Raw genomic sequence first — 121,223 nt, 5'->3', positions numbered from 1 at the left:
GCCAGCACAGTTCTGCCACCCGAGTTCATTTCAAAAGGAGTTGTACAAAGTCGGCATGTGAAGTTTTAAGTTTCTAGAAAAGATTCTGGAAACGAGTGTCTCCCAGGTATTTTCATTCACTGAACGAGTAAGTTGAAGGACTATAGCAGCTGCAGAGGTGATATCTACAGGGTTTCCACACACACACGGAAATAGACGCTAAGGTTTCAAAACTTGACTATTATGAAAGAGATTGAAGATTTCAAGTGGTACCTAAAACTCTGCCATTTAGAGAAAGCATGCCTAAAAGGAACAATTTAGACCTAAAGGAAGTTAGGGGGTGGGAGGAACTGGGACCATAGAGCTATCTTAGAAGATTCAAATGGAGGGGCCCAGCCAGCCTAGCTGCATTATCCTAGAAGCAGAATGTCAAGTTAGTGATTATTTCATTAGGAAAGTATTTGCTACACCTATAATCTGGAAGTGATAAACAACATACCAGAGCAGAACATTAGTCTCCGGGATTAAATACCAAACAGAATAACAAAGAGTTGACCAGCTAAGAGAGGCCTGTCCAGTTACCACATCAAAGACACTTTAAGTAAGCCATGGGCAGAAAAAGGAGGAATAAATTGACACTGGTTTGGAGAGGCTTTATATGACCAAGAGAACAAAAATGCAAGCTGGCTGTTTATTTTGTTCATTTAGGTTTTCTGTGATTTGCCCATCACTTAGTTAATCAAAAGATAGTCAACAAAATCAAAGTGACACCTGCCATGGGCTATGTTAGCTTCAGCGCCTAATAGAAACTGGGTCCAGTTCAAAGAAGATGATGGTGAGGAATGTCCAGCTCACTAAATACGTTTGCCAATTAGCTGGGTGATTGCTTTGTGAATCACTGACTTAACAAACACATAAGCTAGACAATTCAGAATGTGATCCAGGTAGGTGGGGGAAAGGCTTGATTTGATAAAGTGAAAAGAATAAATGAAATGATTTCATAAGAATACAGGCAGATTTTTTAGTCCACCAGGGTAGAGAAAAACAATGCGAAATCTGTCTTGACAAAACGAAGTGTGAGGTGTGATTATGTTAAGAGAACTGCCAACCTCTGGAATAGAAAGCAGAATGTAAATGTGGCACAGGCGCGCGCGCATACACACAGATGAAATCCCACAGTAAATTACTTTTGCACAATCATAAGTCACAGGAGACACGGTTAGGAATGGATTTGGTTTCTTTCTTTTTCTTTTCTCTCTTTCTTTCTCTTTCTTTCCTTCTTTCTCTCTCTCTCTCCTTCTTTCTTTTTTTTTTTTGTCTGAGACAGAGCCTTGCTCTGTCGCCTAGGCTGCAGTGCAGTATTGTGATCATGGCTCACTTCAGCCTCAACCTCCCAGGCTCAAGTGATCCTCCCACCTTAGCCTCCCAAGTAGCTGGGATTACAGGCACACACCACCACGCCTGGCTAATTTATTATTATTATTTTTTGTAGAGATGGGGGTCTCACTTTGTCAGGCTGGTCTCGAATTCCTGGGTTCAAGCAATCCTCCCACCTCGGCCTCCCAAAGTGCTGGGATTACAGGTGTCAGCCATCATACTCGGCCAGGAATGCAATCTATTAAACAAAAGCACCCTCTCTCCTAATAAACATGTTTTTGCGGCTAATCACTGTACTAGATAACCTGTATCTTTTGCTGTTCTCAGGCTGCTAGGGAGCAGATGTTTTTTGTTTCTTTGTGTGTTTTTTTAAATAGACTTTATTTTTGAGAGCAGTTTTGGGTTCACAGCAAAATTGTTCAGAAAGTACTGAGTTCAGATATACTCCATCCTCCCTCCCCCACATGCACAGCCTCTCCCACTAGCAACATTCCTCACCAGACCAGTACATTTGTTACAATCAATGAACCTGCATTGACACATCATGATCACTCAAAGCCCATAGTTTACATTAGGGTTCACTGTTGGTGTAATATTTTCTATGGGTTTGGACAAATGTTTAATGACATGCACCCACCAGTATAGCATCACAGGTAGTAGTTTCAATGCCCTAAAAATCCTCTGTTGGGGTTTTCTTTCTTACCTTAAAATATTTCTTATGGAAAATTTTGAATATTTACAAAAGTCAATAGAATAACATAAATGAACTCTGCCTATGTACCTATCACCTGCCTTCAGAAACTACCAACCATGGCCAATCGTGATGAGATGGATTTTGGTGTTTTTTGTTTGTTTTGTTTTTTTGAGACAGAGTCTCACTCTGTTGCCCAGGCTTAAGTGCAGCGGCACAATGTCGGCTCACTGCAACCTCCGCCTCCTGGGTTCAAGCGATTCTGCTGTCTCAGCCTCCTGAGTAGCTGGGATTACAGGCTCGTGCCACCATGCCCTGCTAATTTTTGCATTTTTAGTAGAGATGGGGTTTCACCATATTGGCCAGGCTGGTCTCGAACTCCTGACCTCAAGTGATCCACCCGCCTCCACCTCCCAAAGTGCTGGGATTACAGGTGTGAGCCACCTGCGGGGCCAAGATGGATTTTGTAAAGGATATGAGTACATAGCTATTGGCAGACTGATATTACTTTTGTGGAAAAGGGACTTCTCACCCACTTTAAAATGAGTGATTGAATTATTCCAGGGTAAACAGGCATTAGTATTGAGCATTAGCTGTGTTAGGCACTTTGCAAATGATATCTAGACCCTTGCTATTCCATGTGTGGTCCTTGGCCCAGCAGCATGGGCTTACCTGGGAGCTTACTGGCCATGGAGAGCCTCAGGCTCCACCCACGACTGACTGAACCAGGGTGTGCAGTTTAACAAGATTCCCCAGGTGCTCTGTCTGTGTATTGAAAATTAGGAAGTACTGACTGCCTGGCACAGAGTAGGCTCTAAACAGCCTCCTAACAATCTTGCAACAAGACCACAAGGCAGATATCATCATGTCAGATTTACAAAATGAGATAAGTACAGTGCAGAGATGTTATTTGGCTTTTCCAAGATCCCACAGCTAATAAACTTAGGTCAGTCTGGCTTCAGAGTCTATGATTTATAGCATGCTTCCTCTCAGAGAGTTCATGGTTTTTTTTTGTTGTTTTTGTTTTTTTTGAGGCAGAGTTTTTTGCTCTTGTTGCCCAGGCTGGAGTGCAATGGCACGATCTTAGCTCACTGCAACCTCCATCTCCCGGGTTCAAGTGATTCTCCTGCCTCAGCCTCCCAAGTACCTGGGATTACAGGCACCCGTCACCATGCCCAGCTAATTTTTGTATTTTTAGTAGAGACAGGGTTTCACCATGTTGGCCAGGCTGGTCTCAAACTCCTGACCTTGTGATCTGCCCACCTCGGCCTCCCAAAGTGCTGGGATTACAGGCGTGAGCCACCGTGCCCGGCCAAGAGTTTGCTTTTCTAAAGGGAGTTTACTGGCCGGGTGCTGTGGCTCACACCTGTAATCCCAGCACTTCGGGAGGCTGAGGCGGGTGGATCACCTGAGGTCAGGAGTTCAAGAACAGCCTGACCAACATGGTGAAACCTTGTCTGTATTAAAAATACAAAAATTAGCCGGGTCTGGTGGCGCATGCCTGTAATCCCAGCTACTAGGGAGGCTGAGGCAGGAGAATCGCTTGAACTCAGGAGGAGGAGGATCCGGTGAGCTGAGATTGCACCACTGCACTCCAGACTGGGCAACAAGAGCGAAACTCCGTCTCAAAAATAAATAAATAAATAAAATAAAGGAGCTTACTTTTAGGGCAACTCAGTGAAAAAAAGAAACCAGGATGGTATGTGTATACATAACACCAAAACAACCAGTCATCTCAGCAACAACAGCAGAAAACCAAACTGCTACCATGCAAGCTACTTGCTCCACTAGAAGGCTTTTCACATTTCAGCCAGTTATTATGGTGTCATGTTGGACAGCTAAATATTTCAGAGCAATCAGAAAAAAACCTAGAGCAATTATCAAAGTTATTCTCCCTTGTCAGTGACTGTTAACCCAAATAGGAACCAAATTGCAAACCACATGCTCTTCCAGAACAAAGAGAAGATTTGCTATAGTCCCACATAACTGGTAAAGGCATTTAAAAAAATCAGTCAGATCAGTCTGACTTCATGTAGGCAGAAAGGGCAGGTGGTTGATTGCTATTTCTCTTTCTAACCCACTGAGTGACCTTAGCCTGTAGCTCTGCATGAGTGTTGAATTGCTTACACCAAGAAGAGAAACTTAAATGCTTGAGCACTGCAGGGCAATACAACAGGCGCTTTTGTTTCTGGGTAGCTTTTTGAAAGGAATATTACTGGAAAAGGTAGAAAAAGCATGATTCTTGGAGCACAACTCCCAGTTTAGCAGGAACTCATTAGATCTCAGGAACTTCTCCCTTCTAATCCTGGGAGGAGATTAGGCCATTTCCTTCTCTTTCACTGCCCTAATGACTCTGGGGACTTGCATTAATGGATCAGCATGGCTACTTGGTTTTGCAATGAGCTGATTTGATGATTAATTAGCCTCTAGCAGGAATCTGATAAAGTTCTTAGCTCAAAGCTCCAGGGATCCAGTTCAGGGCAATCTGCTCTCATAATCAAAAAGACCAGGTGAAGAGGTTCACAAACTGGCCTGATGATAGGTCTCCATGGGGTTATGATTGACTTTCTACTTTATAACCAAATGACCTGGACATAATGTGCTGTTGTGAAACAGTAATATACTATGGAAAAGTAGTAAACCTACTGGCTCAACAAAGCTAATTGTCTTTATACATGAGATCAAATTCTTAGTGTATCTCCCCTGCCATGTAAATAACCATTTGGGTCATTTTATCCCACATTCTAATGAATTTAATATTTCATGGCCAATCTTGCCCTCATACTAAAAAATGTAATGAACAATATTAATAGAGTCAACATAAGCAAAAACAAAACCAAAAAACATATAGGGTAAATAGATAAGACCTTAAGAGTTATTCTAAGAATGTTTTTCTAAACACTGAAGAACATTTTAAAATAGGGTACTATTAGTACTGTATTTTGATAATGTATTAATCACTGTATTTTCCCTCCAAAGCTTCACGAGACTTTTCTAAGCCATAATTTTATTTCAATGATCACCATTGTAAGATTGGAAGGGCAGTTATTATTTATCTCTCTTTTACAGCTGAGAAAACTGAGACTCTGAAGTTGAAGTTACTTGCCCTCTGAAAAAAGGCCTCCCAGTGAGTAAGATGCAGAGCCAAGACCAGCATGCAGATCACGTGCCAGCCCTGCATTCTTTCCACTTCCCATAAGTTGAAGAAAAAGACAGCGCGACAGTAGCCACAAAAATGACCTCCTACAAAAACCAAGGAAACTGAGAACATGTCAGGTTTACTAAATTAGTTGAAAATACCTTTTCTCTTTGGAAATTACAAATTACACCTGGTGGGTTATTTGATGGGGCAGAAAACTTGAGACATAAGAAGCTGCACTCATTGTGCTTATGATGGCCCTTGGTTGTGGGCTGTGGCGTAGACCCAAAGCCGTGGCCCTTGGAGTGGGGCACAGAGCCAGCTTCATCCTCCCCTTCCCTCCCTCACTGCTCATCTTCTCCTCACCTAAGGGGAAGTGAGGAGTATTCTGGAAAGCAGTGGTCTCTACTCAAAAAGTAGGGAACTGGGGCCTTGTTTCCTGGGCTGCAGTGTCTCCTGGATCAAAGGCAGATGCCTGCCCTGATCGCTGCCTCTGGGGCTGACTGTGAAGGGAATCATTAGTTTGAAGTCACTTCTTTTTTTTTTTTTTTTTTTTTTGTGATGGAGTCTCTCTCTTGTCACCCAGGCTGGAATGCAGTGGCACGATCTTGGCTCACTGCAACCTCTGCCTTCCGGGTTCAAGTGATTCTCCTGCCTCAGCCTCCCAAGTAGCTGGGTTTACAGGTGCCTGCCACCAAGCCTGGCTAATTTTTGTATTTTTAGTAGAGATGGGGCCAGGCTGGTCTCCAACTCCTGACCTCAGGTGATCCGCCTGCTTCGGCCTCCACAAAGTGCTGGGATTACAGGCTGAGCCAGGCTGGGATTCAGGCGCCCAGCCTGAAGTCACTTCTTCCAAAGAGCACCACATCCTAATGGATCTGAGCGTGGCTTTGTGTATGGGCTGCTATGCAGCTGAGGAGACTACGGTGCTCCTCCTGAAGTGAAGAACAAGTGAAGTTTGTGCAAAGTGAAAAGATGTCAAGAGGCCAGGGGAGAGGGGGTGGGGGATCCAAATTGATCCTACCTGTGGCATCACCATGGCTTCACTTCTGCTAGCCTCTTACAGTCTTAACATGACTTTGAGTCATTACTGTGAACAAAAGTTCTGTCATAAGGAATTTGGAAGAAGAGACTTTATTCCAGTGAATAAACTGGTGGGGGGCAGAGGGTGGAGAGGAAACACAGCCTTCTAATAAAGGGAGGGTCCAGGTTTTATAGCAAAACTTCCTGTTCAGGTTCTCAATCAGGTTCCTTTTATGCAAATGAAGGATTCAAATTTGATTAGTTCTCATTTGTCAACACAGCTGAGATCTGATTCGCTGATACAGATGAGCCCCGACTGGTTGCTACAGGTGAGCTCTGATTGGTTGCTTCAGGGGAGCTCTGAAAGTCCCAAAGTTAAACAGAAGTGTGGGTTTTCTGACCTCTAGTCAGCAGATGGCTACTTGATTCCATTAAAAATTTAGTCACTTGGGATCCATCTTGAGGGATTGGCTTTATATTTGTTGACAGTACTTTCTGATGTTGTTGCAATGGGCAATAGAGTGTCCAGTATAGCTCTCCTAACCACAAAAGAGTGCTGGGGAGTTGGGGTCCAGTTCAAATGATCTCATGGATCAATAAGTATAGATATCATTTAGATAACACATTCATAATCAGCCTGGGAATGAAACTCCACACATGAACCACATTTATTTGAAGGGTGCCTACTGCTAGAGGCCAGGCTATTTAGTCTGTAATTAGGAGGGGATTTCTGGAATTTTCTGTGAGCCTTCCAGGCTTCCTGAACCTCATCCCTCTCATTAGGTAAAAGGAACAGAAAAAGTAGATGCTTGTTTGGGACAGAACAGTGTGTAATGGGGAAATCAGCACGTGAGAAGCCATTTTGTAGTAGTTAATCTAAAGGTAAGAATTTCGCTAATTATGGAATGGGTTTATGGAAGGAAACAATGTCCTTGCTCTAAATGTTTATATCAAATTCTTCATTACTCCTAAAATCCCAGAGGAGGTTCTGGTTTGCACGTGGTAGGGTCTGGATGGACACTTGGCAGGGATATTGTGGAGGGAATTTGGGTATGGGACACAAGTCTGGGCTGGAGAAGCCACTTCTTCAAGCCTGAGATTATGTGAAAACTAGAGGTGCCAATCTATTTTCTTAAAGAAACCGTACCTTTTAAAGTACAAAATCATAGAGATAGAGAACAAATCAGTGGTTATCAGAGGTTAGGGATGGTGGGGGGCAGGGGTGTGACTATAAAGGAGTACATGGGAGAGATCTTTGTGGTGATGGAAGTGTTTTGCATCTTGAGTGCAATGGTGGTGCCACGAATACATACATGTAATAAAATGGCATATAGAAGGAACAGTTAGTGCAAAACAAAAACCAACCAAACAAAATGGCATAGAACCCCCCCACACACATTGTACCTATGTCAAATTTTCTGGCCTTTATATTGTACTATAATTATGTGAGATGTAATCATTGGGGGATACTAGCTGAAGGGCAACTTCCTGTGAATCTAAAGAGTTAAACCTTCAAGCACAATCCTGCATTTCTTTCTTTTTTAGATGGAGTTTCACTCTTATTGCCCAGGCTGGAGTCCAATGGTGCCATCTCGGCTCACTGCAACCTACATCTCCCGGGTTTAAGTGATTCTCCCACCTCAGCCTCCCAAGTAGCTGGGATTACAGGCATGTGCCACCACGCCCATCTAATTTTGTATTTTTAGTAGAGATGGGGTTTTACTATGTTGGTCACGCTGGTCTCAAACTCCTCACCTCAGGTGATCCATCCACCTCGGCCTCCCAAAGTGCTGGGATTACAAGCATGAGCCACCATGCCTGGGCAATCCTGCATTTGTTTTAAGGGCCCTACAAAATCCTTCATTTATCCAATTTTTCTTTCAAGAGAGGCCCATCCCACCCCTACCCCATATACCATAGCTCTTTGACTCTTGAGAACTAGGACTACAGACTTAGAAACAAACTTTTCCATCTTAATTTCTCCACTGGGAGAAAAAAAAAAAGTCAGAGAACATATGTGCCCTTCTTTTATTTTATCTATGGATCCGATATTTCCGATGGAGCTATTCCACTAGTAATGGCTTGAGCAGACTGGAAAGCTTCTATAGCCAGCTAAGCCAGCTCTTCTTACTGCCACAGAATAAAAGCAGAAACATGCTAAATTCCTTTCATCCCTTCGATGTGAATAGAAGCATAAGGGTAGGAAGGAAGGAGGGGAAGGCCAGGAGAGTGTGGGGTCTTGTGGTTCTGAAATGAGAAGCACCAGGCCACCACACAAAGCAGAGGGGCTTCTCTCAGCTCAGAAGGAGCTGTGTTTTTGGGGTTGAGACACACAGAGAAATTGGCCCAGGACATCAGGCACTTGAAAGCTAGCCTCAGAGAGGGTAGCAGTTTGAGTTGAATGTAGAAATCTGAACCAGCTTTCCCTCCCAGCCTCCCTAACTACACCAGAAGAGGAGATGAACAAAGCCTGAGCCCTTCGATGGGAACAGGTGGTTGTAACGGGCACAGGTCATAAAGGGATTTGGGATGGGAGCATCTGCTGCAGGCTGCCCCATTCCTGACACACCCTATCTCCCAGAGGCCCCATCTTGGCCTTCCTACATTTATTCCATTGCATCTTCTTTGGCCCATGCAACCTAGCACTTGACGATAAGTCATCTCACAGTATTCTCTTATTTTGAGTTAGAGGAGCGTAGGGTCAAATCCCAGTTCTACCACTTACTAGCTGTGTGATCTTGGGCAAGTTGTCTAAATGTTTTTGCCCCTCAGTTTGCTTACCTGTTAAATGGGGGCAAAACTTGCTTTACAGGGTTCGTAAGGTGCCTGGCGCCTAACAGGTGCTCAGCAGATATTAGCTTTCTCCTTTCTCTGCTCATTGTTTCCTATGTGAATGGCACATCGCTCACTAGATTGTAAGCTCCTTCACAGAGCTTCCCTCCCTTCTTTCTCCCCCAGTACCTAGCCTAGGGTTGGGCACACAAGGACTTGTTAATGACTCCTCATTGGCTAGGCTAAATGGACTTTTCCTGGCTGCCTCAGTAATGCTGATGGGGACCTGAAATGAACATAAGGGAATGCCAACATTCCATTTTAGTGATATGAGGGTAACATGCTGAATTCTTTTTTTTTTTTTTTTTTGAGATGGAGTCTCGCTCTGTTGCCCAGGCTGGAGTGCAATGGCGTGATCTTGGCTTACTGCAACCTCTGCCTCCCAGGTTCAAGCGATTCTCTTGCCTTAGCCTCCCAAGTATCTGGGATTACAGGCACCCACCACCACGCCCAGCTAATTTTTTGTATTATTTAGTAGAGATGGGGTTTCACCATGTTGGCCAGGCTGGTCTTGAACTCCTGACCTCATGTGATCCACCCGCCTCGGCCTCCCAAAGTGCTGGGATTACAGGCATGAGCCACCACGCCCAGCCAACATGCTGAATTCTTTACTTCCTTGATACAGTGTTATAGCAAAACTCATGTGCTAAGTCCTGCCTTTAGTGCAAACATAATTTTAGACACCAGTTATGCAGCTCAAGTAAAATTAGAAGCCAATGGTTTAAGTATCTTGACAAAATCGCTTCTTGATCTATTGCAGATGTGAAGTAGGAACAAGAAGCAATTACAGACTGACATGCTTATTGCCACAGAATTCAGAAGGTTATCAATTCTAACATAAGAATCTGAAATTGACCCTGTTACATCCATACCTAATCACTGTCTTGGGACCATACCTCAGTCAGTAGTCATTTGTGAGGTCCAATGGAAAGAGTAATGGATCAGGAAATGAAGACCAGAGCTGGAGTCCCAGATTCACTCATTCAGCCAAAAAACACTTACTGAATGCCTAACATGGGGCTAGGCTCTATGCATAACAGACCTGATCCTGCCCCATATGGAATTTACTACGTTTGTAGCTGTGTGACCTGCGGGAATCACTTCATCTCTCTGGGTCTCATGCTCCCCATCTGCCAAATGGCGACAGATATATTTATATCATAAAGTAATTATTAGAATTATGTGAGGGAATGCAGGGGCGAGAGCTCTGCAGACTGTGCTTGCTCTCTATTATTGTCCTCTATGTAATGGTTACATGAATAGCTTGTGATCACTTGAAAATTATGTCCTAAGTCTATTTCAAGGGGGCTGAACATGTTCTGCCTGTCTCATTTTCCTTCCTCACATGTTGTCAAGCCAACCAAAACCAGAGTGAGCAGGAGAAACAAAGAGAGTTATGCTGTGCTGGGCTACGTGTTACAGAGAATAGCACTCCACTTTGTGTTCTCAAGTGGGTTGGATTTCAGATAAGGTCCCATTATGAAATGAACCACGTTCCTACAAATGTAATGTTGAAGTCCTAACCTCCAGTACCTGTGAATTTGACCATATTTGGAAATAGGGTTTTTGCAGATGTAATCCAGTTAAGATAAGATCATAAGGGTCAGCCCTAGCCTGATATGACTTGTGTCCTTACAACAGGTAAATTTGGACACAGACACAGATAAAGGAGAATGCCATGTGAAGACACACACAGACACACAGAGGAGGCGGCCATGTGAAGATGGAGTCAGAGAGTGGAGTTGTGCAGCCACAAGTCAAGGAATGCTCGGGGCTATCAGAAACTGGAAGAAGCAAGGAAGGATCCTCCTCTACAAGCTTCAGAGGGAGTACGGCCCTGCCAACACCTTGATTTCATACAACTAGCTTCTGGACCTGTGAGAGAATAGATTTCTGTGTTGTAAGCCCCCCAGTTTGTGGCACTGTGTTATGGCAGCCCCAGGAAACCAATACAGTTCCAAAACAGCCACAGCCCTTCCCTCTGTTCTCCAGGTGGTCAGACGCCCCTTCCTTTTCTGCACTTGAATCCACATAATAAATAATGCCTCGATACAAGAGCCTCAAAGTGTGGGTCACCAGAATGGCAGAAGAGCTTGCATGGAATTCTGAATTTCATTGTGCATTTTTCTTTTTTTTTAAACGGAGTCTCACAATGTTGCCCAGGCTAATCTCAGCTCACTGCAACTTCCGCCTTCCGGATTCAAGCATTTTTCCTGTCTCAGCCTCCCGAGTAGCTGGGACTACAGGCGCCTGCCACCACGCCCAGCTAATTTTGTATTTTTAGTAGAGACAAGGTTGCACCGTATTGGTCAGGCTGGTCTTGAACTCCTGACCTCACGTGATCCACCTGCTTGGCTTCCCAAAGTGCTGGGATTACAGGCGTGGGCCACCGTGCCCAGCCATTGCACATTTTTCAAATAAGTCAAGGTGGAAGCCAAGGTTGCCCTCCTTTACGCTTTCTGTTCTCAAGTTTGATGGAAAATAGCAAGAGCAGGCAGGCATGAGACCCACAGGCATGGGAACTGCTGAGTAAACAGCTGCTGCTGCTAGCTCTCAGCATGGAGACTACCTTGGGAAATCCGGGGGGTCCATTCTGGGCCCTGATAAAGGCCAGGGGCTTGCAGGAAAACCAGCCTCATTTAAGGTTTCCAAGAACTATACTGCAAGCTAGTCCAACCTGTGGTCCGCAGGCCACATGTGGTCTAGGACAGCTTTGTGGCCCAATACAAATTAGCAAACTTTCTTAAAACATTATGAGCTATCATTAGTGTTAATGTATTGTATGTGTGGCCCAAGACAATTCTTCTTCCAATGCAGACCAGGGAAGCCAAAAGATTGAATACCTCTGTGATATGGTTTGGCTGTGTGCCCCCGACAAATCTCATCTTGAATTGTAGTTCCCATAATCCCCCACGTGTTGTGGGAGGGACCTGGTGGGAGGTAATTACCCCCATGCTGCTGTTTTCGTGATAGTGAGTTCTCATAAGAGCTGATGGCTTTATAAGGGGCTTTCCCCCCTTTTGCTCATTCTTCTTCTTCCTGCCACCATGTAGAAGGGCGTGTTTGCTTCCCCTTCTGCCATAATTGTTAAGTTTCCTGAGGCCTCCCCAGCCATGCTGAACTGTGAGTCAGTTAAACCTCTGTCCTTTATAAATTACCCAGTCTCGGGTATGTATGTCTTTATTAGCAGCGTGAGAATGGACTAATATACCCAGCTATACTGTATCATGTGCTTCAGAGCCAGGCTGACAGCTTGTCTCTGCCTAGACTCCTCTACTCTTGCAACCAACCAGAGGCTGCCATCCTAGCAAAGGAGGTATCCCTTCTGTAGGACAGACAGGTGATTCATTTAATCAGTGCATATGTCTTATTTTGAAAAATTACTATTTGGCAACCACCAAAGTAATAACTGATTCAGGCAAGAGTCATCAACAGATCCTTAAACTAGAGAGCGAAATTTTTATGAGAAACATGATATTTACATAGTCTCAAAGTATCTCCCCATTTGTTAGTTATTAAGCATAAAAACAAAATAATATCTTTACAGTGGAAAAAACTGGTGGACATCATCTTAACCAAGGAATCAAGGTTAACATCACCAACCATCACATGCATTTTTTGTTTCACCCCCACCAAAAATGTGTAACCTAGCTCTCATGAGGACACATCAGGCAAACCCAAGTTGAGGGACATTCTACAAAATAATTGGCCTGTACTCTTCCAAAGTGTTGATGTCACGAAAGACAAAGAAAGGTTGAGGACGGTTCCAGATTTAAGAAGACTTAAGAGATTAAGAGACATAAAAACTAAATACAATGTGTGATCCTAGACTGGATCATGGATGAAAAAAAAGCTATGTGGGACATTATTGGGCCAATTAAAATTTGAATATGGACGGCAGATTATATATTAGTACACTGCAATAATGCTATATTTCCTGAATTTCATAACTCTACTGTCTTTATATAACAGATTGTTCTTAGGAAACACAGTTTGAAGTATTAAGGAGAAGAGGAACATGACGTCTGCGATTTATTCTCAAGTGTTTTAGAAAAAATATGTGTGTCTGTGTGCGTATGAGTAGAAAGAGAGAATGATAAAGCAGTTGTAAGAAGATGCTTACAAGAGATGCATCTTGATAAAGGGTATGTGAAAGTTCTTTTTACTGTTTTTGCATACTATTTTCTGTAAATTGAAAGTACTTCAAATTAAAAATTTAAAAATATATTATTTTCAGCATTTAACGATGTGCCTGATGCTGTGCTAGGTGTGAGGTATTCAAGGGAGAACAAGACATGATCTTTACCTTTAGCTCACAGTCTGAAGCAGGGAGACAAAGTGGCAAGCACAATTCCTTGTGATGAAGGATGCTGTGAGCACACAGAGGAGGTACGCTAAACCCAGACTTCTCAAGCAAGGGAGTCAGTGGGGCTCTCTACAGAGGCGGGAAAGAGGAGGCTTAGAGTTGGGATAACTTATTTAGCTTGGGGTGCCAGTGAGACATGCAAGAAGTTGGGGGGAAGAAGCCAAGCCTGGACCTCTAAGCAGCAAGAGGAAGCCACCTGCCTCCTGAGGACAGACAACAAGGCACAGATTAGCAGGTGTCAGAGGCCAGGCTGAGGTTGTTATAGCCTCTAAGGTAACATAAGAAGCACAGACATCAGCAAAACAGCTTGGGGCTGAAAGATTGAACACAAGTGTGCTTACTGATGACCTTTGCGGTGATGTATAATGGATGCCCGAGAGGTATCAGGCCCCAGATTGATAAATACAAGTAACCTGGATAAGGGCATGACCCCAAATTAGTTTAAGTTGCTAATAATAAATGTCACGGCAGGAAGAGAATGTCAAGCGATCATAAGGAACTAAAGAAGTGATTTTTTGAGAACAGGATGAGCTTTACCAGCAATAAGGATAAGGTAGTAGCCAATTAACACACAACAGGATGGGGAGAGATTGTTGTTAATAGAAAAAATCCTGAGGACAGTACCAGGTCCCGTAATAAAGGGAAATAGGGGAGGCAGTACTGCTGTTTCAGAAGTTGATGTGGGAATGGGAATTTCCATTCAATTATGAGATACAAGAGCCAGGATGAGAAAGTACACCGATGTTCTTAGCAAGGACCTAGTGGGAGTTTTATTTTCTTTTTAAACTTTTGTGCTATGAAAAGTTTACAAAAATAATGACAACAGCATTAGTTTAAGCCACATGAAATTGCCAAAATTTGACCATTTTTGATCTACAAACATGGCAATTTTGTGTTTTAAGTGAAAACAAACCCCCATATACCCATAACCCTGCTTCAGCAATTATTGACACATGGTCAATTTCATTTCCTCCAAATCCCCACCCATTATTCCAACAAACTGACTGATATAAAGGAAATCTCTGGTGGAAGTTTTTGTTGTGCTTTTGTTTTAATGATTTAATATCTATAAAAGAGATTCGAATTACATATGTACACATAGTATTAAAATTAAGAGATTCAAATTACGTGTATATATGTTTTTAGTTAATTATTTTCTCAGTAAGTAATACATTCAGATGGTTCACAATTCAAAAGGTACAAAAAAACAGGATACGTGAAAATTCCCTTCCAACCCTTGCTCACTTGCCAACAGCTCTCTCTCCTCAGGGGCAATGAATAGTAACAGTTTTATTATTTTGTTTAAAAACAGGGTCTTGCTCTGTTGTTCAGGCTGGAGTGCAGTGGTATGATCATTGGTCACCATATCCTTGAACTCCTGGGCTCAAGAGATCCTCCCGCCTCAGCCTCTCAAGTAGCTGGGATTACAGGCATCCACCCCTATGTCCAGCTATTTAACAAATTTTATTTTGGTAGAAATGAAGTCTTATTATATTTTCCAGGCTGGTCTTGAACTCCTGGTCTCAAGCAATCCTCCCACCTCAGCCTCCCAGTGCCCTTGGATTACAGGCATGAGCCACTGCACGCAGCAACAGTTTTTTTATGGATCCTTCCAGAGATGTTTTATGCATATGCTAGTAAAGAGACTATAAACTACTCACAGTGTTCTGCACCTTGCTTCTTCCATTTAACAATATATTCTGGAGATCATTCCATATCAGTACATAAAGATCTTCCTCCTTTTTAACAGCTACCTAGCATTCCATTTTATGAAGCATAATTTATTTAACTAATCAAATTACTACTGATGGACTTTTAGGCAGTTTCCGACCTGTTGCCATTACAGACAATACTGCAGTGATTTGCCTTATACATTCATCTTGCACAAAAGCAAGTAAGTATATCTGTAGGAAAAATTCCTCAGAATGGAATTGCTGGATAGAAGGGGGTGTGCATTTGTAATTATGATAGCAGTTGCCCAATGGCCTCCAAAAGGTAAGAGCTGTTTGAATGCTGTCTACACCCTTTCATTATGCACAGTTTCCTTGCTGCTCCTTTCCTCTTACTCCAGGGGTCAAGGGACCACTTCCACATCTCAAATTTAGAAAAGCCCCTCCGAACTTAGCCTCCTATTGGTCTCCCTCAACCACATTTTGGGCCCCACACCCACCAGCCTATCCTTCCTCCTCTCTTCTTTTCCAGAGACCATCAGCATCCTCCTGCCTTCTTCTCCTCTTTCCAAGTCAGCCCCACCATCGGCCATTTTAGCTCTGCTAGCGTTGATCCCCTGGACTCACTCTCCCCATGACCTTCGGCAGCACCTGCTCTGCCAATCCCTGGCCCTGTGAAAGCCCCACCATACATTCTCTCCATTGCCTGCTCCCAGGCGGCTAGCTGTTGCTGGAGAAGGTCATGAAGTTGGCTCCACTACAAAGCCAGGCCAGCCAGCCTCAGCTGGGCCCCAAGGGCTGCAAGGCAGTCCTTTTATATATCAAATTTCTCTCAGCAATTGTTCCAACTCCTCTCCCTCTCCTCATATCCCCTACCCCATCCTTGTGCCAGACCCCTTGGTACTGGGCCTGGCTTTGGATTTCAATGACAGGACATAGGTTATCAAGCAGGAACTCCTTCAATGTCCCCCTCTTCACCTCACCTTCCCCCACTTCTCTGCACATTCACCCATGCCTGTTCATCCACCCACACCACCTTCATGAGAAGGAGGTACTTCCTCCTCAAGGTTACCCCTTCCAGTTGTGTCCTTGGCACTATATTCTCTTGCTTTCTCCTACACTCGGCCCCAGAAGCCATCCTCTTTCCCTTTGGGCAAGCTCTTCCTCCTCACTAGTTTTTTCCTCTCAGCCTAAAAACACTTCCCTCATATCTGTGTCATTGTTCCACATCACCACCAGACTCTTTTTTTGAGATGGAGTTTCGCTCTTGTTGCCCAGGCTGGAGTGCAATGGCGTGATCTCAGCTCACCACAACCTCCACCTCCTGGGTTCAAGCGATTCTCCTTCCTCAGCCTCCTGAGTAGCTGGGATTACAGACATGCACCACCACGCCCGGCTAATTATGTATTTTTAGTAGAGACAGGGTTTCGCCATGTTGGTCAGGCTGGTCTTGAACTCCTGACTTCAGGTGATCCACCCGCCTCGGCCTCCCAAAGTGCTGGGATTACAGGCGTGAGCCACCGCGCCCGGCCCGGACTTTTAAAATTTAGCAATTCATGTGGCTCCTGGCTTTACTTCCTCCTTCCATGTTGGCCCCCAAATTTAATAGAAAAATCTGAAATACTGACAAGTGAAAAGGAGAAAATCAAAATTATTCACAATGCCACCATCCAACTATTGACATATTCATGTATTTCTTTTCAATCTTTTTATATGCATATATATATATATACATTTACGTATTTTTTACAAAATTGGACCATAGTATAAATACTGGTTAAGTAAATGCACTTCTTTGAGTGAGTCCATTTCCTCCTGTGTAAAGTGAGGACTATTATAGTAACTACCTCACAGGGTTGTTATGAGGATTACTCGAGATAAAAATATAGAAAAACACTTATCACAGTGACACATAGCAAGTTGAATTAACGTTAGCTGTTACGATCTTCCCACGTCAACAAATATAGCTCTACATGAGAATGTAATGAGTTCTGTCACTGCAGTGTCTAATAGGAGTGACTAAAGCACTGCAGTGACTCACCAACACACATTCATTTGGCACAAGAGCAAGTATATCTGTGGGATAAACTCCTAAAAGCAGAATTTCTGGGCCAAAGGCTATGTGCATTTGTAATTTTGATAGATGTAGTCAAATTGCCTCCATCAAGTGCAAGTTACTATGATTTCTTTAACTTATAAAGAAGTAATGAGGCTGTTTCACATTTTTAACTGATACAAACCCAGACCATGAAGAACATTCTTATAACTGGATCTTTGCATAGATCCACGATTATTTATCCAGGGGAGAGGAAAGAGTATGAGTAAGGGCACAGAGGTGGAGGCTCAAATGATGTGCATGGGAAACTGCTAGTATTGATGACTAACAGAGGTGAGAATGGCAAGAGTTGAGGAAAATATAGTGGGACCAAATCATGAAGGACCGTGAATGTCACTTTCATTTATTCAGTCAGTCACCAAATCTTTATTGACCACCTACTACAGACCAGGTACCGTTTTAGATACTTTGTTCACTTACTGAACAAAAACAGAAGATTCCTACCCTGGGGGAGCTTACGTTCTGGCAGAGAGTGGCAAACAATATATGGAATGTTAGAAGGTGATAAGTTCTACAGAGAAAAGGAAAAGTACAGCAGGCCAAAGGGGATCAGGAGTGCTGAGAGTTGCGATATGAAGTACAGTGGCTACCCCATTGTGGACTTTGAACATACTGTACGATGAAGAAGTAGGCGTCACTTATACTTATCACCAACTTGCCACAATCCACATACCTGATAACCTAATTATTCTCCTTAAATCAGCTTACCTCCCCTACTTAGATTTATTTCAAAGGAAACTTCACAAGACTAGCATAAATGGAAACCCAGGATTGCTGTCACAAATGTCTAGAAAGGGAAGACCTTTCTAGAGGGGGCTGAGGCAAGAGGATCACTTGAGCCCAGAAATTCAAGACCAGCCTGGGCAACATAGGGAGACCCCATCTCTACACACACAATTTTTCTTTTTAATTAGCCAGGCATGGTGGCATGAACCTGTGGTCCCAGCTACTTGGGAGGCTGAGGTGAGAGGGTTACTTGAGCCCAGGAAGTCAAGGCTGCAGTGAGCTGTGATTGTGCCACTGCACTCCAGCCTGGGCGGCAGAGTGAGACCGGGTGTGGTGGCTCACACACGTAATCCCAGCACTTTGGGAGGCTGAGGCAGGTGGATCACTTGAGGTCAGGACTTCAAGACCAGCCTGGCCAACATAGCGAAAACTCATCTCTACTTAAATAAATACAAAAATTAGCCGGGCGTGGTGGCATGCTCCTATAATTCCAGCTACTCGCGAGGATGAGGCAGGAGAATTGCTTGAACCCAGGAGGCAGAGGTTACAGTGAGCCGAGATCATGCCACTGCACTCCAGCCTGGGTGACAGAGCAAGACTCCATCTCAAAAAATAAAAAAAAAAAAAATAAATCAATACATAGAAAGGGAAACTGGAGAGTACCTAGCGCTGGCTTCTTCCCTTCCTTTTGTAGGTCAGTTATTAAATAACAGCAAAAACAAGCACTTACCAAATTATGTACTTATTTTCCAGGTAGCTTAGGGTTTTACATGCAGCAGATAATTTCATCTTCACAATGACCCTATGAGGTAGGTACCTTTATTGTCCCCGCTGGTTTAGGAAGAAACTTCGGTAAAGTGACTAACCTTCCCAAACCTCAGTTTCCTCCTAAATAAATGGAGACAATAATGGGAATACAGGAGAGAAGAGCCTATTAGCTTCTCCCCACTCCATGTCATGCTTAGGGGAGACTTGGAGAGGGGACAGGAAGGGGACAGAGGCTCCCTGCTGCAGCATTCCCTGACTGCCTTCCCAATGCCAACAATTGAGATTAGAACTAAATTACTACTTTAAAACACCTCTCCCCAGAGTTAAATTTATTAGTCACTTTAATTTTCCTATGAAGAACTTTAATCAGAATGTCCAAATTGATTTCAGCCTTGCTAGGATGGGAGGTTTTGATTAGAAAGGGGAAGATGATGTGCCTTGGGAGCATAGGCCCTTTTTGGGAAGAGGTCAGAGCAGGGTAGATTCTGAGCTGTTGGGGGTGGGGAGCTGGAGGGAAAGAAGCAGCAGAAAGCAAGGTGGAAAGAAACTAAAGACGAACCCTATCAGCTTCAGCTGTCTCTAATTCAAGTCCTTTTATGGAGGAAGCAGAATCTAACTGACAATAAATAATACATCATTAGAGAGACAGCACCTTGGTCCTGTTAACCTGCTTAGTCTCTCAAAGTATACTACTGCTATTCGACTTCCTGAGAAGTCATCTTTGTATCTTAAAAAAAAAAAGTCATTTTCATCCATAGGAAATAATATTGGATTCCGAACTACTCGGTCAAAGACTTTGAGCCAGGCCAGGTGCAGTGGCTCACACTGGTTAATCCTACCACTTTGGGAGGCCGAGGGATCACTTGAGCTCAGGAGTTCAAGACCAGCCTGGGCAACATGGTGAAACCCCATCTCTACAAAAAATAACAAATTAGCCAGGAGTGGTGGCATGCACCTGTAGTCCCAGCTACTTTGGGGGCTGAGGTGGGAGGATCACTTGAACCTAGGAGGTTGAGGCAGCAGTGAGCCAAGATCACACCACTGTATTCCAGCCTGGGTGACAAAGTGAGATCCTGTCTAAAAGAAAAAAAAAGAAAAAAAGACTGTGAACCAGAGATATGTCTTTCTCTGGTTTTAGTTCTCATTGAATAATGAGAATTCCACGAAGTCACACAGACGAACCCACGTTCCCTGAAAGGCTTACTTACAATCAAGAGAAAGTCAATATAATGTAGTAACCCTGGAATGTGAGCATTGGAGTAGATGAACCCATGTGTAGAATAAATATTTTTAAATCGCTTAGAGGAAATTGGAGAGTAAGGAAAAGCTTCTTATGGAAACTAAAAAGCTAAGAGTAGAAGGGGTTAGATCGATGGTGCAGGGCTGGCATTGCCTAATGACCCCTCATAGCCCACAGATGTGATGGGTTATGTAGGCTCTGTGACACAAAGGAACACAATGTTGGATCTGTTCAGTATGGACCATCTAGGAGAGGACAGAAATCCCCAAAGGCAAGCACATTATCCCTGATTTCACAGTTAAGGAACGGAAACATCAGATTCCTTTCGCTGACACCCTGTTGAATGGGGGACTACATTATCTACTACACAAATGCCTTCCCTCTCCTGCCCACATTTGGGGAGCCACAGACAAGATTCAGACAACCCTGGCCCTTATGCTGGAGTTTCAGTTTGGTAAAGTGTGATTAGCAAAAAGCTTGTTGCTTGGTAACAATGTGCTCTTATAAACCCTTAGATCTTGGTATGATGAAATAGACCAAGTACATCTATTGTTTTATTTTGCTTTGCTTTTTTATTCATTTCTTGTCACCAAGATCCAAAGGATGATACCATGCTTTGTGGCTTTCCAGATATCCGCCACCCCTAACCAACAGGACATTGGCAAGTATCTATGAAATCAGATTCTCTTCCTGTCAGTAAGTGGGGGAGTTCAGGAGGCCACTTAGACATATAGTATGTCACTGATCACTGGAACTTTAGCAAGTCACAGCCTTTCTTTAATTGAATATGCTTTTTCTTTTTTTTTTTTTTTTTTTTTTTTTTTTTTGTTTAACAAAGCACTTCTTGCACCGCCCTTAATCCATTCAACCCTTAGTGGATACAGCACATGTTTCAGAGAGCACAGGGTTGGGGGTAAGGTCACAGATCAACAGGATCCCAAGGCAGAAGAATTTTTCTTAGTACAGAACAAAATGAAAAGTCTCCCATGTCTACCTCTTTCTACACAGACACGGCAACCATCCGATTTCTCAATCTTTTCCCCACCTTTCCCCCCTTTCTATTCCACAAAACCGCCATTGTCTTCATGGCCCGTTCTCAATGAGCTGTTGAGTACACCTCCCAGATGGGGTGGTGGCCGGGCAGAGGAGCTCCTCACTTCTCAGTAGGGGCGGCCGGGCAGAAGCGCCCCTCACCTCCTGGACGGGGCGGCTAGCCGGGCGGGGGGCTGACCCCCCCCACCTCCCTCCCGGACGGGGCGGCTGGCCGGGCGGGGGGCTGACCCCCCACCTCCCTCCCGGACAGGGCGGCTGGCCGGGCAGAGGGGCTCCTCACTTCCCAGTAGGGGTGGCCGGGCAGAGGCGCCCCTCACTTCCCGGACGGGGCGGCTGGCCAGGCGGGGGGCTAACCCCCCCACCTCCCTCCCGGACGGGGCGGCTGGCCGGGCAGAGGGGCTCCTCACTTCCCGGTAGAGGCGGCCGGGCAGAGGCGCCCCTCACTTCCCGGACGGGGGTGGCTGGCCAGGCGGGGGGCTAACCCCCCCACCTCCCTCCCAGACGGGGCGGCTGGCCGGGCAGAGGGGCTCCTCACTTCCCGGTAGAGGTGGCCGGGCAGAGGCGCCCCTCACCTCCCGGACAGGGTGGCTGGCCGGGCGGGGGGCTGACCCCCCCCACCTCCCTCCCGGATGGGGCGGCTGGCCGGGTGGGGGGGCTGACCCCCCCACCTCCCTCCCGGACGGGGCAGCTGGCCGGGCGGGGGGCTGACTCCCCCACCTCCCTCCCAGACGGGGCGGCTGGCCGGGCGGGGGGCTGACCCCCCCCACCTCCGTCCCGGACGGGGCGGCTGGCCGGGCGGGGGGCTGACCCCCCCACCTCCCTCCCGGACGGGGCGGCTGGCCGGGCGGGAGGCTGACCCCCCCACCTCCCTCCTGGACAGAGCGGCTGGCTGGGCAGAGGGGCTCCTCACTTCCCAGAAGGGGCGGCTGGGCAGAGGCGCCCCTCACCTCCCGGACGGGGCGGCTGGCCAGGCGGGGGGCTAACCCCCCCACCTCCCTCCCGGACGGGGCGGCTGGCCGGGCCGGGGGCTGACGCCCCCACCTCCCTCCCAGACAGAGCGGCTGGCTGGGCAGAGGGGCTCCTCACTTCCCAGTAGGGGCGGCCGGGCAGAGGCGCCCCCCCACCTCCTGGACAGGGCGGCTGGCCAGGCGGGGGGCTGATCCCCCCACCTCCCTCCCAGACGGGGCAGCTGGCCAGGCGGGGGGCTGATCCCCCCACCTCCCTCCCGGACGGGGCGGCTGGCCGGGCAGAGGGGCTCCTCACTTCCCAGTAGGGGCGGCCGGGCAGAGGCACCCCTCGCCTCCCGGACGGGGCGGCTGGCCAGGCGGGGGGCTGACCCCCCCACCTCCCTCCCGGACGAGGCGGCTGGCCGGGCAGAGGGGCTCCTCACTTCCCGGTAGGGGCGGCCGGGCAGAGGCGCCCCTCACCTCCCGGACGGGGCGGCTGGCCGGGCGGGGGGCTGACCCCCCCACCTCCCTCCCGGACGAGGAGGGAGGACGCTCCTCACTTCTCAGACGGGGTGGCTGCCGGGCGGAGGGGCTCCTCACTTCTCAGACGGGGCGGTTGCCAGGCAGAGGGTCTCCTCACTTCTCAGACAGGGCGGCCGGGCAGAGACACTCCTCACATCCCGGACGGGGCGGCAGGGCAGAGGTGCTCCCCACATCTCAGACGATGGGCGGCCGGGCAGAGACGCTCCTCACTTCCCAGATGTGATGGCGGCCGGGAAGAGGCGCTCCTCACTTCCTAGATGGGATGGCGGCCGGGCAGAGATGCTCCTCACTTTCCAGACTGGGCAGCCAGGCAGAGGGGCTCCTCACATCCCAGACGATGGGCGGTCAGGCGGAGACGCTCCTCACTTCCCAGACGGGGTGGCTGCCAGGCAGAGGCTGCAATCTCGGCACTTAGGGAGGCCAAGGCAGGCGGCTGGGAGGTGGTTGTAGCGAGCCGAGATCACGCCACTGCACTCCAGCCTGGGCGCCATTGAGCACTGAGTTAAGGAGACTCCGTCTGCAATCCCGGCACCTCGGGAGGCCGAGGCTGGCGGATCACTCGCGATTAGGAGCTGGAGACCAGCCCAGCCAACATATCGAAACCCCGTCTCCACCAAAAAAATACGAAAACCAGTCAGGCGTGGCGGCGCGCGCCTGCAATCGCAGGCACTCGGCAGGCTGAGGCAGGAGAATCGGGCAGGGAGGTTGCAGTGAGCTGAGATGGCAGCAGTACCGTCCAGCTTCGGCTTGGCATCAGAGGGAGACCGTGGAAAGAGGGGAGAGGGGAGGGGGAGAGGGGGGAGGGGAGAGGGGAGAGGGGAGAGGGGAGAGGGGAGAGGGAGCTCTATCTACCACACAGTCTTGGGTGCCTGAATATGCTTTTTCACAAGTTTCTAAGTTAAATAAAAGAAGTAGAACGTCATATGAAGCTATTCCTAAGAATTTTAGGAGACTCTAGAGAAAGGTCAGTTTATTCTCTAGATCACATTAGATTTTCTTTTGAAGGAAGTATGCCATTTAGCTGATCATTTTAAATAGTAATGAATAATTGTGTCTGGTTAAATACCAAGGCCCAAGATCTATAAATTAAGTTCTTTAAAAACAAAAATAATCTAATTGGTCAGAAGCAGTGGCTCACGCCTGTAATCCCAGCACTTTGGGAGGTCGAGGCGGGTGGATCACCTGAGGTCAGGAGTTTGAGACCAGCCTGGCCAACATGGTGAAACCCCATCTGTACTAAAAATACAAAAATCAGCCAGGTGTGGTGGCATGCACCTGTAATCCCAGCTACTTGGGAGGCTGAGGCAGGAGAATCGCTTGAAACCGGGAAGCGGAAGTTGCAGTGAGCCAAGATTGTGCCACTGCACTCCAGCCTGGGCGACAGAACAAGACTCCGTCGCAAAAAAAAAAAAAAAAAAAATTAGATCAACATTTTAAATAAAATAGACATATTTAAACATATTCCCTCACGCTCATTGATGTCTTTCTTTTGTCAAGCAACGTTTAACACAGCAAATTATTTTGAAAATCAGGATCTCAAAATCAAAACATTGTTTAAAAGAGCTACATATATGAACTACATAAATGAACATGCACTGCCGGTAGGGATATAAAATGGTAAAATCACTTGGGAAAACAGGCTTCTAATTTCTTATAAAGCTAAGCATGCATTCACTATATAATAAAGCAATTCTAGTAGGTATTTACTCAAGATAAGTTAAAATATATGTTCACACAAAGGCTTAAACACAAATGTTGATAGCAGCTTTATTAGTAACAACTCTCAACTGGAAATAACCCAAATGTCCATCAACACATGAATGGATAAACAAATTGTACCATATATACAGTGAAATATGATTTGGCAATAAAAAGTAATGAACTACTGATGGAGGAAGCAACACAGATGGATCTCAAAGACATTATTCCAGGCAAAAATAACCAGACACAAAAGAGTACATATTGTGTGATTACATATATATGAAGTTCTATAAAAAGAAAATCTAATCTACAGTGATGAAAAGTAGATCAGTGTAGCCTGGAGCCAGCAGTGAGTGTGGAGGAGGATTAACTGCAAAGGGGCAGTGGACATTTTCTGTGGCAAAGGAAATGGTCTGTATCTTAGTTGTAAGCTTAAAATGGCTGCAATTTGTACTACGTAAATTATACCTCAATAAAATTGATTTTAAAAGCTGCATAAGGCCGGGTACAATGGCTCACTCCTGTAATCCCAGCACTTTGGGAGGGTAAGGCAGGAGGATCACTTGAGCTCAGGAGTTCAAGACCAGCCTGGCCAACATGTGAAACCCTGTCTCTATTAAAAAATACAAAAATTAATCCCAGCTACTTGGGAAGCTGAGGCAGGAGAATCACTTGAACTGAGGAGGCAGAGGTTGCAGTGAGCTGAGATCATGACAATGCACTCGAGCCTGGGCAACAAATTGAGTGAGACTGTCTCAAAAATAAAAAATAAAAATAAAAATAAAAGCTGCATAAATATAAAACTTCAAAATTGAAGATTTAAAGTTATTTCTGCTTAGCAAGCATGAAATATAAAGCATCCTGTGTACGAAGATGCAGTACCTACAATTAAGCAAGTACTCTTTTGAAAAACTAAGCACACAGGCCCATATGCATGGTGGAAGTCGTTGGGCTCAGTATTATTTGGAGCTGGTGCATATATTTATCACACTTTAATAACAAGTGCCTACTATGTAGGAGGAATGGCAAAAAGAATAAAAAGCAAAGGACTCATTAGGCTGGTAAGAAGATCAGGGTGTACACTGGGTTTAGCAGGAGAGCTGAGAACATGCCAAGGACAAGAAATGATATTCTACACATCACCATGAACCCCGGCCTTTCACTATCATCTTGTGGGGTGCCTCTCAGTTGAGAGGCCAATCAATCTGCATGCAGCTTGACCTTGTCTAACTCAGCTCTAATGTTGATCAAAAGCCAGAAAAACTGGTACCAACGACTGGGACAAAGAGTAGAAAATGGTATAGGACAAGAGATTCTTCAAATTCCTTGTCCAAGCTACAGAGAATCCTTTGCCTTCCCCATCAGTAGAGAAGCTCTCTCATTTTTTTTTTCAATGTTTGGTAAAAAGTTCTACTAACGTTTTAATAATTGCAGGAGGCTGGATGAGAAATTGATCTGGAAAGCTTTATCCATCTATATAACCTTAGAAATTAAAAGATGGAGGGATAGATAATTGAGTGTCTCTCATATAATCTTAATTTTTTCATTATTATTTTTCTTTCTTTTTTATTATTTCAGTCCTGCTCCTTCTGCATAATCATAGGATAGGATTCAGAGTACAGTCACACTGAACTGGGAAGTATTCCGAAATTACTTTTTAGTCAGAGAACTCTAACACCACAATTTATAGAAACTGAGAATGAAATGTAGAAAAAGGGTGGAGTGTTGTGGTCATTTCTGAGTGCCACACTTTAAACATACTGATAAACTGGAAAATGTCCAGAAGCCAATGGGATAGTATCAAGGTCTGGAAACTATCTCAAAGAAAAAAAGACTGGGATGGAAAATCTAGAGGAAGAAAGATTTGTGGAGACATGATAGCCATTGCCAAATATCTGAAAGTCCATCTATTGGAGAGGAGATGGGTTTTGCTTATTTTGTGGCATTCCCTAGGACAAATTAGGACCAAAGGATGGAAGGTAGATTTTGGTTCCATATCAGAAAGAATGTTTAAATGAGTAGAGCTTTCCAACAGTGAAAGACTCTTAGACTTTAATTCAATAAAAGCTTAAATAGAGGCAAGATTCTGGATCCTCTCACCCCATCTCTTACAAAATTAATAACTGCATATGAGTTTCTAAAATATATTTAACTTCTATTGTTTCTTGATTATACAAGTAATAGACAGTCCATGTGGAAAAATCTGAAAGTACAGACAAGGCAAAGAGAAAAGCAAATAAAAATAAAAACCATCAACTTTCCTACCTCCTAGAAACTGTAAGTTTTTGGCATATAAGCTTACAGAATTTTTTTCTGTTATATATCTACATAACATATATAGACACATACACTTCTTAAAAACAAAAATGAGGCAATGTGTGGTGGCTCACGCCTGTAATCCCAGCACTTTGGGAGGCTGAGGCGGGCAGATCACCTGAAGTCAGGAGTTGGAGACCAGCCTGGCCAACACAGTGAAACCCTGTCTCTACTAAAAATACAAAAATTAGCCGGGTTTGGTGGCGGGTGCTTGTAGTCCAGCTACTCGGGAGGCTGAGGTAGGAGAATCGCTTGAACCCAGGAGGCAGAGGTTGCAGTGAGCTGAGATCATGCCATTGCACTACAGCCTGGGTGACAAGGGTAAAACTCTGTCTCAAAAAAAAAAAAAAAAAAAAACAGCCAATAAAACAAAAAAACAAAAACGAGATCCCATTAATCACACTGCTTTTTAACTTTACAATCTAGTGTAAACATCTTTCCATGTCAAGTGATATATGACTATGCCATCATTCTTCATTGGTGCCAAGATTTCCATGGAATGAATGTACTGCAATCTATTTTAACCCAATGTTTCCCAAAGGGTATTCTATATAACATCAATCCCACAAGCTGTCCCTTAACAAGAGAATGTGGGTTAAACAGTTTGAAAATGCTTCATACCACATCCTCTTTCTTGGGCTTTCAGAATGTTAAAGAAACAAGTCAACTGAATTTTCCAAACTTACTTGACCATGGACTTCCCCTGGACTTCCTCTTCAATTCTTCAGGATATGTACTTATTCGCATTTTATTAGGTTGGTGCAAAAGTAATTGCGGTTTTTGCCTTTAAAAGCAAAACTTTACTTTTTTTTTTTTTTTTTTTTTTTTTTTGAGGCGGAGTCTCGCTGCGTTGCCCAGGCTGGAGTGCAATGGCGCTATCTCGGCTCACTGCAAGCTCCGCCTCCTGGGTTCACCCCATTCTCCTGCCTCAGCCTCCCTAGTAGCTGGGACTACAGGCACCTGCCACTGCGCCCGGCTAATTTTTTTTGTATTTTTAGTAGAGAGCAAACCTTTACTTTTAAAGGCAAAAACCGCAATTACTTTTGCACCAACCTAATAAAAAGCACCCTGAGAAATGCAAATTTAACTGATCTTAGTGTAACTACACATTAGTTGTTGGTTTTTTAACATAAAACTTACTATTTTAACCATGCTTAGGTATACAATTCAGTAGCCTTAATTACATTCACAATGTTGTGCAGCCATCACTACTATTTCCTTTTTTTTTTTTTTGAAACAGGTTCTCGCTCTGTCTCCCAGGCTGGAGTGCAGTGGCGCCATCTCAGCTCACTGCAACCTTCACCTCCTGGGTTCAAGCGATTCTCCTGCCTCAGCCTCTTGAGTAGCTGGGACTACAGGCACCCACCACCACACCCGGCTAATTTTTGTATTTTTAATAGAGAAAGGGTTTCACCATATTGGCCAGGCTGGTCTCCAACTCCTGACCTTGTGATCCACCCGCCTCAGCCTCCCGAAGTGCTGGGATTATAGGCGTGAGCCACCGTGCCCGGCCCAAACCTTTTTTTATCACCCCAAACAGAAACTCTGTACCCGTTAATAACTCCCCATTCCTCCCTCCCTCTAGTCCCTGGTAACCTGTAATCTATTTTTTGTCCTTATGAATTTGTCTATTCTAAATATTTCATATACGTGAAATAATATTTATCCTGTTTGTGTCAGACTTATTTCACTTAGGATAATGTTTCGTGCTTCATGCATGTTGCAACATGTGTCAAGACTTCATTCCTTTTCATGGCCCAATTTCATTATTTTACATGTGACTACTCAGTCGCCCCAGCACCACTTGTTGAAGACAGTAAGTTTTTTTTCATAATTGATTTTTTCACATTTACAAATAACATTACAATAAATATCTTTTTCAACCTATCCCGTATTTTTCCCTAAGAAAAATTCCTATAATTGCTATCCCCAAAGAGATGCACTTTTTGAAGGCTTTTGATACACACTACCAAACTTCCTCATTAAAGGACAATAGGACTCCACCACAGTAAATTCAAACACCACTTTCCCCACTCTCAACAGCCTTGTATATTATTTAAAATTTTAAAAATTTCTGCTAATCAATGTGGCATGGGTGTATTCCAAATCAAGTTGAAGGGTCCAGGTGCGGTGGCTCCCGCCTGTAATTCCAGTACTTTGGGAGGCCAAGGCAGGCAGATCACTTGAGGCCAGGAGTTTGAAACCAGCCTGGCTAACATGGAGAAACCCTGTCTCTACTAAAAATACAAAAGAATAAATGAGCATGGTGGCATGCGTCTGTAGTCCCACTCAGAAGACTGAAGCACAAGAATCGCTTGAACTGGGAGGTGGAAGCTGCCGTGAACTGAAACCACACCACTGCACTCCAGCCTGGGTGACACAGCTAGACTCTGTTAAAAAAAAATTTTTTTTTTGAAGTTTTAGCTGAACTTCCTTCTTCCTTCACAGCCCTACCATGCTGGCCTCAGTACCATCCTTTCCAAAGACCCCACTCTTATAGAGTTTAATGTAAGTCGAGTTAAGGAAGCAAACTAAACCCTTCCTCTCAGAAGAGGGAGACTAGAAATGGAAAGTATAATTAGGTTCCTCTGCTGGATAATGTAATTTTAAAGTATTTCCTTTCTCAGAACAAAGTCACAAGCCAGCTACTTGCAACTTTCAAGTTTGTCCGTTTTTGTTGGTGTTCAATGCAGAGTTACCAAGCACAAGAGGCATGCCAAGAAATAAACCAACTTAACGTACCAACTTAACGTCAGAAGGCTTTTCTTATTGTCATATAATAATTATCAAGGAAAAAGAAAAAGCTCTTTTACTGGTAGTCTGCTTTTTAGTGTGAATTGAGCACTTCTGAATTTGTATTGGGATGATGTTTTTATAGTTGATGTAGCTTTTGGCCATGTCTCTCTTGCTTCTCTGAAACAAACATACCAAGCGTATCTTTGTTTTGTCTCAAGTTGTTGTTACAGTACAATGAAAATTTTATGGTGAGTGCTGTGTCAGGGGGAACTTGTTATTAATATGGAAATCCTGAGAGGATCATTTATTCACACAAAACAAGAAACCAGGGGGAAATCAGCTTTCCACATTTCATCATAAATCATTCATAATTCAGAAAAGAGAGGAAACTATTGATGAAGCTAAGTAAAATGAGTTTCTTGTTGTCAGAAAGAATAAAAATATTAGGTATAAAGCTCTCTAATTTCCTAAATATTTTAAATGCCACCATGACTTTTACTGTCATACTAGCAAAGATGAAGGCAGATGTTTTCAGAGAATCCATAAAATTTTTAGAGGCAGAAGGGACCTTATAAATAACTAGTCTGATCTGTTTTACATATTGGATTCCTGAAGCCCAGAGCAGTGAAGTGACCTGCCCAAAGACCCACATAGCTAGTGGCAGAACTGGAGCTACAAGTCAGATCTCCTGACTCCTATACTTACTAAGAATGTAGTTTGGTCACTCTCCCAAAAGGCTGACATGAGCATTTATGTTACTGATTTACTTTGCTGTCAGTAAAGCCACAGAAATCTCCAACTGCACATATGTAGCTGTTGGACAACTTATAGGATTTAGTTAATGACTGCATTCATTTAATGCATTTCTTCTGAGAGACCATGGTCATCAAGTCTCCCTTTAGTAAGGGGGTTGAGCAAGTTTCCGGGATTCCTATATGATGTATGATTCTCTCCACCTATACGTTATAGACACTTGTGGAAATCAATCTTGTTTACCCTTGGGTTAAGAACTACATTGTAAGAAATCTGCGAGACATTACGGAATTTCAGGAAAACGAAGTTACGTATTTGCTGGGGTACTTATGGTTCCCTGACCTTTTCTAAATGCACAATTGTAACTATCCAACAGTGAAGTCTACCTATATGATAGATTTTTCAAGCTCGACTTTTAAGATCTAAAATATTTAAAAACACTTCAGGCAAATTGTAATTAGTTTTCCCCACAGATACCTAAGTATCATACATGCATTTTCATCTTGGATATTTATATATAGCTGCTTCTAGGTGAATTTTCAAAATTCATTTAGGAGATGAGATTAAATATATCCTGTAGTGGGAGTACTAATAATTCCAGGAGTAGGGACAAAGATTAATGCAGAATTAGAACCTTAACTCATGTGCTTTTAATAGCTCATTTGATTTGTCTCAATTCTAAAGAGCCAATGAAACAGGCCACCTAAATACAAACTCTACACTCGTCCCCCCTTTTAATGTTAGAGACTTCTAAATATTAGAGCTGTCCAACAATACAATGAACTGTCTTGTGACAGAGTCCATTCATTCCTACAAGATTTCAAGCTAAGGCTAAAAAATAACCTGTCTGGAATTCTTAAAAGGATTTCTGCATTGAGAGGTAGATTCAAAGACTTCTAAAATCCCTGAATACTAAGATTACATGATCTCAGTATTATCTTTATATCATATTTTTACAGTAAGTGTCTTTTCTTATGTGTATCTATAGTCATATTATCATAGACTATCTTGTATCATTATTTTTGTATTTAGTTATCCTACTTGAAGACAGATAAGGTATCTCACTCATCCTCATATATCATAAAAGTTTTAGTACAGTTTCTTGTACACAGAAAGTATTCATTAGATATTTATTGAATATATTTAAAATTATAAATGTTATTGGTTGATTTAGTAATTATAAATTTTAAAAACCATATATATATTTTCCTGATCTGAGGACCCAACTCATTACTACAGTGAGTTTTCATGTTGAATATCAGTGAATCATTAGGCTAAATTTGGAGCACTGCTCTTTTATAAGATTATAAGTAAAATAGGAATACTTGATTGAACACATATCTAAGGTTTAATAATGATGCTTTATAGTCACCTCTTGTTCTCACATTTTTAAGATGAGTTATAGGAGAGACAATTTTAAAAAACTAATTTAGGAAAGATGAAACAAGCAAAATCAAAATTCTAAAATTATACCATTGTGTGTTAAATTGTGTCCTCAAAAAGGTATCTTGAAATTCTAACCCCCAGGACCTGTGAATTTGACCTTATCTGGAAACAGGGTCTTTGCAGATATAGTCGAATTAAGATGAGGTCATATTGGATTAGGGTGGGCCTTAAATCCAATGACTGGTTATCTTTATGAGAAGGCCATATGACGACACAGGACACAGAGAGAATCACAGGATTCTCTCTGAGGCAGAGATTGGAGTGATGTATCTGTAAGCTAAGGATTGCCAGCAACCACCAAAAGCAAGGAGAGAGGCATGGAATGGATTCTCCCTCAGAGCTTCCGGAGGCAACCAACCCAGGTGACTCCTTGATCTTAGGCTGGTAGCCTCCAGAACTGTGAAACAATAAATTTCCATTGTTTAAGCCACCCAGTTTTTGATGCTTTGTTATGGCAGCCCTGGGAAACTAATGCATGTCCTTCACTATAGAAAACTGATATGATAATTCTTCGGCATGTTTAGGAAGACAAAATATAGCCTTACCATAATTTTTTTTTCTTTGAGACGGAGTCTCACTCTGTCGCCCAGGCTAGAGTGCAGTGGCGTGATCTCGGCTCACTGCAACCTCCGCCTGCCGGGTTCCAGCGATTCTCCTGCCTAAGCCTCCTGAGTAGCTGGGATTACAGGTGCCTGCCACCACGCTCAGCTAGTATCTTGTATTTTTAGTAGAGACAGGATTTCACCATGTTGGCCAGGCTGGTCTCGAACTCCTGACATCAGATGACTCACCCACTTCGGCCTCCCAAAGTGCTGGGATTACAGGTGTGAGCCACTGTGCCCGGCCGCCTTACCATAATTTAAAAAAATCAAACACAGAATAGCAAGTAAAAGTTACAATCATTTTGGTCTTAAAATCAACAATAAATGGAAAATCATTTTAGAAATGGATCCTCCCAATACACAAGCTCAAAAGGTAACAGAATGGAGAACCAACTATGGAATCCCTGAGTCTGAGCATATTACAGTGAGTTGTGGTATCCTAGTGTACAGCTAAATCAACTAACTGAATAAAAACTAACTGAATAGGGCTGGGTGGGGTGGCTCATTGCCTGTGATCCCAGCACTTTGGGAGGCCGAGGTGGGTGGATCACCTGAGGCCAGGAGTTCAAGACCAGCCTGGGCAACATGGCAAAACCCCACCTCCACTAAAAATACAAAAATTAGCCGGGCATGGTAGCATGCGCCTGTAATCCCAGCTACTCGGGAGGTTGAGGCAGGAGAATTGCTGGAACCTGGGAGGCGGAGGTTGCAGTGAGCCGAGATCATGCCACTGCACTCCAGCCTGGGCAATAGAGCGAGACTCCATCTCAAAAAAAAAAAAAATAACTGAATAGAGGGAAAGGAATTGTCTGAGTTGAGAAAAGTATATTGAGATAGTCAAGATTACCAAGATTTGCTGATAAAAGTTCCTTATACAACTGAGTGGTAGTCTTATCCCCATTAGTTACTTTCTGCATCCTTAGTCCTTGTGCTTGAACATTCTGCGAAACTCTCTTTGGCTAAGGTGTCAATAGTACATGTGAACCTTTGTCAATGATCTACAGTTTCAGCAAGAAACATCAGTGCAACCACACCTCATTCCATGAGGGGCCCCTCTCACAACTGGTCCACTAAAGGGCTGGCAAGTAAAGAAGCAAGTAACAAAGGCAATATTTATAGTTTCCTTGTTCTTAGCCAATTTATAGAATCCTGTCCCAGTTTCAAGAGACCATCATGATCCTAGTCATTTTATAAATAGTTGGTTTCATCTATTCATAATTGAATAGAATCTTCTCCCACTTATATATCAATTCTGATCAGTTCCATCAGGGTCACTGTCAAAAAATTGTTAGTGGCACAGTCTTTTTCCCATATGGCAGCATACCCACATCAGATTTCTATCATTCTGATTCTTTCCGATGAAAAGAAAAAAAGTCTTTTATACGTATTTGAGATAACTGTTCCTGTCTTATTAGCTGAGGCAATTTAAACCATTCTCAGCTTCATTTCATGAGAATATGTTTCTATTTTTCAAAATGCTAATACTACCCCCAATTACTTAAAGCACATATTTTAAATTTAATTTTTTTTTTTTGAGACAGAGTCTTGCTCTGTTGCCCAGGCTGGAGTGCAGTGGCATGATCTCGGCTCACTGCAACCTCCACCTCCCGGGTTCACGCCATTCTCCTGCCTCAGCCTCTCGAGTAGCTGGGATTACAGGCGCCCACCACCACGCCCAGCTAATTTTTTGTGTTTTTAGTAGAGACGGGGTTTCACCATGTTAGCCAGGATGGTCTCGATCTCCTGACCTTGTGATCCACCCGCCTTGGCCTCCCAGAGTGCTGTGATTACAGGCATGAGCCACCACGCCCAGCCTAAATTTAAATTTTTTAACACATAATTTTTCCTATTTAAAAAAAAAAAAACCCTTAAGATTTTCGAATAGAAAATCAGGGTTTAAACAAACATTTATAGACCTTAGGGAACAACTGGAAGCACATGATTTTCGCAGAAAAGCCCTGACATATTAAGCCTGTATTTAATCAAATCGGTAGTCATGATGATGAATAAAACGTAAATGATAAAAATGTAAAAGACTACAATTTATCAACATTTTCCCACACTTAATTAGAATACAAAATTAATCAGGGTTAATCAGGTTGAGTACAAATTGAGTGAAGCCTCAATTACATATTATTTTCTTTCTATTCAATTAACTTTAATTCGTCTTGCTCTTCTCCTACCTACTGCTTCCCAACAAATTGAATATCTAAGGATTCATGTGCAAAATAAGCAATCCTTGGATCAGTATGGTATAACTTAGTCATAAAAATTGCCTTTGATATGTGACTTTTCTTTACCAAGTGGAAGCTAGTAGTTACTGAAAATAGCATTAAAGACTAGCATGGATCATTAAGTACATAATTGTCAAACATCATTTTACTTTGTTAATTGAACAATTATATTTTATCAGAATTATGTTTCATAAGATTATTTTAAAAAGTCAAGGTACAGCATTTTCTAGAAAATAGCAGCCTAACAATTTACGCTTGTATCTTCAACATGGTTCTTATTTGGAAAACATCTTTAACATGTTATTACATTAAATTTAAGGATGTACACAAGAATTATACACACAAGTTCTGTAGATAAATAGAATTTTAGGAAATTGAGGAAAAAAGATAAATAGGAGATAGTTTAAATTATACAGTACAATTCTCATTGCTCTGACTTGGTTTGCTTGATGTGTGTGTTTCTCCACTGGTGAGAAAGTCTTGGGATGGGTGAATCATTTAGTTGAAAGTTCGTCTACTAGAACAAATGAGAACCAGTATCAGAAGGTGACACAGGAGAGTTTGTGACAGTGCCGATTTCAGCTGACGAATTACCAGAAGATCCAGCATTGCTGTCGTTTCCATCAAAAGTAGCTGGAAGTAGACTAGAAGAAGAAAATGCCACTCATTGATAGCAGAACTCAAGAGATCTCTCTGTATACTCTGCTTTGTCTACACATGAATGCAAAATACATCACTAACAACTGGCACTTGTCACAAGCAAAGTTTTTTAAGAGTCAACCACCAGTAACAATAAATAGAAATCCATGGCCAGGTGTGGTGGCTTATGCCTGTAATCCAAGCACTTTGCAAGGCCGAGGCAGGTGGATCACGAGGTCAGGAGTTCAAGACCGGCCTGACCAATATGGTGAAACCCCATCTATACTAAAAATACAAAAATTAGCCAGGTGTGGTGGCACACGCCTGTAGTCCCAGCTACTCAGGAGGCTGAGGCAGGAGAATTGTTTGAACCCAGGAGGTAGAGGTTCCAGTAAGCCGAGATGGTGCCACTGCACTCCAGCCTGGGAGACAGAGCGAGACTCCGTCTAAAACAAAACAAAACAAAACAAAACAAAAAAAAAAAGAAAGAAATCCATTCCGGTATTTCCTATTTTTATCATTAAAACATGCTTTCTTAGGCATGCTTTTCAATAATACTCTCAACCCAACAAGGCAGACAAAAATCCAAGGAAGATGGGCAGAAGACGACTTTTTCCAAGGATGCATTTTTATGTATTTCTCTAATATCTCTTAATCTAATGCCAAAATCTCACTTCTAAAAATGTATCCACCATATATTAGTGTCACACACATCTCATAAGAAAAACACTCTGCCAGGTGACGTGACTCACGCCTGTAATCCCAGCACTTTAGGAGGCCAAGGCAAGCGGATTGCTTGAGCTCAGGAGTTTGAGACCAGCCTGGGCAACATGGAAAAACCCCATCTCTACAAAAAATACAAAAATTAGCCAGGCACGGTGGTGCACAGCTACTGTGGTCCCAGCTACTCAGGAGGCTGAGGTGGGAGGACTGCTTGAGCCTGGGAGGTGGAGGTTGCAGTGAGCCAAGATTGTGCCACTGCACTCCCAGCCTGGGTGACAGAGTGAGACCCTGTCTCAGAAAAAGAAAAAAAAGAAAATAAAATAACTCAAGTTTATAGTATCCATTTGGAATATTAGTTTTAAAACTTCTAAGAACAGTTAATAATGTACCATACTTCTGAATACGTACAATAGCCAAAGTAGACTTAAAAACGAAGCAAAAATGATCAATGAATGTTTAAAATCTCATGTTAATACTCACCACACATTATTTTCTGACAGTTGGGAAGTATCAGAAGAAAGCATGTTGGTTGTGCCTTGGAAAATCTTTTTTGGTTGATATTGAAATGCCATTTCACCTATGACAATACAGCAGATCAAGGTAGATGTTTTATTTAACATGTTTATTATTATTTTAATTGCAAAAGTAATACTTATTCACTGCAATTAATTTATAAAATACAGAAAAGCACAAAGAAAACATTTTTAAGTAATCATTATCCAGACGTAACCATTCTTTAGTAATTTTTGAATATGTTGTATACACAATTGTTTTTTAAATAAAATTGGGTTTGTACCGTATATAATGTTTTTAGATTTACTTTTTGTTTTCAATGATTATAATTTTCTTATATTATTGACTAAATTCTATAAGATGATATTATTATTATTATTATTATTATTATTATTATTATTTTGTGAAGAAGTCGCTCTGTCACCCAGGCTGGAGTGCAGTGGCATGATCTGGGCTCACTTCAACCTCCACCTCCCAGGTTCCAGCAATTCTCGTGCCTCAGCCTCCAGAGTAGCTGGGATTACAGGTGCAAACCACCATGCCCAGCTATTTTTTATATTTTTAGTAGAGACGGGGTTTCACCATGTTGGCCAGGCTGGTCTCAAATTCCTGGCCTCAGGTGATCCACCCACCTTGGCCTCCCAAAATGCTGGGATTACAGGCGTGAGCCACTGTGCCCGGCCCTGCAAGATGATTTGATATAGCTATGTAGTAAGGCTGTTTAATGAGTTTAATGTCATTCCTTATTTTAAAACTTTAGGTTGTTGCTATCTTTATTTTGCTAAATGTACACAATGAACTAAATAGGTAAGTTCTTTTACAGCACACAATGAACAAAATAATTGTATCTTTAGAGATTAAGGTAGAACATCTAATCTCAAAAAAAACAACAACTGCATTTTTGTAATCTTTGCCTTGAAGTAAATGTTAAAATCTGCACAGTGTTTCACATTCATATGATAATCATTTCTGGACCTGAGCAAAACTGACATTCAAGCCCATAACTTCTATTTGAATGATAAAACCCTAAGGTCACCATTAAGATATTGCATAGACCTTCCACAGAAGTGTAATCATGGCTCATAAAGTTTAAAAGAAGTCTGGTGTCCCGTGCCTTGCCAGATTACATTTATGTCACTACAGAAAAACTACTCAGCTCTCCTTTTTGGTTTAACATTGAAAACATGACAAATCAAAACAAATTCCTCATAAAAGAAAATTAGATCTTTCTTTGCTAAAACCAGCATTACTTGTCAAATGATATTTATAGCTGCCCAATTTCTGCAGTATTCCGATGTGAAGGCTTATTTGCTCTCGCTTATTCCTTTTTTTTTTTTTTCCCAGACAGAGTCTTACTCTGTTGTCCAGGCTGGAGTGCAGTGGTGTGATCTCGGCTCACTGCAACTTCCACCTCCTGGATTCAGGCGATTCTCCTGCCTCAGTCTCCTGAGTAGCTGGGATTACAGGCACGCACCACCACCCTCGGCTAATTTTTGTATTTTTAGTAGAGACAGGGTTTTGTCATGTTGGCCAGGTTGGTCTTGAATTCCTGACCTCAAGTCATCCGCCCGCCTCGGCCTCCCAAAGTGCTGGGATTACAGGCATGAGCCACTGTGCCTGGCCCATGCTCTTGCTTATTCCTAATGGAAGTCACTGCTGCTTCTCACCATAAAATATGACATCATATGCTTTGGAGACTCTAATCTTGATCTCACTTCACATAATCATCATTCTTTTTAGTTCCCCCCGCCCCCTGCCTCAGGACCTCTCTTTTATTTTTATGCTACCTTTCTCCCACATTTCATTTGTATTAATGGGGTCCAAATAGGACATAGTTTGTTGTTTCCCAAATGAATATGTATATTCCAAAATATATGAATAAATTTCAATTTCTGTTTATCTGTTATTGTATCTGGCCAAAAATGGCCAAATGAATTTTCAGCACATTTGTACAGGGCATGCTTTGGAGGGTGGGGTATGACTGAAAATATGGACTAGGTGGTATATACAGAATTCGCTTTGGAGTTCCCTCAGGGACACCTCAAAGGAATAAGGCAGTCGTCTTTCAGAGCAGCTGAAAACCAAGTGTGAGACAGGTCACATCTCCGAAGACACTGGGCAGAAACTACATCTTTTATGTTAAAATTGATCTATAAAAATAATTTTTCAATCATAAATTCTAAGAAAACTTGAGATACTTTTCATGTGATAACCTATTTATGTATACATGTCTCAAAAGGAGAACTATTTTAATCTGGTAAAACACTCCTCAATTTAAGCGTACTTTATTTTAAATACTCAATTGACCCTTGACTTCTAACAGCTCTTAAACTACTGATATATTTGAATAGTTTTTCAACACTAGCCCGAATTTCACAGCACAGGTAAAAGACCCCTAAGCTTAGTAACCGAAGTATCTTCATAAAACAATGTGCTTACTTTGGAAAAGAGTATTTTCCAGAATTTATCTAGCCCTTAATCTTAGAATACAAAAAGTACATGCTGAGTTAGTTATGTTGTTAGGAAGACTGCCATTAATTAATCCAAAATATACAAAGAACATTAAAGCATATTTCAGTTTCTCTCCTCTTATTCTTCTTACTCCTCTTTCTTACCTTAATAGATTTTTCACAATACACATTTTTAAGTTTAATCTCCTTTCCTATTCACCCATTTCCCCTCCCCATTGTAGTCAAAAATTGTACTAAATATACAGGCTTATGCTTGCAATCTCAGCACTTTGGGAGGCCGAGGTGGGCGGATAACCTGAGGTCAGGAGTTCGATAACAGCCTGGCCAACATGGTGAGACCCTGTCTCTACTAAAAATACAAAAAAATTAGCTGGGCATGGTGGCAGGCACCTGTAATCCCAGCTACTGGTGAGGCTGAGGCAGGAGAATCGCTTGAACCCGGGAGGAAGAGGTTGCAGTGAGCCAAGATTGTGCCACTGCACTCCAGCCTGGGTGACACAGCAAGACTCTGTCTCAAGAAAAAAAAAAAAAAAAAAAAAAAAAAAGGAAGAAGAGCATAATTTAGTGAAGTACCATTGAGAAGTGGGATCCAGGATTGCAGGAGTTTTTAAAAAAGACATCTTTCCACTGCCCTTTTATTCTTTCCACTGCCCTTTTATTACTGAGTAGGTGGGTCACTTTCCATATATTTAACCAAAAATAACTCCCATAAAGAAACTAAACACCAAAGAACATACACCTTCATATATATTTTTAGTGTTGTAAGTGGATCTAATTTGTGTCAACTTATTCATATGATAGCAATGTGTGTGTGTGGCAGTGAGGCAGGGGTTGACATTCAGCAAAATACTTGATGACTGACTCACTCTGTTCATTCATTCATTTATTCTCTACATTGTTTTAGAAAGTAATGAAGATAGCTAGCTTGGTGAATTATATTGAAAATCCTAATAGCCAACTAAATTGGAATTAAATTTCTCAATTCACATTTATATAGCATTTTAGAGTTTTCAAAATGTCCTTATACATATTTCTAGTTGCATAAAATGAAAGGCCTCTAATAGCTTATTAAATATATTTTAAATAAATAAAGCCTTTAAAAATACATTTTTGTATAACATTTGATTTTAGATATTTTATAAAATAACTTAAAGTTATATTTACTTCTACTGGTAGATAAAAGTACCTTTTCTTTTTAATGGTCCAAGGATACTTGGTCTAATAATGTTGGTAGGATTTTGACTTCTTCTAAAATAAAATCATCATGATCATTATAAGAAATTTTTTTTAACAAAATCAGCAATGACTATTTCATTATAACAGATCTAAGGACATACACAAAAACGGGACTCTGTGTAGGACATTACATCATTTTACTGCTTTTCTTTGTTTTTATTTTTACTTTTTTTCTGAGATGCAGTTTGGCTCTTGTCACCGAGGCTGGAGTGCAGTGGCGCGATTTAAGCTCACTGCAGCCTCCGCCTCCTGGGTTCAAGTGATTCTCCTGCCTCAGCCTCCCAAGTAGCTGGGATTACAGGCATGCACCACCACACTCGGCTAATTTTGTATTTTTTTAGTAGAGACAGGGTTTCACCATGTTGGCCAGGCTGGTCTCGAACTCCTGACCTTAGGTGATCTGCCTGCCTTGGCCTCCAAAAGTGTTGGGATTACAGGTGTGAGCCACCATGCTCGGCCATTTTACTGCTTTTCTTTACATATGGGTAAAAACTGGAATGCCTTAGGAGCAAACTATCTTCTAATTCTCAAGGATTCAGGATTTTGAATCCTAGAGTCTACAAAAACCTACATTCCTGGCTGGGACTTGCCTTGAATGAAGGTGAGAATCACGGATGAAGTTGTTTAAAGTTCTAGAGATAGCTCTGATCCTTATTAACAAACTTGGTTAGAGAAAGATTATGTATTAGCAGGGTGAAGGAATTACTAAATTCTTCTTATGTTCTTAGTCACCTGACTTTTTCAATATACAAAATGATAAACTGAAACAGTGACTTTTTTTTTTTTTTTGAGATGGAGTTTTGCTCTTGTTGCCCAGGCTGGAGTGCAATGGCACGATCTCAGCTCACTGCAACCTCCACCTCCTGGGTTCAAACGATTCTCCTGCCTCAGCCTCCTGAGTAGCTGGGATTACAGACATGCACCACCATGCCCGGCTATTTTTGTATTTTTAGTAGAGACGGGGTTTCTCCATGTTGCTCAGGCTGGTCTTGAACTTCCTACCTCAGGTGATCCACCCGCCTCGGCCTCCCAAAGTGCTGGGATTACAGGCAGGAGCCACCGTGCCCAGCCGAAACAATGACATTTTAATTTCCCTAAAAAGAAGTCACTTCTTTGGTTGGCACAAAACTTGGAGCTATAATTTCTTTTAAGTTTCTATAATTCTTATTTTATAAGCAATTTGGTATTTTCATATAACATAAACTTACATGATGTATTGTTGCATAGGACTGGGAATAGGACTTGAAGGCGAACCAGTGCAACTCACACAAGTTTGTAATGATGGAGAGAAACACTGCTAAAATCAAATTGGAACAGAGGTTTTAAAACCGCCACTTTTCTCAGGAAGCAGATCATTGGTTTCCTAGGGAGGGGCAGGGATGGTAGGGAGGGAGACTGGGGTACAAAAGATCATTAGGAAATTGTTTTGAGTGTGGGAACTGTTCAATATCTTGATTATGGTTGTGGCTACAGGATTGTACACAATTACCAAAATTAATCTAACCCTATGCTTTAAAGTTGGTGAATTTTATTACATATAAGTAATACTTGAAGAAATGAAAAAGAAGGGAAAAATGTTAGTTAGAATCAGATGTACTGTGACAAAATATATCCCCCAAAATATTTGTGTTGGTGACCATTAATGTTCCTAAATATTTCCTAACTATTTCAAGAGACATAGACTTTTAGGTACTCCTTTCTTACCTTCCCAGTCTTCTTGATGGAAGAAGCCATTGAGGATACTGGAGTTAAATCAATGCACTTTAGAGAGGATGATTTCTGTAAGCCGTTGTCATTCTGTGTAAGCAGAAAGCAGTGTACAATTGTAGCACCAATTGCTTATTAATCAAATACTTGAGATACCTGTTGCACAGGGAAGTGAGTCCTTACTACTGAGTCACTGGCTGCACCATGGTGAAGAGCTCTCGCCATCCTAAAGCAATCAGGGAACCCAAAATTCACTTCAATAAGCAAAGGCACCCTTTTCCCTTTTGGGGATGAGGGCTATATGGTGATTGAGGGGCTTCCCAGCATGCCAGAAAGTCCTAGAATGTGAGTACTCAACACTATAAACACAAATCCTAAATTTAAGCTCTTCTCTTTGGCTTTGACCTGTGCTTTGTTATTGAAAACTATAATACTACATCCAGGAAAGGACCAAAAAGGTTTTGGCTAGAACTTAGAAGCAAATGAGACAGCAGGAATAACTACATTTATGGAAATTGTCTCTAGATTTTACATAGACAAAATCAGTACTTCATAATTCAGGATTTTAAAATCTGCCCTTTTCTTTCTAAAACAAGCCAAGTGTGTATTACATGTGCCCTTCCTCTTCCTAACACACTTATGATTCTCTTACTCATCCATGCCAATACCTAAAGTAATTAGAATTGGGCCAGTTAAAGGACTCCAGCAGTATCGATCAATTGTATTAGCACCAAAACACGAAAAGTGACAGGCTCCAGAGATTACCTACTCATTCTCCTGGACCTACTCCAAAATCAGGGATAACTGCTCATGTAAGGTACTCAGGGCTCAAAGGAAAATAAAATGCCATTGCTTCTGTTGATGATCCATTTCCATATCGAATAATTCCCAAATCTGAAGATTGACATTAGTCAGAATCTCTCCTATTCAGTTTTCAGCTCAGTACTTGTTTTGTCACTATCTGGGATGTCCATAGAAAAGAACACTAAATATCATTCAGCTACCACAACTAGGTAACCACAGTGTGCACAAAGACATTTAAAAATGTTAACAAGAGATGAAACTAAATTCTAAGTATGTTTAAATTAAAGGTTTTATATTAAAATGTTAGTGGGAGAATGTGTTACAGGCTGATAATGGTGTGGCTGTGTCCCCATTCAAATCTCATCTTGAACTGTAATCCCCATAATCCCCACGTGTTGTGGAAGGAACCTGGTGGGAGGTAATAGAATCATGGGGGCAAATTTCCCAATGCTGTTCTCGTGGTAGTGAGTGAGTTCTCACGAGATTTGACGGCTTTATAAGCATCTGGAATTTCCCCTGCTGGCACTCATTCTGTCTCCTGCCACCCTGTGAAGAGGTGCCTTCTGCCATAATCGTAAGTTTCCTGAGGCCTCCCCAGCCATGCAGAACTGTGAGTCAATTAAACCTCTTTCCTTTGTAAATTACCCAGTCTTGGGTATTTCCTTATAGCAATGTGAGAACGGACTAACACACAGGCATAAAAATGCAATAATTTTCTAGAAAGTCTATTGTCTGTGGTTTAAGACTCCTAATATATAGTTCATAAATTATGGAGAAGGGAGTGAAATCATTTATTGTTTTGTTATCTAAGCACTTTAACTAGTGCAACTGAACTTTTATTATGCCTACTAGGACAGAGAAGAAACTGGTCCACAATAGCTATGGTTTTGTGTCACAAAACTGTTTACTTTGAACCCCACTTTCAAATAATGATAGCTATTTTTATGAGTAAATCATGAAGTATTTCTCAAGAGCAATCAAGGGCTAGGCGCAATGGCTCAAGCCTGTAATCCTAGCATTTTGGGAGGTTGAGGCAGGACGATCCATTGAGCTCAGGAGTTCGAGACCAGCCTGGACAACATAGTGAGACCTTGTCTCAAAAAAAAAAATTAAAAAGAGCACTCAAAAATTATTTATGCAACAGATACAATTTTTGTTTCAAACTAGAGCTTAGATTTCTAGAAATTACAGCAAAACTAGATATGCCGACACTGCAAGTCAGTAAAAATTTGAAATTTTCTACAAAACTGAAGTTATAATATCATACCAGTTTCAAGCCTTCTTCCCAAGAGTGACTTATCTGTATCTCACTTTGTAGCTTCCTACAAAAAAGAAATCAAAACTGCAGTTTGCCTATCTGAAAGAAAAGATATAATTAAGTATACAAATTATCAGAATAGTAATTCAAAGTACAGTACTCACCATTCAGACATTGTTTCTCTATTTATTAAATCCATGGCTTCTTCCTGTAAAGGTAGGAAAATGAGAATAAACTGAATACCCAGTTCCTATGGTTTTATAAAATTTGATTTCATTTGGATGCACCATTATTTTTATTCACTAGGCTATAGAAGAACTAGAGAATAAATAAATCTCTAAACAAGTATCTGGTTCTCTGCCCTTTATTGCTTCACAAATTATCACACCAAAGATCTATTACTTATGCATTACAGTACATCAGATATGCAGGAACTGATTAGATGAAAAACTTTGTACTTTTCTTTATTCAAAAGCAAAAACATTAAGCATTCAAAATTCTACAGTTTTCCCTGAACTTTTTAAAGGTCTACTAGGACAGAGAAGAAACTAGTCCACAATAGCTATGGATGGCCATTAATACTATGATATTAATAAAAATTACAGTACACAGACAACAAATTAAATGTCTATCAGGGTAAGTTTGCTTAAGTAAATGATGAGACAAACATAATTTAAATCTAGTCATTGACATCAGAAAACAACTATTACATATTAAATGGGAGACAAATGGATCCTATTTATGTAAAATTGTAAGAGAGGTGCTCAGAAAGATGTTCACCAGAAACTTAACAGTGGTTATCAATGAGTAGTGAGATCTGGAGTAATGTGTTCTTTCTTCCTTTGTACATTGCTATATTATTTGACTTTTTATTAATATACAAGTATCATTTTCACATAGGTAGTTTTTTTTTTTAAATAACCCACCTACAGAAAGACATTCATGTTCATGGATTGGGACAATGTTTAGATGACAATTCCACCCAAAGTGATCAACAGATGCAATGCGCCCCTTACCAAAGTCCCAATCACATTTTTTACAGAAACAGAAAAACCCATCTGAAAATTCATATGGAATATTAAAGGACCCCAAATAGCCAAAGCAGTCTTTGAAAAGATGAACAAAGCTGGAGGATTCATACTTTCTGATTTCAAAACTTCCTACAAAACTACATAGTCAAAACAGTGTAGTTCTGGCATAAGAACAGATGCATACCAGCACTTTGTGAGGCCGAGGCAGGCGAATCACCTGAGGTTGGGAGTTCGAGACCAGTCTGGCCAACATGGTGAAACCTCTTCTCTACCAAAAATACAAAATGTAGCCAAGTGTGGTAGCATACACCTGTAATCCCAGCTACTCAGGAGGCTGAGGCACAAGAATTGCTTGAATCCTGGAGGCAAAGGTTGCAGTGAGCTGAAATTGCACTACTGTACTCCAGCCTGAATGACAGAGAGCAACACTCTGTCTCAAAAAAAAAAAAAAAAGAACATGCATATAGCAATGGAACAGAATAGAGCGCACAGAAATAAGCCTTCAAGCCGGGCGCGGTGGCTCACACCTGTAATCCCAGCACTTTGGGCGGCCGAGGTGGGCGGATCACGAGGTCAGGAGATTGAGACCATCCTGGCTAACACAGTGAAACCCCGTCTCTACTAAAAGTACAAAAAATTAGCTGGGCGTGGTGGCAGGGGCATGTAGTCCCAGCTACTCGGGAGGCTGAGGCAGGAGAATGGCGTGAACCTGGGAGGCGGAGCTTGCAGTGAGCCGAGATCACGCCACTGCACTCTAGCCTGGACGACAGAGCTAGACTCCATCTCAAAAAAAAAAAAAAAAGAAAAGAAATAAGCCTTTACATAATACATGATCAAATGGTTTTCAACAGTGATGCCAGGACCATTCAATGGGGAAAGGACAATCTTTTCAACAAATGATGTTTAGAAAACTGGAGCTCTACATGCAAAAGAATGAAGTTGAACCCTTTTTTTGTTACCCTATGTAGAAATTCACTCGAAATGAATTAAAGACTTTAACTTAAAAGACAAAACTCTAAATCTCTTAGAAGATAACATAAGGTTAAATCTTCATGACACTGGATTTCACAATGATTTCTTGGATATGACACCAAAGGCACAGGCAACAAGAGACAAAAAACAGATAAACTGGTCTTCATCAAAATTAAAAAACTTTTTTTTTTTTCTGAGATGGCGTGTCACTCTGTTGGCCAGGCTAGAGTGCAATGGTGTGATCTCGGCTCCTGCAACCTCTGCCTCCTGGGTTCAAGCGATTCTCCTGTCTCAGCCTCCTGAGTAGCTTGGATCACAGGCGCATGCCACCAGGCCCGGCTAATTTTTGTATTTTTAGTAGAGATGGGGTTTCACGTGTTGGTCAGGCTGGTCTTGAACTCCTGACCTTGTGATCCGCCCGTCTTAGCCTCCCAAAGTGCTGGGATTACAGGTGTGAGCCACGGCGCCCGGCCAAATTAATGCTTTTTTTTTTTTTGAGACGGAGTTTTGCTCCTGTTGCCCAGGCTGGAGTGCAATGGCGCAATCTCAGCTCACTGCAACCTCTGCCTCCCGGATTCAAGCAATTCTCCTGCCTCAGCCTCCTGAGCAGCTGGGATTACAGGCACCCACCACCACACCCAGCTAATTTTTGTATGTTTAGCAGAGATGGGGTTTCACCGTGTTGGCCAGGCTGGTTTCAAACTCCTGACCTCAGGTGATCCACCTGCCTCAGCCTCCCAAAGTGCTGGGATTACAGGTGTGAGCCACTGTACCCGGACTTTTTTTTGAGACAGAGTCTCGCTCTGTTGCCTAGGCTGGAATGCAGTGGCGCGATCTCGGCTCACTGCAAGCTCCACCTCCCAGGTTCACGCCATTCTCCCGATTCAGCCTCCTGAGTAGCTGGGACTACAGGTGCTCACCACCACGCCCAGCTAATTTTTTGTATTTTTAGTAGAGACGGGGTTTCACCATGTTAGACAGGATGGTCTCGATCTCCTGACCTCGTGATCCACCCACCTCCGCCTCCCAAAGTGCTAGGATTACAGGTGTGAGCCACCGCGCCTAGAGAAATTAAAAAAACTTTTGTGCATCAAATGACACTATCAAGAGAGTGAAAAGACAACTGGATAATTGGAGAAGATATCTGCAAATCATATATCTGAAAAGGAATGAATATCCAAAATATATACAGAACTCCTACAACACAGTGACAACAAAAACCAACCCAATTAAAATGAGTAAAGAGACTGAATGTTTCTCCAAAGAATACACACAAATGACCAAAAAGCACATGAAAAGATGCTCAACATCATTTGTCATTATGGAAATGCAAACCAAAACCACAATGAGATGCCACTTTACCCCCATTAGGATAGTTTTTTTTTTGTTGTTTTTATATATTTTTTGAGACAGGATCTCACTCTGTCACGCAGGCTGGAGTGCAGTGGTGCAATCTCAGCTCACTGAAACCTCTGCCTCCCAGGTTTAAGTGATTCTCATGTCTCAGCTTCCTAAGTAACTGGGATTTTATTTATTTATTTATTTATTTGTTTGGTTTTTTTTGGTGACAGAATCTCACTCTGTTGCCCAGGCTGGAGAGCAGTGACACGATCTCGGCTCAGTACAACCTCTGCCTCCCAGGTTCAAGCGATTCTCCTGCCTCAGACTCCCGAGTAGCTGGAATTACAGGTGCATGCCACCACACCCAGTTAATTTTTGCATTTTTAGTAGAGATGGGGTTTCACCATGTTGGCCAGCTGGTCTCAAACTCTTGACCTCAGATGATCTACCCACCTCGGCTTCCCAAAGTGCTGGGATTACAGGCGTGAGCCACTGCACCCAGCCAAATTTTTAAATTTTCTAAAAACATCGTTTCATCCTTATCTCATCCTTTTTTATATTTCTACTTTATATATATTCTATGATTCACATAATATAATAGCACAGTGGTATATGTCCAAAATGTATAAGTAAATGCAGTGTACCTATGTTGGAGGCATGTACTCAAACATTTTCTCCTGATGTGATGTGTGATCAAAAGAGTTTAAATATTTTTGTCTATAGTATAAATAATACATGTTTGGGGTAGTCCATAATAGAAGAGTGGTGTGAGTTGTGTGAAAGAATTAAAATTTGGCCACGCACAGTGGCTTATGCCTGTAATCCCAGCACTTTGGGAAGCCAAGGCAGGAGGAATCCTTGAGCTCACGAGTTCGAGATCAGCCTGGGTAACATAACAAGACCTCATCTCTACTAAAAGAAAAAAAAAAATTAGCCGGGCACATGTGGTACACATGTCAGTAGACCTAGCTACTCAGGAGGCTGAAGTGGGAGGATCTCTTGAGCCTGGGAGATTGAGGCTGCAGTGAGCCACAATTGTGCCACTGCACTCCAGCCTGGCAACAATATGAGACCCTGTCTCAATAAATAAATAAATACATAAATAAATATTTGACCTAGTCCTTCAAAGATGTATAAAATATGAACAAGCAGTGAGTAGAGGGAAGGGTATTCCAAGCAGAAGAACCCATATGAACAAAAGTTTAGGAGAGGGAAAAAAATACAACAGATTTGGAGATAGTGAGACTACCTTGGCTGAAACTGAGTTTGTGCTACAAAGTAATGACAGAGAAAACAGGAGAGGTAACACAGGGCCAGTTTTACAGTTTCTTAAATAATCAGTTTGAATTTAAAGAATTTGGGCAGAATCACGTCATTGTCAGGACCCCGGCTTTGGAGACAAACAGAACTGAGTCAAATCCCAGCTCTATAACCTACTACCTGTGCAGACTTAGGCAGGTGACGTCACCTGAGCGTCAGTTTCTTCATCCGTATGAAGATGACGATAAGAATGAGGATGATGAGGTGGCTGTACAGTTCTCATCACACTGCCTGGCAAACAGTTCAGTGCTTAACACATATTAGCTATTTTTATTATTATTCAATAGGTAATGGGAAGCCATTGTGACATTTTGTATGGGGGAAGAAAGTGAAAATGATGTTTTTTTTGTTTTTTCTTTTTTTTTTTTTTTTAATTGATCATTCTTGCGTGTTTCTCGCAGAGGGGGATTTGGCAGGGTCTCAGGACAATAGTGGAGGGAAGGTCAGCAGATAAACAAGTGAACAAAGGTCTCTGGTTTTCCTAGGCAGAGGACCCTGCGGCCTTCCGCAGTGTTTGCGTCCCTGGGTACTTGAGATTAGGGAGTGGTGATGACTCTTAACGAGCACGCTGCCTTCAAGCATCTGTTTAACAAAGCACATCTTGCACCGCCCTTAATCCATTCAACCCTGAGTGGACGCAGCACATGTTTCAGAGAGCACAGGGTTGGGGGTAAGGTCACAGATCTACAGGATCCCAAGGCAGAAGAATTTTTCTTAGTACAGAACAAGATGAAAAGTCTCCCATGTCTACCTCTTTCTACACAGACACGGCAACCATCCGATTTCTCAATCTTTTCCCCACCTTTCCCCGCTTTCTATTCCACAAAACCGCCATTGTCATCATGGCCCGTTCTCAATGAGCTGTTGGGTACACCTCGCAGACAGGGTGGTGGCCGGGCAGAGGGGCTCCTCACTTCCCAGTAGGGGCGGCTGGGCAGAGGCGCCCCTCACCTCCCGGACGGGGCGGCTGGCCGCATGGGGGGCTGACCCCCCACCTCCCTCCCGGATGGGGCGGCTGGCCGGGCAGAGGGGCTCCTCACTTCCCAGTAGGGGCGGCCGGGCAGAGGCGCCCCTCACCTCCCGGATGGGGTGGCTGGCCGGGCGGGGGGCTGACCCCCCACCTCCCTCCTGGATGGGGCGGCTGGCCGGGCAGAGGGGCTCCTCACTTCCCAGTAGGGGCGGCTGGGCAGAGGCGCCCCTCACCTCCCGGATGGGGCGGCTGGCCGGGTGGGGGGCTGACCCCCCCACCTCCCTCCCGGACGGGGCGGCTGGCCTGGCGGGGGCTGACCCCCACCTCCCTCACGGACGGGGTGGCTGCCGGGCGGAGACGCTCCTCACTTCCCAGACGGTGTGGCTGCCGGGCGGAGGGGCTCCTCACTTCTCAGACGGGGCGGCTGCCGGGCGGAGGGGCTCCTCACTTCTCAGACGGGGCGGCTGCCGGGCGGAGGGGCTCCTCACTTCTCAGACGGGGCGGCCGGGCAGAGACGCTCCTCACCTCCCAGACAGGGTTGCGGCCGGGCAGAGGCGCTCCTCACATCCCAGACGGGGTGGCGGGGCAGAGACGCTCCCCATATCTCAGACGATGGGCGGCCGGGCAGAGACGCTCCTCACTTCCTAGATGGGATGGCGGCCGGGAAGAGGCGCTCCTCACTTCCTAGATGGGATGGCGGCCGGGCAGAGACGCTCCTCACTTTCCAGACTGGGCAGCCAGGCAGAGGGGCTCCTCACCTCCCAGACGATGGGCGGCCAGGCAGAGACGCTCCTCACTTCCCAGACGGGGTGGCGGCCGGGCAGAGGCTGCAATCTCGGCACTTTGGGAGGGCAAGGCAGGCGGCTGGGAGGTGGAGGTTGTAGCGAGCCGAGATCACGCCACTGCACTCCAGCCTGGGCACCATTGAGCACTGAGTGAACCAGACTCCGTCTGCAATCCTCGCACCTCGGGAGGCCGAGGCTGGCAGATCACTCGCGGTTAGGAGCTGGAGACCAGCCCGGCCAACACCGCAAAACCCCGTCTCCACCAAAAAAATACGAAAACCAGTCAGGTGTGGCTGCGCGCGCCTGCAATCGCAGGCACTCGGCAGGCTGAGGCAGGAGAATCAGGCAGGGAGGTTGCAGTGAGCCGAGATGGCAGCAGTACAGTCCAGCTTCAGCTCGGCATCAGAGGGAGACGTGGAAAGAGAGGGAGAGGGAGACCGTGGGGAGAGGGGGGGGGGGGGGGGAGAGGGAGAGGGAGGAAAATGATGTTTTTTTTAAAAAAAAATTTGGCCAGGCACAGTGGCTCGTGCCTGTAATCCCAGCACTTTGGGAGGCCGAGGTGGGTGGATCACGAGGTCAGGAGATCGAGACCATCTTGGCTAACACAGTGAAACCCCGTCTCTACTAAAATTAGCTGGGCGTGGTGGCGGGTGCCTGTAGTCCCAGCTACACGGGAAGCTGAGGCAGGAGAATGGCGTGAACCCGGAAGGCAGAGGTTGCAGTGAGCCGAGATTGCGCCACTGCACTCCAGCCTGGGCGACAGAGCGAGACTCTGTTCCAAAAAAAAAAAAATTTATCTTGGTCTTCGTTGTGGAAGTTGGATAAACTGGGAGAAACAGAAAATCTACTGGGATATTATTTCAGTAATCTAGACCCATGGGACAGAAGAAGGAAGCAGCAGTGACAACAAAGAGGATATTGTCAAGGAAGAATTAGTAGGATTAGAAGCCTAATTGGATACAGTAGAAAAATAAGGAAGAACTGAAGATAAATCAAGAGCTTTGAGTCTTAAACCTGTGACTATTTTGATACCATACAATGAGGTATCAAATCGAGAGCTTTGAGTCCTAAAACTGTGACTATTTTGATACCATACAATGAGGTATCAAATCGAGAGCTTTGAGTCTTAAAACTGTGACTATTTTGATACCATACAATGAGGTACAGAAAATGAGGGAATTGGAAAAGGTAATTTAAGAAGATAATTAGTCTTTTAAAAACAATGGAACAACAGTAAATTCAGCAAAATGTAATTGTTAGTATAGTTCTTCAATTTAATATTATATAGATAGTCTCCTCTAGTGTGAAACTCAAAGTATTTTGTAGTTCATTCGGTCAACAAGTACAGAGCAGGTAGTTTTGTGAAACTGAGATAGAATTCTGCTTAATATTCCTCCCACTGAAAGTTGGAGCATTAGCTAAAATCAGCTATTGAAGGTTGTTAGGAGAAGAGTGTTGACTCTTTTTCATTTATGTCTTGCCTATTTCCAAAACGGATTTGAGATGGTTTATAATAAAATAAGATTGTTAAAATAAGTATAAAAGGTCAACAGCCATGCATTATAACTGTAAGAAGCAGAGTACAGTATACTAGAAACCTAGTTTAAGGAGAATTATTATACTTGGATGTTAAAGTTAGCTTTCCATTTTTCAGGATACATGGTAAAAATGGGAACTGTAAGTTACCAACTTTTGCTCTCCGAGGAGACTACATCTGAAAGATTTTAGTTACTGAGTGCCTGCACAGTACCCAATAAAGGCTTGTTGAAAGAATGAAACAATCTGTAAACTAAGATCAAATTTAAATTTTTTTTTTTGGAGAAGGAGTCTTACTTTGTCACACCAGCTGGAGTGAGTGCAGTGGTACAATCTCAGCTCACTGCAACCTCTGGCTCCCGGGTTCAAGCGATTCTCCTGCCTCAGCCTCCCGAGTAGCTGGGATTACAGGCATGCCTCACCAGGTCTGGCTAATTTTTATATTTTTAGTAGAGATGGGGTTTCTTCACGTTGGTCAGGCTGGTCTCGAACTCCTGACCTCAGGTGATCCACCCGCCTCGGCCTTCCAAAGTGCTGGGATTACAGGCGTGAGCCACCGTGCCCGGCCAGCAAATTAAAAAAAATTTTTTTAAAAGACGGAGTCTTCTTATGTTGCCCAGGCTGGTCTTGAACTCCTGGCCTCAAGTGATCCTCCTGCTTTGGCCTCTCAAGTCACTGGAATTACAGGCACGAACCACCACGCCCAGCTCAATTTCTTCTTATTGATTTTTACTTAAGACACTACAGAGAAAGTTAAGTTGTTACTGGGTGCCAATGACTCATATCCTGTTTAACAAATCAGGAATTAAATATAAAGCTATATAACAAAAAACTGTGAGCAGACTGTTACGGGTTGAATTGTGTCCCCTTAAATTCCTGTGTTGAAGTCCTAATCCCCAGTGCCTCAGGATGTGACCTTATTTAGAGACAGAATATATTCAGAAGCAAGCAGATTAGGATGAGGTCATTAGGGTGGGCCCTAATCCAATATGACCGCTGTCCTTCATGAAAAGGAGAAACTTGGAAACAAACACATGTACAGGGAGAACACTATGTGAACATGAAGATAGCCATCAACAAGCCAAGGGCAGAGGCCTGGAGCAGATCCTCCCTCACAGTTCTCAGAAGGAATCAACCCTACTGACACCTTTATCTCAGACTTCTAGCCCTAAGAAATGTGAAACAATATATTTCTGTTGTTTAAGCCGCCTAGTTTGTGATACTTTGCAATGGCAGCCTGAGCAAATATACAAACTGTTTCTGCATGGCACTAATTTATGTTTAGAGCTTTGGGAAACAGGGAACTACAGACTGAATGCATTCGGATCTTTTGGAATACAAGCTCAATTTTTATTAGGGGCCACACGTGGTGGCTCATGCCTGTAATGCCAGTACTTTGGGAGACTGAGGCAGGAGTACCACTTGAGGCCAGGATTTCAGGACCAGCCTGGGCACCACAGGGAGACGTCATCTCTCCAAAAATTTTAAAAAATGGCCAGGCGTAGTGGCTCATGCCTGTAATCCCAGCACTTTGGGATGCCGAGGCGGGTGGATCACCTGAGGTCAGGAGTTCTAGACCAGTCGGACCAATATGGTGAAACCCCGTCTCTACTAAAAATACAAAAGTTAGCCAGGTGTGGTGGGGGGTGCCTGTAGTCCCAGCTACTCGGGAGGCTGAGACAGGAGAATTGCTTGAACCCGGGAGGCGAAGGTTGCAGTGAGCCGAGATCATGCCACTGCACTCCAGCCTAGGCAACAGAGCGAGACTCCGTCTCAGAAATAAATAAATAAATTAAATTAAATAAAAAAAATTATCCAGGCATAGTGGTGTGCACCTGTAGTCCTAGCTAGTTGGGAGGCTGAGGCAAGAGGATCACTTTAGCCCAGAAGGTTGAGGCTGCAGTGAGCTATGATCATGCCACTACACTCCAGCCTGGGCAACAGAGCAAGAACCTGTCTGAAAAATAAATAAATAAAATAAAATTTTTATTAGAAAGGAAAATTACACAAAATAATTCCTATGTAGGAATAATAACTGTGTTTAGAAAATTAACTTCTAGCTTGATGTCTCAGTCTCTTTAATACTTAGAAAACAGCTAACAACAACAGTTGAGAAGAAATTGTCCATTACCTGCTTAATAGGAAAGGTGTAACATAAACCAAATATTGGCCCAGAACCTAACATTGACTTGGAGCTGTGTGTTCATTTAAAATTAAAAGCAAATTTCATCATACTATTTTACAGGAGGCCAGGCGCGGTGGCTCATGCCTGTAATCCCAGCACTTCGAGAGGCCAAGATGGGCGGATCACCTGAGGTCAGGAGTTTGAGACCAACATGGTGAAACCCCCTCTCTACCATGGCCAACATGATGAAAACCCCTCTCTACTTAAAAAAAAAAAAAATTAGCTGGGTGGGGTGGTGGGCGCCTGTAATCCCAGCTACTCGGGAGGCTGAGGCTACAGAATCGCTTGAACCGGGGAGGCAGACGTTGCAGTGAGCCGAGATCGTGCCACTGCACTCCAGCCTGGGCGACAGAGTAAGACTCCGTCTAAATAAATAAATAAATAAAAATTTAAAAAACTATTTAACAGGAAATAGAGGATAAAACAACATAGTAACACCACATGGAAGCAAAATCAGAATGTGGGACATTTTACAGGACAAATGGACTCCCTGGTTTCTTCAATAAATAAGAGGCATGGAACAAAAAACAGGCAGAAAATGCTGTTTTACAGCATGGTGCTGGTACCAAAACAGAGATATAGACCAATGGAACAGAACAGAGACCTCAGAAATAATACCACACATATACAACCATCTGCTCTTCAACAAACCTGACAAAAATAAGCAATGGGGAAAGGATTTCCTATTCAATAAATGGTGCTGGGAAAACTGGCTAGCCATATGCAGAAAACTGAAACTGGACCCCTTCCTTATACTTTATACAAAAATTAACTCAAGATGGATTAAAGATTTAAATGTAAAACCCAAAACCATAAAAACCCTAGAAGAAAACCTAGGCAATACCATTCAGGACATAGGCATGGGCAAAGACTTCATGATGAAAATGCCAAAAGCAATTCTAACAAAAGCAAAAATTGACAAATAGGATCTAATTAAACTAAAGAACTTCTGCACAGCAAAAGAAATTATCATCAGCGTGAACAGGCAACCTACAGCATAGGAGATAAGTTTTGCAATCTACCCATCTGACAAAGGTCTAATATCCAGAATCTACAAGGAACTGAAACAAGAAAAAACAAACAACCCCATCAAAAAGTGGGCAAAAGATATGAACAGACACTTCTCAAAAGAAGACATTTATGTGGCCAACAAACATACGAAAAAAAGCTCAACATCACTGATCATTAGAGAAATGCAAATCAAAACCACAGTGACATACCATCTCATGCCAGTCAGAATGGCGATGACTAAAAACTCAAGAAACAATAGATGCTGGCAAGGCTGTGGAGAAATAGGAACGCTTTTACATTGTTGGTGGGAATGTAAATTAGTTCAACCACTGTGGAAGACGGTGTGGCGATTCCTTAGGGATCTAGAACCAGAAATATCATTTGACCCAGAAATCCCATTACTGAGTATATACCCAAAGGAATATAATTCATTTTACTATAAAGACACATGCACACGCATGTTTACTGCAGTACTATTTACAATAGCAAAGACATGGAACCAACCTGAATGCCCATCAATGATAGACAGGATAAAGAAAATCTGGTACATATACACCATGGAATACTATGCAGTCATAAAAAGGAATGAGATCATGTCCTTTGCAGGGACATGAATGAAGCTGGAAGCCATCATCCTCAGCAAACTAACACAGGAACGGAAAACCAAACAATGCATGTCCTCACTCCTAAGTGGGAGTTGAACAATGAGAATACATGGACACAGGGAGGGGAACAACACACATCAGGGCCTGTTGCGGGGTGGGTGGTGAGGGGAGGGAACCTAGATGACAGATCAATAGGTGCAGCAAACCACCATGGAACACGTATACCTATGTGACAAACCTGCACATTCTGCCCATGTATCCTGGAACATAAATAAAATAAAATAAAAATGCTGTTTCAAATAAAAGAGATCTAAGAGATATATATCAACTAAATGTCATATTTGGATTGTGTTTGGATCAGTTTAAAAATGCATTTTTGAGAATTAGGAAAAATATAACATGGATTTAGATGACATTAAGGAATAAGGTAATTTGTTATGCATAATGATGGCATTGTGATTATGGAGAAAAAAAGTCCTTCTCATACCCATAAACTTGGGTAAAAAGATATGTCAGAAATTTACTTTAAAGCACTCTCTCCCACCCCTAAAAGAAAAGCAGATCGATGAAAAAGGATGTACAAAATGTGGATAATTGTTAAAGCTGGGTGTTAGGTACATGAAGATTCTATATTCCATGTTTTAAATTTTCCATTTAAAAAGATTTTTTTTAATGCAGTACTCTTGGCACTATGCATAATTACTTACAGTCATCCCTTGGTATATGTGGGGAATTGGTTCCAGCACCCCCCCACTGCAATACCAAAATCCACACATCCTCAAGTCCACAGTGGGCCTTCTGGAACCCGAGGATACAAAAAGTCACCCATACGTATAGGAGGGTTTCACATCACACGCCATTCAAATCCATGTTGTTCAAGTTTGGAGGTTCCTCAAAAAATGAAAAATAGAGTTACCATATGATCCAGCAATCTCACTCCAAGGTACATCACCCACCAAAAAGGAAATCAGCATATAGAAGAGATATCTACATTCCCATGTTTATTGCAGCACTGTTTACAATACCTAAGATTTGGAAGCAGCCTAAGTGTTCATCAACAGATGAATGGATAAAGAAAATGTGATACATATAAACAGTGGAGTACTATTCAGCCATAAAAAGAATGAGATCCAGGCTGGGCACGGTGGCTCACGCCTGTAATCCCAGAACTTTGGGAGGCTGAGGCAGGCAGGATCACCTGAGGTCAGGAGTTCGAGACCAGCCTGGGCAACATGGCGAAACCCTGTCTCTACAAAAAATACAAAAATTAGCCTGTCGTGGTGGCGTGGGCCTATAAACCTAGCTACTCAGGAGGCTGAGGCAGGAAAATCACTTGAACCTGGGAGGCAGAGGTTGCAGTGAGCTGAGATGGCGCCACTCTACTCCAGCCTGGGTGATAGAGCAAGACTGTCTCAAAAAAAAAAAAAAAAAAAAAAGGGATCCAGTCGTTTGCAGCAACATGGATGAAACTGGAGGTCATTATGTTAAGTGAAATAAGCCAGGCACAGAAAGACAAACATCGCATGTTCTAACTTATCTTCTTTTTTCTTTTTTTTGAGACGGAGTCTCTCTCTGTCACCCAGGCTGGAGTGCAGTGGCGCGATCTCGGCTCACTGCAACCTCCGCCTCCCAGGTTCAAGTGATTCTTTAGCCTCAGCCTCCTGAGTAGCTGAGATTACAGGCACCCACCACCACGCACAGGCACCCACCACGCACGGCTAATTTTTGTATTTTTGGTAGAGACGGGGTTTCACCATGTTGGCCAGACTGGTCTCGAACTCCTGACCTCAAGTGATCTGCCCACCTCAGCCTCCCAAAGTGCCGGGAATACAGGCGTGAGCCACTGCGCCCAGCCTCATGTTCTTGCTTATTTGTGGGAGGTAAAAATTAAAACACTTGAACTCATGGAGATAGAGATTAGAAGGATGGTTACCAGAGGCTGGGAAGGGTAAATGAGGGGTGGCGAGGAAGTGGGATGGTTAATGGGTACAAAAATATAGTTAGAAAGAACAAATAAGACTCAGTATTTGCTAGCACAACAGGGTGACTATAGTCAATAATAATTTAATTATACATTTAAAAATAACTAAAAGGATAATTGAATTGTTTGTAACACAAAGGATAAATGCTTGAAGGGATGGATACTCCATTTACCCTGATGTGATTATTACATGTTGCATACCTATATCAAAGTATCTCATGTACCCCATGGCACCCGTAAAAATTAAATTAATTACTTTTTAAAAACCCAGGTTGTTGAAGGGTCAGTTGTAATTCTTTTCATCCTCAAAACGATTCTATGAGATAGCCAATATTATTCCCCCCATTTTGAAAAATCAATGCCCTTATTAATGTTGTTAAAGTGAAAGTTCAGAAGGTAATGGGGAGAGAACCAGACATTTCTGTTTTGCACTTAAAAGGTTAAGTTTAATAGGGACAAAGAAGTCAGTCAAAGAATGCATGTAAAGAAATATGCAACTTATGCCAGGCACAGTGGCTCACCCCTGTAATCCCAGCACTTTGGGAGGCTGAGGCGAGCAGATCACTTGAGGTCAGGAGTTCGAGACCAGCCTGACCAACATGGTGAAACCCTATCTCTACTAAAAATACAAAAAAATTAGCCGGGTGTGGTGGCACGCACCTGTGATCCCAGCTACTTGGGAGGCTGAGGCAGGAGAATCCCTTGAACCCAGGAGGTGGAGATTGTAGTGAGCTGAGACAGCACCACTGCACTCCCACCTGGGTGACAGAGTGAGACTCTGTCTCAAAAACAAAGAAAAAAAAAAAGAAATATGCAACTTAAGATATCTATCAGACCATTAAACTGCTGAAAATAAGTCTTAATTTTCCATTCAATCAGTATCCAGACTGAAAATTAATGTTTTTCTCTTTTCCCATCTCATTCATTTTCTACTTATATTTCATTTTTAAATATTTATAATACATATTATGTTACTATGGAAATAAACTGCATTAAACTTATATTCCTAACCAGTGTAAATTAGGATTTATATCAAGCTTCACCAGCAAATAGCAACACATAACCCATTTTCAAATATTTGGTTTAATTTAGGAGAAGCAAAGAAACATATTGCACAGATAAACATGAGGTCACTTTACTCCTTTGAACTTGTTTCATTCCTTAAGAATTTCTAAAATAGCTACATACAAAGACAGGAGTAAAAGCAAGTTTTACCCACTAAAAAGTAAAAAAAACAGCCTGGCGCGGTGGCTCACGCCTGTAATCCCTGCAATTTGGGAGGCCGAGGTGGGCAGATCACCTGAGGTCAGGAGTTCAAGACCAGCCTGGCCAACATGATGAAACCCCGTCTCTACTAAAAATACAAAAATTAGCCGGGCGTGGTGGCAGGCGTCTGTAATCCCAGCTACATGGGAGGCTTAGGCAGGAGAATCGCTTGAACCTGGGAGGTGGAGGTTGCAGTGAACCAAGATGGAGCCACTGCACTCCAGTCTGGGCAACAGAGCGAAACTCTGTCTCAAAAAAAAAAAAAAAAAAAAAAGGAAAAAAACCATTTTTACCATACTTTCTTGCTAGTGGATAAGCTGACCTTAGGGAAGCCATGCCACAGGGGTGAAAGGGAGAGAGGGAAAAGAAGCAAGAGTTGGAGGACTAATAACTAGGATTACAAGATGGTATTATGGGCTTTGTGCACTGAAACAGGGAAAGGGGAGCTGGAAAATAATCCAGTAATCTGGGGCCAAATCTTGGCTCTGACATTCACCAACTCTGGAGATTGGGTAAATTGCTAAATTTCTCCCCTTTTTAGTTTCTGACCTTATAAAGTTGTTGTAAGATAAAATGAGACCACAAATGTAAAGTACCTGTTAGTACTAAGTGAATAATAAGTTAAGCCTCTCTTGGGGGAAAAAATGTCTGCTTGTAGCTGGGTCAAAGAAAAAAATACCACCTGTGGGGTAGTGGTGATTTGATCTTTTGAGTTCTGTGGCTAATCCTTGGATAATTAAAAGGTTGAATTCTGTATTATGCTTGTGCTATTAAGCATGCATGTGCACAGGAGTGCACAACCACCCACCCACCCACATACACCCTCCCAACCACATACACAAACACAAACACACAAACACAGAGACGTGCATGCGTGCACATGGGCACAAAATATAAACCAGTGAGGTACCATGTGTCCCTGAACTCAGATCACTAAGAACAAAACAATAGCATGAAGACCATTTTATCTGTCAAAAAAACTCATCTGAGGGTTAAAAAAATAATAACTACAGTTATTATGAAGCTGAAAATTAATTTTTATGTGTAGCATTCCACTTTCAGATCCCTGGAAGAAAGAAGCTAGACTCAAGGTATAAGAGTATGCAGTATTTCTAGAAATTATTAATTAATTAAAATAGTTAATAAGCCAAATAAAGTGCTTCTTAGTTTTGTTTTTTTTTTGAAGAAATCATTCCTAGAAATAAAAACTTAATATTACACGTGACCTCACTTAGAATTACTGAAACATAGGTATTTTCACAAAGAAAAATAAAATTTACTTTTTTAAATGAACAGCTGTCAGTTTGGAAAGTCTTCTTACCTGTTTGATTTGATGAAGGCGGCTGATGGAACCATGAAAGGGAGGAGGTGGCAACAACTGAAATTTAAAATATAGAAGTCAAGCTTGCTTTAATGTTTGTGATTAATTACATCTAAACATTAAGTCAATGTTGAATTACCTAAAATATTTATTTAGTGTCTTATGCACGCCAGCAACAGTATCAGTTAGGTTCAAAGTTAAAAAAAGATCCAACTGGATCTTGACTGAAAATTATACTAATCAAAAATCAACACTTTCCAAAACAGAACAAAATAACTGTTATCATAATAAATACAGAGCAGAACATCAATAGAGGATTTTGTTTGTCTCTACCTTTTCTTTCCTAAGGCACTAGATCTTAAAATTGCCTCATTTTTCTTGCCAGTTTTAGCCCATCATTAAAGCTTAGTGAGAGGTATTACCCAGAACAAAAAGCTGAAACAGTCATTGAATCAGTAGCTAGCTTGCCAAGCATACTGCCCAAAAATCATAAACAGAATAACTACATCAAATATCCTGGAATCTAGCTGGGAAACCAAACTTTCATAATATGAAATGACTTTAAGGTAATCACTTTCAAGTCATTTAGCACATTTTACTCTTGGTTGCTAAGATACTTCTTGTCTAGGTCCTTTCTCTTTTTCGGGGCTACTTTTTCCTTTTCAGTCTTTTCTCAAAGCTTATGAGGACCCACACAAGAGGGGAATGAAAGAATGGAGGGATTTAAAGCTAAGTGTGAAAATGAGGCTTGAAAATTACCTTCAGAATTCATCTGTAAACTCTTTCTGTACCGTGGTTATTTCTTAAAATGCCAGATAATGTGTTTACCATATCTTAGTTTCAAATTCTATCTTAAGAGCACATTGAGTTGTACATTCAAAATATTGAATGAGGCCGGGCGCGGTAGCTCATGCCTGTATTCCCAGCACTTTGGGAGGCCAAGGCAGGCAGATCACTTGAGGCCAGGAGTTCAAGACCAGCCTGGCCAACATGGTGAAACCCCATCTCTACTAAAAATACAAAAATTAGCCATGCGTGGTGGCATGTGCCTCTGATCCCAGCTACTTGGGATTTTTAAGAAAAATAAAAGACCTGGAGGCCAGGCACGGGAGGCTCATGCCTATTATCCCGGCACTTTGAGAGGATCACTTGAGGCCAGGAGTTCAAGACCAGCCTAAGCAAGATGGCAAAAACCCACCTCTACAAATATATATATATATATATATATATATATAGAGAGAGAGAGAGAGAGAGAGAGAGAGAGAGAGAGAGAGCACTGAGCTAGACTCTGAAGATCGAAAGATAAATAAGACATTTTCCTGTCCTTGAGCAAGTCAGAGTCTAAGTCTAGTTAGCGGAAACTAGGTCACAGCCAAATGGCAGAACAGAGTTACGATTTGGGTTCAAAGGACAGAGTTCAAAGGACAGAGAACTCTGTGTGGGTCTTGGAGAAGTCTTCATAGAGGAGTAGCAACTCATTAGATAGAGAAGAGGAGGGAGGACATTTCAAGGAGTGAGAGGAAACACTCAGGCAGAGAGGAATGTTCAGGGAACAGTAAGGTTCAGGGTGGCTGAAACTTAGTACCTGCGAGGGTACAACAGGAAACAAATTTAGGGAAATTAGGCTAAAACCAGATTGTAGTTTTTGGACTTTAGCCTTTGAGCACAATAGGAAACCCAGAGCATAGATTCCTCTGAGTTCTTAAACCTCAAAGCTTGTTTAAACAAGATCATATCTGCTTTAAAAAGGTAACCCTAGCAACATCATGCAGAACACATTGATGGTGGATGGAAGAGGGACTAGACGCAGGGTCACAGGCCAGGTCACAGATGGTGAGGGTCTAAATGAAAAAGGGAGAGTGAAGAGAAGGAGGTAGATTGGAGAAATGACCAGAAGGCTGAAAAAGAGGTTGCTAAGGTTCCCAGTAGAAACCAATAGATGGAGTGTGGCCATGAAAGGCAGTAAGAGGCTCTCCCTCTCCCTCTCCCTCTCTTTCCACGGTCTCCCTCTGATGCCGAGCCGAAGCTGGACGGTACTGCTGCCATCTCAGCTCAACCTCCCTGCCTGATTCTCCTGCCTCAGCCTGCCGAGTGCCTGCGATTGCAGGGGCATGCTGCCACGCCTGACTGGTTTTCATATTTTTTTGGTGGAGACGGGGTTTCGCTGTGTTGGCCGGGCTGGTCTCCAGCTCCTAACCGCGAGTGATCTGCCAGCCTCGGCCTCCCGAGGTGCCGGGATTGCAGACGGAGTCTCGTTCACTCAGTGCTGAATGGTGCCCAGGCTGGAGTGCAGTGGCGTGATCTCGGCTCGCTACAACCTCCACCTCCCAGCAGCCTGCCTTGGCCTCCCAAAGTGCCGAGATTGCAGCCTCTGCCCGGCCGCCACCCCGTCTGGGAAGTGAGGAGCGTCTCTGCCTGGCCGCCCATCGTCTGGGATGTGAGGAGCCCCTCTGCCTGGCTGCCCAGTCTGGAAAGTGAGGAGCGTCTCTGCCCGGCCGCCATCCCATCTAGGAAGTGAGGAGCGCCTCTTCCCGGCCGCCATCACATCTGGGAAGTGAGGAGCGTCTCTGCCCGGCCGCCCATCGTCTGAGATGTGGGGAGCACCTCTGCCCTGCCGCCCCGTCCAGGATGTGAGGAGCGTCTCTGCCCGGCCGCCCGGTCTGAGAAGTAAGGAGACCCTCTGCCTGGCAACCGCCCTGTCCGAGAAGTGAGGAGCCCCTCCGCCCGGCAGCCGCCCCGTCTGAGAAGTGAGGAGCCCCTCCGCCCAGCAGCCACCCCGTCTGGGAAGTGAGGAGCGTCTCCGCCCGGCAGCCACCTCGTCCGGGAGGGAGGTGGGGGGGTCAGCCCCCCGCCCGGCCAGCCGCCCCGTCCTGGAGGGAGGTTGGGGGGTCAGCCCCCCGCCCGGCCAGCCGCCCCGTCCGGGAGGGAGGTGGGGGGATCAGCCCCCCGCCCGGCCAGCCGCCCCATCCAGGAGGTGAGGGGCGCCTCTGCCCGGCCGCCCCTACTGGGAAGTGAGGAGCCCCTCTGCCCGGCCACCACCCCATCTGCGAGGTGTACCCAACAGCTCATTGAGAACGGGCCATGATGACAATGGCGGTTTTGTGGAATAGAAAGGGGGGAAAGGTGGGGAAAAGATTGAGAAATCGGATGGTTGCCGTGTCTGTGTAGAAAGAGGTAGACATGGGAGACTTTTCATTTTGTTCTGTACTAAGAAAAGTTCTTCTGCCTTGGGATCCTGTTGATCTGTGACCTTACCCCCAACCCTGTGCTCTCTGAAACATGTGCTGTATCCACTCAGGGTTGAATGGATTAAGGGCGGTGCAAGATGTGCTTTGTTAAACAGATGCTTGAAGGCAGCATGCTCGTTAAGAGTCATCACCACTCCCTAATCTCAAGTACCCAGGGACACAAACACTGCGGAAGGCCGCAGGGTCCTCTGCCTAGGAAAACCAGAGACCTTTGTTCACTTGTTTATCTGCTGACCTTCCCTCCACTATTGTCCTGTGACCCTGCCAAATCCCCCTCTGCGAGAAACACCCAAGAATGTTCAATTAAAAAAAAAGAAAGGCAGTAAGAGGAGTGAGTTAGTGAGTGGAGGGAAGATGAGTGTTCAAAAAGTATGTGTTGGGCCACGTGTGGTGGCTCATGCCTGTAATCCCAGCACTTCCGGAGGGGGAGGCGGAGGCGGGTGGATCACTTGAGGTCAGGAGTTCGAGACCAGCCTGGCCAACATAGTGAAACCCTGTCTCTCCTAAAAATACAAAAATTAGCCAGGCATGGTGGCGGGTGCCTGTAACCCCAGCTACTCAGGAGGCTGAGGCAGAAGAATCGCTTGAACCTGGGAGGCAGAGCTTACAGTGAGCTGAGATCATGCCACTGCACTCCAGCCTGGGCAACAGAGCAAGACACCATCTCCAAATAAATAAATAAATAAATAAATAAATAAATAAATAAATAAAATAAAGTATGTGTTGGATAAATAAATGTTTCTATGAAGCAGATAGTCTGAATTTTTGTTGGGTTTTAAAATGTATCATATTGCTGCTTAAGGAATATATCACCTCACTAATTATATGTTGCTTAAAGTATTAAAATCAGTTTGTTTTTTTCAAATCATTTGCTAGAAAGTAGAAGAAACAGCCAAGGTTGTAAAAATAACAATAGAAAATTGGTATGTGGGTAACTGAAAATTTACTACATATAAATTTTATTTGACAATTAGCAACAACTACTTTACCACAATAATTCGCTATTGTCAAAATATGGCTAGCTGTTAAGTATTTCACTATTTTTTGAATACTTGCTATGTTTAATGAGCTATTTTTCTGCTCAGAGGGGAATGAGAGAATTTTTTTCTTAAAAAAAAAAGACAGCTAATAAGCTGTTGTTATTACCCTCAGTTATTACTCAGAGACCTTACAATCCACTGAAGAAACCAGTCTTGGAAGCAGATTTTATATAAGAGACAAGGAAGTGCGTGTCAAATGAAAGCAAAGTGGGGTGGGAATAAAAAGCAAAGATGAAGTGGGTGTGTGTAGGGGGTGGGAGGTGGAAGACAAATAAGAAAGGCATAAGGTGGTATTTCAGTTGGACCTTCAGAACAAGGAGTTTGCCAGCATAAGCAACAGAAAAGTGAAAGTGCTTGGCATGTTTTAAGACAGGATACTGGCCCTGTGTGAGTGGCACACCAAGTTCGTGGAGGGAGAAAGGACTCTGAGGCCAAAAGCGTGAAGATATTAGAAAGCTTTAAATGTCATGCTCAAAGAGTTTGAACTGTGGGAAAATGATCTACTCTGTTATACATAGGAGAAGAGCAGGTTACACCTAATAGCACCATCTATTTAACTTTGGAATAGATATACTCAGATACATATCATCAGCCCTGAGCCTGGTTCTATTGCTATCCAGAGAATGGGTATAAACATGTCACGCTGGATGCGGTGGCTCACACCTGTAATCCTAGCACTTTGACAGGCCAAGGCAGGCAGATCACTTGAGGTCAGGAGTTCAAGACCAGCCTGGCCAACATGGTGAAACCCCATCTCTACTAAAGACAAAAAAAAAAAAAAAAAAAAGATCCGGGCGTGGTAGCAGGCGCCTATAATCTCAGCTACTCTGGAGGCTGCCACAGGAGAATCACTTGAACCTGGGAGGCGGAGGTTGCAGTGAACCAAGATCACATCACTGCACTCCAGCCTGGATGACAGAGCAAGACTGACTCAAAAAATAATAATAATAAAAAAAATCTGACAGTTGTGGACTCTTGACTGGCGCATAACTCAGACTGGCCTGTACTAATCATGTTCCAGGGTTGATATCTTAAGGAAATTTGTAATTCAAATCAATAGTGCTACTAGCTGACCCTTCTAACAAAAGTCAGAAATCTTTTCTGGATAAAACTTATATTAAAGGGATACATTGGATATATAATTTGTTGCTATAGGCAATAGTGTTATGAACAACATGCTAGAGTTGCTGTTTTAAGCATCTATTTAATGTGATAATGGTGATAATGCATGTAATGTGTTTAGCACAGCACCTGGCACAGAGTTTGTGCTAAATAAATGGTAACTATTACTACTACCACCATTATTACTACCATCATCACTCTAGAATACATCCTTTAATGATACATAAACAATTTGAATTATATGCTAAGTATTTATAAAACTAGGCTATCTGTCCCCTGTTACCCAGCAGTTTCCAGTCTTTTCCTATTTGATCTTTCATTTATTTATTTTTAATATATTTAATTTTTTAGAGCACTCTTCGGTTCACAGCGAAATTGAACAGAAATTATAAAGAGTTCCCACATACCCCCCCCGGCTCTCACACAAGTGCAGCCTCTCCCACTACCAACATCCCTCACCAGAATGGTGCATTTTTTACAACCAATGAACCTGCATTGGCACATCATTACCACCCAAAGTTCATAGTTTACATTTAGGTTCACTCCTGGTGTTGGACATGCTAAGGGTTTTGTATGACATGCATCCATCATTATAGTATGGTACAGAATAGTTTCACTGTCCTAAAATTCCCCTATGCTCTGCCTGTTTGTCCTGATCTTTTATTTTTTTTCTTTTTTCTTTTTTTGAGAAGGAATCTCAGTCTGTCACCCAGGCTAAAGTGCAGTGGCCAGTGGCCCAATTTTGGCTCAATGCAACGTCCACCTCCTGGGTTAAAGCATTTCTCCTGCCTCAGCCTCCCGAGTAGCTGGGATTACAGGCGTGCGCCACCACGCCCGGCTAATTTTTATATTTTTAGTAGAGACAGGGTTTCTCCATGTTGGCCAGACTGGTCTCGAACTCCTGGCTTCAAGTGATCCACCCGCCTTGGCCTCCCAAAGTGCTGGGATTACAGGCATGAGCCACCAGACCTGGCCCTGATCTTTTTGTTTTTAACAGAAATAGGCTCACATTTTTTCTCATTATAAAGCATATATACTCAATATATATAATTTAATACATTCTGAGTCTTTCCATGTTAAAATTCATCTGCAACACCATTTTAAGTGCTGAATATTATACTGTAAGGACGTACCATAATAATAAGCAGCACTTTTATTATGTGCCACACGTTTTATCTCACTCAATTCTCACAGCAACCCCACGAGGTAGGCATTATTATCACCTTCATTTTGCCTCAGAAAAACTGAGGGCTACAGTGATTAAGCAACTTGTCCAAGGGGTTATGCAGTCATTGCTAGAACTGGAATTCAAATACAGGTAACGAAGGCTCTTTCGATTGACCTATTCCCTATTGTTAGACATTCAGGCTGTTGCCATATTTTTTGCCAGCTCTTATAAATAATGTTGTAATAATATCTTTTAAGCTAATGTTTGTGCACATCCTTAATTAATTCTTTAGGATCAATTCATAGAGCTGGAGTTTCTGGGTTGCAAGGTTGTTGATACATATCACCAAGCTGCCCTCCAGAAAACTTATACAAATTTATTTCCCAGTAGTGTATTAGAATACCTATTTCCTCATACCCTCTCAACATTAGATACGGTGACTTTTTTTCTTTTTTACTTTGAACCCCAAATATTGCTAATTTAAAAAATATTTATGTGCCCATTCTTAAGGCATACTATAAAAATAATCAAACTTTCAAAGCAAGCAGAAAACATTGTGATTTATACAGTGTTGGAGATTCTTCCTCAGTGTTTCCCTTTAGTAACACTAATTGAGAAGTTGTGCAGTGGCATGAACAGAATCTGAAAAATTTAGGTTTTCCTGAAAAAATCTCATATACACATGGATATATATGTGTACATGTATACATTTTGCATGTATATGCATATATATGTATACGTGTATGTATATATGTATATATCTACATAGAATACACGTATACAAATATACATATATATACACATATATACAGATACACACACACACCTTTGAAGAGGCAGAATTTTAATACGTTTAATTCATGCTACTAAGGTTCACATCTTCATCAATCAAATGCCCAGAAAATTCACAATATATAACATGAAACACTATGGTTTATAAAGTTTATAATCTAATGAAAAAGATATATAACCTGAACTTAAATGTATACATATACTTTCTATAGAAATTATGACACTTTGGCTGTATTATAATGACATGTCATAAATAAGACAATTACTTTCTATTTTTTAATTTTTTATTTATTTAACTTTTATTTTAGGTTTGGGGGTACATGTGAAGGTTTGTTACATAGGTAAACATGTGTCACCAGGATTTGTTATACATATTATTTCTTTTCTTTTTTTTTTTTTTTGAGACGGAGTCTCGCTCTGTCGCTCTGTCACCCAGGCTGGAGTGCAGTGGTGCAATCTCAGCTCACTGCAACCTCCATCTCCCAGGTTCAAGCAATTCTCCTGTCTCAGCCTCCTGAGTAGTTGGGACTACAGGCACGTACCATCATGCCCGGCTAATTTTTTTGTATTTTTAGTAGAGATGGGGTTTCACCATGTTGACCAGGCTGATCTCAAACTCCTGACCTCAGGTGATCTGCCCACCTTGGCCTTCCAAAGTGCTGGGATTACAGGTGTGAGCCACCGCGCCTGGCCTGTTGTACATACTATTTCATCACCCAGGTAGTAAGCCCAGTACCTAATAGTTATCTTTTCTGCTTCCCTCCTCACATCCTCCCCGCTCAAGTAGACCCTAGTGTCTGTTGTTTCCTTGTGTTCATAAGTTCTTATCATTTAGCTCCGACTTATAAGTGAGAAAACATGGTATGGCAAATTTCCTTCATAAAATAATGATGAAAGACTTCCCTAGAAGAGATTATTTTTAATTTATACCTAAGGGATGGGAAGGAACCAGTTTAGGTTCAGGCAAAGGCTTAGGATTTCCCACTGAAAAACTTCATCCAGGAAATCATGAGAAGATGGACTGAAATTGATGACACCAGCAGGGAGATAGTGTGAAATGTCTGAGGTAGGTAGGATTTGAACTTGAGCTACAGAATCATAAGCTACAAGAATTTTTTTAATTGGACAAAATGTGGATCAAATCTTGTATTGGCTGATTCTTTTAGTAATAATGTGAGAAATTAATTGCAGAAAACAAGGCTTCTGGAAGAGAATTCTCCCCAAATTAAGTACTACAAGTGGCGTTTGCAAAGGAATTACCTTAGATAATTTTTCCACATGAAACAAAGTATTAAAATAGAAATAGTGACTTTACTGAGATGTAATAAACATCACTGGTATCTTTTGTGTAAATTTCCCACTGTGCCTTTTTCTCACACTCCAGGAAGAAAGAAAAGTCTTTGGAAGGAACCAAGAGTATCAGCACCAAGGAATGATGTCATGGTGTGAAGGTGGCTTGGAGTAGAAGTAGCGGGAGGTTAGGGAGGGTGCTGGGTGAAGCTAATTACTAAGAATTATCTCCAGTGAAGGGATTAAGATAGGAGGAAAAACCAAGCTTAGTTCCATTTAAGAGAGATCACAGAAAATTCATATTGTAAAGACATTAAGATTTTTAAAAATTATTTTTCATTTTCCTAGGTTTGCTGTTTTTAAGCCATTTCCTACTATAGTAACTAGAGATAAAATGCTCAGAAAATCCTAAACAAAGGGTTGTACACTGTGTTTATAAATGTCTCTGCCTAGTTTCAGAAGAGATTTAAGATGGTTTATAATGCTACTTAACATGAACTGAACATGGGCTAGATGTGCAGGGCATAAAGCAGGATCAGGAATGTATTACATGCTTGCAACTTTGTGGGCCATACACTAGATTTGGGGTTTGTGGTTGCCAATAGGAAAAGCAAAACCTAATGAGACAGATGTCAGTAGGCCTAAAATTAGAATAGATGAATTGCTCAAGAAAAGCACAACCTTTTCTCTTAGGAAGATGAGACATTTCCCCTGCTTCCTTTGGAAGAGGAGGGGGTGGGGATGGAGAAGTGACGCAGTGACACCCGGCTTGAGCAGAAGTGCCAGAATTCCTGGTGGGAGAGAAAGGAACAGGCATGGCAACTTCAGAGTTCTTAGGAGATAAAGCAAAGGGGCGATTTGGGAGAAGGCATAGTCTCAAGGTCAGAAGAGGTCTTTGGGCTTCTGTTCAACAGAAGTGGGTGAAGTAATTTCCTGAGAGAAGTGAAGAAAATATTTGCACTTAATTAAACAAAATAATTGTGAGGGAACAGTTTTGTTTTTTTTTTTTTTTTTACAATGCTTGGAAAATACACATCTTTATTTTTGTGTTCATTCAACACAAAAACCCATGGCTCTTCAATGCCCTCTGTCACAGCGATTTGTTTCTAAAACACGGTTTTACCTATATACGTATGTATACACACACACACACCCATATATATATATATACACACACACACATATAAAATATATATATATACATATATATGTGTATATATATATTTTTTTCATATGGAGTCTGTCTCTGTCGCCCAGGCTGGAGTGCAGTGGCGGGATCTCGGCTCACTGCAAGCTTCACTCCCCGGGTTCAAGAGATTCTCCTGCCTCAGCCTCCCAAGTAACTGGGATTACAGGCGCGTGCCACCAGACCTGGCTAATTTTTCGTATTTTTAGTAGAGACGGGGTTTCACTATATTGACCAGGCTAATCTCAAACTCCTGAACTCAAGTAATCCGCCCGCCTCGGCCTCTGAAAGTGCTGGGATTACAGGCGTGAGCTACTGTGCCCAGCCTGTTTTACCCATATTTAAATACATGAAAAGCAGCACCAATTTTTAAAATTGTGGTAAAATACACTAACATGAAACTTACCATCTTAACCATTTTGAAGTATACAGTTCAGCAGTGTTAAGTACATTCCCACTGTTGTGCAGCCAATCTCCAAAACTCTTTTCATCGTGCAAAACTGAAACCCTTTAAAATTGTACCCTTGCAAAACTGTACCCTTTAAACAACAACTCCCCATTCCCTCCTCCTCCCAGCCCCTAGCAACCACCATTCTACCTTCTGTGTCTATGAATTTGGCTACTTTAGATGCCTGTGGCACCAATTTTAAGGATAGACTAGTATAGGACATAACCATTAAACTTATAGTTTATGATATCATTCAATAATATTTGTATTTTTTCAAGAATAATGTTTCTATTTTGTAATATAATATCTACTAGAAATGAAAACACCTGTATTGCTCATGCTTTGTGAAAAACATCCAACTAGTATAGAAATGCATAAAGTAAAAATAAAATTCTGCCTATAATGTCATGCTCCAGAGATATCTACTAAAGATAGGTTGATAGATATCCTTCTCGACATCTTTAAATATATGTAAGAGCTTGCTATCCATTGATTTTGAACCCTGGGTCTAATTACTAGTTACATAATTAACTGTGGCTGCTGAAGATGGTAGGGTGGAAAGATAGAAGGAACCTGGGTCTCTGATGATGTCATTGGCCCACTGAACTAACCCGGCCTAGAACCTCCTTTTCTTGGGGCTTCTTATTATTTGAGATAATAATGCTCCTTATTGCTCCTTATTGTTTAAGTCTCTCTGTTTTTTGTTTGTTTGTTTGCTTTTGTTTTTGTTTTTGAGACAGAGTCTTACTCTGTCACCCAGGTTGGAGTGCAGTGGCGTGATCTCGGCTCACTGCAAACTTCACTTCCCGGGTTCAAGCGATTTTCCTGTCTCAGCCTCCTGAGTAGCTGGGATTACAGGCGCATGCCACCATGCCCGGCTAATTTTTGTATTTTTAGGAGAGACATGGTTTCACCATGTTGGCCAGGTTGGTCTTGAACTCCCGACCTCAGGTGATCCGCCCACCTTGGCCTCCCAAAGTGCTGGGATTACAGGCCTGAGTCACCTCGCCCAGGCTGTTTAAGTCTCTTCTAATTGGATTTTACTGCTTTTGCCAAAAGCAATCTAATTCATCATGTCATTCTCCTAGAAAATTCAGCAGTTCTATACTAAAGGTAAGTATATACTTACTTATGTCTTATAATAATAATGAAGTGATACTTAGACACAATAAAAGCATATGCATAGTATTGCTATAGCAAGCTAAACCAACAAGCCTTGAAATCCCCATCATCCAATAAGTTAAAATGACTTCAATTCTGCCAAACACAATCTGTTATATAAGATGGTTTATTTTAAATATACATTATATTAAACTGAACGTTATGCAAATTAGGAGCCTAGAATTCCTAAGGAATGTTATGCATTTTTAAAATGCCAAGAATCGCTGGGCACAGTGGCTTACGCCTGTAATCCCAGTACTTTGGGAGGCCGAGGCAGGCGGATCACGAGGTCAGGAGTTTGAGACCAGCCTGGCCAATATGGTGAAACCCCATCTCTACTAAAAATACGAACATTAGCCAGGTGTGGTGGCGCGTGCCTGTAGTCCCAGCTACTCAGGAGGCTGAGGCAGAAGAATCGCTTGAACCCAGGAGGCGAAGGTTGCAGTGAGCCGAGATCACGTCACTGCACTCCAGCCTGGGCAAGAGATCTGTCTCAAAAAAAAAAAAAGAAAGAAAGAAAGAAAAAATATCCTTTAAGTATTTGGTACTAGAAAAAAAGATTTTAAAATTATAATTTTTAAAAAGCCAGGTACACCGGTTGCTGACTATATGTACTATTACTGATTTAAAAAACCCACATATTTATTGAGCATTTAGTATGTGCCAGTGCTGTGCTGAGTGCTTTATACTGACCAAGGTAATCCACAACAAACCTACAAAGCAGTTACTTTTACATTCCCATTTTACAGATGAGGAATTTGCCTCCCAAATAACTGAGCCTGGATGTACAGTGCCATTTATAGGTCCTTGGCTCTCAGTTATTCTTCAAAATCAAATCTGGCTTAATCTCACCCCACTCCTCCTTCTACTGAAAGTGCTTTCAAATATAAGAATTCATGAGTAATATCTGTTTTGGTAATTCAAAGGACACTTTTCAGTCTGTTTGACGGCTTGACAGCATATGACTTACTACTTTTCCTTGTTTTTTCATGGTACTACTCTCTTCTGAAGCCTCCTCCTGCCTCTCTACTTAGTCCATCACTCTTCTTCTGACTGATTTTTAAGTGTTGGTGATTTTTAAAGTTTTGTCCTGCAACTTCTTCTCTGCTCTTTCTATACTCTCTTTGTAGGTCATATCATTAATTCCCACAGTTTTAAATAACAATCTACCAATGATTCCCAAATGGTTATCTCTAGTCCAGCTCTCACTCCTGAGCTTCAAACTAGTACATCGAACATCACTAGTTTACAGGTCCAAGAGAACCTCAAATGTAACATGTACAAAGCTAAACTCATCCTCCTTTGTAAATCTACTCTTCTTGCAATGGTCCCTTCTTATTCTGTGTCACCACCATCCCATCAGCTGCCCAAGCTAGAGACCTAGGAGTCAGGTTTGCCTCCACTGTTTCCCACCGTCCATTGATTCCATCTTTGAAATTTCTCCTGAATCTGGAACTTTTCTCCATTTCCACTACCATCACACTAGTCCAAGCTACCATCAGCTCTTTGCCAGGGTGATTGCAGTAGCCTATCTGATCTTCTTGCATATACGTTTGCCCTCTTCCAATCCACTTTCCACTCTGCAGCCAGGGCAATCTTGTAACAAATCTGATCATGTCAATCATTGGCTCAAAACTCTTCAATGGCTTCTCACTGACCCTAGGATAAAGTGCAAAATACTTAATATGACTTGAAGGCCCTACGATATTGCACTAGTCTACTTCTTCAACCACATCTCTCACCACTGTATCTTTACTTTCACTGTAGCTAAAATGCACTTCTTTCAAATTTTATACACACTCTTTTATCTATACACCACACTTCCTTTTCCAGGACTTCAAGCATGCTGTTTTCTACCAGGAATATTGTCTACCCCTGCCACCAATATCCCAAACTAGCTAACCCTCTCACATCAGTAAGATCTCAACTAAGATGTTATCTCCTCCCCAAACTCAGTTAGATCAACCCTGGCAACTAGATCAGGGCCTAATACATAGTGGGTCCTAAACCACTATGTTGGCTTCGTTGAGTAGAAGACTGGATAGGTATGGAAGGCTTTGAGAGGCAAGCAGGTGCTCAACAAATATCGTTGAATGGATGAGTAAATGAGTAGAAAGAAGAAATATTTATTTAATGAACAGTTATAATTTCTCCCACTATAAAATTAATGCATTTGTGGGAACAATATTGAATATCATTCTATGAAGAAGAAAATGTCTAGTTTTAAGATTAGCAAGCAATATATTTTTTTGTTTTTTTTTTGTTTGTTTGTTTTGAGAGAAAGTCTCACTCTGTCGCCAGGCTGGAGTGCAGTGGCGCGATCTTGGCTCACCACAACCTCCAACTCCCGGGTTGAAGCGATTCTCCTGCCTCAGCCTCCCCAGTAGCTGGGATTACAGGCATGCACCACCACATCCAACTAATTTTGTATTTTTGGTAGAGATGGGGTTTCACCATGTTGGCCAGGCTGGTCTTGAACTCCTGACCTCAGGTGATCCTCCCGCCTTGGCCTCCCAAAGTGTTGGGATTACAGGTGTAAGCCACCACGCCTGGCCACGAGCAATATTTTTAAATTGGTATCAAGCTATAACATTTCACTAAAATGTATTCTAGAGATTCTATCACATTACAAATCATATTATAAGAGAAATCTATAATACATAACACATAACACATAAATTACCAAACTGATTCAAGAAGAAATAGAAAATCTCAACAAACCTATAACAAGAGATAGAGTCTGTAATCAAAAACTTCCCAACAAAGAAATGTCCAGGACCAGATGGTTTCAATGCTGAACTCTACCAAACATTTAAAGAATCAACACCAGGCCAGGCACAGTGGCTCACACCTGTAATCCCTGCACTTTGGGAGGCCAAGGTGGGTGGATCACCTGAAGTCAGGAGTTTGAGACTAGCCTGGCCAACATGATGAAACCCCGTCTCTACTAAAAATACAAAAAATTAGCTGGGCGTGGTGGCGGGTGCCTGTAATCCCAGCTACTCAGGAGGCTGAGGCAGGAGAATCGCCTGAACCCGGGAGGCAGAGATTGCAGTGAGCCAAGATCGTGCCACTGCACTCCAGCCTGGGCAAAAAGAGCAAAACTCCATCTCAAAAAGACAAAAACAAAAACAAACAAACAAAAAACAAGAATCAACATAAAATCCTACTCAAGCTCTTACAAAAGTAGAAGACAAAGGAGTACCTCCTAATACATTCTATGACGCCAGCATTACTCTGATACCAAAGCTAGCAAAAGATACCACAAGAAAACAACAGGTCAATATCTCTTATGAATACAGATGCAAAAAGATTTATCCCAGGAATGCAAGGGTAATTCAACATGGAAAAAAATCAATGTAATATACCATATTAATCGAACAAGGTGGGGAAACACATGATCATCCCAAGAGATGCAGAAAAAGCACTTGAAACAATTCAACACACTTTCATGATAAAAATACTCAGCAAGGCTGGATTCAGTGGCTCACACCTGTAATCCCAGCACTTTGGGATGCCGAGGTGGGCAGATCACTTGAGGTCAAGAGTTCGAGACCAGCCTGGCCAACATGGTGAAATCCTGTCTCTACTAAAAATACAAAAAAATTAGCTGGGCATGGTGGTGCATGCCTGTAATCCCAGCTACTTGGGAGGCTGACCAGAAGAATAGCTTGAACCCAGGAGGTAGAGGTTGCAGTGAGCCGAGATCATGTCACTGCACTCCAGCCTGGGCGACAAAGTGAGACTCTCTCAAAAAAAAGAAAAAAAAAAAAAGAAAAGAAAAAGAAAAATACTCAGCAAGTAGGAGTAGAAGGAGATTTCCTTAACATGATAAAGGACATTTACCAAAAACTCACAGCTAAAATCATATTCAATGATGAGGAACAAGACAAGGATATGTATGCACTTTAGAAACTAGAGAGAGGTACTGGTTGAACAACATTGTGAATACACTAAATGCCATTGAATTGTATACTTTAAAACAGTTAATTGAATGTTATGTGAATTTCATCTCAATAAAATCATATAATGAATCATGTATTCACCTTGGCTTACTGATCTACAAGTATATTCCCTATGTTTACAGGATAATTAGTAGAAAAGAGTTATAATTTAGAGATTGCATGATAATACCATGAAAAGCAAATCTTATTTACAATTCAAGATAAATGTGAGATAAAAGTCTAAAAGCCTGAAAATTACTTTTAGGAGAGTCTGCAGATTTTCCTCTCAAAGTTAGAATTTTCTTTAAAAAAAAAAATGGGAAACCAGATGGTCTTATACATAAAATCTCAATGTTAAATCCATATGGGATTTAAAAATTAATTCTGTTGCAGCTGCAGCAATCATAACTGTAGTCAATGTGTTTATTTTTCCTTCAGTAATGTTTAGAGCAGTGTTTCTCAAAGTGGGAACTTGTTAGAAATGCAAATTCTCATGCTCCACCCCCATCTACTTAATCAGAAACCCTGGGGGTGAGACTCCCGCTGGCCATCTGTGTTTTAATAAGCCCTCCCTGTGAATGCTCAAGTTTGAAGACCATTGGTTGAGACCAATAAGCACAAGTCTTGGACAGGGAGGCCACTATAAGCATTTCCTTACCAGAGAGCGTCGATTCCTAAACGTTGTTCTGTTTGTCCTAATTCTTAACATGTCAGCTTGCAACACCTGTGAATTAAAACTAAAAAGAAAAACAAAAACATGTGTTATATAAAATCCATTACAAAATTCTTTTTTTTTTTTTTTTTGAGACGGAGTCTCGCTCTGTTCTGTTGCCCAGGCTGGAGTGCAGTGGCACGATCTCAGCTCACTGCAACCTCTGCCTCCCAGGTTCAAGCAATCCTCCTACCTCAGCCTCCCCTAGTAGCTGGGATTACAGGCACGCACCACCATGCCCAGCTAATTTTTGTATTTTTAGTAGAGACGAGGTTTCACCATGTTGGCCAGGCTGGTCTTGAACTCCTGACCTCAGGTGATCCACCCGCCTTGGCCCACCAAAGTGCTGGGATTACAGGCGTGATCCACCATGCCCGGCCACAAAATTCTTTTAAAGATTTCAAATACCTAAACAGCAAGGGTAAAGGCAAGCTGTGCAAAGGTAGAAATTAAAACACACACACACATACAGCCTTGGTTGGCTGGGCCTAAACAAGTCTCCATATAAGGTAAGGAATTCTCAAGCACACTACTTTACTCCTAATCATGCTACGGAGAATGAATATAATTTATTGTGAACTTGGAAATACATCATTTTCAGTGTAAACCTGTAAATGATTTAAATTTATGGTCAGAGATACAACGTGCAAATACCAATTCCCTCTCAACTCCCAAAGTTTCACATGAATACGAGGAATAACCAATAGCAGGGGTTGATGGAACTCAGATTTTTCACAGATGTGTTTGGTTTGGCCTACACAATGTTAAAAATGTTTTTGAATTTGTTTTGTACACTGAAAGATTTCACATAAAAAAAAAAAAACACCCAGATTCCAACGTTCTGGCTTCTATTGAAAAGTTGCAAGATTTTGCAACACTGGGCCATATTCCCATGATAACAATGGACTGAAGTTGTGCAGCTGATGCCCACTGAAGACAGGTCAGTGTCCTCAGCTTTGATGGTTGCCCACTCAAGTGAACTTGGTCCTATTTGACCTTGTAATCCTGAAGAAATCATCATTTCATTGTTTTTTCAGAGACGTCGTCCCGCTGTATATTGCCTAGGCTGCCCTCAAACTCCTAGGCTCAACGATGCTCCTGCCTCAGTCTCTCAAGTAGCTAGGACTACAGATCCCAGCGGTGCCCGGCATCTTTTCCTTTTTATTATAACTTTTTATTTTGAAACGGTTTAAGACTCACAAGAAGTTGCAAAAAGAATACAGATGGTTCACATGTACCCTTCATCCAGGTTCCTCCAATGTGAGAAATCATCTGTAATACTTTTGTTTTAGCTGCCTATATCCAATCAACTGCCAGTATTTTAGATTTTACCTCTATACTCGCTCTCTGATAACCACCTGATTCTTGTCAGGCTCCTTGCCAAAAACCAATTCAAGGTCTTTTTCCTTTTCCACAGACTGCATAGTCTAATTGGGCTCCTCGCCTCTCTTCTTTCCCTTCTCTAGGCTAACAGACTACCAGGGGCATCTTCCTAAAGAACAGTTTGCTCACAACTTTCAGTGACTCTCTTCAGTGCCTGTCAAATTCAGTTACGTTCTTTACTATGACATTCAAAGCTGTCCACGGTTTGGCTCCAGACTCTTCAATTTCAAGGACTAGTACAATTTCAAAACAAAATCTAGGCAGAAACATACGGTTGCCACCTTTTTCTTTTGCCAAGTCATTTTTTTTTTAAATCCCACCATTGACCAATACCATCATTTCATTTGTAAAATGACCCTTTGGTATTAAGAAAATAAGAGAATAACAATCTCAGAGTACAGTACAGTCCTGCCCAGGAAGGATAATTAACAACTACATAATGACATCTTTAATTATGCTGTACTTAACTCTTTTAAAAGCACGGATTGGTAAAAACTTCACCTGAGATCAGCACTCATCAGCAGATGAACATCTGGGAGTCAGGGGTTCAGGCAAAGTGGACCATTCAGTTCTCTGGAACACATCTATGCTTTTCTGCCTTCAAGTCTGTTCTATATATAATACTTAAAATACTATCCCAACCATTGTTCCCCCTCTTTTCCAGGGTGTATCCTATCAATCCATGAAGGCCCATCTCAAATGCCAACTTCTTCATAAACTTTTCCTTCTCCCTCACCAGTCCTGCTGTAATTTCTCCCTTCCTTCTTTGAATTCCCCTAGCACTTTCTTTAGCTCCCTACGCACTTATCTTAAGCTCCCTACGCACTTATCTTACTCTACCATATATTTAAGTCCTTCGAGTATTTATATTCCCTATTAAAGCTTATTGAGCCCTGAGATACATCTTTGCAACATCATAATTTGCATATAACAGGCAGTAACTTAGTATTTTGTGAATGGAAGGTATATGGATGTATCTAATTCTACTTACTTTCCCAGTCATTTTCTTTGTGAGAATAGGAATATGTTCTGGCAGTCACTCATAAGAAAATTGGAGGGACACTAATGGGCTATTTCTTTCCATTCTTTTTTGTGTACATGTGTAGGGGGCTTAATACTTAGGGCTGACAATGATATAGTCTACCCTAAATTTGTTTGCCAATTTTAGTAAGACTATAACTGAAAGAAAGAATTCAGGCAATATATACTTCAACTGGTATGCATCATTCAACATGAATTTATAAAACCCTAGCTGATATCTGAACTAAGTGCTACTTTTAACTCGGAAAAAGCAGAAGTAGTATAACTGGATGGATGTTCAATGTTCCACATCAAATGATCAATAAACAGCTCTGTCTAAACTATAATAGATTTATGTCACTTATATTCCCAAAGCAATCATTTCTCATGGCTGCTATTCTTCCACGTTCGTAAAAGTTCAATAAACCAGAGGATGGGCAAACTTTTTCTGCGAAGGGCCAGAGAGTAAATATTTTAGGATTTGTGGGCCATACAGTATCTGTTGCAACTCCTCAGTTCTGCCACTGCAGTGGGAAAGTAGCCATAGATAACAACTAAACAAATGGGGATGGTTCCATTCCAATAAAATTTTATTTGCAAATCCAGGTGGTGGGCTGCATTTGGCTCTGGGGCAGTAATTTGCCTTTCAAATAGAATTGAGGGTCAGGAGTGGTGGCTCACGCCTGTAATCCCAGCACTTTGGGAGGTCAAGGTGGGTGGATCACAAGGTCAGGGGTTCAAGACTAGCCTGGCCAACATAGTGAAACCCATCTCTACTAAAAATACAAAAATTAGCCTGGCCAACATAGTGAAACCCGTCTCTACTAAAAATACAAAAATTAGCCTGGCGTGGTGGTGCATGCCTGTAGTCCCAGCTACTCGGAGGCTGAGGCAGGAGAATCGCTTGAGCCCAGGAGGCAGAGGTTGCAGTGAGCTGAGATTGAACCACTGCACTCCAGCCTCAAGACTCCATCTCAGGAAAAAAAAAAAAAAAAAGAATTGAGGCAGTAACAGTTTAAATGCAGGGTCAAGGTAGAGGTTTTTAAGGTAGGGAGGCACTGGCAGGAATACAAGAACCTAATCTCTGAGTCTTTGAATAAGGGTCAGAGAAAGAGAAGAAAAAACTCCTAGCTTTAAGTATAGTTATTGACACCAGTAATAAAGTCAGCCAATTACAGAGATAAAGAGTATAAAGAACCAAGAGGTTCAAAACTTTTGACGTTGGAATTTCTATTAGTTCAAGATATACATAGAACAGTGCAGATACTTCTTTAAAACAGTAATACTGTATTAAAGAGTTGATATGAAAGAAACAAATCTAAGGAATTTAATTCTGCAAATGTTGGTGCAAGAGGGTCTTTATATAGAAGAAACATCAAGCAAAGTTCGAAAATTACTTGAAAGAGGTGCAACAATGTTTAGCAAGCTAAATATTTTCTACAACAGCACAAAACATCCCCTCAGATCATTTGGGCAAGTTCCCTGACCTCAGGCATGTCACACATCATTCCTATGTTACTTCTTTCTGATGGACTGGAGTCTCTGAACTCTGTCCACTTTGTGGTTTCTATATCTTTAATTCCTACTAAAGAAATATGCTAGTGACTTTCACCTTTCTGAAAAGAATGCTTTACTGGCCAGGTATAGTTTAGAAAGAGGAAGTACTCAAGTATTAGAGGGCCAAGGAAGGAAAAAAAAAGGGAGAAAAGTGAGCAGTATACATATGCAAATGAGAACTGAGGTGAAAATGAATTCAACTAAGGCTCAGTGTAATCCTACTCTAAATTTTTCTTGCTTCAGAGTAACTTCTCTGACTATGCCCTACATTTTCTACAACAGCACAAAATATGCCCTCAGATCATCTGGGCAAGTCCCCTAATCTCAGGGATGTCACACATCATTCCTATGTTACTTCTTTCTGACAGACTAGAGTCCCTGGACTCCGTCCACTTTGTGGTTTCTGTATCTTTAAACTCCTACTACAGAAATATGCTAGTGACCCTTATCTTTCTGTACAAATTTTACTTCATGCATCAGGATCTTAAGCTATGGAATTTAACACTGTAGCTATGCTCTAATATGATAAAAGCAAAAAACAAACAAACAAAACAAAAAAATGCTTTGCAGAACAAAGCAAGGTATGAAGGGATAACTGAGATCTCTCTGTTTCCAGGGCTTTAAGGATTAGGGAAGGGTCCACTCCTTCTCTGGTGTATTTAATACATTAAAGAGGATCCACAGGTTCCTTCCAGTACACATCTTCCATCGTCTATTTGCAACCTATTTCTTCTTTTTATATCGTCTTCAATAAATCCAACATTCTCCCTACTGCTCTCTTCTACTAGTAGAGTGGGTCCCATAATTCCTTTTTCCCACAACAGGATTAGAGCAAAATCCTGAGTGAATAAAATGTTCTTGTTCTCAGCACAACATGCAGAGTCCCCCTTCTATGTTTTTCTACCTGCCTATTTTAAAAAGGTAATGTATTTTTTTTGGTCAATCTTAGTTTGCTTTTCATTTTGTGAACAATATATTCTCTCCTACCTCAAATGACCCAAAAGCTGCATTCATTTAGAGTTAATCAGCTTAGGTATTGGTTAGTAGTGGCCAGAACAGTAGTTTAGGAGTGAGGAAACAGAGGTTCCTAGTACTGGCTCTGCCACTAAACGTCATTTTGGAGATTTATGGGCCTCAGTTTCCTCATATGTTAAACAAGGAGGGTAAAGCTGGTCTCTGAATCCCTTCCTGATAGTCTATGGTACTGTGAATTACAACTATCAATTAGTATGATGCCACAAAAGGTGAAGAGCAAAGTTAGTAACATATGTAGTGAATGCATTTTTCAGACATTTTTACGGTATCTAGAAAACCTTATAATACTGAAATGTGAAATCCAACATTTCATTTTAAAAGTCTAGTTTAAGAAGTAAGATTTAGGCCAGGCGCAGTGGCTCACGCCTGTAATCCCAACACTTTGGGAGGCCAAGGTGGGCGGATCACAAGGTCAGGAGATCGAGACCATCCTGGCTAACACGGTGAAACCCCGTCTCTACTAAAAATACAAAAAATTAGGTGGGCGTGGTGGTGGGTGCCTGAAGTCCCAGCTACTCGGGAGTGTGAGGCAGGAGAATCGCTTGAACCCGGGAGGCAGAGGTTGCAGTGAGCCGAGATCACGCCACTGCACTCCAGCCTGGGCGACACAGTGAGACTCCGTCTTAAAAAAAAAAAAAAAAAAGTAAACAAGATTTAGTAATCCCAGATCTTCAGAAATACAGTTAACCATCATTTAGTGTAGTGTTTCTAAATCCTTTTTTCATTATTGACCCTCTAAAAAGCCTTTTTAGACATTTTTCCCCTAATTGCTCCCCCTCCGTGAAATTTTAATAACGCATATATAGTATATATCTGTGTACATACTGTATGTATATCTGCGCTTTATACATAAGGGTAAAAATTTTTCACACTCCCCCAAGAACTATTTTCTCTTCCCCTTGGGGGAAGTATCACCCAGTGAGAATGTGTAATTTAGATCAAGCTTCTGTGGTACCAAAACTTTCTGCTCCAATAAAAAATAGGTGTAGGCCAGGAGCAGTGGCTCACGTCTGTAATACCAGCACTTTGGGAGGCTGAGGCAGGCGGATCCCCTGAGGCCAGGAGTTCGAGACCAGCCTGGCCAACATGGTGAAACCCTGTCTCTACTAAAAATACAAAAAATTAGGCCGGGCACGGTGGCTTACGCCTGTAATCCCAGCACTTTGGGAGGCCGAGGCGGGCGGATCACGAGGTCAGGAGATCAAGACCATCCTGACTAACACGGTGAAACCCTGTCTCTACTAAAAATACAAAAAATTAGCCGGGAGTGTTGGTGGGCGCCTGTAGTCCCAGCTACTTGGGAGGCTGAGTCAGGAGAATGGCGTGAACCCGGGAGGTGGAGCTTGCAGTGAGCCGAGATCACGCCACTGCACTCCAGCCTGGGCGACAGAGCGAGACTCCATCTCAAAAATAAATAAACAAATAAATAAAAAATAAAAATAAAAATACAAAAAATTACCAGGTGTGGTGGTGGGCGCCTGTAATCCTAGCTACTAGGGAGGCTGAGGCACGAGAATTGCTTGAAGCCAGGAGGCGGAGGTTACAGTAAGCTGAGATCGTGCCAATGCACTCCAGCCTGGGCGACAGAGCAAGACTCCGTCTCAAAAAAAAAAAGAAAAAAAAAATGTAAAAAAGTCCAAAGCTTATTTGCTTGACAACCATTTCCATTCAAGCGGCTGGAGGTGAAGGTCAGAGGTGACAAAGCAGCTGAAATGACAAATATTACAGTCATGGCAGACGATCTGGAGGTGAGTGGGGGAGGATACTAAGTTTCTTCAAAGGAGTGGGTAAGAAATGGGTTGAAGTTAGAAAAAAGCCGTGCTCCACACCAGCTGGCTGCTACTTTCGGGTCCGAGTGGACTATCAGGGGAGGATGTTCAGATTCAGATGTTTGTCAACCTCAGGGTGGGTGCGCGCTCCCCCTCAGGTCAGCCCGTCCCACTACCCCCACCCAAGGTTGAGGGTGGGTTCTCCGGACACCAGGAACAAGGGAGTTACCTGCAGAACCTCAACAAATAAAGGGACGGGAATTCTATAGGAAATCACTTTCCCGAACACCTCCTCCCCACCGCTTGCCTCCTCCAGTATCTCAACCCGGCTCACCCAAGTCCATTGATCAAAGGGGCACTGTTGACTCTTCTCAGAATGTTGCCGTCTGCGGTAGTGGAACTCGGCAGCGACTTGAAACCTAGTTTCATTTTCTCCTGTGCCATGTCCGGGTCGAGGAATAAGTTCTCAAGGCTTTCCGGCTCCCGTCCACACAAGGACAAGTCTACTTAGTGGGCAGGTGATGTAAGGAGAGAGGCAAAGGGGAAAAAGAGAAGAGAGGAGAAAGCTCTTAGACGAGTAGGGGTGCCCACCTTTGCAGCCCTAGCAGCCCTAACATCAGTGAACACAAAGTTAGGCAGGACTGGCTCCGAACCGCCTATCTCCCATGATCGGGGCCTCTAACGATGAGAAGATCCCCCACTTCCAAGTCTATAATGTAACTGTGGAATTTAATCTGTCACCGCCGCGAATCCTTCTCCATCTCTCTCAGCCCTGGCAATTCATGGTAAGCCTTTCCGGCCAAAACAAAAACAACAATCTGCCGCCTTTGACAATCAGTTGGGTCCCGCCCCTCAGAGCCTGCGATAAGCTACCAGCCGGACGACGCCTGTTGTGACGCAGGCAATGACGTCACTTCAGGCGCCTTAGTCAGCTTTGCCAGGGGCGCACGCGCAGTTAAGAAACCGCTTTATCCCCATGTCCTGCCCTCCTTCCTCTTTCCCCAATGCCCACTTACCGTGGTTGTGCCTCTACTCTTTTACTAACCCTGGCATGGTTTCCTTAAGCATTATTTAGAAATGAAAGCGTTGGGAGGAGTGAGGTCCTTCCTGCCCTATGCCTAATTCTCATTTTTCTTATCCCTTTATGACTGAGGCCAACAAGCTTCTAACCTCCTATGATGCATTTTTCCATCCTGTAACAGCAGACACACTACACCTTTGTAATTTTAGAAAAGCAAAAGTCTGAAAAAAAAAAAAAAAGATACTGCTACCTAAGTGCTTAGAGGCCACTTGGTCCCAAAGGGTCTTGCTAAGGTGCTAACCTAACTGAGCTCATTTGGCAAACGAATTACTGTTTTCAGTGTGGTTTCTTTCTTTCTTTTTTAAACCATAATCGTACAGTTTTTTGTTTTTTGTTTTTTTTGAGATGGAATTTCGCTCTTGTTGCTCAGGCTGGAGTGCAGTGGCCGCGATCTCGGCTCACTGCAACCTCCACCTCCCAGGTTCAAGCGATTCTCCTGCCTCAGCCTCTCGAGTAGCTGGGATCACAGGTGCTCACCACCACGCCTGGCTAATTTTTGTATTTTAGTAGAGACGGGGTTTCACCATGTTGGCCAGGCTGGTCTCGAACTCCTGGACCTCAGGTGATCCGCCCGCCTCGTCCTCCCAAAGTGCTGGGATTACAGGCGTGAGCCACCGCGCCTGCCTCAGTGTGTATTTTTACATTATATATAATCTGGCTCCTCACAGCTATTCATATAAAAAATAAAGACCTCAGCTAATTTACAAAGATTTGAGTTAAAGCAGTGAGGCTTTTTTAAAAACAAATATGTCAGAATTTAGTATCAATGCAAATCAGTGTTTTCATTTCAGGTAGTATTAGAAGCTACATACATTCTAAGAATGCTGCCATGGCTCATATCGTTTTAAGAACTACTCTTTTAGAAATTTTCACCATCACTTAATGAGCCACACTGAGTACTGAAATCTTAACTCCATGCTAATAATTTTGTAAAACCACACATTTTAGTAACCATATAGAGAACTGGCAGACAAGGCAAATAAACCTAGTGAAATGGGAGTTATTAATTAAAATAGTCATAACGCTGGTATAGCACTTTACATATAACATTTTTTTTTTTTTGAGACGGAGTTTCGCTCTTGTTGCCCAGGCTGGAGTGCAATGGCGCAATCTTGGCTCACCACAACCTCCACCTCCCTGGTTCAAGCGATTCTCCTGACTCAGCCTCCAGAGTAGCTGGGATTACAGGCATGTGCCACCACTCCCAGCTAATTTTGTATTTTTAGTAGAGATGGGGTTTCTCCATGTTGGTCAGGCTGGTCTCGAACTCCCGACCTCAGGTGATCCACCCGCCTCGGCCTCCCAAAGTGCTGGGATTACAGGTATGAGCCTCCACGCCTGGCCTACAAAATGTTTTCACATACTTATCTGGATTGGTTCAATCATCAACCCTGCTCAGCTACCCAGTGGTGAACTTAAAATAATGGGACAGTCTTGAGATAGTTCGTGACAAGTTATGACATGTAAGGTAATAAATATGTATTCTTTGTTCATTCTGGGAATAGAATAAGACAAACTTGAGTATATTAGGCAGAATTAGATTACTTAAATCCCAGACATGAGGATGATGTGGAGTCTCCATTCCTTATATAAGACAGATTAGTAATAGCTACCGTTTGTTGGGCACTTACTATGTGCCAGGTACTGTCCTAATCACTTTAAATAGGTGATTGCATTTAAAGTTTACAATAATTCTTTGAGGTAGGCACCATCACAATGCCCATTTTTCACAGGAGGAAACCAAAGCCCAGAGGGGTTTACTCAAGTTGCAACTACTAAGTGGCAAAGCCAAGATTCCTCTGCCCTTCTGTTTAAGTAAAAAAAAAAATGAGATGCCTCAGAATATCTCCTTGAATTTCTGTACTCATAAGCACTTGATAAATACTTCTGAAATTATTTTATGAATAAATGCAGGTTTAAATAGCCTATCTTTCATAGTTATCTTGTAAAGTAGGTAAATCATTTCTATTTTACAGTTGGATAAAATTCCAAAGAGATTAATGGCACATAATTAGATAGCAGCAAAATTCAGGCTAGTATCAAGATGTCCTAAAAGCCACTGTTAAAATTCCCAGGGTACCTGAACGTTTATAAAAGACGGTGGTTAAAGCTGAGTAAATTCAGGATGAATGCAGAAGGCAGTGATTAAAGACAGAACAGAGTCAAAAAACAAATTGTCTGAATAACAGAAAAATATGAAGCAGGCCAGTGAACAAGGGAATCTTACCTCCATTGTGTTCATTTTAATTTTCAACTTTTGCTAGTATTCTTGGCAGGTAGTAAGGTTTCATACGTATATTTTGAATAAATAGACAAAATTTCATCCTGCCTAAGCATTACAAGTATCTAATTTTTAAATAAGTACAACAACACTAAGAAAATAGGTATAATAAAATGACAAGGGAAGAGTGACTAAGGGACTATGTTTCTAAGAAAAGGAGTAATACGAAATAACTAAATATATGAGATGGTAATAAGTTTACAGCTATTATCAAAGAGAAGGAGCTCCCTTTTACAAAAGAACAGCTACATGTCAGGAACCCCAAACCTGTAAAGATATAAATAGGACTCATAGTACATACACAAATTGGAATATCAAAAGGAACAAGTAATACAAAAACAGCAAGAATTCTATATGCTACAATGGCAAACACAACATTAAAGAAATTGTTTTTACTTCTCCCCATTTCTACGCACACATTATTATACCAACCTAGCTGTGTTTCTTGATCAGTCCTTCCAGTTCCAGGGAAATATGCCATGATCTTGGGACACTGCTTTTGTTAGATCTAGACTTGACAATTAGGCTACTCTTCTCTTTGCATATCCCAGTCTGCTGCATCTGTCCCAGGCCCTCACCTATAAAAGGGAACCAACAAACATGTGATAATCAGCTCTTTATTTTACCAGTTGTCATGACAACCTTGAAGCTACGTTGTAACCTTTAGTTACCACAAGAGCAAGTCAAATACAAGTCAAACCCAAATCTACAAACCACAAACACTCCAAACCTTCCCAAAAGATTTACATGAAAGGTAAAAAAAAAAAAAAAAACTAGCAGGCAAGAATGATGTTAATAAAACCTAGAAATGATGGCCAAAGTAGCATTATTCTCCTCCCGTTCTCCTAAATTGTTAAGCTCCTGAGGTCAGTGCATGCATGTGGTCAACAAATGATTGTTTAGTAGCTATTGTGAACAAAAGAATGTATTATAATTTCTTTTGAGCAGGGAGTAGGAGGTGGGGCTGGCCTTAAGGGTTGCTGAGACCTTGAAATAAAAAGAGATACCTAAGTTGCTCAAAAACAGAGGTTGTTGTTTCTAATCTAGCTGGGAGAAAAATACAGGCAATTTAAAGGAAACTATCTAAAAGTACTTACAAATCCCTCACACTGCAGGCAGAAAGCATAAACAGTGAGGAATAAAATGACAATTGGCCTTGGCAAGTTTAGTATGGGATAATTGAAAAGAGGCAGGCAAAATTGTTATTTCTGGCTGAATTTTGAAAGCAATTTCAGAACTATTAAATTTCAATGCAATGGCCTTCTCTTCCCCAGGGCCATTCAGGTGGTGAGGATTAAAAGAGTTTGTGGAGTCCTGATAAGATAAGTAAGAAACAATGAGAAAGGGGCCCCAGGTGGGGAAGAACAATGAAAAATTGTTCTGAGAGACCTAGGGCACAACGACCTCCTTCCACATGTGGCCCCAGCAGCATGACTTGTTTCCACATGCAGCCCCCTCCAGCTCCCTCCAGCCCCTGCCTCTTTGCAGACAGCTCCTCCTCTGCAGTGCTGCCCTTTGCCTCGTTGCAACATACTTTCATACCTTCTCTAGTAAATCTGCCTTTCTTTACCTACAACTGTCTTGGTCAATTCCTTTACCACCTGTGCCACTGGCCAGCTGCACCTGCAACATTTTGGTAGTTCGTATGGGCCTCTCCCCTACTTTCTCCCTTTCCTCCAATTCCAACCTCTCGTTGGACAGTGTCAAAACCCTGAGATAATTTTAAGTCCCTGGCCGGGGCTGCTCCCCAGGGAACCAGAAGGTCCTGGTGGAAAGACACCAGACTGCTGTCCCACGATTCTGTGAGACTTCAGAATTTGCTTTACTTTTCAGTCTTCCAGAGGACAAATTCTAGTATCCCTCTGGCAATTGATGGCAACTGGTCAGGGCCATTTCCTGGTGTGGCCTCAAGGCCAGCGGGTGTGAACAGGTTTGGCTGCCTTGCCTAGAAGGGAAGAAGGCCCTCTCCTATCTCTTCTGGCGAAAAGGTCTGCAATCCCTATGTAGTGCAATTGGCACATATGTTTTGGGGAGCTCAGAGCCCCTCTTTCTTACTCTAAATAGTCCTGCAAAAACAGCCAGACCTCCTGCTCTGGACGTTCCCAAATTAGGTGATAGCAAGCAGCCTCAGAGCAGTGAGTCTCCCCATTCTGGTCCTCTCTCCTGGGATGGGACCAGGCTGAGTTCTTCCTTTACCCTTTTTCCTTGTACCGGGGCTAACCATCCAGCGTAAGGCCCCAGCGCTGAGATGTCCTTTCTAATAGGTGGGATGCCCCTTTAGAGAGTGCACTTGAGGCCGGGCACGGTGGCTCACGCCTGTAATCCCAGCACTTTGGGAGGCCGAGGTGGGTGGATCACCTGAGGTCAGGAGTTCAAGACCAGCCTGGCCAACATGGCGAAACCCCGTCTCTACTAAAAATACAAAAAATTAGCCGGACGTAGTGGTGCATGCCTGTAATCCCAGCTACCTGGGAGGCTGACACAGGAGAATCGCTTGAACCTGGGAGGCGGAGGTTGCAGTGAGCCGAGATCCCACCACTGCACTCCAGCCTGGGCGACAAAGCGAGATTCCATCTCAAAAGAAAAGAAAAGAAAGTGCACTGGAATCCCTCAGCAGATGTGAGTTGAGCCCTCTTCCTGGTGGGGCAGGGAGGTGGGGGCGGCGAGAGAGTGTGGTTCATGTCCGCAGCAGACGTTAGCCCCCGGCAGCTCATCGTTTTCCAGTCCCACCATGGGACAAACTTCCTCTATTCCGTCAGACTCACCTATGAGTTGCATCCCAAAACGCTGAGACAAATGTAACCCTCAGATTAAAAAAAAAAAAAAAAGTCGAATTTTCTTTTGTAATACAGCATGGCCCCTATGCAGAAAACCTCAAATCAGTCTCCTCAGTCTTTTATAACCAAGAGCAGGATAAGGACAGGGCTAAGGAGAAAGAAAAATGCAGGGACAAGAAGCAGGCTCAACTGTTGGCTGCTTTGCAAGCCCCCAGCCTCCATTCCAGGCTGCCCTAAGGATACTCCTCCAGATAACTGCCATCAGTGCAGAAGCCCAGGCCACTGGAAGGCAAACTGGCCCTATGGCATGAATGACGAAAAACCCCCGCATGGCTTGCCCCCTCTGCCACAAGCTCGGCCACTGGAAATGGGACTGCCCTGGAGGGCCAAAGGGTCCCTGGGACATAATCCCAACCCCTGATGATCATCAGGCCTTAAGCTGAATGGGGGCTTTCTGCTTTGGCTAGCTTCCAGATCAAACATGAGTCATCAACAAAACAAAACCAAGGGCAACTCTGGAGGTGGCAAGTATTATAAACTTCCCTTTTGAGTTAAAATGCTGCCTATCATGGAGATGCCCCCTGTACCCCTTTCTGGAAATACCTTTTGCTTATGTGGTAAAAACCTGGAAAATTACTATCTGGACTTTAACAGGCTTTTATTTAGATTGAGTCACTATTGGAATTGAGTGCACCATGAAAAGAAAATGGTTAAATTAAAAGGAGGATGCATAATAGTAACATGGCTGGTCTTAGAAAATTCTCTTGAGCAGTTAAAACCTTTTGCAAACTTGAAAATGCTCTAAACTCCTGGTAAAACAACAGTAGTCACCTTGTGCTGTAGGTCAGTTGCTAAGGCTTTGCCCTATCACAATGGTGCCTGGGTTCAATTCCTGGCTTTGAAAGTCAGTCCTTTGTGGTTTAATACTTGTGGTACTTTTGCCATGTATTGATTATTTTTCCCTCCATGGACAGCTTCTTATTTCCTGTCTTGAAATTTTCTTTTCTCTGAGTTACCTTTCGGGCAGTTCTAGATCTTATAAATTGCTTGCCATCTCTTTGGAGACAACTCATGTGTCCATGTTTAAATCATCCCCTCAGTTAAGGCTTCCTTTTTATTTTTTTGAGGCAGAGTCTCGCTCTGTCGCAAGGCTGGAGTACAGTGGTGTGATCTTGGCTCACTACAATCTCCACCTCCCAGGTTCAAGCGATTCTCCTGCCTCAGCCTCCTGAGTAGCTGGGACTACAGACGAGCACCACCACGCCCTGCTAAGTTTTGTATTTTTAGTAGAGACGGGGTTTCACCATGTTGGCCAGGATGGTCTCGATCTCTTGACCTTGGGATCCGCCCACCTCGGCCTCCCAAAGTGCTGGGATTACAGGCGTGAGCCACCACGCCTGGCCAAGGCTTCTTAATTTCACATAGGAGGTTACCTTTAGTAGAAGGTTCCAAAGCCAGAAATATTGGCTCTGTTGCCCGGGCGGAGTGCAGTGGCGTGATCTCTCACTGCAACCTCTGCCTCCCAGGTTCAAGCAATTCTCCCACCTCAGCCACCAGAGTAGCTGGGATTTACAGGCGCATGCCACCATGCCCGGCTATTTTTTTTTTTTTGAGATGGAGTCTTGCTCTGTTGCCCAGGCTGGAGTGCCGTGGTGTGATCTCAACTCACTGCAACCTCCACCTCCCGGGTTCAAGCGATTCTCCTGCCTCAGCCCCCCGAGTAGCTGGGACTACAAGCACCTGCCACCATGCCCAGCTAATTCTTTTGTGTTTTTAGTATAGACAGGGTTTCACCATGTTGGCCAGGCTGGTCTTGAACTCCTGACCTCATGATCCACCCACCTCGGCCTCCCAAAGTGCTGGAATTACAGGTGTGAGCCACTGCGTCCGGCCAGTAAGGAAGGTTTTAAATAAAAATTTTATATGAGAAAGGATTTTTTTTTTTTGACACCAAGTCTGCCTAGGCTGGAGTGCAGTGGTGTGATCTCAGCTCACTGCAACCTCCGCCTCCCAGGTTCAAGTGATTCTCCTGCCTCAGCCTCCGGAGTAGCTGGGATTACAGGTGCCAACCACCACACCCAGCTAATTTTTGTATTTTTAGTAGAGACAGGGTTTCACCATGTTATGTTGGCCAGGCTGGTCTTGAACTCCTGACCTCAAGTCATCCGCCTGCCTCGGCCTCCCAAATTGCTGGGATTACAGGCATGAGCCACCACGCCCAGCCAAGAAAGGATCTTGTATGACAAATTTTTGTCCTAAAGTAAAATGACCTGTTGTTTAAGAAAGGGGTGTTTAGGACAAGTCAGAAAGCCCTGATGTCCAAGTCAGAAAGTCCATGTCATAAATGGTCTGTGCAAGTAGTGAGAAGGTTCGCAAAGGAGAAGTTATGAAAGGAATTTTCTATGTGTTTAAGTCGGTTATAACTGAAAGGGAATTATTTAGGATAGTCTAACATTGGTCCCCTATGTTAAAAACAAGATTTTCTTAAGATATTAATCTGGTCTTAATAAAACTGTAAGAAGTTAAAGCTTCACAGAATAATATCTCGGTTCAACTTTTGCTGTGCCCTGCTGCTTTCAGCTTTTTCTTCCCGGAGAATGCCAAAGATAATAACTCTCTCCTTCATTTTTTGTCAGCTCCTGTAACTTTTTCCTCCAATTCTGTTATTATGGCCTAATGCTAAAATATTTCATCTTGAAAATCAAAAAAATTAAGCAATGTTTTCCTCTAATATAACTTAATTCTGTACCCTTGGCTTTTAAAAAATATGTCTAAATTCTCAATGTAAAAAAAAAAACTTTTCACGCTTTTCCTAAGAGTCATGTATTCACCTGCTATACTCATAACCCTGAATACACTCTTCTTGTGTCTAATTACATTTAAACACTTTTTCATTGAGTTTAACTTCCAGGCTATCTAAATGGGCTTCCAATAAGGAAAAACAGTCACACTGCAAATGGTTGTGGGGTTTGTTTGTTTGTTTGTTTGCCTTTTCAGTAACTGGCTTAAGAAACAAACTTTTATCTTCTAGAATTCAGCAGTTTCACTTTCAAGTAATGCTGTAAATGGGATATCAGTCTCTCCCCAGTGATGCCTGCTACCTTTATGAGTCTCCCCTGGATTCGGCTGGTCACCAGTTTTGCCTTGACATACTCCCACTCTGTGATGAGTCCCTCCCTCCAGCAAGATTCAATATCCTAAGTCCCACAATCTGGGACAATGACCCACAGGGTCTCTTGACAGACCAACAACCATAGGTGGGGTCAACTCCACACCCCTAATCAGCAGGAAGCAGTTGGAAGATGAGACCTCAGCCCCAGTGTCAAAGATTTGTCATTGGTGTTCTGAGGGGTGTTACGGTGGTGGGATGTGGAGTCCTGAGAATAAGCAACAATGAGAAAGGGGCCAGGTGGGCCCCAGGTGGGGAAGAACAATGAACACAAACAACCAGAGGGCACACCTTCCACACAGTGGCCCCAGCAGCATGACCTCTTTCTGCACCTACCCGCCTCCAGCATGACCCTATAAAACTTCCCTCCAGCCCCTGCCTCTTTGCAGACAGCTCCTCTGCAGTGCTGCCCATTGCATCCTTGCAACATATTTTCATATCTTCTCTAATAAATCTGCCTTTCGTTACCTGTGACTGTCTCCGTAAATTTCTTTAGCACCTGCACCACTGGCCAGTCACACCCACGACAGAGTTAATATTTCTATAACTCTTAGAATAGTGCCTAGCACATAACAAGTGTTATGTAGGTGTTTGTTAAATAAAAAATCCAAATCTAGGCCGGGCGCGGTGGCTCCTGCCTGTAATCCCAGCACTTTGGGAGGCCGAGGCGGGTGGATCACCTGAGGTCAGGAGTTCGAGACCAGCCTAGCCAACATGGCAAAACCCCGTCTCTACTAAAAATACAAAAAATTAGCCAGGCGTGGTGGCAGGCGCCTGTAATCCCAGCTACTTGGGAGGCTGAGGCAAGAGAATCGCTTGAACCCGGGCGGGGTGGGGCAGAGGTTGCAGTGAGCCAAGATCGTGCACTGCCCTCCAGCCTGGGCGAAAGAGCGAGACTCTGTTAAAAAAAAAAAAAAAAAATCCAGATCTCACCCACGCTGAGGCATGATTGTTAGGGACTCTAATTCCTAGTAAGAAAAAACATTTGGTTCTGCTTGCTACCCGTTCTTCAGGACTTTTCCTAGTTTTGTTGAATCTAAAGGTGCTTGCAAAATGGAGCTGAGTTTCTCATTAGCTATACGAACTGTCATGATATTCGCTTTATTTTTACCCATTGCGTTTGTTTTCCCACTTCTCTTTTGTCTAGTGCATCCGAATGGATGATCTGAAAAAGAAATCAGCCCCTGCAGACAAAGACCAACAAAATCGAGGGATTTAAGGCATGAGTGGGGATCACAGAGGTCGGAGCGTACAAATTAGGAGTGAAATAACATGGAAACCCCATGTTTTTCTCTATTTCCCATGAATATTGGCCCAAACTCCTCCTGAAAGCTGATGCTCCAGCATTTTCAAACTATTGGTTCTTTTCAAAATTGGGCGCCAGGGTCCCCAGGCCAATGCCATCGAGGAAGGCGCCGGGCCCCCTGGAAACGCTCCTCCCCTTTGGAGGCGGATTTCGAGGCGGGGCTCCCACGCACGCTCCGTGCCCGCGGGCCCATTGGAGTGGCCGCTGGACGCGTGCGCAGGACCCGATGGGTGCCCGGACGCGGAAGAACTGGCCCCGCGGAGGTTCCCGCTTCTGAAGCGTGGGAGGCGGAAGAGACTGCAGGTTGTAGATTTTGGTCTTGGCCCCAACGGGTTCCCCCAGACCATTAGAACCCGAGAGAGGAAGAGGAGGCACCGCGGCGGCGGCTGAGAGGCCGAACCCCCAACCTGTCCTCGAGGCGGGAGGGGGGCAGGGAGGGGAGAAGCACCGATCCCAGGGCTGAGGAGCCTCCGGGAACGGTTCCGGGAGCATGGGGGGCTGGACCGGGTCCCCGAGCATGGGGAGCTGGAGCCGCCAAGGCCGCCCGGCCGGGTCCTACCCGACTGTCAGGTCCTCGGTGCTAGCGCTGCCCGGGCAGCCGCAGCATCTGTAGCCCGGCCCCGCTTGTGGTCCTCAGCCGGAAAGATAGCAGCATGAGTTCCGCCGCTGCCTAGTTTCCTCCCCCTCCTCTTCTCCCTCCTCTCTCCTCTTCCCCAGACCACCTCCTTCTTTCCCGCCCCTGCGCTTCTTTTCCCTTACCCTCTGTCCTCCTCCCTCCCCTCTGCCCTCTCCCTTCCCCTCCCTCCTCCGCCCCCTTCCTCTCCCTTTCCCCCCTCTGCCCTCCTCCTCTTATCCTCTCTGTCCTCCTGCTTTTCCACCTATCCTTTTCCCTCCCTCTTCCCTCCTCCCTCCATCCTTGTTTTCCCTCCATCCTTCTTTCCTTCATCCTTTTCCTTCATTCTGTCACCTTCCACCACTACCTCTTCGTCCTCCTCTCCTGCCTCACCATCATCCTCCCTTCCTCATCATCATCCTCCTTCCCTCCTCCTCTCCTACTTTTCTCCGCCCCCAGCCCCCGCCCCCGTCCCCAAGCCTCCGCCCCTTAGCCCCCGCCCCCAGCTGCCAGTCCCCAGCAGCTCAGTCCTGCAGTGAGAGTCTTGGGAGTCCATAGCTAAGCACCAGGAGCTGAGCACTGCCCGCTGTGCCTGCCTGCAAGTCTGACATGGCTCAGGAGAAAATGGAGCTGGACCTTGAGCCTGACACATCTTATGGGGGAACCCTGAGGAGATCCAGCAGCGCTCCCCTAATCCATGGGCTCAGGTGAGCAGGGTTGGGGAGGATGGAGTACAGGATTCAGGGGCTCCTTGCCCCCATGCAAGCAATCTTCCTTCCTTAAAGTGCACGTTTGAGCTCATTTGGGCTCTTCAACCTGAGGGGGTGGCGACTTGTTTGCTTGACAGTGACTTGGGTCCCAAGGTGGAGTGAAAGTTTAATCTCCAACTTTGGGCAGTGTGGAGGAAACGGTCCCCCTCTACCTGGGGCCATGTTGTCCCTCTGTAAAAGGAACTGCAGAAAGCTTCTGGCTCTTCTGACAGGTTGCTTGCCCCGACTAACTTACACCAGGGAATGTCAGATCGAAGCCCCTGGAACTAGATGTGCAACTTGACACCTGTCTCTCAGAGCTGCTATTTCTAAGCTTAGTTTAGGAATCCTGGCATTAACAGACGTTTACTTTAATAAATCACAATTTATCTAATAACTTGTAATTAAGTGGTATGTTCACATCGTAGTACGTGATTTGGATTTGCCCTAATGTTTTCAGTTTCTAAAACTGCCTGAAATGCATTGCAGTGAATAAAAAAGAAGGGTGGTCTGTAGCTTAGGGTCAGTGAAAAGGCAGGTTTTAGAAAACGGTGGAGAGAATCGACTCTTCAATTTCAGTGGTAGGGTCTTGTGTTTTCATGTCAATAAGTCATCGAGGGTCTGTTTTAAGGTAGCATCTTGTAATAGTGAAGGTTAGGTTGGCTCACCTCCTGAGCCTATTGTATTTCACTTTTATAAGGAGACAATTCATCTTAGGTAGAGAGCCAATTTGCGAGACCCTGTAGAAATGGCATTAGTCCAAAAAAGGAGATGAGAGTACAATTAGCCAAAAACATATTAATCAAGCACAGTGAAGGCAAAGAAAGAGATAATCCTTGCTGTTGAACTGATTATAACATCCATATTTTGGGGAAAAAACAGGTTGACTTTTTCATTTATTAAATATAATTTTGAAACTGAGGGAATGTAGGAGTGACTTTTTGCTTTCCTGTTGCTGTCCTTGGCCCTGCATTTATTTTGGTTACTATAACAATAAACTGGTCTTTTTCTGATTGTCTTTTGAAATCTCGTAAGCAAGCAATTGCTAGGGACTTCAGCAATTCTATTGACCTGTATTTAGACTATTGTAGCAAAAACATACTGTTTTTTGAATCATGATTTAAATAATCACTGAAAACACAGCATGATGTGACACAAGAAGGGGCAAGGAGACCAGGCCTGGTCCCAGTTTTCACTAACTAGCTATGATCACGAATGAGTCATTTAACCTTTCTGAGGCTGTTCTCTCTTTGAAAATTAAGAGAGCTGAATTAGGTGATCTCAGTGGGCCCTGAAAGCCCAGTGCAGTTCAGTTCTGAAAATCCTTCTGGAATTCTCATCCTTATTGTGGGCATCGCCCTCTGCTAGGCACTGCAGGGATATTATACAAAGATTAATAAAACACCTCTCTACCAATGGGTTTAAGACACATCCACATTTCTCTTTAATTAAGAGACAAAGTAGGTGTCTCAAGAAGCATCTCATCTCCCAGTGTACTCTTTGGGTTCAAAGGAGAGAGTGATTGCATTCCGTTTTTGGATTGAAGAGAGGTTTGTGCCATGCCTTCACTGAAGGGTATGGCATTCAAGATGGATGTGGAAGGACAGGAAGGATTTTAATAGATGTTGGCAGGAGGGAGAGCATTTGAGGCAGAAGGGGCAACAATCTCAGCTATGTTTATTCCATCAAACAGCAGTGTTCAAAGGTAGGACACATGTTTAGGGTGAGAGGGGAGATGTCTTGATCCAGCTCATATTGTAGAACAATGCTCCTCACCCCTTTTCGCATCATGGCAAACACAGAAAACAGTACTCATTGGTTCTCTGGGGTAAACAGATGAGGCTGCTCAGGTCTGGTGGTAACCGGTTTGGGGGCGTAGCTCTGACCAGAAGCAGCTAGAGTCAACCAGTCTGGAGCTCCGCCTGCATCACCTCTCCCAGCTGCCCCCCGACCACTGAGATCAGTATCTCTGCAAACCCGTAATCCACAGCATACCACTTGGGAAGCTCTGCAGAGAGGACGGTGAGGAGTTCATTCTCTGTATGAAATGAGGAGCCATGGAAGATTTCGTTGTTAACTAGATAACTGATGCTAATGTATTTGAAAGAGATCTTCCATTAGAAAACATTACTAATTTTGTTTTTTTTGTTTGTTTGTTTTTGTTTTTTTCAGTGACCTTTCACAGGTTTTCCAACCTTACACACTTAGAACTCGGAGGAATAGTACAACAATTATGAGCCGTCACAGCCTGGTAAGTATAGAAGTAAGTATCTGAAGTGATTTAGATTGGGGAAAATACTTTGAAATGGAGTTCTTTCTTAAAATGATGTGTGATGCACAATTGTTTAAGAAAGAAAAGATTGATTTTACCTATGTTGTTTATTGCTTATGCTGTGGCCATTCAGCTTTTGGTACCAAAAGGATACATGGTTAAAAATTTTTCTTTGCTGTGTGACTTTGTATTTTTTAAAATTGTTCATTATTATTTGTCACTACTTGCATCAGGCTTGTGAGGTAAGTCAGGATTAACTCCTAATTATAGCTGAGAACAGTGGTCTTCATTTGGCGTAGGATGCACAAATCACTTAAAGGTAGCAGAGTGTTTGTTTCTGACACTTACCTGTTAAACAGTGCTGGTTTTCCAAAATGAAGACTCCTTTAAAATGCTTGTATTTATATTCTCTGAAGAGTTACTGATTGTGACTGATCTCTATAGCCAGAGCTGTCAGGGATTGCTTTATTAGTTGGTTGCATTGGGAGAAATTATGATGAGGTTTTTTATATAGTAGCAGTTCACATGTGGAACTCACTTATCAAGCAGCTTCAATTCTCTGGAAGATATCCGAGGTGAAAGAAGATAGATCCCTAAATGGCAGAACTAGATTTCCATAGTCTGTGCACAGAGGTTCATCGGTTTATTTATAGGAGAGCCTCTGACCTCTGAATCATCTAAAATGTATGCACAATTATAATAAGCTTCCAATCCAATAGTGTGTGAGAAGCAGCAAATTAGAAGAGATGCATTTTGGTTAAAAGTATACTAATAGCTGCTAGCAAGGGAGGAGAGGGAAAAACTGAAAAACAGACGTTTTTAAAAAATTAGTTTGTGGCTAATTAGTATAAGGGCTAAGAGCCTGTTAGTACACCCCAAGCGTGTCACTGGTGTAGAATCATATAATAATTTACGTTCTTAAGGATACCTGGGTCATTAACTTATTCATAAATTCTAGTAATACCTACACTTGCATAGTATTTTATGTATTACAAAGTACTTTCACACATTTAATTGTCATAACAGCCCCTATGAAATAGGGAGGGCAAAGATATTTTTCCCAATTAAAAGAAGCAGCAGCTAAAACTCAAGACATTAGAAGTCACTTGCTCAGAATCGCACAATTAGTAAGTGGTAGAACTGGGATTAGAATAGAGATCTCCCAGTGCAATTCTGTTTGGTATAATTTGTTTAAGAAAGGGAAAAATAGAACACATTGTAGAAAGATTTCCAACTGAAATGGCTGAAAATACTTACAGGGGGAAATGTTAGCTATCTGGAGGTTTCATTCATTTCACCTCCTTCTCTGAGGACACTGGAAAATATTACTTATTTTTGCTGGATATATGAAAAAATGTTTATACATGTTATACAGCCATGCTCCTGATAACAGTAGCATAGCAAAGAAGGGAAAGTGAATTTGCCTCTCTACACTTCACTTACCTCTTTTGTAAGATGAGAAGATTCTTATCAACCGTGGTCTAGGTTCATCTCTCACTGAAATACCTAGTTTTCTGAAAGGGCCATGGTGACTCACTGCTCTTTGTTGATCCTGATCATCTTTTCATTCCTACCCCTCTCCTTTCTAGCTTTTTGGTCTTCCAAAACTCAGTTTAATCCTTATATCTCCTTTGGGCAGGCTTCCACAACTATCATAATATTAATTACACTATATACACTCTATCACAGGATGTGCTATAAATCTTAGTACGTTTATCTGTGTCCCATGGTAACCTGTGATGAGTAACGTGTTTACAAATGAAATGGACTGGATATGCATATGTAGGATCTTCATGGCTCACCAGCTGATTAGATATAAGGACTAAGAGAAGGAAGACTCCAAGTGATGGAAATTTTGTATTTTGGTGACGGGGGTTGGCACTGCCTTTAGTAGGAGTAGAGATTGGTAGTTTGAAGGGGAAAAAGATGAATTCTTTGGGACATAATTGGATTTAAGGTGCCTCTGGCCCCATGATATTCTTCAAAGCAGTATTCTCACTTTTTTAAAAGATTCTGTCCGCTTCCAGTGTAACCACTTTTTACTTTGAGCAGATGACCCTTCTTACTTTACAAAGAAGACAGACACCTATCTTGTGTAAATGTCAGCTTTCTTTGCCTTGAAATGCCTTTAGCTTCACATATGGCATTTCTCCCCAATGGTTCATATGCTTTTGACTCTCCTGTTGCTTTGCTCCGTCTATCATCTCCTCTCTATCTTGTATCTTTTCCCTATTCCTCACGGGCTCTCTTCTTTCCGCCTTCTCCAGACTCACTCATCTGATGGGGGAAAACAAACTGTTTTCTTTTTCGTAGGTCTCTCCTTCCCTTTTCCTTCCCCTCTCCAAGCTCTTTCAAAGCATAATCTACACTCCACTGCCTCTAATTCCTTGTCTCCTCATTTCTGGCCAGTTTGTAATCATGCTGCTTCTACCACAACTCCATTAAAAAACTGTTCTTGCAAAAGTCACCAGTACCCACTTAACTGCCAATGTCAGGGGCCTCGTTGCTTATCCCCCTTGACCTCTTTGCTTTATTTAACCCCATTAGCCAGCACCTCCTTGGAGTTCTGGCTTTTTCTTTTTTTTTTTTTTTTAAGCCGATACATTGCCCTGTTGTTTCTGGTACTACACACAGCTTTGCTCTGTTCTTCTTTCTGGTCTTCTTTCCAGTTTTGTCTAAAATTGTCAAGTTGTATATTATGTAAATGTAGCATGTAAATTTCTGACTTTCTCCCCAGTTAGTTTTTGGCCATCCTCATGTCAGCTTTCCTGATCATTTCACTGCTTCTTCAGTTTCTTGGGTTTCCCTAAGTGACACGTCTGTGCTCTCTTCCACAGTCTCCTGTTGGAGAGTCTTCCTGCTGTATTTGCTTGCCTTGTAGCTTGGTGTTTTCTAAATGATCTTATTAAGAGTTCACCAGTGGCTGGGCGCAGTGGCTCATGCCTGTAATCCCAGCACTTTGGAGGGCCAAGGCAGGAGGATCACGAGGTCAGGAGATCGAGATCATCCTAGCCAACATGATGAAACCCCGTCTCTACTAAAATACATTTATCTTATACTCCAGTCTCCCTTAATGGTTGTAAAAATTCGCTGGGCATGGTGGTGTGTGCCTGTAGTCCCAGCTACTCAGGAGGCTGAGGCAGGGAAATCACTTGAACCTGGGAGGCGGAGGTTGCAGTGAGCAGAGATCATGCCATTGCACTCCAGCCTGGGCAACAAGAGCGAAACTCTGTCTCAAAAAAAAAATAAAAAGAAACTTAGAGCATTTTATCACTATTTTATACTGCTCACTACATTAGTATTCAAATAAGTTTTAATAGTGTAGGGCCTCTTAAACAGGATAATTGTTATTTGGTTTTATAGTATTACAAGTTCACTTGCATTTCGTTATAGAATAAATAGTAGTCGTTTATATTATGACCACTAGAACTCTCTAAGACCTGTTGATATGAATTGTGCCTTACAGTTTGTGACCAGCTTGTAATTATTGTGAAGGAACATAATTTGGCCTCCAAATCATTTCTGCTTTGTGTTATTAAAAAATGATGATCTAAGGGAAAGCATCAGTTATTTTAAAGATACACCTTGTCTTTCCAAATTGTTTTTTGTTAACTAGTAAGATTTGTAGTGATAGCATATGATGAGATTTTAGAATGGATTTGGATCGTGAAAGCAAAACCTCCTTATTGCAGTTTTAAAGTGTTTTTGAAAATCATCAATCATAGACAAAATATTATATACTAGACTTATTAGCCTGTCTTCCCCCATTGCTGCATTGATAATAAAAATTAATAGCATTGGTGTTTTTTTTTCTTTCCCTTCTCATATTGTTCTTTATTTTAGATAAGTGGGATAATGGATATTTCTAAGGCCCATAGTCTTTATTTCTCTAAATTTACGTAGCTTCACATTCATTTGGGAAAAGTGCTGAAGTCAGTGTCTGTCTAGCAACAGATGGCGCTTTGAGGTTGGACACCTGGTGTACTTTTTGAAGACTAAATGTACTGCCTTTAGTGCATTAATGTTCAGTGATCTAAAGAGCTAAATTTTGAAGAAGAATATGAAAACTTACCTAGGAAGAGGTTGTACGCCAGTACTGACAGCAGACTGCTGCTTTGTGATTCAGAAAATAGTAAATGTTTACTTTTTCTTTCCAGTTGCTGTCATCCTCACCTAATCGTATTCCTAGTAGCAGACTGCATCAGATCAAAAGGGTAAATTTTACTTACTAGCTCAGATTGGAAATTTTTTGGATTTTACATTTTTATTTTAAAGATGTAGATATTAAAATGAATTAGGATGCAACTCTGGTTAGTTGGAGACAGATTATAATTCTTCTGGAGCGTGCAGATAAAATATACAAGCGGCATGAATGTTCCACTCTACTGTGATTATGTCTATGAGGTAGAAAAAGTCTTTTTATTTTATTTGAAGCAGAGAACTATGTGGATAAAAATTGCAGTGTGTGGAAGAGTTAATATTTTGTCAGTGATCCTGCCTTTTTAGCATATATGTTTGTCTTTGCAGGAAGAAGGCCTGGATATGGTGAACAGAGAAACTGCACATGAAAGGTTAGTGCTTTGCAAGAGCAGGGCCTAGCCTAATAAGTGTCTTGTTTGTAAACACTGACGGCCCTTCCCTTTGTTTATTTTAGGGAAATGCAAACGGCAATGCAGATAAGCCAATCATGGGATGAGAGCTTGAGCCTGGTAAAGTTTGCTCATGTCTGTTTGGTTTTCATTTTCTAGAAACTTTTATGTTGTTCACTAGGTTCATTAATTTTTTCGCACACTTCTTTCCCCTTCTACTTCCAAATTGATACTTGTTTTTTGATCTCTGCTTTTCCAGCAGAATATTAGAGTCTATACCTTTCTCCTTGGAAAATCTGGGTGTGTTATAGTAGTAAGTAAGAGCTGTGATGTGCTGAATTTATTATGAGGAGATGACACTTTATGTTTACAGAGTGATAGTGATTTTGACAAGCCGGAGAAATTATATTCTCCTAAGAGAATTGACTTCACTCCAGTTTCTCCAGCACCTTCACCCACCAGGGGATTCGGAAAGGTAGGATAACTGACAAGATATTAAGTGTATTTCACAAACTGAGCTGTTTACTCTAAAACACACACAAATCACCCCACTTTTAAAGTATCCAATGCCTTGAAGGAAAATCAATGAAAATCTACAGCAGTAATTTGGAAAATATACATATATATATGTATATTCTTGGTCCTCTTAAAATATATATATATAACATATATATTACACATATATAACATATATTACACATATATAACATATATATTACACATATATAACATATATTACACATATATAACGTATATATTACACATATATGACGTATATATAACACACATGTATAACGTGTATATATTACACATGTATAACGTGTATATATTACACATGTATAACGTGTATATATTACACATGTATAACGTGTATATATTACACATGTATAACGTGTATATATTACACATGTATAACGTGTATATATTACACATGTATAACGTGTATATATTACACATGTATAACGTGTATATATTACACATGTATAACGTATATATTACACATGTATAACGTGTATATATTACACATGTATAACGTGTATATATTACACATGTATAACGTGTATATATTACACATATATATATTACATATATATATGTGATTTAGTTATGAGACACACAGACAGCCAAGCAATTCTAAAGATATTGTTTCTGTCATTTTGAAAAGAACCTTTTGAAAATGATTGTGGGCCTGGTATGGTGGCTTATACCTGTAATCCCAACTCTTTGGGAGGCCAAGGTGGGAGGATCACTTGAGCTCAGGAGGTCGAGAGCAGCCTGGGCAACATGGCGAGACCCCATCTCTACATTAAAAAAAAAAAAAATAGATACAGAAAAATTAGTTGGGCATGGTGGCGCACACCTATAGTCCTAGCTCATCAAGAAGGTGGGGCAGGAAGATGGCTTGAGCCCAAGAGTTCGAGGCTGCAGTAAGCTATGATCGCATCACTGCACTCCAGCTTGAGCAAAAGAGAGACCCTATCTCTAAAAAAAAAAAAAAAAAAGAAGGAAAGAAAACTGGAGTGCTAGAACTATTTTAATATTGAATATGTTTTTTCTAGTAATGTTTTTCACCCTTCTTACAGATGTTCGTGAGCAGCAGTGGATTGCCACCAAGTCCAGTTCCCAGTCCAAGACGATTTTCAAGGTAAGCAAACTTGAATTTTAAATGTGGTTGAAGTGCCATTCATTACATTTATCTCTCAGATTAGCTTTTTGTGGCTGGGCGCGGTGGCTCACACCTGTAATCCTAGCACTTTGGAAGGCCGAGGCTGGTGGATCACCTGAGGTCAAGAGTTCAAGACCAGCTTGGCCAACATGGTGAAACCTCGTCTCTACTAAAAATAGAAAAATTAGCTGGGCCTGGTGGCAGGCGCCTGTAATCCCAGTTACTCGGGAGGCTGAGGCAGGAGAATCGCTTGAACCAAGCAGGCGGAGGTTGCAGTGAGCTGAGATCTCACCATTATACTCCAGCCTGGGCAACAGAGCAAAAACTCTGTCTCAAAAAAAAAAAAAAAAAGATTAACTCTTTTTCCCAATATTTCACTGTGAAATTTTCAGACATCAAAAGTGAAAGAATTTCACGGTGAACAACCATATACCCACTGCCTATAATCTACCATTAACATTTTAACCTGAGTTTTTTCTTTTCTTTTTTTTTGTATTTGAGATGGAATCTCACTCTGTCGCCAGGCTAGAGTGCAGTAGTGTGATCTCAGCTCACTGAAACCTCTGCCTCCTGGGTTCAAGCAATTCTCTTCCCTCAGCCTCCCAAGTAGCTGGGATTACAGGCATGCGCCACCACCCTCGGCTAATTTTTGTATTTTTAGTAGAGATGGGGTTTCACCATATTGGCCAGGATGGTCTCAATCTCTTGACCTCGTGCCCTCCTCGGCCTCCCAAAGTACTGGGATTACAGGCGTGAGCCACAGCGCCCGGCCCCAGAGTTTTTTAGGGGGAATTTAATGCTGATTTATATTTAGTGGGGAAAGACACACATACACACCCCCCACAATAATACATCCTTTTTAAGAATAAGGAAAAAATGTTAAAGTTCATAGATCAATCAAATCCAAATTACTTTATTTATTTTTGCGACGGAGTTTTGCTCCTGTTGCCCAGGCTGGAGTGCAATGGTGCGATCTCAGCTCACTGCAACCTCTGCCTCCCGGGTTCAAGTGATTCTCCTGTCTCAGCCTCCTGGGTAGCTGGGATTACAGGCATGCACCACCACGCCTGGCTAATTTTTTGTGTTTTTAGTAGAGATAGGGTTTCACCATGTTGGTCAGGCTGGTCTCGAACTCCTGACCTCAGATGATCCGCTTACCTTGACCTCTCAAAATGCTGGGATTACAGGCGTGAGTCACTGTGGCCCAGCCCCAAAATACTTTTTAAATAGGGTATCTTTTTTTCTTTAAACTGTTGGGGGTATTTTGTCATATAGAATATTTTTTAAAGGACTTAAAATGCTGTATTATTCCAGGTTGCCATATGCTGGTTCAAATCATGTATTGGATTTCAGTTACTCAATTACAGAAGAATTTTCCATTTCAGTCATTGATAAGATTGTCCATTTTATTTATGTATTTGTTGGGCTGGACTGCTGTTTTATCTTGCATCTTGGATGTTCTTCACATTATCCTGTTTGTTTTTTCATCAAAGCAGGAGAAGTCAGAGTCCAGTCAAGTGCATTAGACCCAGTGTTCTTGGTCCTCTTAAAAGAAAAGGTATGTAGCAGCATGGTGACTATAGCTAATGCTACTGTGTCACATACTTGAAATTTGCTAAGAAAGTAGATCTTAAGTGTTCTTACCACACACATACGAAAGGTAACTAGGTGAAGCAAAAGATGTGTTAAAAACTTGACCGTGGGCTGGGCATGGTGGCTCACGCCTGTAATCCCAATACTTTCGGAGGCCGAGGCGGGTGGATCACCTCAGGTCAGGAGTTTGAGACCAGCCTGGCCAATATGACAAAATCCCGTCTCTACTAAAAATACAAAAATTAGCTAGGCATGGTGGCAGGTACCTGTAATCCCAGCTACTTGGGAGGCTGAGGCAGGAGAATCGCTTGAACTTGGGAGGCGGAGGTTGTGGTGAGCTGAGATCGCACCACTGCACTCCAGCCTGGGCAACAGAGTGACACTCCATCTCAAAAAAAAAAAAAATTGACTGTGATCATCATTTCACAGTATGTACATACATCAGATCATCACATTGTATACCTTAAATATATATAAATTTATTTGTCATTTATACTTCAGTAAAGCTGGGGGGAAAAAGAAAAAGATAAGCATCACGCTTTTGGTCTTATACCTAGCCAAGCTTGAATTAAAAACTAGAACTCCTGTCTGAAATGAGCTAACAGCATTGCTCTCTTGTGTTCTAGGGAAACTCAAAAGTATTCTTCCAAATGTTTGCTCTGCTGATTCTCAATTTTGTAAATGAGTTATTTGATACATCTATATTTTCTTATACTTCATAACAGTTTTATTCATATATTCATATTATCATTATATATTCAAAAAATTGCCTCTCTGTTATCTAAATATGAAAGAGATGCATAGTTTATAAACTGCAGAAATATATGCTAATGCCATAGCAAACATATCCATAAATGTGCTGTATACGCAAATATAAGGTAAGGTTTACCCCCCTCATCAAATTATGCCTCATCAAAGCAAGAATTGCCTTATATTCAATTCTATGGAGTTTTTTATATAACAGGGTGCTCTCAGTTACCTTATTTTGAACCACAAAGCAGTAGGCTAAAATAGTTGAGTTTAGTATCAGTCAACACTAGTGTTAGAAGCTTATAAAGGGCACCTGATGGCATCTCTTTAAAAAGGCAATACAGGTCTGTAATACCAGCACTTTGGGAGGCCGAGACGGGAGAATTGCTTTGAGCTCAGGAGTTTGAGACCAGCCTAGGCAACATGGCAAAACCACGTCTCTACAAAAAATACAAAAATTAAGCAGGCGTTGGTGGCTTGTGCTGTTGTCACAGCTACTTGGGAGGGTGAGGCTGGAGAATTCCTTGAGCCCAGGAAGCAGAGGTTGCAGTAAGCTGAGATCGCAGCCTGGGCCACAGAGTGAGACCCTGTCTCAAAAAAAAAAAAAAGCACACAGGTTTTTGTTTGTTTTTTTTGAGACCGAATTTCGTTCTTGTTGCCCAGACTCTGGAGTGTAGTGGCGTGATCTTGGCTCACTGCAACCTCCACCTCCTGGGCTCAGCGATTCTCTTGCCTCAGTCTCCCGAGTAGCTGGGATTAGAAGCACCCACCACCACCACGCCTGGCGAATTTTCTGTATTTTTAATAAAGGCAGAGTTTCACCATATTGGTCTTGAACTCCTGACCTCAGATGATCCACCTGCCTCGGCCTCCCAAAGTGCTGGGATTACAGGTATGAGCCACCACGCCCGGCCGGCAACACAGGTTTATTCATTATTCCTGGGGATATGACTACATGATTGCAAGTGTCACGTGTCATTTTAAACGAGTCTTAACAATAACTTTTTTTTTTTTTTTTTGAGGCAAGGTCTCGCTCTGTCACCCATGCTGGAGTGCAGTGGTGCAATCTCAGCTCACTGCAACCTCTGCCTCCTGGGCTCCTGGGTTCAAGTGATTCTCCTGCCTCAGCCTCCCAAGTACCTGGGATTACAGGAGTACACCACCATGGCCAGCTAATTTTTGTATTTTTAGTAGAGACAGGGTTTCGCCATGTTGGCAACACTGTCCTCAAACTCCTGGCCTCAAGTGATCCACCTGCCTTGGCCTCCCAAATTGCAGGGATTACACAGGTATGAGCCACCATGCCCAGCCATTAACAATAACTTTTTTTTTTTAAATTGAGACGGAGTCTTGCTCTGTCACCCAGGCTGGAGTGCAGTGGTGTGATCTTGGCTCACTGCAACCTCCGCCTCCTGGGTTCAAGTTATTCTTCTGCCTCAGGCTCCCAAATAGCTGGGATTACAGGTGCGCACCACCACGCCCAGATAATTTTGTATTTTTAGTAGAGATGGGGTTTTGTCATGTTGGCCAGGCTGGTCTCAAACTCCTGACTTCAGGTGATTGCCCGCCTCGGCCTCCCAAAGTGCTGGGATTACAGGCGTGAGCCACCGTGCCTGGCCAACCGTACTTTTAAAAGCAATTCAGCAAGTGGTTTCTTTGTGCGGATCACCTTCAGGGCCAATAAACAGACCAACTTTTCTAACGTTAGGGGAACAGGTATTTGTGGCTTTGAAAACTTTCCAATCATAGGATCATACACAGATTCCAAAAGTGCTGTATTTCAAACAACTTAAAATTAAAGATGATGTGCTCTGGAAAATAGTTCCTGATATGGTGACAATATTTGTATTTAGTGTATAAGTTTTATTTTATAAACAGTCTTTCCTTAATCTTATAGGGAGTTATTTGTAGTCCTAGGAATGTTCTCAGTAGCCAGTAAGTGAAAATAACAGTTGGAAATAAAGCTATTATTGTTGTTATTATTACTAACTTAAAATTTGTTGCAGGAAGTTGAAGGAATTAGTATGGTTGTTTAGTTTTACAGCTATTCCGAAATACACCAGCAGATGGAGGAATTCTTTGCTCAAAAGAGCTAAAGTCTTTTGCTAGTGAGGCGAACTCAAAAGCCCAGCAGCAACTTTTAAAAGCTGCATATTAAAGCATGGAAAAAAACAACTTTTGAGGATTTTCAGCAATTTTCAGAATAGTCCCAGAGGAAAGATAATATGAATTAGTTGATAACATGGACAAAATGAATGTTGCGTTTGTTCTTGCTTGATCTTTTTTCATTCTAATTGTACAGTTTTAAGTTCAAAGTTACTAATTTTCTACTGGAGTATAGACAGGCTCATGAATTAAATTGTCTTGAACATTCCGTTTTCAAGCTCAGATGAAGAGCTTCAGAACCAAGGAATGTGTATGTTTTAAATAAAATCAGAGCCCGATTTTAAAGGAGATTATTCTAACTTAGGGTTTTACTCTTTGTACTCCTGGTAGCAAAATGTTAAGCATTATCCCTGTTGGTGCAAAGTTTTTCTATTAGCAATTCTGAGAAGATCTGTATGATTGAGGTGGTCAGTACAATACCAGTTTTGTGAATTGAGTAAGATTTGCTTTTGATTACAGGTGTGTTTTCAAACTTATCTTTTTAATCTTCATTTTCATTAAATAGTGTGAAAGCAACTTTTTACTTATACACTACTTATCAGACTACACATTTTTAAACCAGTTTGACACCATCTCAGGAAATGTTCAGGTATCAAAATATATAAAACCAATAGGCCTTGCTAACCATGTAGCATACAATATTGACTGTGAGTTTCAGTTATTTGGGAATTCCTTATCTCTACTGTGGTCAGCCTTGCTTCATTTCGCCTGATGCAGTCAGTGTTCTACTTTTCTATTAATGTGAATATGTCCATAGCACGCTGTGGATAATGAGTGAGAAGTTTTTTAGGGCTGCCAACTTTTTGATTGAGTTTATGTGGAAGCATATTTCTTCCATGTTAAAGCACGTGGGAAAATAGTTTTAAGAAGTGGTTTGAAGAAGTATTCTGAGCTTTGGTTAAACAAAGGTCATCATATGTTAGCACCACGCCTGTATTTGTAAAATTGTTTTATAGTAGCATCATCTCTTTCTGTTTTAGGTGAAATGGAGACAGAAAGTCAGCCCAAGAGACTCTTCCAAGGCACTACCAATATGTTATCTCCAGATGCCGCGCAACTGTCTGATCTCAGTTCATGGTAAAAAATGAAATAAAATGAAAAGTATATTAGAGTATAATCCATTTTAAAAGAGCCACATTGAAAGTATATTGGGATAATTTAAAATATTTTTTTGAATTTTGTTAATATTTATTTTTTATATCATTATTTTGGGGATGTGACAATATTATAAAACAGATACCTGACAAAACTCAAAACACCATTGCAAAGAGATTAGAAAGAGTTGATACAGGTGCTTCGTTAATAGCAAATGAATCTGAATAGCAGTTGACTTAGATTTTTATCAAGTCATAGTAAATGGCATTCTCTAGGAATCCAGAAATGTGGTCCTAAAACATGGTGACTTGGTAACTAACAGATTTTTAAAAATTATTACAGTGAATGAAGAAGCTTCTCTTCTTTTAAGTTTTAAAATTTTTTCATCACCTCAAGTCTGAAGAAGCTTCACTTGAGGTGTTTAGCTCAATAAAATTATGCTTTCTGCCCCCCAGCTCCTTACCATCAAAATTGTCCAAAGATTCTAATTTAAAATATTTTCAACTTCTTATCCATGCCCCCATGAAGGGGAAATCTCTATGGAGGATAATGTGAAAAAACAGATTATTTCAAAGTCAACAGTATTTCGTTTGGAAATGTATATGTCTTTCTGACACCTTCGCTTTCGTTCCCAGCTCCTGTTAGGTCAGCCTGTCATTAGTTGCCAATGGTGTGGCAGTGCCAACTGCTGGCTGGTGTGAGAAAGAGTCTCTGGGTGGCTGTGGGTAATGTGTATTGATTGTAGCTGCTCTGCCTGCATTTTGTATCCAGTCCTTTTGACTTAGCAGAGGATACCAGGATTCTCTTAAGCATAGTATTCTCTTATTAGCATTATCTATTGTTATCTTTTAGAAAATTATGAAATATTTCAGAACAATGCTAAGGTTTCATTTTTATAATAACATTTCCTGATTCTTACGGTCTAGTCACACACATGTTTTTTAAATCTTACTCATCCTAGTTTAGGTCTTTAAGGGCCTTCAGTGTTTTCATGAGAACGTTAACTTCTTTTCCTATACCTGAAGTTGAGCACTTGAGTGCTTATGTACACATTGGAAGGAAGGGGAAGGGATAAGTAGCAGTGACCAGGTAATATTTTGAAATATTTCAGTATGTTCTGATCAACTCACTGAATACTTGTGTAATCAATTGTGTACTGTTTTTCAGAATTTTTTTTGTTCCCTGAGTTTTACAGCTGAGGATTTTTTTTTGTTTTTTTGAGATAGGCTCGCTCTGTTGCCCAGTCTGGAGTGCAGTGGTGTGATCTTGGCTCACTGCAGCCTCTGCCTCCCGGGTTCAAGAAATTCTCCTGCCTCAGCCTCCCGAGTAGCTGGGACTACAGGCATGGGCCACCACGCCTAGCTATTTTTTTTTGTATTTGTAGTGGAGATGGGGTTTTGCCATGTTGGCCAGGCTGGTCTCGAACTCCTGACCTCAGGTGATCCGCCCACCTCGGCCTCCCAAAGTGCTGGGATTACAGGCGTGAGCCACTGTGCCCGGCCTGAAGATCTTTTTAAAAAGCCCATGAGGGCACTCACTTTAAAAATAGCAAGATCATACCCCTTAAATTGAAGGAATGTATAAGCCACTTATAAGCTATAAGAATGGATGATCCCTTCTTCCCAAATCACTTATTCATTGTTTCGTGTGAAATAACCTGTACTTCTAGTTGACCAAGAAGTCACAGATTATTCTAGTTTGTTAGTCTTGTTGATCAGTACTATTCTAACCTTGGAACAGATAGATGCCTTTTAGATTGTTCTAGCTATTTTCAGCTCCATGGTCTCTTTTCCTCTCATCTCTGTCTGTCCTTGCTAGTTCAGTATGCTGATTTTGGTACAGAGTGCCTTTCCAGGTATGTAGATGATGGCAAAGAGAAAACTTCTGAAGTTTGTCAAGAGGACTATTGGATGAAATTCTATCCTTAGTGGAAAGTGCATCTCACTTTTATGGTAAAGTGTGTTTTAATAGGCACATGGCTATAAATAGGTTTGCTTACCTAGTTACTAACCAAGTGACCAAGTTAAGTAAAAGATATGACAGCATTTTACCAAGCTAAAAACATACAGGGTGAGGTGACTTATTTTTTTATTGTCTTTGGCTGACAGTGCAGGATGCTGTAAAACAGGTTCATGCAAATAAGTAAGAAAGGAAAGAGAAGGTGCAGTATTTACGAAGGGTCTTCTCTCATTGTCCAGACATTTATTCCTCCGAGCAGCACAACCTAAACCATCTCTAGCAGTGGCTATTGTGAGGCTTCTATTTCCTTGTCACTACTCCCCTACCCTGTAGACCCGTGAATGTCTAGGAGAGCCCTGGGAACGTCAACATTGGTGATGAAGGAAACTTTTTATTTTATTTTATTTTTTTGAGACAGAGTCTCGCTCTGTCGCCCAGGCTGGAGTGCAGCAGTGCAATCTCGACTCACTGCAACCTCCGCCTCCTGGGTTCAAGCTATTCTTCTGTCTCAGCCTCCTGAGTAGCTTGGATTACAAGCACGTGCCACCACACCCGGCTAATTTTTGTATTTTTAGTAGATATGGAGTTTTGCCATGTTCTCCAGGTTGGTCTTGAATTCCTGACCTCAGGTGATCCACCTACCTTGGCCTCCCAAAGTGTTGGGATTATAGGCATGAGCCACTGCGCCTGGCCAACTTTTGATTCTTAAACGTAAAAAGCTGTTGTGGCTGGGCGCAGTGGCTCACGCCTGTAATCCCAGCACTTTGGGAGGCTGAGGCAGGTGGATCACGAGGTCAGGAGATCGAGACCATCTTGGCTAACACGGTGAAACCTCGTCTCTACTAAAAATACAAAAAAATTAGCCTGGCGTGGTGGCGGGCGCCTGTAGTCCCAGCTACTCGGGAGGCTGAGGCAGGAAGAATGGCGTGAACCCGGGAGGCAGAGCTTGCAGCGAGCTGAGATCGCACCACTGCACTCCAGCCTGGGCGACAGAGCGAGACTCTGTCTCAAAAAAAAAAAGTTGTTGCCTCACACAAGAGACATTTGCTTTATTCACAGCCACTCATAGAGTGTCAACAAGCCAAGTGTGGTTCAAATAATCTGAAAAAGAAATCTGTTACTCAAAATTCACAAAACTAAGTGTCAAAGATAGTTAAGTCATTAATTAAACTTCCAGATGATGTTTTTAGTCAGTTTGCAGCAACTGTACTTCTGAGGTTATTAAAGCTTACAATTGTGCTAAGACTTTGGGGATACCTTATATACTAATGATGCTGATATTTTTGCTTATAATTAAGAGATTTTTAAATATGATTTTTTTAATATAAAAACTGGATCCTGGCCAAGCACGGTGGCTCACGCCTGTAATCCCAACACTTTGGGAGGCCGAGGTGGGCGGATCACTTGAGGTCGGGAGTTTCAAGACCAGCCTGGACAACATGGTGAAACCCCGTCTCTACTAAAAGTACAAAAACTAGCTGGGCATGGTGCGCATGCCTGTAATCCCAGCTACTTGGGAGGCTGAGGCAGGAGAATTGCTTGAACCTGGGTGGCAGAGGTAGCAGTGAGCCAGGATCACACCACTTCACTCCATCCAGCCTGGGCAACAGAGCCAGACTCTGTCTCAAAAAAAAAAAAAAAAAAACCAACCAACCAAACAAAAACTGGATCCTGCTTTTGCAGAAACTTTATTTGAGACGGAGTCTCGCTTTTGTTGCCCAGGCTGGAGTGCAATGGTGCAATCTCGGCTCACTGTAACCTCCGCTTCCTGGGTTCAAATGATTCTCCTGCCTCAGCCTCGTGAGCAGCTGGGATTACAGGCATGTGCCACCACGCCCGGCTAATTTTGTATTTTTAGTAGAGATGGGGTTTCTTCATGTTGGTCAGGCTGGTCTCGAACTCCCAACGTCAGGTGATCCACCCGCCTCGGCCTCCCAAAGTGCTGGGATTACAGGATTACAGGCGTGAGCCACCTCACCTGGCCTTTTTTTTTTTTTGAGACAAGATCTGGTCTATTGCCCAGACTAGAGTACAGTAGTGTGATCATGGCTCACTGCAACCTCTGCTTCCCGGGCTCAAGCCATCCACCCACCTCGGCCTCCCGAATAGCTGGGACTACAGGTGTGCACCATCACGCCCAGCTGATTTTTCTGTTTTTGTAGAGACCGGGTTTCGCCATGTTGCCCAGGCTGCTCTTGAACTCCTGCGCTCAAGTGATCTGCGTGCCTTGGCCTCCCAAAGTGTTGGGATTACAGGCATGAGCCACCGCACCCAGGCTCTTTTATCTCTTTAATGTAGTTTCATTAATCAGAATCAGACGTTCATATTCTTAGAAATGGGGATAGAGATAGGAATCAGCTGTGTTCTGGTTTCTGCTACCAAGGTTGGCAACCTACTTGATAACAAAACTAAGGAATCTGTGCTAGGCTTGATAGGGCTGCGGCTAATTTTTTGTTTATTTACCTACCTGCTGTTAATCTGATAGAACCCAGCTTATTGACTGAACAAGACACAAAGTGGTTCAGCCAGATGGGGTGATAACATGAATCAAACCGGATATCTTAGTTTTGTGATTACTTTTATCATTGGATGGTTTTAATGATTTGCTATTTTAATGAAACTACAGAAACAACTGCCCTCTATCTTTTAGAGAGCAGAAAAAGGATCAGATCATTAGATGTTATCTTATCATTTAAATATTTATAGTCTATTCCCTGCCCCACCCAACAAAAGGAGAGATGGCTTTTACAGCCTTTAGATTAAAGTTTATGTACTAGATAACAATCTTTAAAATCTGACATCTTTTGAAGCATAAATTAAGTTTGAAATTTGAGTGTGGACCCATTTGGAGTTTGTGTCCAGTTAGGCATACTTTTTTTTTCTTTTCTTTTCTTTTCTTTTACTAAATGAAAATTCCCAAGTCTTTGCCAACCAAATCTGGAGGACATTATCAACCACAAGGCAGGAATTATGTCATTCTGCATTTAGTCCTTATGGACATCAAAATTTGAGCATAACTCAGAAGTCTACCTTTGATTCTTTCTGCACGTTGGGAGCTCTTAATCTGCTCTTCATTCTTTTGGGGGTGAGACTGTGTGTGTCTGCAGCATACTATATAAAATAAAGGAGTTTTCAGGGCTGCTGGCCGTACGGTGATGATTAAATGATAGTCTTTCTTTTTTATGAACGGAAAACTTACAAATTTCCTTACCCCGTGCTTCAGTGTTAATGTGATAGTTTTAACACGTTTTTTGTTAAATTTGTCTTAGTGGTTCTAACACTATTTTTAATGTTATATGTGTCATGTCAAAATTTCATTATGAATATGTGACAAGTACAAAACATAAGTTTTAATCATTAACAGGAATGTGTATGTCTGTACACATCTCTAAAGTACATGTGTATACACACACACACACACACTTTAGAGATGTTTATGTGAGCAACTTAGACATCTGTGCTGATAGTTTAAAACTCCTGTCTACCTTCACCATAAAAATGAGCAAGTTAAAACAGAAAAAACAACAAAAACACTCCTGTCCTCAGCATGACTGCAGACTGATATTTAAATATGTGATCTTAAAAACTTAGAGGTTATTCAGAAGGATAATACTGGGACCCTTAAGATAAGATAGTAGAGACCAGAGAACATGCCATATATATCAGTTTAACCCAGAGCAAGGGGTGTGGGGATGCCCTATAGTCATACCTTATACCAAAATTTGTGCTAGGCTTGATAGGGCTGTGACTAATTTCTAGTGCATTTACCTGCCCGTCATTAATCTGATAGGACCCGGCTTATTGACTAGACAAGGCACAAAGTGGCTCAGCCAGATGGGGTGATAGCATGAATCACACTGGACATCCTACCTTTGTTATTACTTTATCATTGGACTGTTTTAATGAGTTGCTCATACTTCATCCTTAGTTTTTCTAGACAGAGGGCATTACTTTAAGTCATAAGTACTTTTTTTTTTTTTTTTTTTTTTTGAGACGGAGTCTTGCTCTGTCACCCAGGCTGGAGTGCAGTGGTGCAATCTCAGCTCACTGCAAGCTCCGCCTCCCGGGTTCACGCCATTCTCCTGCCTCAGCCTCTCCAAGTAGCTGGGACTACAGGCGCCCGCCACCACGCCTGGCTAATTTTTTATATTTTTAGTAGAGACGGGGTTTCGCCGTGGTCTCGATCTCCTGACTTCGTGATCCGCCCACCTCGGCCTCCCAAAGTGCTGGGATTACAAGCATGAGCCACCGTGCCCAGCCAAGTCATAAGTACTTTTGGTTGTGTGATTCAAATATTGCCTCAATATGTATATTCAGTGGCTGGAATTAATTTGTTCAGTTTTGATTCAGGGATTCCTATGTCCAATTTGAATTGTCCAGATCCTTTTTTACTGTTGTCTGGCTTTCGGCCATTAGTCTAAGTAAGGCTCATTAGCACTTCCATCAGAGCTTAAGCTAGGAAAGAAAGAAGAGATAAACTCAAATTAGACCAGAACTTGTTGCTTTTAGAAGCTCTAGTAGAAGATTTAATAGTAGACTGTGAAAATTACTTTTGTGCAGTGATGTTGCTGTGGGTTAAAAAATCATGTAAGTCTTACTTGACATGGATAGAATAACAATGAGTGATTTGTGACGTGAAGTCTCTGCTTCCATGACCATGAGTAGTTGTACCAGATTAATTCAAACGGAAACTAGATTTTAGTTAAGTGAAAATGTCTGGTTAAAGATTTACCAAGTTCTGAATCTAAATTGCAGTGGAGACTAAATGTAAGTGTGCTATTTTCTGTTAATGAACAAAATTATATATATTTATATTTTAATAATAGGGAAGACATTCTGAAATAAAATGTTCAGGGCTTTTTTTTTCTGCTCCTCAATTAGCTTATTTCTCTTAAGGTAATCAGCAGTGTTAGAAGTCAAATTTCACTGCATGAGTCGTGTTTTGTGTTTTTGAATGAATACAGGATTCACCCAAGCAAGCAGGCCTTATTACAAATGGGATCTTTTAACCCAGGGCTCACCGTAAGTCTGGTGGTTAGAATAAAGAATTCTTTATTTATATTCAGATTATCTGCTTGGTGGCCAAGTTTTAATCTAAGCCCATTTCTTCCTGCCAAGTAGCAAAGAGCGTGTCCTTCGTTTGCCCGGCCAATATGTGCTTTAGGAAAGTAAATTCATTTTAATATTAGTCTAGGCAAAAAGCTGCAGGAGGAAAAATCACATATGTTCCAAAGGCAAATAGAAAGGTCTTTTGATTTTCCAATGCCTTGGATTATCTGTGCAACTTTCTTTCAGTAGTTTGAGTAATTCATATTTTAGATCCATTTTGCCATTTGGTTGAAAAAATATCGGAGCCAGCTAAAATTTCCAAACTTCTTACTTAACAGTGGTATTATTAATGATGCATTTGACAGCAGTGAGCGTAGAGTAGGAGTAGTGTGGAATATACTGTTTCCATTTTTACTTTTACTTTTCTGAAGCCTATTTGTAGTCTGTCTCCATCTAAAAACAATCCACAAGCAATAGAATGAAATGACATTTTAAAGAAAAGCAGAAGAGTAGAGAAGCAAGGGTGGGGGTGATATATTTCACTGAGGGTAGTACAGGGCCCAGAAACTTTCTAATGTACCATAGGTTACTTTTAACACTAGAAGTACATTAACTTGGACATTCAGATAAATGATAATATTAAAGACTCCTAACATTTCGACTCAGAGCATGTTAGACTGGAATGGGCTTTTTCAAAGGAGCTAGTGACCAAACTTAAACTAGAACCCATGTTTCCTGATTCATAATTCCTTCTCCAATTCGATGCTTTTTTCCTTTTCAAAAATAAAAAGTGTCTGTGTAAATTCTAAAACTGCCCAATTACCTCTCCCGATTTGTCTGTCACTGTGTTTTCTTCACTCTCTGTACCCCAGCCACAATAGTCTGCTTTTGTTTGATTCCTGGAACTACCCTTGCTTCCTCCCAAATCTTAACTAGTTAATACCTGCTCATCCTTCAGATTATAGCAAATATCATCTCTGGGGAACCTTTTCTCATTCCTCCGAATTAGATTAGGTTACCCATGTTATATATTCTCATAGCCCCTTGTATCTTTCCTTTATCACTTTTACTGCAAATTATAATTATATATTTATTAGCATGATTATTTAAATGTCTGTCTCCTGCACAATACTGTAAATTCAATGAGGGCTGGGACCACGTCTGTTTTAAACACCGTTGTATTTCTAATATCTAGTGTGCTTCCTGCACTTGGCAGGCACTCAGTAAATATTAGAATAAGTGAATGATTGAATTCAGGGCAAATATAAAGCATAGAGCTTATTACTGGATTGATGGAAACCAAAGCCAGAAAGGCAGCTTGATGCCAGACTGTAAAGGCTCTCAGTTCCTTGCTGAAGTATGGAGCCAGATTCATGAGTCAGGCCAGGTTGATGGTTGGGGAACAGTGAGCCCCCAGGCTGGATAGGGAAGGAATCCCTGGGCTGGGTATAGAGGTTCTTGATGTCCAGATCTGGAGTTTTACTGGAAGGATAGGAACAGGAGCCAGTTGTCAGGATAAAGAGGCAATAGACAACGGGTATTGAGACCATGAGTGTAGATTATTCATTGTAGAAGCTTAACTGGAGAATAACTGAAGGGATCAAAGAAAGGGACTCTTCTAGAAATAGACCTTTGGGTTTTGAAAGCAAGAAGAAAGGAAATAATGTAAGGAATTATAAATGGCATAGAATTGGAGGGGGAAATCATTTAAAAAATGTGTTTGAATTGAAGGCCCTTTGGGAATGGGGAAGTGATCAACTCTAGGGGAGTTGAAAGACTTTGTTTTAGAGTAGAGGAACTATGAGGCAGTGTACTTGATCGAACACCTCTGATAGTCCGAGTATGGTTACCTCAATAAGTAACCATTCCTCTTGCTCCAAGCCTGATGGGAAGGTAAACATAAGAATAGAAATTTCTTGAGCTGAAGTGAAGTGAAGGAACTCCCTCCCGAAAACCATGGCATGTCACGAGGAACGTTTATTGTAGGTTAGGCGGTCTGGTGCCTCCAGGGGGGACAATCAAATGATACAGGACCTCGAAGAGTCTTACTTTGGATTTCTGTGGCTTTATAATGTAGTATATTATGTAGTTCATTGCTGTGGCTTTATGCTTTTTTATTATTTACAAGTGATTTACTGATTTGTGAGCTCTTGAAACTGTGTCATTGCATGTTATGTTTACCCTGATAGTTGCATTTGCTTATAATTCTTTTTGCTTTGTCTTCAGTTCAGATATTTTGGATGGCAGTAGTAGCAGCAGTGGCTTATCCTCAGACCCGCTGGCTAAAGGCAGCGCTACCGCAGAGTCTCCAGTAGCATGCTCCAATTCATGCTCTTCGTTCATCTTGATGGATGATCTCTCACCCAAGTGACTTAACCATTTCTGATTCAACGTTTTAACTGCTGTTTCCTACATAAAATGTTTAGTGGGGAACGCAGAGAACTTTGATCCATAATGAGGATTAAAGTTTTACAGATTTCACACATTCTGATGCTATTATTGCTCTTTGGCATCTCTCTTCTCCAAAGTTCAATTTTGTGAGCCTAGTGACCTTACTAATATCTGGTTTTGCTGATCTCATTTTGGATTTAGTGATTAAATCTCAAATGCTGATTTTTGATTGCTTAGAGGAATCTTTTTTCTTAGTGCCTCAAAAAACACCTATTTTGAGTCTATACATTTAAGAAAGGCACTGATATGTATTGCCTTTAATGGTCCTTTTCCGCAGCAGTGATATGACAGATTTGATCAGAAATTCTCTTGCTTGAGAGATTTTTTTTTGTCCTCTGTTGACTACATAGTTTCAAATCTCTCTTTATTTCATGATGATATATAAATTGCTTTTAATTATATTAAATTTTTATTTTTCTGCATCAGCTTAAAGTACATTATTTTGTTTCCCTTTCCTGTTTGAGCCGCTTATGCCATTTCTCACAGAGGGGAAGAAATACGTAGTTGCTTTCATTACTCTTATTGCTTCTTTGCTGTTGGGGTGTGTGAAGTGAGCATTGATTTTAGTGCTGAGAATGTAAACGGACTTACAGGATACTTGGATTAGTCATCACAGGTTCTTATGACTTTGCTACCACAGTTGATATATTTCTCCTCAAACCTGTTGCCCTAAGGAATATATAAAATATTGTTGATATTTCTAGGTGGTGTTATCAAGGAGAAGAAATTCCTGCCTTGACCAGATGTGTGGAGCATCTACAAATGAATGAATAGTTATTTACACACAAACCACTGTGTACAAAAGCGTCCATGGAGCTGTCAGTGTCTCGAGTGGTATTATGAGGCCTCAGGTGCCTTGGGGTACATTGTCATGCTATAAGGGATGTATATCATAAGGTATGGTGGAAGAGGGGCCTTATGTGTATGATTGCCACATACTGTTTCTGTTGCTGCTTTTTTTCCGATTCCTTTTTGTCATTGGATTTGTTTGTTTGTCATGTGGTGAATGGTGTTTTAGTTATTGTGTTGCTGCCAGAATCAGAATCCAGTTCTTGTTCATACTGCCTTGTAGTGAGGGCAGTTTAATATCTACAAAGAAGCTTTTAGAAGCTGAAAAAGTCAATGTGATTGTGCATTCTGCTTTTAAGAAGCTGTTTCAGCTATGAACTGTGTATGTGCTATAAGTGTGAGGTACCATAAGTTATTTAATTTTTAAAAGAGGAAACTCCTGAGTGAGCTGTTTAAGAAATCTGAGTGTAATCTATTGTTATGTTATTTATAACTAGGTGAAATGTCTGTCGTGATAGATTTCTTTTAACGTTCAGATACTGTGGTTGGGTTGTCTATATTTAATATGCAGATTTGCCTGCTGGAATCATAATTCATTTTTAAGTGAATGTAAGAAATGAAAACTACTGCATTTGTGTCTTTTGAAGGCAAGGATCCTTGGATTTTAAAGGAAGAGTATGTGCTTTGAAGGCACTCAGAGACTAGTAATAGCATATGGCTTGAAGGGAAACCCATTCTCTTTCAATTACAAGAGAGCATCACTTAGCGTGCAGTACTTCTGTTACAGCATCCGATGTGTCCTTTATTTTAAATTGTAACCATAACAGCCATTAATGGCTTTATTTCTTGTATTGCTCTCATCTGGGAAAAGTCTCTACTTCTTCAAACGTAATATAAATCTATTATGAAGCTTGTCCCCTAGTATGCCATTATAAAGAAAAAATTCTTCGATGGTATGCAGTGTATCTATTCTGTTTGTAAAAGATCATGTCAAAATGTTCTGCCTCTATAATGATAATAGATGGTTTTGTCTTTCAGGAGATTTATCCACCTACTGTCTTCTTTGCCTTAAAGGGACACTTGGCCATCATTTTTAGGCTCGAACTTAACACTGTTAAGAAATAACTGAAATATGATGGTATTTACATTAATTTTTGAAATTCAGTGGTGGGATAGAATTAGGTCAGGAAATGGAAGTTGTTCCAATGGTGTGAGAACTAGGAGACAAGATGATTCACTTTATTATTTAAACCAAGCTTCATTTTTAGTTTTTGTTGTTTAAATGGACTGGAAAGTTAAGTTTTTGCAGGGATTGTTTTGAAATAAAGAGATATGCTAACTCACAGATGAACTTTGTTAAGACCCCTTTATTTTTATATAAAGTCTAATATTTGAAAAGCGATTGTTATAAAGTAAAATTCTCTCTTCCTATTCTAATATATATCATATATTTCAGGCTTCTATTTGAAAACAGGTATAAGAGATGATATGATAAAACCCTATAGATAATGTTTTTTGCTTGATTGACTTATATAATCACTGTTTCATGATTACTGCTTTTGGAATAATAGGAAGTTTTGTGAAATGCTGGCCTTGTGTATATCTTAGAATGCAAATTTAATAAAGTGTGTATACATGCATAAAATTTACTAGTGTTTTAAAAGTCTGTCCTTTGTTCTTAATAATAATTATTTTCTGCCCCTATATCCCAGTAGTTTATTCTCTGTGTCTAATTGCAGGTCAAGTTTGAATAAAAGGATATCAGAAACACAAAAGAACGAATAGCTATGTTGAAGTTGGGGCTGTTTGCCAAAACGAAGTGAAACCTCTCCACATAATCAAATTTTCAAGAGTATTTTGTAGAATTTGACAACTTAGAAGGTTCTTGCCAGGGTCATACATCTTTCTTCCTCGTTTTCAATTTGGTTTATCTTGTTAAAATTTTTACATATTGATAAGCCTCTATAAATTATTTTTAGAAAAAGATGAGGGTAGATAAACAGGCAAAAGGGTCCGGGCACAGTGGCTCACGCCTGTAATCCTAGCACTTTGGGAGGCTG

The 121,223-nt window shown here is 42.1% G+C and overlaps 2 protein-coding genes across 23 annotated transcripts; one reads left to right on the top strand and one right to left on the bottom strand.

The window, feature by feature from the left end:
* Positions 1-34,381: 34,381 nt before the first annotated feature.
* PABIR3 (PABIR family member 3) lies at positions 34,382-94,110 on the bottom strand. 5 transcript variants are annotated; one of them, XM_008967183.5, is made up of 12 exons: positions 93,982-94,110; positions 86,603-86,748; positions 83,143-83,311; positions 75,991-76,069; positions 59,934-59,990; positions 43,774-43,817; positions 43,619-43,673; positions 41,545-41,637; positions 41,049-41,137; positions 39,791-39,852; positions 36,101-36,197; positions 34,382-34,902 (listed from the first exon to the last, which is right to left on the bottom strand). In XM_008967183.5, the coding sequence occupies exons 2-12, from the start codon at positions 86,649-86,651 to the stop codon at positions 34,776-34,778; spliced, it is 921 nt and encodes a 306-aa protein (XP_008965431.1). In that variant the 5' UTR covers positions 86,652-86,748; positions 93,982-94,110; the 3' UTR covers positions 34,382-34,775. The 5 variants fall into 5 exon arrangements, 4 of the variants coding, with proteins under 4 accessions (XP_008965431.1, XP_008965434.1, XP_063457841.1 ...); XR_004668932.2 differs by lacking the exon at positions 39,791-39,852 and having other exon boundaries at positions 34,861-34,902; XM_008967186.5 differs by lacking the exons at positions 39,791-39,852; positions 41,049-41,137.
* On the top strand, positions 93,570-120,808 carry PABIR2 (PABIR family member 2). Of its 18 annotated transcripts, none has more exons than XM_034950586.3 (11): positions 93,574-93,725; positions 94,495-94,742; positions 96,957-97,047; positions 101,214-101,270; positions 101,584-101,627; positions 101,711-101,765; positions 102,019-102,120; positions 103,229-103,290; positions 104,805-104,869; positions 108,801-108,897; positions 118,150-120,808. In XM_034950586.3, exons 2-11 carry the CDS (start codon positions 94,645-94,647, stop codon positions 118,292-118,294), a joined length of 816 nt encoding a protein of 271 aa, XP_034806477.1. In that variant the 5' UTR covers positions 93,574-93,725; positions 94,495-94,644; the 3' UTR covers positions 118,295-120,808. The 18 variants fall into 18 exon arrangements, with proteins under 18 accessions (XP_034806478.1, XP_034806477.1, XP_054962857.1 ...); XM_034950589.3 differs by having other exon boundaries at positions 93,581-93,725; positions 96,957-97,035; positions 104,808-104,869; XM_063601772.1 differs by having other exon boundaries at positions 93,582-93,725; positions 96,957-97,035.
* The last annotated feature ends 415 nt before the right edge of the window (positions 120,809-121,223 follow it).

This window comes from Pan paniscus, chromosome X (genome assembly GCF_029289425.2).
Source record: "Pan paniscus chromosome X, NHGRI_mPanPan1-v2.0_pri, whole genome shotgun sequence".
In the NCBI taxonomy this organism is placed as follows: Eukaryota; Metazoa; Chordata; class Mammalia; order Primates; family Hominidae; genus Pan; species Pan paniscus.
The sequence above is the reverse complement of the archived record's forward strand: the minus strand, read 5'-3'. Positions and strand labels throughout refer to the sequence as shown.

What these genes read in the sequence shown, in the direction of transcription:
- PABIR3 (XM_008967183.5), bottom strand. Translation starts at nt 86,651, where the DNA reads ATGGCATATTTCCCTGGAACTGGAAGGACTGATCAAGAAACACAGCTA. An exon ending in GGGAAGAAGGCTTGAAACTG is followed by an intron (nt 41,638 to 43,618) that starts GTATGATATTAT and finishes CTGCTTACACAG; the next exon opens with AATGACAACGGCTTACAGAA. An exon ending in CTGTCAGAAAATAATGTGTG is followed by an intron (nt 34,903 to 36,100) that starts GTGAGTATTAAC and finishes TTCTTCTTCTAG; the next exon opens with TCTACTTCCAGCTACTTTTG.
- PABIR2 (XM_034950586.3), top strand. Translation starts at nt 94,645, where the DNA reads ATGGCTCAGGAGAAAATGGAGCTGGACCTTGAGCCTGACACATCTTAT. An exon ending in CCACCAGGGGATTCGGAAAG is followed by an intron (nt 102,121 to 103,228) that starts GTAGGATAACTG and finishes CCCTTCTTACAG; the next exon opens with ATGTTCGTGAGCAGCAGTGG. An exon ending in CTGTCTGATCTCAGTTCATG is followed by an intron (nt 108,898 to 118,149) that starts GTAAAAAATGAA and finishes CTTTGTCTTCAG; the next exon opens with TTCAGATATTTTGGATGGCA.